Source organism: Heteronotia binoei, chromosome 5 (assembly GCF_032191835.1).
Source record: "Heteronotia binoei isolate CCM8104 ecotype False Entrance Well chromosome 5, APGP_CSIRO_Hbin_v1, whole genome shotgun sequence".
Lineage (NCBI taxonomy): Eukaryota > Metazoa > Chordata > Lepidosauria > Squamata > Gekkonidae > Heteronotia > Heteronotia binoei.
This window is the reverse complement of record NC_083227.1, coordinates 40,742,267-40,874,355: the sequence shown is the minus strand read 5'-3', so window position 1 is coordinate 40,874,355 and position 132,089 is coordinate 40,742,267. Positions and strand designations below refer to the sequence as shown.

At 43.8% G+C, this 132,089-nt stretch overlaps 5 protein-coding genes and 3 non-coding genes across 8 annotated transcripts; 3 read left to right on the top strand and 5 right to left on the bottom strand.

Moving 5' to 3' along the window:
* Positions 1–15,797: 15,797 nt before the first annotated feature.
* Positions 15,798–32,605, bottom strand: LOC132571983 (L-amino-acid oxidase-like). Its single transcript, XM_060238776.1, has 7 exons — positions 32,593–32,605; positions 31,101–31,327; positions 28,647–28,753; positions 26,965–27,159; positions 26,201–26,261; positions 19,295–19,431; positions 15,798–16,584 (listed from the first exon to the last, which is right to left on the bottom strand). Exons 1-7 carry the CDS (start codon positions 32,603–32,605, stop codon positions 15,798–15,800), a joined length of 1,527 nt encoding a protein of 508 aa, XP_060094759.1.
* Positions 32,606–61,272: 28,667 nt separating this feature from the next.
* On the top strand, positions 61,273–65,521 carry LOC132571982 (olfactory receptor 2Z1-like). The gene is made up of 2 exons (XM_060238775.1): positions 61,273–61,282; positions 64,563–65,521. Exons 1-2 carry the CDS (start codon positions 61,273–61,275, stop codon positions 65,519–65,521), a joined length of 969 nt encoding a protein of 322 aa, XP_060094758.1.
* Positions 65,522–72,491: 6,970 nt separating this feature from the next.
* On the top strand, positions 72,492–72,573 carry TRNAL-AAG (transfer RNA leucine (anticodon AAG)). Its single transcript has one exon. It is a non-coding gene; the product is annotated as a tRNA-Leu (tRNA).
* A 1,270-nt stretch (positions 72,574–73,843) lies between these two features.
* TRNAP-UGG (transfer RNA proline (anticodon UGG)) lies at positions 73,844–73,915 on the bottom strand. The gene has a single exon. It is a non-coding gene; the product is annotated as a tRNA-Pro (tRNA).
* Positions 73,916–74,563: 648 nt separating this feature from the next.
* TRNAT-UGU (transfer RNA threonine (anticodon UGU)) lies at positions 74,564–74,636 on the bottom strand. The gene has a single exon. It is a non-coding gene; the product is annotated as a tRNA-Thr (tRNA).
* Positions 74,637–81,454: 6,818 nt separating this feature from the next.
* On the bottom strand, positions 81,455–103,481 carry LOC132572346 (E3 ubiquitin-protein ligase TRIM7-like). Its single transcript, XM_060239266.1, has 7 exons — positions 102,540–103,481; positions 96,829–96,924; positions 92,629–92,859; positions 88,356–88,378; positions 87,133–87,248; positions 85,382–85,417; positions 81,455–81,975 (listed from the first exon to the last, which is right to left on the bottom strand). The coding sequence occupies exons 1-7, from the start codon at positions 103,086–103,088 to the stop codon at positions 81,461–81,463; spliced, it is 1,566 nt and encodes a 521-aa protein (XP_060095249.1). The 5' UTR covers positions 103,089–103,481; the 3' UTR covers positions 81,455–81,460.
* A 2,104-nt stretch (positions 103,482–105,585) lies between these two features.
* Positions 105,586–113,600, top strand: RNF113A (ring finger protein 113A). Its single transcript, XM_060239265.1, has 10 exons — positions 105,586–105,751; positions 106,617–106,693; positions 107,116–107,220; positions 107,361–107,468; positions 108,423–108,532; positions 109,591–109,697; positions 109,872–109,961; positions 110,850–110,943; positions 111,493–111,599; positions 113,453–113,600. The coding sequence occupies exons 1-10, from the start codon at positions 105,652–105,654 to the stop codon at positions 113,521–113,523; spliced, it is 969 nt and encodes a 322-aa protein (XP_060095248.1). The 5' UTR covers positions 105,586–105,651; the 3' UTR covers positions 113,524–113,600.
* Positions 113,601–123,942: 10,342 nt separating this feature from the next.
* Positions 123,943–130,002, bottom strand: LOC132571981 (E3 ubiquitin-protein ligase TRIM39-like). Its single transcript, XM_060238774.1, has 5 exons — positions 129,583–130,002; positions 127,232–127,327; positions 125,657–125,875; positions 125,369–125,391; positions 123,943–124,090 (listed from the first exon to the last, which is right to left on the bottom strand). Exons 1-5 carry the CDS (start codon positions 130,000–130,002, stop codon positions 123,943–123,945), a joined length of 906 nt encoding a protein of 301 aa, XP_060094757.1.
* Between the last annotated feature and the right edge of the window lie 2,087 nt (positions 130,003–132,089).

Sequence of the window (132,089 nt, the reverse complement as noted above, 5' to 3'; positions counted from 1 at the left end):
TAGTTTGACCCTGCTGCTGTGGTCATCCCAGCCAGGGAGACAGAAATGACTGCAACCCATCCCTTTTTTAGAACAATGTCCTGGATGCAGTGTTGGAAGAAAGAGAAGCTATGAACGAAAGCTGCATTTTAGATGCATGAAGATCAGGTCAGTAACAAAACAGGAGTTTCATACAGTTTTTTCTGGTGTCCTGAAGGAATCAAAGAAGGTTTCAATTGCTGCCCAAGGCTTGATTCTGATCTTCCTCCGAAGCATGATACATACTGTTATGATGAGGTTTCAGACCTGCTTAAAAAGAACTTCAGAAGGGCCAATGTATGGCCTTAGTTTTCACAATAGCACTCACCCACCCCCAATACACACATCTACACCTAAAGATTTGCAGAGACAATAAGATCACAGGTATGCTGCTATGCAAAGGTCTTATTTGATCATCATCACTCATGCAACTTGCCTGCATGTATTAACACTACTGGCAGGGTTCAGAATGGTATTTGTGAAACGTTGGTGCTATTGGAACGGCCCATTGCCACTTCCCAAATTGTGGCCATCTCACACCATAATTCTTTCTGATTACCTTTTCACACAGGAGACCCACCCCTTTTATTATTTTAATTCAAAACCAAGCACACATGCAGTGTGATAAAAGAGATTTTGAGTACCAACAATCTTTCCCACTACATATTGATTGTGCTAACCATGTGCAACCCTTTACTTCCTGAGCTGTACCCTACCAATGTTTCTACTTTTCAAATGTGCCTTCTCCCAGATTCCATGGAACTTTCCTGTCCTTGCCAAATGATGGAGCACAAACTGATACTCTAGGCAGCCATTCTTAAGTCATTTATTCCAGAAGAAGACCTTTGAATACTATTGCTACTGAAATTAATGGTTTAGGGAAATTTATCCTTGCCATAACTGGATGAAATACTGGTTATTGCACTAATATGAAGGTCAGAAAGGTTAGCACAACTTTCCAAACCAACACAATGGTGCAACTGCACCTATGAATCATTAAAGGCATCATCTGCAATGATGGAGCCACTTCAACATTTACCATAGCTTAGCGATCCAGCGCCTGCTTTAAATACCAAAGGCCATCGGCAAGATCCCAGCTGAGAGCAAAAAGCCAATTGGGCCCCAGAGGCCTTTGTGTGCCAGCCCCATATCTAGAATTGCCAGTCTCCAGGTGGAGGCTGGAGATCTTCCACAATTATAACTAATTTCCAGACTTACAGAGATCAATTCTGCTGGAGAAAGTGATGGTGTCAGAGGGTGGACTCTATGGCATCATATACCTGCTGCAGTCCTTCTCCTCCCCAAACCCTTTCCTGCCCCTCCCCAGTCTCCAACCCTACAATATTCACTATGGATTCATCAGAGAACCTTCATCAGTAATTCTATACATCTAAATAATGCTAGCAAAACAATTTAAGCCAATGTTTTGTCAAAAGAGATAACAATAGTCACTATTTTGTTACACATGTCTCACCACCAAATTCTGAGGTTCTTAAATTAATAGGTTGCCAACTCTGGATTGGGACGTGCCTGGAGGCTTGGGGGCGGGGTGTTTGTGAAGGGGAGAACTGAGGGAGGGATTTTCAACTAGAATGCCTGGTATACCACAGGGTTTGCCCTCTGAAGCTGCCATTCCCTCCAAGGAAGCTGATCTCTGTAGTTTGGAAATCAGTTGCAGTAGCAGGAGATCTCTTGGCCCCTCCAGGCAGTCAACTGTAAATAGGATCCAAGTGAGAGAAGGTTTTGCATAGTAATCAGCATCCTAGACTAGGGTTAAACATACATGAATTCAAATCCCTGTTTACTTGGTCTCTCTGTTTCTAAATCTACATGACCTCACAGGGGTCTCATGATAAGACAATATGGAGGAAAGTATTTTATAAGCTGTACTGAGCCCTTACGAGGAAGGGTGGGGTAATAGATAAGGGGTGATAGATTTTAAAAAATTGTTTGCTTGGAAAACTTGATGGATAAGTTTTGCATTCAGAACCCAACTGTTCACCATATTACAGAACAGGAAAGAATTATCACATTAGAATTAATTGTGAATGACACTGTTTTTGCTTGATCCAATTTTTTCATGTAGTGCCTGACTTAGACTCACTTGTTCCAGGAATCTGGATTTGGTCCATTACGTTGTGAAGAGACACTTTGTGGTGTGGTACACCTTAGAGCTTAGTTAGCTGCATTGTCTGCTGGTAGCACATTATACTATGGAGAACATAGACTATGAGACATTGTGTACCCCTGTGGCTGAAAAGCAGCAATAGTGGAAAGCTACTGCATCTATACCAAGCTTCTGTGGTATCTGATTGGCCACTCTGGGAAACAGGGTGCTGGACTCTTTTTATGTTCTTAGTATGCAATACTATTTTTAATAGATGAACAACTTTGCTTAGGGGCAAAGTATTGCATTTAAACCCCCCCCCCCCTTGCTGGTGATTCTCTCTACCCTGCAGCAAAAGATTTTTATGACCATTGGGAAATGTTTAACATCTTGATGGATATCTTGAGGTTTTATTCCTTCAGTGTTCACTGATGTTTATAGTCCTAGGAAAAAGCAATGACGGGCTTACCTTCATTCTTCACCTATACATCTGTAAAGGGATTTTACTGCATTCAATAACCTCTCTCCCCAAGAATGTTGCTCATATTTTATAGAGCTGAAACGTTGCTCACTTGGTTCTTCCCTCCTAAACAGCTGATGTCTCCTTCCACCGTCAGAGAGTAAGGTGTGCCAATTGCACATACTTCAAATAATAATAATTAAAATAGACTTATACCCCCAAAGTCATGCTGGTGAATGTATGCTATATTGAGCAAAGCTGTTTCTTTCCACAGTTTAGTGATGAAGGTGTGAGCTGATGATTCAAGGTGTGTGTGTGTGGGCGGGGGGGGGGGGGGGGAGAAAGTCAGGAATTATTTCCTTCAGCATGCAGACTGTTTTGCTACTAATTCAGTTAGGTTGAAGAACATAAGAAGGGACTTGGAAAATGGCTTAAGTACTTCAGAGGTGTCTCTCAGTCCCAGAAGCATTCAGTACATCGCTGAGGTAATTAACTGAAGACTAAATGACTTGTTATTTTTGAACACTAATATTGTTTATGGAGACAAAAAAAAGGAGATGGTGAGATAAAAGGAGGAATGACATGAGGGAAAAATAATAAAAATAGAAGACAAATGTATGAGTTTTCCACCTTCCTCACTTGGACGCAAGACAGATTACACAGAGTGAGTCAATAGAATCAACAGCTGGGACATGCAATAGGAATTAGTGTTCTAGAACCTACCAGAACTGAAGCAAAACCTTAAATATTAACATGACACATTGAACAATGCAAAAATTACATAGCAGGATCCTAGTTTCAGAAAGCCATTCCATAGTATAGACCACAGTCCCTAAATTTATCCAAGTAACTGTGCAATATTTAGTACAGTGCAACTCTTGCCTGAGCGGAAAAGCCCTCTTGAATCATTCAGTATTGCATAATTTGTGGAAAACCAGGAGTGGTGGAGTCTTCCTGACTTCCTCAGGCAGGCCATTTCATAAGCGGGGGAGGGTACAACTCACCTCCTGTCACCTGTCCTGTGAAAAAAAGATCCCTAATTTCAGAACATCTTAGTCACCCGTTTGGTTGCCAGGGTGCCTGGAGACTCAACTCACACATATCTGCCAGAAGAACGTGGGTTTTGTCTAACAGACTGTAAGGGACTTCTAACAGCCATAACGTTCCAGCAGCACTCCGTGTCTCTGGAGGAGTGCTAACCAGGAGAACAGATGGGTTTCCAGTTGCTCCGTGTGATCACCATCTTGGCCGTTGCAGCGGAAGAAGTTGCGCCGCCGGGAACTGTCCAGGCAAGCGGTTTCCAGCCCTGATCATAGAATTCATATTGGAAGGCTAACATCACCAGCAGCTATCTTCCTGCAGTGCCAGACTCCATTACAGTGAAGCAGGAGGCTCACATACTCAGCAGATGTCACCTGTTGTCAGATGTCAAGCTTATCTTAGGTGTGGATCCTGTCAGACTGCCTAAAACTTTGTTCAACGGAACCCAAGACAAAGGATGGTGCCAGTAGAGGAATGAAGAAGAGGAAGAACATCTTCACCCAGAGCCAAGTTTCTTTGTATAGATTGGGTGTTACCTTAGGTAGCAATTTGTCCATCTATTGTTACCTTTTAGATAAGTTTTGATAGTTTTAATCACCTTCACCCCAATAATTTCTCCCATTCTTTCCCTTAATGGTCATCCTGGAGCCTCCTGCTTTGGCCCATTGTTACCTGGAAGTCCAATCAGGTAACCAGGGCTGGGTCTGCTCATTGGCCAGGTATGGGCATCCAATCAGGTGCCCCCAATAAACTGGCTATTGGCTACCGCATAAGGCCAGCCCTTATGGTCATTGTGGAGCCTCCCCTTTTTCTGAAGTCATGTACCAGCTGACTACCTCTCATCCACCCCTGTACCTCCCATTCCCTAAGGGCTCAAGGTAGTCCTTATGACCTGTGACCCAGCTCCCCACAGGTGAGCATCTAGCAGTACCCCATTCCTGCTGCTTAGATACATCCCTGATTCTTGGCCAGTTGAGGGTCCCCTTCCCCATCGTCCTCGTTTGTAGTAGATAGGCTGATAGACAGTGCTGGGGAGGAGCCTGTGGTCGTGGTTCATGTTGGCACCAACGATGTGGGGAAATGCAGTCGTGAGGTCCTGGAGAAAAAAATTTAGGCTGCTAGGTGGGAGACTTAAGGCCAGGACTTCCAAGGTAGCCTTCTCAGAAGTGCTACCTGTTCCACGTGCAGGGCAGGAGAGACAGGCACAAATTAGAAGTCTCAATGTGTGGATGAGACGATGGTGTAAGGAGGAAGGGTTTAAGTTTGTTAGGCACTGGGATGGTTTCTGGAACAAGCAAGAGCTGTACAAAAGAGACAGTCTCCACTTGTCCCCGGATGGAACCAGGCTGCTGGCGCTTAAAATCAAAAAGGTGGCAGAGCAGTTTTTAAACTAAATCTTCGGAGAAAGCCGACAGGAGATGAAATGTCTCTGGTTCGGGAGGACTCGTCTCAAAGAGATGAAGTGTTGGCTGCTATTTTTCTACCGGGTAATGGACCAGAGTTGTCCACTGTGATGGTGACAAACAGTATGGACTGTCTGCCAGAGTCTCAAGGCGGCAGGAGGAAGGTGGCAGGCCTAGCTTGCCTGGGAAATTATAGATGTTTGTATGCAAATGCTAGAAGTGTTCGAAGTAAAATTGGTGAATTGGAATGTTTAGTGTTGCGAGAAAACATAGACATTGTGGGAATTTCAGAAACTTGGTGGAATGAGGAGAAGCAGTGGGACACGGTGATTCCTGGATATAAGTTATATCGGAAGGATAGGGAGGCAAGGGTTGGCGGTGGGGTGGCTCTGTATGTCAGAGAGGATATACGGTCCAGTAAGACTGAGGTCAGAGAATTAGATTCACTTTTAGAAATGCTTTGGGTTGAAATAGAGGGCCCAAAAGGAAATTTAACTATAGGAGTTTGTTATCGCCCACCAAATCAAAAGAGAGAGGACGATTATAATATGATGGAAGGCTTAAAGATAGCAGTGAAATGTAAAAACTGTGTCGTAATAGGTGATTTTAACTACCCACAGATTGATTGGGTCAATATGTGTTCTGGTCGAGAGAAAGAGATTGAGTTTCTTGATTCTCTCAATGACTGTGCTATGGAGCAGATGGTTTCAGAACCTACCAGGGGTGGGACGATTCTGGATTTGGTCCTAAGTAATGCCCAAGACTTGGTGAGAGATGTAAAAGTGATTGCACCGCTTGGGAGCAGTGACCATAATGTTATTGATTTCACCGTTTGTATAAATAGGGAGTTGTCCAAAAAGAACGCCACAACCACGTTTAACTTTAAAAGGGGTAAATACACTGAGATGAGGAGGCATGTGAGGAGGAAACTGAAAGGAAAGGTAAATCCCTTGGGGAAGCTTGGAGACTATTTAAAACTATAATCCTAGAAGCTCAGATAAAATACATACCACAAGTTAGGAAAGGCACAAACAGGCATAAGAAAAGGCCTGCGAGGTTAACAAACAAAGTAATGGAAGCTGTAAAAGGTAGGAAGGACTCCTTTAAGCGGTGGAAAACCAGTCCAAGTGAGATTAGTAAAAGGGAACACAGGCTGTGGCAAATCAAATGCAAGACTGTGATAAGGCAGGCAAAAAGGGACTATGAGGAGCATATTGCAAAAAACATAAAGACCAACAATAAACATTTCTTCAAATATATTAGAAGTAGGAAACCAGCCAGGGAGGCAGTGGGGCCCTTGGATGACCATGGGGTAAAAGGATTACTGAAGGAGGATAAGGAAATGGCTGAGAAGCTGAATGAATTTTTTGCCTCCGTCTTCACTGTGGAAGATGAGAACTTTTTGCCCACCCCAGAACCACTAATTTTGGAAGGGGTGATGAAAAACCTGAGTCAGATTAGGTGACAAAAGAGGTGGTCCTACAACTGATAGACAAATTAAAAACTAATAAGTCACCGGGTCCGGATGGCATACATCTGAGAGTTCTGAAAGAACTCAAAGTTGAACTTCTGGATCTTCTAACAAAAATCTGTAATCTTTCATTGAAATCTGCCTCCATTCCTGAGAAGTGGAAGGTAGCAAATGTCACCCCCATGTTTAAAAAGGGTTGCAGAAAAGATCAGGGAAATTACAGGCCAGTCAGTCTGACTTCAATACCGGGAAAGTTGGTAGAAAGCATTATCAAGGACAGAATGAGTAGGCACATTGATGAACACGGGTTATTGAGGAAGACTCAGCATGGGTTCTGTAAGGGAAGATCTTGCCTCACTAACCTGTTACATTTCTTTGAGGGGGTGAACAAACATGAGGACAAATGAGACCCGATAGATGTTACCTTGACTTCCAGAAAGTTTTTGATAAAGTTCCTCATCAAAGGCTCCTTAGAAAGCTTGAGAGTCATGGAGTAAAAGGACAGGTCCTCTTGTGGATCAAAAACTGGCTGAGTAATAGGAAGCAGAGAGAGTATAAATGGTCAGTCTTCGCAGTGGAGGACGGTAAGCAGTGGGGTGCCGCAGGGCTCGGTACTGGGTCCCATGCTCTTTAACTTGTTCATAAATGATTTGGAGTTGGGAGTGAGCAGTGAAGTGGCCAAGTTTGCGGATGATACTAAATTGTTCAGGGTGGTGAGAACCAGAGAGGATTGTGAGGAACTCCAAAGGGATCTGTTGAGGCTGGGTGAGTGGGCGTCAACATGGCAGATGCGGTTCAATGTGGCCAAGTGCAAAGTAATGCACATTGGGGCCAAGAATCCCAGCTACAAATACAAGTTGATGGGGTGTAAACTGACAGAGACTGACCAAGAGAGAGATCTTGGGGTAGTGGTAGATAACTCACTGAAAATGTCAAGACAGTGTGCGTTTGCAGTAAAAAAAGGCCAATGCCATGCTGGGAATTATTAGGAAGGGAATTGAAAACACATCAGCCAGTATCATAATGCCCCTGTATAAATCGATGGTGCGGTCTCATTTGGAGTACTGTGTGCAGTTCTGGTCGCCGCACCTCAAAAAAGGATATTATAGCATTGGAGAAAGTCCAGAAAAGGGTAACTAGAATGATTAAAGGGCTGGAACACTCTCCCTATGAAGAAAGGTTGAACGCTTGGGGCTCTTTAGCTTGGAGAAACGTCGACTGCGGGGTGACATGATAGAGGTTTACAAGATAATGCATGGGATGGAGAAAGTAGAGAAAGAAGTACTTTTCTCCCTTTCTCACAATACAAGAACTCGTGGGCATTCAATGAAATTGCTCAGCAGACAGGTTAAAACGGATAAAAGGAAGTACTTCTTCACCCAAAGGGTGATTCACTGCCACAGGAGGTGGTGGCGGCCACAAGCATAGCCACCTTCAAGAGGGGTTTAGATAAAAATATGGAGCAGAGGTCCATCAGTGGCTATTAGCCACAGTTTGTGTGTGTTTGTGTATGTGTGTATGTATGTGTGTATATATATATATATAAATTTTTGGCCACTGTGTAACACAGAGTGTTGGACTGGATGGGCCATTGGCCTGATCTAACATGGCTTCTCTTATGTTCTTATGCTTAGCTTCTGAGATCTGGTGAGATCAGGCTAGCCAGGGCTATCTGGGTTAGGCAAATGGGCAATATACCTGGGGAACAATATACCTGTCTGCATATCAGCTATCAGTACTGAATTACTAAATACCATTGCATCTCAGCTATCATGCCTGTCATTTATCAACTATCATATCAGATGATCCGAAACTATATGGCAAATATGTGAGCAACTAGATGAATATCAACTATTTGGAAATTATTTGCACATTCAGAATATCGAAAGAATTTCTGATGCTGAAGTCCACAAAAAGGAATGTTTGGAATAAAGTTGTTTCAGGTATATATACCAACCAACCAAAAAAACCCACCAAAAACAAAGCAGTATCATAGTTAACTAATAGATCCATCTCTCAGCCTTGAAAGGTTTTCAAAGTAGCTTACAATATTACCGGTACTTTAAAACAAACAGGTCGTGGATAAAACACCAGATTATACTTGAACACCGAGATGTCCTCACATTATGTCCTTAAACATGGTTTCCTGTGTAGGGAAAACAGGAAATGTACTTGCATATATAAAATATATGACCATATATCTAAATTAAATGAATTTAAATGTGGAGAGCCAGTTTGGTGTAGTGGTTAAGTGTGCGGACTCTTATCTGGGAGAACCGGGTTTGATTCCCCACTCCTCCACTTGCACCTGCTAGCATGGCCTTGGGTCAGCCATAGCTCTGGCAGAGGTTGTCCTTGAAAGGGCAGCTGCTGTGAGAGCCCTCTCCAGCCCCACCCACCTCACATGGTGTCTGTTGTGGGGGAGGAAGGTAAAGGAGATTGTGAGCTGCTCTGAGACTCTTCGGAGTGGAGGGCGGGATATAAATCCAATATCTTCTTCTTCTTATCTTCTTATAGTTAAAAGGCTTGGTTATACTTTATCATTTATTTGATGTAAAACCACCTTGAATATTTGCATCCATGAAAATGGAACCTTAACATTAACAAAAGGGATGGGTTTTGTTCTAGATATGATTTGGCAGAACTGGAAATTTTCTCTGGATTTCTGCCTCAAACTGCAAAAGCAGTTTTTGAATTCTGGGTGGGCTTGGATTCCATTCCAGATCTCAAAATGCCAGGCCTAACAAGACATGTGTGGAAGTTTCCAGATATATTGTCCACTGTCCCCCAGATATGTAGTAGCCTAGCCTCCACACACGTGTAATGAGACCATTCCATCATGACCAGGGGGGAGAAGGGAATCTCTTGAAGCTCTTAGTTGATCAAAAGCTGTGTAAATGACTATATTAACAATACCTCTATAGATAGATGGTTCTCACGAATAAAGGCTGTTCTGAAGGACTGCACTTTGCAGAACAGAAATCATGTCTATGATGACTTCCTATTTTTGAACGTGTATAGACCAAATGTTACCACTAGGTAAATAATGGCCTCCTATTTTGGGTCCCTTCATCAACAGTAGATCTGTTCACAAGTAACAGTGAATGTACTATCTGTATACACTGTACCTTTGATTTTTGTTTATAACACATGTTCAGTAATTCTCATGTTACATTAACATAAGAACATAAAAGTAGCCATGTTGGATCAGGCCAATGGCCCATCCAGTCCAACACTCTGTCACACAGTGGCCAAAAAAACCCAGGTGCCATCAGGAGGTCCATCAGTGGGGCCAGGAGACTAGAAGCCCTCCCACTGCCCCCCACAAGCACCAAGCATACAGAGCATCACTGCCCCAGACAGAGAGTTCGATCAATACGCTGTAGCTAACAGCCACTGATGGACCTCTGCTCCATTCAGTGCATGTACAGTTGAACATCTGATAGAAATCCCACATTTATACAGACACTGGTTCCTGGTTTCATTCATAAAGTATTGTACTGTAGCACCTTCAATTTATATTAGTTTTAAATTATTTATCTAATTGCATTTTAACTGTATTTTACTGTATTAATTGTATTTTATTATAATCATGGTATGAGCCATGTCCTGTGAGCCGCCCTGAGCCTGCCCTGGCGGGGAGGGCGGGATATAAATAAAAGTTTATTATTATTATTATTATTAAAGTGAATGTGTGAAAGTTCATTTGTACAAACAGATATATGTACCTACAGGCAGGATGTGCATGTGTTCATTGTAACCTCCTAAACACGTCTAGAATCTCTGTTTGCCTTCCTGTTTCTCAAGATGGCAGTTTCCATCAAGCTTAACCACTAAGAATCATGACTGGGAATTTCTATATGGACTGCTTCTGTATATTCCTTCAGCCACTGCTGAAACAGGAAGATAAAAGTATCCATGGCCACAGCTGTGCAGGGGGAGAAATTTCCATTATTGCCTGATGGCACTGATGTCTACAGGTTTGGAATCATCTTTTTACATTGATGACACTCAGCTCTTATTTTCAACCACAGATTCTACATCAGTATTGGATGGCATTTAAATGGCGGAATGATTGCCAGCTGGTCTCTTTGTTTCAGCAGGAAGAAAAAGGGGGATGGAGCAACATTGCAGGATGTCATCATGATGTCACTTCTGATTGCACCTGGAGCTGGCATAATAATGCTGCGCTCAGGGAGGTAATGGCAAGGAATGGCAGCTGGGTATGGGATGTAGTTTCAAACAGCAACCCTTGTTGAGCCACCACTGGAGCTTTTCTATTTAACAGCCTCCTTTATGGAACTTCCTTTCAAGAAAATCCTGCTGAACTTGGCCATGGTCATCTTTTAGGAAGAGAACAAAGGCCTTCTTATGCTTCCAGGATTTCAGTAAAGGCTAAGAATGAACTTTTGCATCCATACTCACCTGCTGTTTGATCAGATAATGGCCTTTTCAACAATGTATCCTTTATTACGGTTGTTCTTTGTTAACCACCTGCAGAGAAAGTGTATGCTCATGTGCTCCCTCTCCATGATCAGGGACTCTGCTTTCCAAATTTTCCTGATCACAAGGAAGGAGCATACATGGGTACACTTTCTTACCATATAGGCACCATGCTCACCAGCTGGTGATCTCTTGGAGGTGGGGGTGGGGGCCAGAACACTAAACTCATTCCTGTTCTAGGGCATGCACAAAAAAAATTGCCAATCTAGAAAATATCAGTATATTGGGATTTGGGAAATAATCGATATTGCCAAATTTATTTGGCAAAGTTCCCTTTACATGGCAAAAAGGCATTAAATCCCTCCGTTTCACTGCTCCCCACTCTGGAGAGGGGGGAGCAAAAGGGAACGCTGAAATGGTTTCCTCCCATTTAAACCGAAGAGCGCGGTGGTTCCACCCATCAACTGATTGGTTTAAATGCCTTCCCTTCACTTGCTGAGGTGTGCTGCCACTGCAGTATGACTTGGAAAAAGAAGGTATTTAAAGTTTAAATGTTTGACTCACAGAGTTGTGCCACTGCAGCGACACAACTCTGCAAGTACATGGGCAGTTTGGCTTTGCAAATGCAAATTAAAAGGAACTTAAATGGTTTTTCAAAGCCAAGATACACACCAAGGAACTTGGAAGCAGCACTAGTTCAAGCAATGCAAATTCAAACAAATAACACTTTATTGCAATAAGTTATGAGTACAGTACTGGCAGAAGCTGAATCAACTTTCCAAGTTATAGCTTTCAGTTTAAGCATTGTTTTTCAGTACTACCATGCATACATGCAAAGATGAACTATATAGATCCAAAGAGAGAAGAAGAAAAGTTGATAATTAAGATATTATTTAGTGAAAATTCCAGTTTAAACAATAATTAGAAAATAACTAAAGAAGGGGAAAAGTGAAGCTATTTATAATAAGGTGGTTTCCCACACAGAATGCAATAAGTTGGAATCTGTATATATTTTAGAAACATCTCATTATCTGATAAGCTACGGCTAGGATAATTATCCTGACGGGAATTAAAAACAATCTAATCAAAACCATTGCAAGCAAACTTACAACTGTGTTGAAAAACTATCATTAGATGTTTCAAATATTAACTTTTTCAGGAGTCCAAAATAACTTAGCTTCGTAGAAGTGTTCCTTCAACAGGTAACTAGCTCCCAGAAGTAAAAAAATCCTCATTAGCTGAAGTGTTCTCCCTTGAGATATTTTCAGGAAAAAAACACCTTAGGTTTGGCAAAACAACACTTACTAGTTAATAAGTACCAGTGGGCCTTAATGAAAGTTATAATTAAAGAACTTTAAATGAGATGCTGATTGAGAATTAGCAAATGAAAACATGCTCAGAACAGAAAATACATTGTTTCTGTGCACTTGGCTGTTTGATTAGCTTGAAGTAATTTTACATCAGTATGTAAAGCAATCAGATCTGCAATGTAGTAATGCAAACACATGGTGATTGAAACAGAATAAATCCTATAGACTTAACTGACGCTTCAACGTCTGAGATTTCCTTTGCCACAGCAGGTGTAAGACCATGCTTCACTGGAGAATCCATTTGCAATCCATTCACAAATAGATGCACAATATTGGCAACTCTTTCTTGCATTATAAATGATGGTATTTGAGTCAATGTCTGGTGATAAGAAAGCCCTGCTTGTGGTCCTTGATTTGAATAGGCCATTTTCAAACATGCAGACTGTTGCTTGCCATTGCAGTTTTCAAATGAAGTGTGTGCAGTTGTGAACACCTTTTTTAAGGCAACATAAAAGCAGGTAAGTTCTTATATATTGAACGATTTTCAGTGGCATTGTGTATTTATGTTTATATATGATGTACAATGCACATACAGATTGGATATAAATTGTATACATGTATCAGTGTTGTAAAAGAAATAGGCACATCATCAATGCCAACAACAAACATCAGCACACCAAAACCATTCATAATAACAACATATAGAAAGAAAAGGGAAAGCGTACATTTGTTCATTGCTAACACAGGCCACCCTTACAGGATTACTATAAGTTTTGACTCTTCAGAAAGTGAGATGTGGGACGGCTTAAGATAACTATATATAAGGTAAGTCCTCTGAGGAAAGGTTAAAGGAGCTGGGAATGTTTAGCCTGGAGAGGAGGCGGCTGACAGGTGATATGATCACCATCTTCAAGTACTTGAAGGACTGTCATATAGAGAATGGTGTGGAATTGTTTTCTGTGGCCCTGGAAGGTAGGATCAGAACCAGTGGGTTGAAATTTAAAAAGTTTCTGGCTCAACATTAGAAAGAACTTCCTGACGGTTAGAGCGATTCCACAGTGGAACAGGCTTCCTTGGGAGATTGTGGACTTCCTTGGAGGTTTTTAAACAGAGGCTAGATGGCCATCTGACAGCAATGAAGATCCTGTGAATTTAGGGGGAGGTGTTTGTGAGTTTCCTGCATTGTGCAGGGGGTTAGACTAGATGACCCTAGGGGCCCCTTCCAACTCTATGATTCTATGAAGAGGATGGCAATAGTAAATCACCTCTGCTTGCTCACTTGTGCATGAATTGGGCCAATTCGTGGTTCGTTTTGAACCAGTTAACAGCTTCCCAGAAGTGTTTCTTCAACATTTGTGCATGAATTGGGCCAATTTGTGGTTCATTTTGAACCAGTTTGCTTGCTTGCACCATTCCCAAACTAGAATTCTCCTTTATTCCTTGGTGAGTCGTTTGGTTCATTTTCCCAGACAGTCTGACACTGATCCAATCAATTCCTAGGCAATGCTGGGGGTGGACTTCTGGGAGCCCTAGAAACACCCATAGCAATTGTACATAGATTGATTGGCAGCTCTGGGAGCCAGTCATGGAGCTTTCATTCTGCTTTATGGGAGCAGACACCCAAACTCTTCTGCTTTCACTTTGTGGCATGAAGAGAGAATTAGTTGTCATGAGAGCTGAAAATGAGCTTTCTTGGGGGCACCTGCTTTGGGGGGCTATAACTCGGACATTCCAAATCCAGTCTTTGCCAAACTGGAGAAGAGCCTGCTGTAGACCTCCAGTGAATTTCACACCTCCTTAACCAAAAGAATCAACAAGCCATGAACCAGTTGAGGCAACCATATGAATCATTAAACAAAATGAAGCAGTAGTTTGGGCAATCAAATGAACCATGAACCAACACAAACCATCATTTTCCCATTCCATGCCCATCCTTAATTGCTATATCAATGTTACTGGGATACCCTGGCTTAGCGTCTGTGCTTAAGCTTCAATATATTTGACATGAGGGTATTCATGCTATTGTAAAAGCTAAAATGCCACTGCAATTCAAATTCTGGTGACATATCTCATCCAAACCACTTTTATATTATTGCCTATATGTGAAAAGACCTTAAAACATTCACTATAGAATCTATTATATTTACAAAAATCAGGCAGAGACTACTACCAGACCTGGTTTCATTTTTGTAAAAAAAAATTTTTTTTAAAATGTTCAGAATGTTACATGTTCAAGTATTGTTTGACTAGTTGAATTTGAACCATTGGGGGTTAGCCTCTCATGTCACTGAGGTCTTCCCTTGTAAGATGTTTTTAATCCTACTATCTCTAGAATGTAGGGATTCAAACCTCAAAGAAAAATGGGAATTAGGTTTGCAAATCTAGGAGCTTGCTTTGCTTGCCAGCCTCCTAGGCTGCAGTCACACTGGAGGCTTGGTGCAATCAGCTTGACGTCACAAGAGGGGAGTTCAGACATCTGGAAATGTGAGATGAATGCATGGACATCTTTAAGCACCAGACTTTTTCCAGTGGCTGTTTACTTCACAACCAACTCCTCATACAACATGGTGAGTGCGACTGGGGAATGGGTGCCAGATGCGGCTGTGTGAACAAGCCCATTTAATCCATAAGGGAACAGCAAGTATATCAGACCAAACTGCCCATCTGACTGCAGCCCTGGATGTAGTTTCTTACTTATGAACCCAGCCTTCTCTGTGTGAGTCATATTGTGTTAATTATAAGATCGACAGCAAATATTTTACACTACTCACAAGAATTACCAGCGTACTACTTCTTTAGGATATATATTTATTGCATGATTGTTTCAGTGATAATGTATCAGTGTTATTCATACATGTTAATGTTAATCATACATGAATAGGAAGACATACTAAATACATGTTGTTTTTTAAGTATGTGTACTGCTACCACAGATATGCTCTGACATTATAGAGTTCGACTTTGTATGTTCCCCTCCCTTTAACCTCTGCAATTACAAAAGAAAAAAAGAAACCAGCTACATGAAAAGTCTGCTTGGATCAAGAACAGTCAGCAAGAGATTAAATGTGATTGCTATCTGTCAATCTGAAAAAGAATAAAGAAGGAATTTGTATTGACCCATTCATACAGTGCTAAAAATTAGATGCCCTCTATTGTCATAAACATACAGCAAGTTGCTATCTGACCAATATAGTAATTGAATGCTCATTTGCAACAGTTACAGAAACTCAACAGAAAAAACAGACTTTTGTGCATCTCTTACAGGAGATGCCTTCAAAAAGCTAAAGTCCTCACTAGAAAAAATCCTAGAGCATGCCCTTTATAATAAGAGATTCAGAAGCCACGTAGCATTACAAACATATAGCAGGTTGAGATCTGTACCGATACAGTAATGAGACACTATTTTTCATTAAGGTTAGATATCCACCCCATAAAAAGTCTGCCATGAAAATGTTGTGAAAGCAATGTCACCCCAGAGTTGGAAATGACTCGTGCTTGCACAGGGGACTACTTTTACCTTTTTAGATATCACTTCGGGTTGCTGTTATAACTGTGGCAATACATAGTTGGTACCATGGTGAATACTAATGGCTGCCCTGATAGCAGATTTCATTGCTGAATCAATCCAAGCATGGGGATGAGCTGTATGTTCTCCTGCAAAGTAAATTCTTCCTTCATTCTTAGACAAACTCTTGAAAAAGTGGTTAATTTGGTATGGAGTAGGAGAAGCAAATGCTGCCATTGAAAACTTGTCTAGGGCCCATCTCTGTATCACATGCTTAGTGCAAACAGATCTGAGATAATCTTTGGTCACTTGGTGGACTTCTGCTAGGTCATCCATGACCACATCAATGCACTTTTCATCAGTTAGGGGAACAAAAAAGTTAGCATCATCATGCCAGGTGTAAGAAACCAGCAGCACCCCAAGCCCACTGGGGAAGTCATGATTAGGGTAGTAAATTATTCGAGATGGACGATCTGTGATAGATTTCCCACCATGAATCCCATCTTTCTCCCAAAATTTCTCAGTGCAAGCTAAGGCAATTTTAGTAGAGCTGGCATAATGAAAGGAACGCAGAGCATGAGCTTTTGTGGGGGAAAGAGGAGGAAGGAATTGGATGAGCCGTGTGGCTTTTGCTGTAGCTGTAATGAGGACATAGTCAGCAGTAAGAGATGACAAGACAGATTTGCCTGATTGGTGAAACCACACTGTTGCTTTCTTGCGTGTTTGAATAATCTTCTCTACTGTGGAATTAAAATGGACTATCCCAGGCATTTCGTTGAAGAAGCTCTTGGGGAGTTGGTCAAACCCGCCTGTGATTTCCTCAAAACTAAAGAGGTCAAGACAGGAGAATGAAAGAGAATACAAAAATAGTGAATTAATCAATTCATAGAACACTCCTCCCAATCAAAACAAAATGTTATAATCAATGTTTATATTTCATATACAGTGACATGAATAGAATGAAATAGCTGTATTACTGGAATATGATCTACATCAGCACATCATGTATGGATCTGTATTTCAGGGTACCTGTACTCTAATCAGGGTTGATGTCATAGGTAGTCTTAAGTAGGTGGGGTCTCATTGACCACAGAGAGCTGCCAGTGGATTCACTCAAATTGGTGAGTCCTGCAAGTCTACCAGCTCTGACTCTGCTGATGGATAGACCATCAGCAGAGACATGTGTCTCTGTGGAAGGCCATCTGAAGTCAGTGAGAAGACAAAGAGAGAGGAGAGGTCAGAGGGCAACTCCCAGATTAGGATAGGGTTGCCAGGTTCAACTTAGGAAATATCTGGTGACTTTGGGGGTAGTGCCAGGAGAATTTGGAGGTAAAGCCAAGATAGGATTGCCAATCCCCAGGTGGGAGCAGGGGATCCCCCAGTTTGGAGGCCCTTCCCCCACTTCAGGATCATCAGAAAGTGGGGGGGGGGAGGAAATGTCTGCTGGGCACTCCCTTATTCCCTATGGAGACCGATTCCCATAGGGCAGGGGTGGCCAATGGTAGCTCTTCAGATGTTTTTTGCCTACAACTCCCATCAGTCCCAGCCATTGGCCATGCTGGCTGGGGCTAATGGGAGTTGTAGGCAAAAAACATCTGGAGAGCTACCGTTGGCCACCCCTGCCATAGGGTATAATGGATAATTGATTTGAGAGTATCTGGGGCTCTGGAGGGGGCTTTTTTTTTAGGTAGAAGCACCAAATTTGCAGCATAGCATCTGATGTCTCTTCCCAAAACACTCTCCAAGTTTCAAAAGGATTGGACCAGGGGGTCCAATTCTGTGAGCCCCCCAAAAGGTGCCCCTATCTTTCATTATTTTCAATGGAGGGAAGGCATTTAAAAGGTGTGTGGTCCCTTTAAATGTGATGGTCAGAACTTCCTTTGGAGATCAATTATGCTTTTCACAACCTTGCTCCTGGCTATAACCCCAGTGTCTTCTGGCTTCACCCCCAAAGTTCTTGAACTGGACCTAGCAACCCTAAGCCAAGAGCAAGGTTGTGACAAGCATGATTGAACTCCAAAGGGAGTTCTGGCCATCACATTTAAAGGGACCACATTCCTTTTAAATGCTTTCTTTCCAAAGGAAATAATTGAGAATGGGGGCATCTTCTTTTGGGGCTCATGGAATTGGACCCCCTGGTCCAATTTTAAAACTTTGGGGGGGACGGGGTTGAGGAGGTGCACTGTTTAATTTTTTTTTTAATTAACTAACATGGCCCACAAGCTCTAATTTTTTCAATTTTGAGTGTGAACAAAACACCAACCAATCATATATCCCCTCCATGTAATACTGTCCAGTAATTAGCCACCTTTGCATTGGTTTACCTACAACATGTTCTATACTGGATTGAAAAGCGATTAGTGAGAACTGAGAACTGCTTGGTGACAGTGTTAGACTTTTGAGGCTAGGTTTTAAAAATTCTCAGCCTTGTAGGCTCACTGTGGAATCTTGACCAAATCACTATAGCTTTTCCCAACTTTCTTCTCAGGGTATGCTGTTGTTGTTTTTTAGATAACTGTTTATTTACTTCATAGGTAAGCTGTCTTTCCCCCCAACAGGGATTCCAAGTGGGAAAGGGGGGCTGGTTATACTTTCTTACCCAGGGCCTACAAAAACCTGGAAGCAGTCTTGACTCCAGTTAGTGAAAAACAGTTGTGGACGGCTTCAGGTAAACAATCTGAGTTATTATGTTGCTATTACACACTTTGTGGGATCAAATTAATATCACTACATATTTTAAGATTTATAAAGCAATGCTTTTTGCAACTAGGGAAGGTATGCCTGCAAGAAATTGCTGACCTAATTTCACCTTTAAGTATCAGAGAACAAAATGTACATTGTCTTGAACTAAAAGTGTAGGACTTGGAGAAAATAACAGTTTCCACTTCTGTCTCAAAGTATGCACCATTTCCACAACTTTGAACTATCAGTTCTATGCAAGATTTCTTAGTTAATTGATTGGGAAGAGAATCCACTATCATTTTAAGAACTGTAGTCCTTTCCATCACAAGGCTAGCAATGGCCAGGAAGAGGGATAACAGAAGACTTCTGTCCAGGTCAAACATGAAAGGTAAAAGCCCTTTTCAGTCATTACTTTTCTGGCAATCATGCCCCAGAGTACAATATGTGCAGTCTTTCTGATACAAATGATTGTCACCTTGTGTGAAAAGTACAACATGTGTATTTTGCAACTTTGGTGTACATGAATGCATACCATCAAAAATTTGCATACTGAGATCATACATATGTAGCATATTCTCCCTGTACATGAGACAGATGTGCCAAAAACGTAATACCTCAAAAAGGATTAATGCGATACAAAAGCAAGGGAGTAGAACCACCTCCAGACCTATTTTCACTATTCAGAAAAATTGAGCTGGAGTTTTTGATTAATTATTATACAAATCTACACACCTTTTGGCTTCCCAAAGAAACCCACAACTTTAGTACCTAAGAAAACAATACCCTTTCAGCAAGTATATCACATATTTTTACTCCATAATGATAATGGGAATACAAAAATCCCACTCCCTTACCTGTCATCCTCTGAAAAGACCACAAATTCTATGACAGAGTTAAGAAATGAAACATAGAATCCAGCATCTTCATTCAAGAGGTCACCAATCATATCGACAGCCCCCCTGCTCAGATTTCCTTCTTTAATTAGATACTCCTAATAAGAAAATGGGGTGTGTTTGGGGGAGGGAAGGAAAGAGTTATTTAAAAGTATAGACTTTTTCCGTCATAGCACCTCGGCTTTTTAATTACCCATGAACAAACTATAAAAGTTCATATGAAGCACTGAGTGTTAGAAAGGTCAAGTTGCAGTGTGATTGTGGCTGCTAAACACAAGCAGGAAATGCAGCTGGGTCATAAGATAATGTTTTTATAAGCATTGCCATGTTATATTTTTCTCTTTATGAAAGAGAGTTGGGCCCCAAACAACATACTGCTCAACCCTTGGGTGCTTTTGATTATAGAACGGGGGGGGGGGGGGAGGAGTATCACTCAAGGTTGTGAGATCACTACAGGTTTTATAGTAAAACCATAGTGGTTCAGGAGATTCCTAGAGCGTTGTGATATTAACTGATGTTGCTACCCCCCTCTTCCCTATTCCCCCCAGCTGCTCTATTAAGTGAGCACAAGGGACACAAGAGCATCTCAGCAGAAGTCCTGACACAGTTCATCAGACTCAGAGCCCACACACTTCAAATCTTCCTGGCTGTCAGTGGCTCAGACTGCCTCTCCCACTTCAACCACAGCAGTACTTGTAGAGCTGACAGACAGATTGAAGAGGAAAGACCCATATGCCATTTCCCACATGGATAGTCTCTAAGGCAAGGGTCCCCAAATCTGTCTGAGCTGCAGTGCCAGATTAAACCCTGTGGAGGCCCCTATGCAGTTGAAATCTTGGGGGGGCCCTCGCAAATTATCTCAAGAGTTGGAGCACCCACCCCACTGCCCGTGGCCCCCACTGCAGACTGCAGGCACCAGTGGCTAAAAAGGCAAATGCAATATTGGGCTGCATTAACAGAAGTCTAGTGTCCAGATCATGTGAAGTGATTTACTCTGCTCTGGTAAGACCTCACCTAGGCTTCAGCAGTATGTTGATCGGGAACTACCAGAAGTTCAAGCTGGGTTCAGAGAGGTAGAGGAACTAGAGATCAAATTGTCAACATTCGCTGGATTATGGAGAAAGCACAGGAGTATCAGAAAAAGTCTAATTCTGCTTCATTGACTATGCTAAAGCCCTTGATTGTGTGGATCACAACAAACGGTGGCAAGTCTTAAAGAGATGGGAGTACCAGACCACCTCACATGTCTCCTGAGAAACCTGTATAAGAGTCAAGAAGCAACTGTCAGAACGGGATATGGAACAACTGATTGGTTTAGAATAGGAAAAGGAGTTTGACAAGGATGTATATTGTCACCCTGCTTATTTAATTTATATGCAGAGTACATCATGCAGAATGCTGGCCTGGATGAAGCACAAACCGGAATTAAGATTGCCGGGAAAAACATCAAGAACCTCAGATATGGAGATGATACTACTCTAATGGGAGAAAGTGAGGAGGACCTAAAGAACCTCTTGTTGAGGGTGAAAGAAGAGAGCACAAAAGTAGGCTTGAAACTCTCAACATCAAAAAAAACTAAGATCATGGCATCTGGCCCTATCACACCTTGGCAAATAGAAGGGGAAGACATGGAAATAGTGTCAGACTTCACATTTCTGGGATCCAAGATCACTGCAGATGGTGACTGTAGCCATGAAATTAAATATGTTTGCTCCTTGGGAGGACAGCTATGGTGAACCTGAGCAGTATAATAAAAAGTAGAGACATCACCCTGCCAACAAAAGTCTGTATAGTCAAAGCTATGGTATTCCCAGTAGTAATGTAAGGCTGTGAGAGCTGGACCATAAGGAAGGCTGAGCGCAGAAGAATAGATGCTTTTGCGATGTGGTGCTGGAGAAGACTCTTGTGAGTGCCTTGGACTGCAAGAAGATCAAATCAGTCAGTCCTAAGGGAAATCAACCCAGACTGTTCACTGGAAGGTCAGATGCTGAAGCTGAAGCTCAAATACTTTGGCCACCAAATGAGAAGGGCGCACTCTCTGGAGAAGGTCCTGATGCTAGGAAAGACAGAAGGCAAAAGAAGACGGGGACGGCAAAAGATGAGATGGCTGGACAGTGTTACTGATGTAACAAACACAAATTTTAGCAGACTTTGGAGGATGGTGGAAGGCAGGAGGGTCTGGTGTGACTTTGTCCATGGGGTCGCAAGGAGTCAGACTCGACTGTGTGACTGAACAACAAAAGCACCTTTAACACCAACAAAGTGGTGTCTATAGCCCCTTCACAGTGCCTTCTTACCTTTTGATATTGTTTCAGACACTAGAGTTTCTGGAGTTACACATAGACACAAATATTTTTCTGACATGAGGCATGGATTTTTTTTTCCTAGGGGGTTTGATGGGGTATAAATTGAGATGAGGAGGAAGAGGAGGAAGAAGAGGAGGAAGAAGAAGACAGTAGATTTATAACCCGCCCTTCTCTCTGAATCAGAGTCTCAAAGCAGCTTACAATCTCCTTTATCTTCTTCCCCCACAACAGACAGCCTGTGAGGTGGGTGAGGCTGAGAGAGCTCTCCCTGAAGCTGCCCTTTCAAGGACAACTCCTGTACTTATGCACCTGGACTCTAAATTCTGTTTCACCTGTATCTGATGAAGTGTGCTTGTACACAAAAGCTTATACCTAGGCTAGATTGAAACTTTGTTGGTCTTAAAGGTGCCACTGGTCAAACTTTATTGCTTCAGAATGACACAGCTACCCTCCTGGATCTAAATAAAACAGTGTGCATGCACATGAAAGCTTATACCTAGAATTAAATTTGGTTGATCTTAATGGTGCCATGGACTCCAACTTTGTTCTGCTGCTTCTGACCGACATGGTGACCCCACCTGATGTGTTCTGGATATCAAAACCTTAGTAATTAATTTAGAGAGTGCAAAGGTATAGCAAAAAAATCCAGAATTACCTTTTAAGTATTCTCCTTCAATCCCCTAGGCTGGCTAGATCTGTTCCTCCTCCATGGAAGGGAAGGGAAGGTCCCCTTGTGCAAGTACCAGTAGTTTCTGACTCTGGGCTGATATAGCTTTTGCAACGTTTTCACGGCAGGCTTTTTATGGAGTGGTTTGCCATTGCCCTCCCCAGTCTTTTACACTCCCCCACAGCAAGCTGGGTACTCATTTGACCAACAGCAAAAGACCTTTCCTTTCCTCAGTCCCCACTATTTTTCTTGTCTCCAGTGGTGGGGGGGGGGGGGGGATGTTTATCTATTCTATTCCTGCTCTGCTAGCTCATTAGCATTTGTAAGGAGGTGTAGGAAATCACACCACACCACTGTCTTGTTTTCAGCCTGGAGGAAAAAAAATCAAAGGAATTTCTCACTATTTGGTTGCTTGGTTGCTGAGCCCTGAAGTCCTGTACTGATTGCCGGCAGGGGCTGAGCCCTGGGTGGGAAACTCTGGGGGGTGCCCAAGCCCTCCAGTCCCCATGTAGTTTACGCCTATGCCTGGAGAGGAGGCAGCTGAGAAGTGATATGATCACCATCTTCAAGGACTTGAAGGGCTGTCATAAAGAGGATGGTGCAGAATTGTTTTCTATGGCCCCAGAAGGTAGGACCAGATCCAATGGGTTGAAATTAAATCAAAAGAGTTTCTGGCTCAACATTAGGAAGAACTTCCTAACAAAGCAGTAGAATAGGCTTCCTCAGAGGGTGGTGGGCTCTCCTTCCTTGGAGGTTTTTAAACAGAAGCTGAATGGCCATTTGACAGTAATGCAGATCCTATGAATTTAGGGGGAGGTATTTGTGAATTTCCTGCATTGTGCAGGGGGTGGGACTAGATGACTTTGGAGGTTCCTTCCAACTCTATGACTCTATGGCTGTTGAGGACTGGGAAAGTTATTTTTAAATTTACCATATGCTACATATATGAGAATATGCTTACATTTCATGCTGAAGATGAATAGTTAGCACATAGTGACTAACACAGAACAGAATTCACAATATCTGGCATGCACTGGAAAGTAAGTGTGGACGAGGGAGCATCAACCATTTAGTGACTCTTTAACTACTCTGATTGTAACTGCAAGCAGAAATAACCTTCAACATATATGCACCTTATTTAAAGGTAAGCATGCATACATATTCTATAGAAAGGAGGTGCTCTAAAACTGCACTGAGCATTGGTTCTCATATTGGGTTCTCATGTGCCCCATTTCTTGTAAAAGGAGCCTCATATTCAGGTGAGTGTATTCTATGTACTACAGGTACTTTCTATTTGTATTTTAAAACATCTATATCCTACCTTTCCTCCTAAGGCAATCAGTAACATATTTCTAAAGACATCTTACATAAAACCTGTCAGGTGTCAAAACACACAAATAAAAACTTCATTTAAAATGTCCACAAAAACAAAATAATTTTGTCCTTCTGAAGACCAACAGCAATGTGATCTTTATTAGCTCCACAGAGAGCTTATTCCACAGAAGTGGAGCCAGTACAGAAAAAGTTCACAAGCATCTGGTTGTCAGCTGTCACTCTCAGGGAAGGCAACACTAACCAATATTGATCTTAGAAGCACACTGATGGCATGTTCACAGAGACTGATGTCTTTCAGACTTTTAACATGGTCTACCAACGACTATAAAGCAGGGGTGACCAAACTTGCTTAACATAAGAGCCACATAGAATAAATGTCAGATGTTTGAGAGGAAGAAGAAGAAGACTGCAGATTTATACCCCATCCTTCTCTCTGAATCAGAGGCACAGAGTGGCTTACAATCTCCTATATCTTCTCCCTGCACAACAGACACCCTGTGAGGTGGGTGGGGCTGAGAGGGATCTCACAGCAGCTGCCCTTTCATGATAGCTATGGTGACCCAAGGCCATTCGAGCAGCTGTAAGTGGAGGAGTGGGGAATCAAACTCAGTTCTCCCAGAAAAGAGAACTTAACCACTACACCAAACTGACATGAATGATATTTGAGAGCTGGAAGGAAGGAAGGAAGGAAGGAAGGAAGGAAGGAAGGAAGGAAGGAAGGAAGGAAGGAAGGAAGGAAGGAAGGAAGGAAGGAAGGAAGGAAGGAAGGAAGGAAGGAAGGAACCTTTGATATAGGTGACAGTCCTCATGTAGGATGGAAAAACAATAGCCACATTATACTTTTTATTAGGTTCAACCCAAATGACTCCCAGTATTGCTCAAGCTTTCTCCAGAATTCTTCATCAGTGAACCTCAAAAGCTCACACATTTTTTGTATCATCTATTTATTTAAGTTATATCCCATCTTTCTCCCTAGTAGAGACCTGAAGCAGTTTACATCATTCTTCTCTTCTTCTTTTTATTCTTACAACAATCCTATGAAGTAGGTTAGGCTGAGAATGTGTGTATAACTGGGCCAAGCCAAGGTCATTCAGCAAGCTTTCATGGCAGAGTGGAGATCTGAACTCAGGCCTCCCAGAATCTAGTCTGACACTCTTAACCACACTCCACACTTGCAGTAAATAAAAATAAATAAAGGAAGGGAGGGAGGAAGGAAGGAAGGAAGGAAGGAAGGAAGGAAGGAAGGAAGGAAGGAAGGAAGGAAGGAAGGAAGGAAGGAAGGAAGGAAGGAAGGAAGGAAGGAAGGAAGGAAGAATCCACAAAGGCAGTGCTTTCAGCTGCCATGGAGAATATGTGCATTGATGGTGTCAGACTTCCTGGGAGTAAGTCCCATTGAATAGACCAGAGTAGGATTCAGAGTAGACCTGCTTAAGATCCAGAGTCACTGTCAGCTTAACCTACCTTCACAAGTTGTGAAGATAAAAATGAAGGGGAGAACAACGTTGTGAGGCAGTTTGAATCCCCACTGGGGAGAAAGGGCTCCCCTAAGTTTCCCTTTCACACTGCGAGGGAGCCTGAAGATACCGAAGAAGAGGGAGGGGTCCAGGATGGAGAAAGCAGCCGGCTTTTCCTCCCCACAACACATGAAAGGAACTTGCTGCTGGTGAGCTCAAGCACCCCTCCACCCACGCCACACCAGGCGCTGGGTCCTAGTGCTCCTCCAACATCTTTCTGTCTCTCCACACCTTTCCAAACAAGCGTCTGCCTCCCTCCCCACTCTCTCACACACACATAGGAATGCACATGCAAGGAAGGAGGCCAGCTGGCGCTGTTGCAGGGACGGCAAGAAGCTCTGCTCAGCTGGAGGAAGAGGCACCAGAAACACCTTGGCTATGAAAACTGGGGGGAGGGGGGAGCTGGTCCAGGGCTCCTAAAGACCTGGGGCCCATAGGCAAGCGCCTAGTTTGCCTAATGGTTAATCCAGCTCTGCTGAGCCGACAAGCACCTTGGGAATTCTGACACTGGATGGTGCATGCAATCACAAAATGGCTTCCACAAGCGATGGAGCCAACTGCAAAATGGCTGCCACAGGAGGCAGGACCAACTGCAAAATGTCAGGGATGAAGTCATGCATAACTAATAGTAACTGTTAAATATTTCGGGAAGAAGCTCTGTTTAACAGGATGCCTTTTTAAATGAATATATAGTCTAGAAATATTTTCCTGCATACATACAGCTTATCTTCGGTTTCAGAGTGAAGATCCTTATGCTGGGGTAACTCTTTAAAAAATCTGCACAGCCAGTTAGATCCCCAATGGCTAATTATAAGACTTGCTGGGCAAAAGCCTGACCTGGCCCTGCTCATTTTCTAAAAACACTCGGCTAGCTCCAGGAAACACGGCACTATACTTCAGGAAGCACGGCACATTGGAGACCCTGCTGTAAGGTATGAAGGTATGGTGCACAGGGATGAGACAATGATTCTTACCAAAGCTGAAGAAGCTTTGTGAAATTAGAGTTTATTTTATTTGAAAGAAAAACTAGGACCAATTCTCTTACCTTGGCAGAATATGAGTCATATTTCTCCTTCAAAAGTGTACAGTTTTTCGTGAGTTGTTCAGGAACCATAAACAGAAAAATGGAGAGAAATATGTAAATGTTCCTTCATTTCTCAAAAGTAGGAGTAAAAATGAGTGGGTGACAGATCATTCCATCAATAGATTCGTACTGATGGCTGTTTATAAATAATAATGGTCCAGATCCAAAAGAACTGCACAACCGATTCTGCGTGCAGCAGCAACAACATTTGGGGAGTCATATTTCTCCAGCAGGGTTCTACCACCTCCAGTGCCACATAGGAGGCACTTCTGAAACTGATAGACTTGGGGACAGTACATTGCAGTTTCCCTACATGTAAAGAGTGTTGGTGAAGTATGGTTTCATTAATTGGTAAAGTGGAGGGCCAATGTTATATAAGTTCAAGGATGATGCAACCATAATAGTACTTTTCAGATGTTACAGCCATGCATACAAGATGTCTACCAACCACACATAAGAAGAGTATGGGCTACCCTTGATCTTGCGAAAATATATAGTTGCCATGTTGCAAAGCACTTTTGATCATGTGTATAGAGCCTCAGTATGCATGAATGCAAACCCTAAACAATCCTGTCATCAGTTTGCATGATCCAAAGAAGTTCAATACACACATTGTCCCCTGGTTGCAAAACTTCTCAGGTTATATTCACTCCCACACCCATGGTTGGAAGATTCCTGTAACATCTGAAAAGGGTTGTCATCTTCTTAACATGTGTACCTTATCCAGAGTCTCCACATAAAGCTGGTCAGCAGACTTTCCCCTCTCACTGGGGCTCAGCTGATACCCAAAGAGATCTGAGTTGGCACTGACAGCCGCCACCTTTTGCCTCCTGTTTCTAATCAAATACCAGGCATTCTGATCTGTCTGAATGAATGGGTTCAATTTGAGTTTGTATTTCTTAAGAAATTCACGAACAAGCCTGGAAAACAAAATATGAAGGGAAAAGAGAGAAATGCATTTTTAAAAGACATTTTTAAAAGACACAACATTCTTTCATATGATTTCATGTAAATGTTGGATATAACTTGCAAGACAGTGACTTAACTTGTACATATGAGAAGACCAGATAGTATGCGTAAATGTACACACATACACAGAAATCAGAGAGTGAGAAAGACACTACATATGTGGAGTAAGGAGAACTAATACAATATGTTTGATAGCATGATGCAGCACCCTCCAAAATGCAATTACCGCACAGATCTGTCAGAATACAGGGAGAAAGCAAGACTAAACTGAACGCAATTTACTACAGATACGATATCAATAATTTGTTTTTCAAGAAACCAAGAAAAGCTCCCTCAACCCCATGTATTAGTGGGAGACAATTACTGTTGCTGGATAGGACTATCAAAAAAGTGGAACCTAGTTTAATAAGATGAAGATTTGGGAGGTGAGGACTGGCCAGAGGAACTGGGTCTCTTTAAACCTGCTGTTTGCTGGTTGAGTGGGAGGGAGGAATATTCCTTATTCTTGTCATTTATTTGGCTCTTTAGATCCTGAGGAACAATGCAGATTCAAAGGGGCTATTGTAGGGTATATTGGTAAGAACCTTTTGGAATGGTGTAGAGTGGTTGTCCAAATGGTGGTTGTCCAAAGGGTGGTTGTCCAAATGAGCTAGTGTAGGAATGGAGAGGAATCTCTATTGAAACCTGATAGTATTATTGAACCCCAAAGCTAACTGGTCTAGCAATCTGCTTGGTATGTAGGCAAAAAACCTAAGTTCCACAACAACTGATGTTGTGCTGAAGTGTCAACCAAAGTGGAGTTATTTATTTTATTTATTTAGGATATCGGTTTTACCTAAATACAGGAAGTTGTGGAGGAAAGTTGCAATACAATTCCATACAAGGTTACAGCCAGATAAGTCCATTGACTTCAACACACTTAGAAGTGCATAACTGTGCTTAGGACTGCAATATTAGTCTACCGGTATCATAGAAGCTTAAGCCAGCTCTCACTGAGAAGCAGGAAAGAAAGGCATTAAGTGGGTGTTCTGCTGAAGATTGGGAAAGTATAACAGTTGTGCCCCAGTTTAGTCTAATTCCAGTGTCTTCATCTTGGGGTGTCATGACAACCAATACTATTACTGAACTAAGAAAGAGATCATGTGACTGTCTTTTGTTCTGTTATGTTTTCCGCTGGTCAATTGATGTTTGTGAAATGATAAGTCAGGATGCTAATTAACTAGGAGGACATACTCCATATTCCCAGGTGGAGATTTGGAAAGAAGTTTGGAGATGCAGTAGAAGACAGAATCTTGGTAGATGGTATTTAATGATATGATATGTAACAACAGCACATCCTGTAGGAAATTGTGAACATGAACATCTTCCCTGCCCTCACACTCTCAGCTTGCCACCTCATGCATGGAACTTTAACCAAATGCTTTTTTCTTTTCCTTACTTCTGGGCTTTGGGCAGACGCATAGGTCCGACATCCACATACCAATCTTCTTCTCGATAGGTCTTTATCCGGCCACCCACACGATCACTGGCTTCCAGAATCTGAACCTAAGAACAAGTACATTGTTGTTACTCTTCACTCTAGAACTTTCCTACAGATTGCTATACTGGAAATATACTTGCTCATACCACAACTTCTAGTGACACTTCCCAGTGCTGTGTCTCATACTATAGACATTTGCATAAGGCAAGATGCTAAGTAGGGATGGGCATGAGTCAATAAAATGCGGTTCATGATGATTTGTGGTTCAAGACATGCCTGGTTCATGAGCCATGAACTATCACAAACATTTAGGTGCCAAATGAATTGTTTTGGTTCATGAGGTTTGTGATGTGGTAGAATGCCCCCCTGGCATTTCAGAGACACCAAACTTGCAGGGAAACTCTGGCTGACTCTCCTCTTCATGCTCTCCAAGTTTAGTTAATATTTGATTTATGGGTCCAAGCTCCAGTTTAGTTTATGGGAGTCCAAGCTCCAGAAGGTGCCCCAGGAAAGTGCTTCCTGGGGAAATGACAGGTGTGTAGGTTCAAGAGGTTCAGGAGTTTATAGAATGGATCCTATGCAACTTAGAGACATCAAACTCACGGGGGACCTTCTTTCCAAGTTCTTCTTGGACCTTCTTTCCACATAACTTCTTTCCAAGTTATGTGCAGATTGTTATGACACCCCAATAAAGATGCCCCCAGGAAAATGCTTTTGGGGGGAATGTCAGGTGCAGGTTCAAAAGCACAAGCTATACACATCAAAGGCAAAGGGAACCTCTTGGTGTTTCCAGGGGGTGGAGGATCCCCCCCTTTGCTTTGAAGTTGCTTTGAAATTTGGTAAACATTTTGATTGAGTGGAGACTGTCTGGAAATGTATCCATTCACAAACCACCAGGAACTGCTTGAAAGTTTGTGGAAAGTTCTATGCTGGTTGACCTGCCAAGAACTTCAGTTCACAAACCATAAATGGGCCAAAATTTGTCATGAACTTTAGTTTGTGAGCTGGTTCATCCCCATACCTAATGCTAAGAATGATTTTTAGTCTACAATGTGTCGCTATGCCACTGTGTATAGTGGTTAGATTGTTGGGCTAGGCCCTGGGAGAAGCAAGACAACTATGTATACATAATCAATAAAAATCAATAGTATTACTAAGTCTCATTCAATTATACACAACCTCACATAGAAAACATAAGATCAAAAAATTCAATGACTACCTAATGGTACCAATGATCTACAGAAAATGAGTTGAAGACTGATTTCAACTGGAAGTGGACGTGTTGATTTGAGACTATATGAACATTAATTTTCTTGGCAAAAGACTTGAGTCTCATATTTGAAGTCCCATCTGGATCATTTTCAGCTCTGTGGACAATTGGTACCATTGGGTAGTCATGTAAGCCCCCTGAGCCCTATTCTTTTAGGGAAGTTCAGCCAATAAATTTAACGGGAGAGAGAGAGAGACAGGCAGGCAGACATTTGTGATTTTGGCTGGCTTCAGATGCAGAAGGTATTCAATATCAATTTATATGGTGTTCAATATCAATTTCCATTGTATGTCATCTAACAGATGCTGATTCCTCTATCTACTACCACACACTCAATACAGTTAGAAATTAGGGTTGTGGAACATGATCTGACAACAAATGAGACCAAGGGATGGGGATATGGGGGTGGCCTTTAGTAACAATGTGACATCACTTCTGGAAAAAAAAAACTGGAAGTGAAATAATACTTTTTGAGGAATCAAGTAAAACTTTCCAGGAATTCCTAGAGAGGACTGACATTACAGCTGGGTTTTCCCATATATATATTAAAAAATCTTGTAGTTGCTCTGCGCAGAAGCAGGAAACAGGAGCTGGGAGCAGGCAATCCCCTCCCCAACCGGGGGGGGGGGGCAGGGGGGAGCTGACAAGCTTGTTGCAAAACAATCCACAAATACAGCTGAACATGTGATAACTTGTGGTCTTCCAAAACATTTTCCAAGCAACTCTGAGCTCTTTGGAAACTTTACAGTGGGACAATTCATAATCATGGACAAACTTCATTGAAAGACAATTTTCCCAGCACTGTTCATTATCCTCTACTTTACTAAGTGGTTCCACGGTAATTATTCAGGCTGCCTTTGAAATTTGAAAGCCAGTAATATGCCGTCTTATATCTGAAGTCACTACTAAGTACCATTAACTGTCAGCTATCAAATGTGTCAAGAAAAATCAATGATTTATGCCCAGATACATAAATAATTACATGAAATCTTGAGAAAATGTAACATTAAAAATTTTAAATCCTATCAGGCCCACAGATTCCTGGAACTGAATTCCTTGTAGGAATCTCCAGGCACACATCTAAAACAGGTGGCCTGAGGGACTTTGTAACACATAAATTGTCCCTCAGTCAATACAGTTACCTGATGACCAGCATCTTTCAATAACTTAGCAGCAGTGAGTCCACTTATTCCTGCCCCAACAATGACAATCGTCTTTGGCTTAGAAGTCTTTCTCAGCCCATTTTTGGCAATTTGTATGAGTTCCTCATAGTCAGGATCATCAAAACACTTCTTCCATTCCTCTTGTTGAACAGCATCATTTATAGATAGCAAGGTTACCACAAGCAACAGTAGGAACTGAAAAAGTGCTAGAAGGAGAAAAGGGTCATAAAAAAATACATTGGGGTCAAGTAGTTTGAATTAAGCATACGGTACCTCTGGTTTTCCAACTATTAAAATCATCTGGAAATCTCTACACTTCATCAAAATAGTAACTTTCTGTTTAACTGATCAGCAGGTGGGATGAACTCTTGGTTACGTATTTTCTTTTCTAAGTGACTTTGAGAACTGTGTGACAACATCACTGTAATCTGGTCTCGTGAGGGAATCAAAGGTACTAAAATTACAACTAAACACAGGCAATACAAAAACAAATAACCCATTAAATAAACTTAATTGTCTTCCTGCTGATCCTAAATATTTATCTCTGCCTACATAACATAGCATTCAATGCAGGGTTCATTTCTTAGAAAAAGAAGTGCCACCCACATAACCAGAAGGTGTGCTAAATTATATCAGCTCCGCAACTACCTCAAAATGCTTCTTGAATTATAATTGTCATAATAAAACTTTACTGCCATCATACTTTTTAAATTACTTCCTTCTATATGGCCACAGGGGCAGGATGAAGATTTCCATCTGTCTGCTTTATATGTTTTGGTTATTTTCCTGTTTTTTTTGTGGGGGGAAATATTAGAAAGTTTGTCAAATCTTAGAGTTTAGAGAAATTCTCACAGCGGGTTTGAACAACAGAGCCCAGAAGTAAGTACTTGGGGTGAGGGGTAAGAAAGAAAGAGCACAATAAAATTTAGACGTTTCAGGGTATACATTTTCAAGTATCAATGCTCCTTTCATCATATTCAAGGAGTTGTATCTGATAAGATTATTCTATCTGACAAAACAGCTTTGACTCTTGAAAGCTTATACCTTGGAAATCTTGCTGGTCTTCAAATTGCTATCGGATGTAAATCTTGCTTTTTAACAATTAAGAATACCCAATGGATCATCCAGTCCAAGTCCTTATCCTTAGACTGATTGTCCAACAGCATAAGCATCCCCAACAAAGGTTGCCAAATATTTTCTGGCAACTCTTCATGAAAGGATTACCCACAATATTATTCCATTCCTGAAGTGGTCTTACATCTAGTAAGCTAATAACAATAACATAATGTATTGATGTACTACTACAACATTACTAGTACTGGTACTGCTGCTGCTACTGCTACTATTATTACCACTAATAATAATATGCAATAAGGATTTAACAAATGTCTAAGTCGCATCAAAGTAATTAAGTGTTCCAAAAGATACCAGCCTTCTGAAATGATTGAATTAAGGAAGGTCTATCACTTACAAGTCCAGCTCATGGTTGGATGTCAAGCTAAGGACACAGGTGAGCTCTCTTATTTTATAGGCAGGAAGTGGTTGGCTATGAGCCAGTACAGCATGATTCAAAATTTGAGCCATTTATCTTTCTTAATTGAAACTTCCAAATGACCAACACCTATCTGAAGGTCATATGAAGTATAGTTACTGGGGTATGGCACAATATAGTGAACTCCCAGTTAGGTGTCTTCTCATAAAAGAGATATTTTGAATACTGGAAAATCAAGGTGGGATGAGCCAAAGGTAGATACCAAAAGGATGCCATAAGTGCTCTTCATAAGGATATTGAAATGGAATTTTTAAAAGATTTTAAGAGTCAAATAAAAATGGAGGAGGCAGAGTAAATTAAACTTGAACAGAATCAAAGCCACCCTTTCTCAGGTAGAATAAGGAAATCAGTAATTTACTATAGTGCCAGTGTCAGCAGTGGGTAGGAAGGGGCACATGCCAAGGCCCACACCTGCTGTGAAACAATAGTAGTCTGCCCCCCAAAATACTGTAAACCTCACACCAAGTAAAATGGAGAATGGCAGCTTTATTATTTTACGGTTATGGATGGACACTAAGCTCTCATCAAGGTTGCCAAGGGACAATTTGCTCCCTCTATTCACACATATTCCCCCTCTGTTGACTGAAAGCAAATCACTGGACAGCAATGAGAATTATCTGAGATTTCTTCAAATTACAGGCACAACAGGAAAAAGTCTTGCAAACTTTGTGTTAGACAGGGGGCCACCAAATACGAAGGGAGCACTCACTGGAGAAGATCCTGATACTGGGGAAAGACAGAAGACAAAAGAAGAAGAGGACGGCAAAAGATGAGATGGCTGGACAGTGTTACTGATGTAACTAACATGAATTTGAGCAAACTTGGTGGATGGTGGAAGACTGGAGGGCCTGGCATGACTTGGTCCATGGGGTCGTAAAGAGTCAGACTCGACTGTACGACTGAACAACAACAACATTTGTGGTCAATGCTATGAGAATTGTGACAAACAAGTGCAAGCCATTGTTCAAGGGGGAGAAATCCTCAGGCTATCTTTATATCTTGTTCTCCCCATAAGTTCACTTGGAGAGTGGGCAGCATATAAATCTAAGAGAAATAAATAGAATCTTATGTCGGTGCATGCTACAGACAGTTCTGATAAGGCAAAGAAAGGGCTTTTTTTGTAACATTCAATTGCATTTATTCATAGTTCCCCCCCTGCCCCCACCCTTGGGCAACAAAATAGTGGGAAGTGGTCTTAGACATTTGTCAAAACTGACCCCAAAAGCTCTGTCTCAGACATCCTGGGATTTACATGTTGCAGTAGATGCTGCCATATATTGATTTTGCTGCTGTTACCACAACTAGTTGAAGCATTAGATGTGCTTTCTCATGGTACACAACTTGTGTATCACACAGGCAGACACAGGGCTGACCCTAGACTATCTGACACCCTAGGCAAGGTTAACTTCTGGTGCCCCTTCCCCCCACACTGACAACCAATTTTCAAAAACAGATGAATTGTGGGGAAAATGAAAAGCACAAAACTTGAAATCGGTCCTTGATATGTTCCCTGGATAGCCCAGGCAAACCTAAATCTGTCAGAAGCTGAGCAGGGCCACCTGGTACCCTCCCTCACCTTCCCTTGACAGCTCATTCAGTTTCTAGTCTCTGGCCAGTTTTTCACAGCAGCCAAAAGGTGTGTCTATTCAGCAGGTGATTCTGTCTGCCCTGTGCTTCCCATTTGGAACATCCTTCCCTTCCACATGTTTGGCAAAGCTGCTGGAGGCATGGAGAGAGGTGGTTGCTTTCCTTACTGTTATGTATGTGGACTCAAGGGAAGACTTTGGATGTTTCCGCCTGGTTCATTGGAGCCATATGGATTGAGCTTGGGGACTTGGGAACAAAGGGCTGCAGGATTCAAACCTCTTCAGTCCAGGACCAATCACAAGCCCACACCGGTTTGAATTACCCAATAATGTGCTTTTGTGGGAACCCAGAGATGTATATAAGTTTGGCCTGTGGACCCTAATGCCAGTCTTGTAATGTGATCTTATACTATGTCACTCCTATTAAAGAGCTTGTTGTCACATACTCTGAGACTCTGCCATGCATAGAACCTGCTATATTATAGTTGCAACAAAGGTGGGATCTGGATGAGCGAGGTTCAGGGCACCCCGTCACTGCCAAGCGCATCGAGCTCCAGCGCTGCCACGCAACAAGCACCGCCACCTAGCCCGATTATGGCCACCGCATCCGGATCAAAAAACTCCATTCCGGAGTTTGACATGGCACAGCCCGAGGCCTGGGAAGCCTGGGTCAAAAGACTCAAGTACCACCTCGTGGCACAGCAAATCAAGGATGATGAACCCGAAATCAAGAAGGCCATCCTGCTGAGCAACTGCAGCATCACCACGCTGCAGCTAGCAGAGGGCCTGGTCATCCCAGAGACTCTGGAGGCGTCTTCCTTCGACAAGATCATCGAGGCGCTGACCAGCCATTTCGTCCCGAAGCCTACTCTCCTCACCCGGAAGCTACAGTTCCTCGACAGCTTCCAGGAGCCGAACAAGACTGTAGCAACCTTCCTAGCCCACCTGCGAGACCTGGGCAGGAAGGCGGAGTATGGTACACAATTGGAAGAGACACTGCTCGTGAAGTTCACTCACGGCCTCAAGGACATGAAGGCACATTGGAAAATCATGACAGAATCAAAGCCGACCTTGGAGAAGGCCCTACAAACAGCCATTGATGCCGAGGACACGCACATGGAGAAGGCCCGCCACCCAGGATCCAGCACTCACCAGCTGTAACTGGCCACAGAATCGGACGACTCAGATGGGGACGATGCCCTCAAGCTGCACCAGTCAGCCCAACAAAAGCCAAGGCCACGAGCGATGGAATTGACCACCCCCAAGACCTGCGCTAACTGTGGGAAGCCACACAAGTGGTGCATGTGCAAGTTCAGGACCACGACTTGCCATATATGTGGGAAGGCCGGGCACATAGCTTGGGCATGCCGGTCAGCGGCGCTGCACCAAGGGAAACTTCCTCGCCAACAGAATGCACTAGTGGACGACATCCAGGCACTCACCACTTCAGGGACCCAGGTATGCCAGCTGCCCCTTCCCACCCCGGATAAATATTACATGACTGTGTTCATGGAAGGCAAGCCCTGCAAAATGGAGGTAGACTCCGAGGTGGGCCAGACGGTCATTTTGGCCCGCTCGTTCAGGGAGATGTGCCTCGGGGGGGAAGCCGAGTTACAACCAACCTCATTCATAGTCCAGGACTTTCAGAAGCGGGAGGTTGCAGTCCTGGGAGTGGGTCTGGTCCACATTAGGCACGGAAAGTTCAAGGGCAAGCTCCCCCTCATCGTGGTGGAGGGCGATCTGTGCAGCCTTCTAGGTCGATCCTGGTTCCAAGCCCTGGGCATCCAAGTGATGGGAATCCATTACACCCCCATTCAAAGAGATTTTCAAATGGTGTGCGAAGAGTTCCCTGCTGTTTTCGACGGGACTCTGGGGACGTACACCGGGGCCCCCATAGCATTACAACTGGACCACAACGTGCAGCCCATATGGCTGAAGGTAAGGCGCATGCCACTAGCTCTTAGGCCCAAGATTAAAGAGGAGCTCGACCGCCTTGTGGCCCGAGAGGTTCTGGAACCAGTTGCTAATGCGAAGTGGGAGACTCCCAATAGTAACTTCGATCAAACCCAATGACAGCATATGTATCTGCGCTGACTACAAATGTATGATTAATAAGGCGTTGCAAGGCCACGCATACCCCGTCCCAGTGGTGAGCCACGTGTTAGCATCCTTAGCGGGAGCAAAAATTTTTGGGATACTAGATTTGGCGCAGGTGTACCAACAGCTCCCTGTGGACACCGCCACAGCAGAAGCTCAAACCATCATGACGCACCGGGGGGCCTTCAGAGTTAGATTCTTGCACTTCGGGGTCAGTGTGGCTCCGGGACTGTTTCAGAACTTGATAGACTCCCTTCTTAAAGACATTCCTGGGGTCCAGCTGTTCTTCAACGATGTGCTGATTGCGGCAGCCACTGAGGACGAATTCGCTGACCGCCTCCGAATGGTGTTGCAGCATTTCGAGGGGGCAGGGTTAAAGGTAAAATGGGAGAAATGTGTATTGGGGGTGCTCACCATAGACTTTCTGGGGTATACGGTGGACACGAGTGGCATTCATCCGGCCCAGGACAAAATAAAGGCCATTTGTGATGCGCTGGCTTCCACCAACAAGGCGGAACTACAATCGTTCTTAGGAATTCTTAATTTCTACCATGATTTCCTTCCCCACAAGGTGGTGGTAGCAGAGCCCTTACACAGACTGCTGGACAAAAGGGCACCGTGGATTTGGGGTTGTCTGCAAGCTGCCGCTTTCAGGCAGTAAAAGACATTTTAACTTCAAACAGCTTGCTGGCGCACTTTGATGAGCAGCTACCCGTTGTGCTTGCGTGCGACGCCTCGCCTTATGGGGTAGGCGCTGTGTTGGCCCACAAACTGGAGAGCCAGTTTGGTGTAGTGGTTAAGTGTGCGGACTCTTATCTGGGAGAACCAGGTTTGATTCCCCACTCCTCCACTTGCACCTGCTGGAATGGCCTTGATTCAGCCGTAGCTCTGGCAGAGGTTGTCCTTGAAAGGGCAGCTGCTGTGAGAGCCCTCTCAGCCGCACCCACCTCACAGGGTGTCTGTTGTGGGGGAGGAAGGTAAAGGATATTGTGAGCCACTCTGAGACTCTTCGAAGTGGAGGGCGGGATATAAATCCAATATCATCTTCTTCATCTTCAGACTCCCAGATAGTTGTGAGGTTCCGGTAGCATATTATTCCAGGACCTTACAGAAACCAGAATGAAACAACACTCAGATAGACAAAGAGGGCCTTGCTATTGTGGCAGGGGTAAAAAAATTCCACAATTACCTGTACGGCCGGCCCTTTACTATCTTGATAGACCACAAGCCCCTGCTGGGCCTGTTCACCCCCGACCGAGAAACGCCCCAAATGCTTTCACTGCAGGTGTTGAGGTGGTCCATCTTCGTGGTGGGTTATCAGTATGATCTCAAGTACCACCCAGGGAAAGCGACGGGTTACGCTGATGCTCTGAGCTACCTGCTGCTGCCCTCCATGGACCCAGACCCGGCTTTCCAGATCATGTCACTGGAAGCCCTCCCAGTCTGCCCTGTGCATGCAAAGGACATTGGCCATTGCTTTTTCAAGGACAAAACCATCTCCCGAGTTCTGGACTGGGTGTGGAGGGGGTGGCCAGAAGGACGGGTGGGCTCGGAATTCTCGGCGTTTGCATCCCACCAGGATGAACTGTCTGTGCATAAAGGGTTCCTGTTATGGGGAAGTAGGGTGGTGGTGCCCCCGGTACTGCAGCAGTGAGTCCTAACAGCACTGCACAAAACCCATCCGGGGATTGTACGCATGAAGGCACTGGACCGCAGCTGTGTATAGTGGCCAGGAATTGACGATGCCATTGAATCCTGGGTGGCCTGATGTCAGCCATGCCAGGAGACCTGTCCAGCGCCGCCCCATGCCCTGGCTCAATAGTGGGAGTCCACTCGCAACCCCTGGTCCCGCCTGCACCTCGACTTCGCGGGGCCCTTCCAGGGACATCTATTCTTCCTCATTGTGAACTCCTACTCCAAATGGCTAGAGGTAGTGCCAGTAGCCTCCACCTCTTCTCGGGTGGCATTAGGGGCGCTCCGCAGGGTTTTCGCCACACATGGCCTCTCAGACATGCTGGTATCTGATAATAGGACAGCCTTCACCTCGGCCGAGTTTCAGGATTTTTGTGGCCGGAATTTAATAAAACACATAAGGTTGGCCCCCTTTCACCCAGCCACAAATGGCCAAGCGGAAAGAATGGTGCGGGCTACGAAGGAAACTCTCCGCCACATCATATATGAGGAGTGGGAAGCACGCCTCGCCAAGTGCCTCCTGGCGCAACATTCTACCCTCAGTACGGTCACTGGCCGCAGCCCAGCTGGACCAGGGGCTTGGCAGCCCTACTCACAACAGTCCTGTGAGACTGAAAAAGAGAATGTGTCTGGCCCACCTTAATGGTACCATAAGACCAGATGATCCTCCTGGTTCATGTCATCCTCAGCTCTCACTGCTATACCACCCTAGTTTTTCCCCTAATCTGTGAATTCTAATCAAGTCTTCAAATGTTTACCTAGCTGTCAGGGCCGGATTAACAATTAGGCCAAGTAGGCACTGGGCTATGGGCCCCCATGCCTTTAGGGGCCCCAGGCTGACTTCTCCCCTCGGTTTTTCCCCTGGTTGCAGTCATCCCAGCCTGCATGCACAGCCAGCAACTCTCTTTGCCTGACTTGCCTGATTCAGCTGATGCTGGTGTCATCGCCAAGTTTGCCTTTCTCTGCCTCTCCCCTGCAGCTTTGTCAAAGGGGCTTTTGAGAAGGTGCCTGAAGGCTGCAGCAGGGGCTGCAGGCAGTGGGGCAGCTGATCCAACTCTGAGATAATTTGTGAGGGGGGCCCTGAGATTTTGACTGCCTAGGGGCCTCCACAGGGTTTCAGCTGATCCTGTTAGCAGCAACTGAAATTAACTGTCTTCAAATGGACTTGCTCAATAATTCAGATTTTGCATGGCCTGCTTGAACATCTGTTGATGTGACATATCAAAGTTTGACAAGTTGCTCTTTCCTGGTCCATCACAATCAGGGATTTCCCCAAAATCAAAGAAGATACAAGAAAGCCCTAACCTCCCAATCTCCGCCTTGATACTATCATGCCTATGCTATCATGCTCGGCATATTCAACAGCCATTGGCATGATCAATGATCACTCACTCGCTGTCTGACAAACAATCAGGAGATACTTTATTGCTGGGAGGGGAGCGATAGAAACATTGGAATTATTAGCAAGTGATTGCTGAAATGGGCAGAAAGCTGAGTGGCAGATCCAAAAGTCCTTTAGCTCTTCTCCTTCAGCTCATTTGCACTATAGCTTTTGGCCCCACCCAGACTAAAAACAATGCAGGAAGAGAAGGAAAACGATCAGCCTCTATGGACCTCAACTGCTGCTTCCTTGCCACTAAAACAAAAACAACTGTGCCTAAACAATTACAAACGGTCTCTATTTCATTAGAAAAATATATAAACACAGATACCCTATGAACAATATATTCAACAAGGGGTAGGTTCTATGACAGTAAAGTCCATAAATTCATGTGGCAGCCAAATTGCTCATGAGTAATAAAGTCCATAAATTCATGTGGCAACAAAATTGCTCCTAAGTAATTGAAGAACCAGATCCCCTCAAAAGAAGGCTCCAAAGGTTGATATATCCTTAACGTGCCTGTCGACTTCTTGGTACATGTTTCACATCAAGATGCTTTCTCATGGAGCCAGTTCTGAATGAAATTTTTAAGAGAAATATTTCTCCACTGATGGTAAGCTATGACTTCACACAACTTACACCACTTACAAAAGGCACAGCTGCCCCACTGCCTGTAGCCCCTCATCAGCATGTGCCTTTTGTAAGTGGTGTAAGTTGTGTGAAGTCATAGTTTACCATCAGTGGAGAAATATTTCTCTTAAAAATTGCATTCAGAACTGGCTCCATGAGAAAGCATCTTGATGTGAAATATGTACCAAGAAGTCGACAGACATGTTAAGGATATATCAGCCTTTGGAGCCTTCTCTTGAGGAGATCTGGTTCTTCAATTACTTAGGAGCAATTTTGTTGCCACATGAATTTATGGACTTTACTGTCATAGAACCTGCCCCTTGTTGAATATATTGTTCATAGGGTATCTGTGTTTATATATTTTTCTAATTAAATAGAGACTGTTTGTAATTGTTTTGGCACAGTTGTTTTTGTTTTGGTCTATCACTGTGCAGCCACTATGTTATTTTGCTTCCTTGCCACTAGCAAGTCAGCAGGCTCCTCTATTTCCCTCCACTTTCTGCCCGCAATGCCTTTGGCCCCGCCCAACCCAAGTACTTCCTTAGCACCACTGTCAACTGGTTATTATCTCGTTACCAGAAGTAACTGCCTTTCCCTTTCTGGTACTCCATTCAGATTCATCGATAGAAGGAAGTGGTCGCACCCAGCCTGGATTGCGCATTCTACCTTTTCTTACTCATGACTTTTGCAACTGCTTTGCATTTACATGGCACCTGCATCCACTTTGCATTTACATTTTGCATTTACATTTCCTGCATCCACTTCTCTCTCCCCTTACCACCTGTATATCTCTGGCCAGTTTCTATACACCCTCCATGCATCTGATAAAGAGAGCTATGTTTCTCAAAAGCTTATGATACAATAAAATTTGTTAGTCTTAAAGGTGCTAGTGGACTCTTTACTATTTTGTTGCAAGATAAGTACTCTCCGTTTTGTTGAAATTTGAAACCATTCCCAGTTGTGGATATTGTGTATAATGACGCAGAAATATTGTGGATAAGTTATATTTATAGTTCAACACAGTGGATTTTTCTTTATGATGCATATCGCCCCATGTCCCACTGGTTGCTAGGCAACCGTACTGCGTGATCTTGAGCCAGTCATTCTGGGTGATCTTGGGCAGGTTTGGTGTAGTGGTTAAGTGAGATGGCTCTTATCTGAGAGAACCAGGTTTGATTCCCCACTCCTCCACATACACCTGTTGATGTGACCAGGGCTTTTTTATGGCACAAACTCCTTTGGACATCAGGCCACACACCCCTGATGTAGCCTATCCTCCTAGAGCTTGCAGTAGGCCCTGTACTAAGAACCCTGTAAACTCTTGGAGGATTGGCTACCTCAGGGATGTGTGGCCTAATATGTAAAGGAGTTCCTGTTACAAAAAAAGCCCTGGATGTGACCTTGGGTCAGCCACAAGTTTTCTCTCAAGGCTGTTCTGCTCAAGAACAGTTCTGGGAGAGTGCTCTCAGCCCTATCTAACTCACAGGGTGTCTGTTGTGGGGAGGGGAAGGGAAAGTAGATTTGGCACTACAAAATGGCTGCCATAGGAAGCGGAACCAACCACAGAGAGAGAGAAGGGAAGCCCAAATAAGGAGGACAAGAGGAGTAATTTTTAAAAAAATACACTGGTAATGAGTGAGAGTCCTTTGCATAGTGAAAGGCAGGGTATAAATCCAATCTCCTCCTCTTCTTTTTCTTTGAGGGCTGAAGAGGAAAGGCAAAGGAGGTATGCTGTCCTGTACTCCTTGGAAGACATGGGATAAAGATGGACAGTAGATCCTTCTAGTAGAAATACAGTTCTTTTGTTCACATTCAGGTTTCCTTGGAGACATAAGAACATAAGAGAAGCCATGTTGGATCAGGCCGACGGCCCATCAAGTCCAACACTCTGTGTCACACAGTGGCAAAAAATTTTATATACACACATACACTGTGGCTAATAGCCACTGATGGACCTGTGCTCCATATTTTTATTTAAACCCTTCTTGAAGGTGGCTATACTTGTGGCCGCCATCACCTCCTGTGGCAGTGAATTCCACATGTTAATCACCCTTTGGGTGAAGAAGCACTTCCTTTTATCCGTTTTAACCTGTCTGCTCAGCAATTTCATCGAATGCCCACGAGTTCTTGTATTGTGAGAAAGGGAGAAAAGTACTTTTTTCTCTACTTTCTCCATCCCATGCATTATCTTGTAAACCTCTATCATGTCACCCCGCAGTTGACGTTTCTCCAAGCTAAAGAGTCCCAAGCGTTTCAACCTTTCTTCATAGGGAAAGTGCTCCAGCCCTTTAATCATTCTAGCTGCCCTTCTCTGGATTTTCTCCAATGCTATAATATCCTTTTTGAGGTGCGGCGACCAGAACTGCACACAGTACTCCAAATGAGACCGCACCATCGATTTATACAGGGGCATTATGATACTGGCTGATTTGTTTTCAATTCCCTTCCTAATAATTCCCAGCATGGCGTTGGCCTTTTTTATTGCAAACGCACACTGTCTTGACATTTTCAGTGAGTTATCTACCACGACCCCAAGATCTCTCTCTTGGTCAGTCTCTGCCAGTTCACACCCCATCAACTTGTATTTGTAGCTGGGATTCTTGGCCCCAATGTGCATTACTTTGCACTTGGCCACATTGAACCGCATCTGCCACATTGACGCCCACTCACCCAGCCTCAACAGATCCCTTTGGAGTTCCTCACAATCCTCTCTGGTTCTCACCACCCTGAACAATTTAGTGTCATCCGCAAACTTGGCCACTTCACTGCTCACTCCCAACTCTAAATCATTTATGAACAAGTTAAAGAGCATGGGACCCAGTACCGAGCCCTGCGGCACCCCACTGCTTACTGTCCTCCACTGCGAAGACTGCCCATTTATACTCACTCTCTGCTTCCTATTACTCAGCCAGTTTTTGATCCACAAGAGGACCTGTCCTTTTACTCCATGACTCTCAAGCTTTCTAAGGAGCCTTTGATGAGGAACTTTATCAAATAGATCCCTCAGATTTCGCTACATCTTCAATACATTTTAGAAAATAAAAGCCATCAATTTCTTTAGCTACAAACTCTACTCCAGATTCAGCATGAATTATTTTCTCTAAGGCCCTGTTCAGATGCACAGTATAATCAGATGTCGCTGCTGTTTCCTTCCGGATTTAAAGTGGCTGATCAAACAGCAACATCTGGCTCCTGGTATTAACTCATGGTAGCCCCCACCCATGGTAGCCCCCCCCCCAATTCTTCTTGGAACTGAATTATTTTGTGACCTGCTTCTTTGTGATGTTTTTTGAGTTCTCCAGTTTCACCTCGTAGTTTTCTCAGTCTGAATAGTTCTGCTGTGATATTAACCAACTTCCGGATGTCTGAAGGCTGTCCCAGAGCAAAAGAAGTCTCAGACTTCCAGTTTACGGTCGTAATTTTTTTTTACTACTTAGTGATATGTGCATAACCGCATAACCACATAATGTTTTAACCTATGCGCATGTGCATAATAGTGGAGAAAAAAAAGAACTGCATGGTGCCATCGTGTGGATGGCAGAAGACAGTTTCACTGCGGAGTGATTTGAATTGCAGTATGGCAGTCTGATCGATAATATCCGGAACAAAGATATTCGGAACAGAACTGGGCCAGTTTAACATGGACTCAACACGCTGTGTGAGCAGGGCCTAAGTATAATTCGACCCATTCTTTACCATCCTTTTAGCAGACAATATATTGTGACTAGCCTCAGGAACAAAAGCACAACCTCTGAATACTAATTCCACTTCTTCTCCTTCTATATGTAATACTTTTAAAATTGCAGTACCACTCCCTTCAACATTCAAAGCTTATCCATTTGCCTATAACTGAATTGTTTTTTTTCTGCTTATCTAATTCTATGAAACATTCTTCATCTCAGGAAATATGTGAATAGCTTCCACTATCTAAAATCCATCCAGTTTCAGAACTTGAATTCTTATCATCAATAGTAAACAACACAAACCTTTTCTTGTTAGCATTAATCTTAATATTTCCTCTACCATGACCACTAGAATTAGTTGTTTCAGTAGAATGCGTATTATTTCTCTCTGTATTTTCAGTCTCTCTAAATTTACAATTTTTTGCAATGTGTCCATGCATTTTGCAAGAAAAACATATAATCTCTCTGTTTTCTCTGTTCCTTGCTTTACTCTTAAAACGGACAATTTATTGGATATTTTTCCTTATAAGTATAACACTTTAATTATATAATAGATTCTAAGCAACTTCAGAAGACAGTTGTGATTTTTACTATTTACAATCCTACTACAGTGGCAACCCTACTAACAGTATATGCTTTAAGGCATCCTTTAACTTGTTTGCTTTTCCACTAAATTTACTCTCCTCCCCTGCCCCAGCTCTGAGAGCCAATCTAGCTGAGACAGTGTCCCCAAGTTTTCCCCAGGGATGTGCCACCATTTTGTAGAATAAGTTTCAATTTGGAAACTCTGGTTCTGGTCGATCATCACAGTAGTATGGATGAAGAGCTCCTGCCTCCTGCTCTGTGTCTTTTTTCTACCTTGAAATAGCGTCTCCGAGAATTATTTTCCATTATACTCTCTAGCACCATTTTTGGTTGGAAAAATAGTGTGAGGGTGTGGAGAAACGCCATTTTAGTCTGTTGTTATCTGGGAGTTGGTAGGAAAAGACCATCAAACTGGTCAGGCTTCAGCCTAGGCTCTTCCTCCTCCCCCCTCCCCTCCTGTCTGGAAGCTGCAATTCTGAGGAGGCAGAATTCCTGTCTTCCTAGAGAGACAGGAAGTCTTTCAGGTTGGTCTCCCGGAAGGCTGCAGGAGGGAAAACCAGTTCCTGGGAGGGAACTGGGTATGATATATAAATTTGGGGCGGGAAAGTGGAGAGTTTGATTTGAGTCTCGGAGTCTGGTGAGTTCTGAAGGTATAGTCATCCAGTGAGGGCAAGTTGTACAATAGGGAAAGAAGGAGCATTTTTCCCTAGTTTGATTTATTTCTTCTGTTCACTATTTTAAAATGTCTATATATAGTTGTAAATTTTAAATAAATGTTTTGTCTTTTTAAAAGGTAGTCCCTCTGTACCACATAGTTTCTCCAACCGCCTTAGACCACACTACTGCAAAAGGGGAATCCAGGGAAGGGGGAAGGCATACAGTTGGCAAGGGTGCCAATCCTCAAGGGGTCTCCCAATAAAGGACTTTGGTCTCTGTGTTAACCAGGTGCTGAGTTGGCAGAGGACCTTGAGGCCAGGCCTCAGAACAGGCAAGGGGGACTGGGACTGTTCCTCTCAGTCAGGAATCCCTAAATTGAGCAGGTGGTGGCAATGTGCCCTAGTGGCGGGAAGAAGATTAGCTCCCTTCAGGAGTTGGTGCTCCTAGGGAGTGTAGCTTCAACGCAGCCACTTTCTTAAAAAGACGTCTCTCTAGATTTTGATGACGTTTCAATTCTTTCTTCAGTTTAATGGCTCAATTATTTGGGAACTACAATGATAATAATAATTACCAACCAAGGCTTAAACAAAAAATATCAATACACTTTAACATTCAGAATGCTTCCAAAGTTCAGGTGTTTTTTTAAAAAAATAACCAGTTTATAGCCACTCATTTCTGTAAGTTATGATCCAATAAGCTGTAAACTCAAATGTATAAAATATTTTGTTATAACAAATCTGTTAGCCTTGAAAGGCCCCTTTGGGGTTGACTGTAACAAACTAACAGGACTAGCCTTCTGGAATGACCTGTTTGTAACTGAGTACCCTAACTCTGGTCTTTCATACCTCCTATTTATTAAAATTGGCCATACACAAGAAAAATTGAACATCCTAGTCCTAAATCCTCGCAAGCAAACACATTTAACTTTGATTTCCACAGCAGTCAAGAAACATGAGAAAATGCATTGGAAAAGGAATGCAGAGAAATATGTTCAAACTGCGAGAAGCTGGAAAATAATTTTGATGACATCAAGCACACAACTCTTGGTGAGAGAGGAGCACTTCGAGAAGCAATGAGGCATAATCATCTGCAAATGACAGATCACAGGAATATCGGGGATAATAATCAATGCTCTAAAAAAGACCTTGGTGATGAGCAGTGTTTTAGAAAAGAAACACAGTCAGACAAACTACAAACTACCAGTTCATTGGCTGCCCCTAGCCTGATTGGTTGTTGGCTTCTGTGTGAGTGCCCGGCCCTGGGGTCCAGTTTGTCTAGGCTTCCCAACCCTCCCGCCCTGGCGGGGGACCCCAGGATTTCCACCCTCTTCCCCTGCTCCCCAAAAAAACGGAAGCGGGGGGAGGGGGAAGCGGTGCCGGGGAGCATGGCGAGCCGCCCGATCCTGGAGCGGGTGAGGCTGCCGCGCCGCTGCCGCTCCCCTCCCCGCCCCCTCCCCAGGCTGAGCCCATCTTGGAGGAGCAGCCAAGAGCAGCGCAGGCAAAACCAGAGAAGGGGAGGGCGAGGCAGGCCAGGAGCATGGCAAGCCGCGAATCCGGGCCCTTCTAGGACCCGGACTCGCGGCTCGCCACACCCCCGGCCCGCCTCCCCCCCTCTCCGATTCCACCCCAGAGGCGGAGCGCAGCGGGTGAGGCCGCCGCGCCACTGCCGCCTCTTCTCCGCTCATCGTGGCTGCTCCTCCGAGATGGGCTCAGGCTGAGCCCATCTCGGAGGAGCAGCCACAGCGAGTGGAGAAGAGGCGGCAGCTGCGCAGCGGCGGCGTCCGCTCCGAGACGGGGCGGCTCACCGTTTTCCCTCCCTCCCCCCAGCTCCACCCCAGTGTCTCCTGGCTCCACCCCCAAAATCTCCTAGCTCCACCCCAAAGTCCCCAGATATTTCTGGGGTTGGACTTGGCAACCCTAAGTTTGGCGGCTGTTTTGACTGCTGCCAACTGACAGTTCTGCCTCTGTGCTGCTGTCCGGTCGCCGGTTCTGCCTCTGTGCTGTTGCCCGACTGCGGATGTTCCATCTCGGTGCCTGGGGGGACTGCTGGAGCCACCATTGCTGTCACTGCTGTTGCTGTTGCTACCGGTGCTATTCCATCAGGCAGCTGGCTGGACTGCGTCTGACCTGCTTCCATTGGTCTTGGCGTTGCCTCAGCTGCTATTACAAAGAACTTTGGCCACCCACCTTGCACCCAGCTTGCTCCTGTCTGGCCCCAGTGCTGCTCAGCCTGTCACCTTAGAGAACTTTGGCTATCTGGGGTCTCAAGGAGGGCTTTTGCCCCCCAGGCCCGCTGAGCTTAGTGATTAGGCGGAGGCTCAAGGGAGAGAATCCAATCAGGCCCGGGGCCAGAGAAAGCTCCTGCATACACACCGCACTTTAATATTGCATTTGCACCTAACACCTTGGCACTTTATTTTCTGCCTTTAACATCTTAGCATTTTATTCAACTGTGCACTTTAGTAATACCCACTTAATGAAATCTATGTCCATTGCCAGCTATAGGACTTTTTTTTTTAATTATGTGATTTTTAGCTGCTAAATTAATTGATCCTATTATATTCATAGTTGATTAATAGGGTGGAGTAATTTGGGGTTAGACTTAATTGATATTGGAATTAATTGGTTATTGATTGGATGTATTATTGGCTAATTGATTATGGTGCATTAATGACAGGAAGGGTTTTTTAGAATTAATTGGCCACTGTTTAAATTGAATTTTTTTAGCTAATTAATTGGGTAGGAAATTAAGGTTTAGCATTAATTACCGTATTTTTCGGACCATAAGACGCATTTAGTTTTTAGAGGAGGAAAACAGGAAAAAAAATATTCTGAACTAAATAGTGTAATAAAATATTTAATAAATTATAACAATAACATTTGAACCATGTAAAGTGCAAAACAGCAGTCAACAGTGGCATTAAGAACCATTATCACTGTCATTAACAAATGGAGAGACTTAAAGGTTTGAGTACTCTAGTTTTCTGGAAACCCCAAGAACTCATCATCGCTAGAGTCAGAATTTAGGAAGCTCATTTGCTCACAATCACTTTCTTCACTGTCTTCATATAAGAGATCGTCTTCACTTCCATCTAAGGCTTTGCTAATGCCACATTTTTTGAATGACTTTACAACGATCTCCTCCTTCACTGAGTCCCATGATGTTTTCACCCATTCACAAACTTGAGTGATGGTGGGCTTTTTCATTCGTCCTGTAGGTGTCAGATCATGATTACCAGCAGCCATCCATTTGTTCCACTCTTCTCTCATTAAGACCTTAAATGGCTTGTTGATGGAAACATCAAGAGGTTGCAACTGGCTGGTAAGACCTTCGGGAATTACAGCTAGATGAGTCTTCACTTCTTTGAAGCACTTTTTTGTTGGTTCACTAATATGTGCTCTAAACTGGTCAAGCACTAATAAGGCAGGTTTTTTCAGAAGTCCTCCAGGACGTTTGGACCACACCTTTTCAACCCATACTCTCATTCCATTTTCATCCATCCATCCTTTCTCATGTACATGTACAACAACTCCTCGTGGAATCACTTCTTTTGGAAATGTTTTCCTTTTGAAAATCAACATGGGTGGCAATTTGGTGCCAGGACAACACAGCTGTGTAATGGGTCTTCTCATGCCCTGAAGTTTTCACAGTGATGGTTTTAGCACCTTTCAGATCTACAGTCCTATTAGATGGCACATTAAAGGTTAGCGGGACTTCATCCATATTCCCAATCTGGCCAATTTCAAACCCATTTTTCTCCCTAGCATCTATAACAAATTTATGAAAGGACAGAATTTTGGATTCATATTCTTTTGGCATTTTTTGCGCAATTCTAGTTTTGGTCCGCATAGCAAGACTGTGTCGCCTCATAAATCTGAAGCACCATGATGGTGATCCTGTAAAATCCTAAATGCCTTTCTCTATAGCAATGCGTTTCGCTTCAAACATGATCATTTTTGTAGAGACACAGAAGCCATTATTCTGGTGACGTATGATCCATTCTTTCAAGTCCACCTCCAACTGTGGCCACTTTGCAGCATGCCCACGGAAAGTGTTCTTACTTTTATCTGCTTTTTGCAGCTGATCCTCCTGTTTCCTCCACTCTCTAATCATTTTTTCAGTTGGAGGAGGCCCAAAATGTCTCTCTGCTGCTCTGTTTCCATGCTCCTTAGCATATTTTACTACCTCCAGTTTAAAAGGAATTTTATATGCTAGCCTTTTCTGCTTTATCATGCTTGCACTGGTAGAATGAGGTACTGTAGTATGGTATTTTTCTGCAAGAAATGAAGGGACTGTCAGTATCATTTCTTCAATGTTTACCATTGAGCACTAACCATACATGTACCATAAGCCTCCTCAAGTTCCTCCCAGGAAAGGTGAGAAAAAAATGTGATGAATGGATAGTAGGCACTGCTCTTGCATCAGGTGCAACAAGGGCATCCACACATACAGTTTCAGTACCCCTTAGAAAGCTCAACAGCGTTTGAACATGATCCATGGTGTAACACAGTAATGGACTGAAAGGAGACTCCATTTACCGTACTTAAGGGAGTGACTCCATTCTAGGGTTGTCAAGTCCAATTCAAGAAATACCGTACCGTATCTGGGAACTTTGGGGGTGGAGCCAGGAGACTTTGGGAGTGAAGGCAAGATCAAGGCTGTGACAAGCATCATTGAACTCCAAAGGGAGTTCTGGCCATCACATTGAAAGGGACAGCACATCTTTTCAATTCCTTCTTTCCATAGGAAATACGGTAATGAAGGATAGGGGCACCTTCTTTTGGGGCTCATAGAATTGGACCCCCTGGTCCAATCTTTTTGAAACTTGGGAGGTATTTTGGGGAGAGGCACTAGATGCTATACTGAAAATTTGGTGCCTCTATACCAAAAAACAGCCCCCCCAGAGCCCCAGATACCCGCAGATCAATTCTCCATGATTTTCTATGGGAATAAATCTCCATAGGGAATAACAGAGTTCCCAGCAGACATTTCCCTTCCTTCCCCTCGCTTTCTGACGACCCTGAAGTGGGGGGAGGGCCTCCAAACCCGGGGATCCCTTGCCCCCACCTGGGGATTGGCAACCCTACTCCACTATACCTCATTTTCCTCCCCAACAGAAACCCAAAGCAGCTTTACAACATTCTCCTCTTTGCCTTTTTTTGCTCACAACAATCACATGAGTTAGGCTCAGAGTGTGTGAATGGCCCAGGGTCACCCAGTAAGCTTCCATGGCTTTGAGCCCAGGTCTCCCAAGGCCTGATACTCTAACCACTACACCACACTTGCTCTCATGTGTTCATGGCATACCGTACCTCACAGGATTGTTGGTATCTGACAACAGTGAAAAGTGCTTATCTTCTGTAGGTACTACGTAGTAAATGAGAATCTGGCATCAAAAGACAAGGGGGGGTTCTGCAGCCACCGCCTCTACCGCCACACATACACACACACGCACTGTGAGGCGAGAGAACGTTGGGCTCATCGGAGGAGAGGAAAAAAAATGCAGAGACACCAATGGCGTTTCGCTCATGCTCTGCCGGGCTCCGATTGGCTGATGCCTCTGCCCACGCCCCCCTCCTCCTACCTCGTGGTTCACAGCTCAGCTAAAACTGCTCGCTCGCAGAGTTTTCTCTTTTTTTTTATGTACCATACCTCCTCCCCCCCCCTCCAACACGTTCCCCATTTTTCATCCCTGGCTGGTACTCCCTTTTGCCCCCCCCACTCTATTTGCAAAATGCATGTCTCCTCCCCCCCCCCCCCGCTTTTATGGACCCAACGCTGCCAAATGCCTGCAGGTCAACTCTGCAGAGGCGGGAAGATTCCCAGATGGTTTTCGTTTCCCTTTACCAAGAAACCCAAACAAAAGTTTTGCAAGCCGGCAAGAGGGGGGGGGGGGATAAGCAGCCTTCTGGCGGCAGCCATGCAGAAAGGGGCCCGATCCCCCCTCCTCCTCCTCGCATGGGCTCTATGGAGCTGCGGGTGCCACAGCAGCGCCTTGATGCGCGTCCTGGGCCCTGATCCCAGCTCTGCAGGCTCCTTCTGCTCAACTGCGGAGAGGAGAAAAGCAGCCTGTGCCCTCCAACGTAGGCGGCGATCATGCCCTTCGCTTCCCTTTACCAAGAAACCCAAACAAGCCGGCAAAAAGGCGGGGGGGGGGATAAGAAGCCTCCCGGCGGCCATGCAAAAAGGGGCCCGATCCCCCCTCCTCCTCCTCGCATGGGCTCTATGGAGCTGTGGGTTCCACAGCAGCGCCTTGGTGCATGTCCTGGGCCCTGATCCCAGCTCTGCAGTCTCCCTCTGCTCGACTGCACCTAGGGCCAGAGAGGAGAGAGACAGGACCGCAGTTTCTCCATCTTTAGGTGGCCAGGCGCTCCTGATCCCCACCAGCCTCCCGGCGAGGAGCCGCTCCACATCCATTTATAGCCCCCCCCCCCGCGGGCCCACGGGCCAGCTGCCTCCCTCCCAGGCAGCGCCAGGTCTCTGGATCGGGGCCCAGGAAGGCACCAAGGCGCTGCTGTGGAACCCGCAGCTCCATAGAGCCCATGCAAGGAGGAGGAGGGGGGATTGGGTTTCTTGGTAAAGGGAAGCGAAGAGCATGATCGCCGCCTACGCTGGAGGGCAGAGGCTGCTTCTCTCCTCTCTGCAGTTGAGCAGAAGGAGCCTGCAGAGCTGGGATCAGGGCCCAGGACGCGCACCAAGGCGCTGCTGTGGAACTCGCAGCTCCATAGAGCCCATGCGAGGAGGAGGGGGGGATCGGGCCCCTTTCTGCACAGCCCGCCGCCGGAAGGCTGCTTATCCCCCCGCCTTTTTTGCCGGCTTGCAAAACTTTTGTTTGGGTTTCTTGGTAAAGGGAAGCGAAGGGCATGATCGCCGCCTATGTTGGAGGGCACAGGCTGCTTCTCTCCTCTCCGCAGTTGAGCAGAAGGAGCCTGCAGAGCTTGGATCAGGGCCCAGGACACGCACCAAGGCGCTGCTGTGGAACCCGCAGCTCCATAGAGCCCATGCAAGGAGGAGGAGGGGGATCGGGCCCCTTTCTGCACAGCCCGCCGCCGGAAGGCTGCTTATCCCCCTGCCTTTTTTGCCGGCTTGCAAAACTTTTGTTTGGGTTTCTTGGTAAAGGGAAGCGAAGTCCATGATCACCGCCTACGCTGGAGGGCAGAGGCTGCTTTTCTGTCTCTCTTCTCTCCCACCCTTGGTGCAGTCGAGCAGAGGGAGCCCGCCCAGCTGGGATCGGGGCCCAGGACGCGCACCAAGGCGCTGCTTTCGAACACGCAGCTCCGCTTCCTCCTTCGCTCTCCCTCCCGTTGCAATTTGCATTATTTTTTGTGGGGCGAGGCTCGTGGCAGTGCTGGAGGAGGAGGAGGCGGGGGTGGGGGCGGCAGCACTCCTCTCCAGAATCGATCGGTTCCAGTATTTGAGTTTCAGCCATGCAGTATTCGCTCCATAAGACGCACACACTTTCCCCCCCACTTTTTTGGGGGGGGGGAAGTGCGTCTTATGGTCCGAAAAATACAGTAACTATTTAGGGAATACTAATTGGCAGGGGGAGAGTAAATTGGATTAGGGAGGGTGGCTTTAGTTGGCAAGAGTGGAGTGGGAGTGGGAAGTATATTGAACAACGCACAGTTGCAGCGAGGTATCCTTATATTAGGCTGTCGCAGAGACCAATAGGGGATGACCGGCCTAGAGATCCCAGTATTCCTGGGGAGGGGAAGGTATGACGGTGGGAGCAGACATAGATATAAGGGAAGGCGGCTGAGACATGAAGGTGCTTGACCCCTTTCCAGTCGGCATCCCATCCCAACGGTAGCAGGTTGTGGGGTCAGGTCAAATTACTCGCCTCCGTCATTGGTGTTATGCAACACCAGGTCCATTAATAATAAGACCTCAATCCTTTGGGACTTTCTGTGTGAACAGAAAATGGACCTGGCTTGCATGACTGAGACCTGTATGAAAGATGGGGAGACAGTAGCTCTCTCCCAGGTGGCTCCCCCAGGATACTCAGTCTTTCACCAATCATGAACTAGCAGGCGGGGGCTAGGAGTGGCCATATTCATATGGGAGGCTTACTCCTTCCGGGCCCTCCCATCTTCAATGATTGATGGTGTTGAATGTGCCAGTCTGGCATGGGATGTTGGGGAGGGATTGGCGGTCTGGCTGGTGTACTGAACGCCTAATGTCTTGGCCAGCGCCTTACTGTCCCTGATGGAGGCTGTAACAGGCTGGGCATCGGAACACCCAAGGGTTTTGGTCCTGGGTGATTTCAGTGTCCATGCCGATGACACGAACTCTAGTCAGGCGACGGACCTGGTGTCATCCATGGTGACACTAGGACTCTCCCAATTTGTTACAGCACCCATGCATCAGGCCGGACACATGCTGGATTTGATCTTTGCGACGGGAGTCTTAGTGGACTAGATCACTGCAGAAGCAGTGCCATTGTTGGACCACTATGCCCTGAAGGCTCATATGGATGTGCCACCCCAAACCTGTTTAGGCGGCAAGCATATTTTAGCTCGCCCATGAAACCTGATGGAGTCAGTGTGGTTCCAGGTGGCCCTGCAGGATCCCTGCCCCCCCGGCGAATCTCTAGATGACCTGGTTGAGATCTGGCAAGACCGACTCACTGTGACCACTGATGAGATCGCTCCATGGCGCCCTCTGTGCCCTTGTTCTAAGCTGGCCCCGTGGTATAACCCGGGGCTGCAGTTGATGAAACAAAGGCTCAGACGGCTAGAGAGGCGGTGGCGGCATACTCAAGACAAAGCAACCAGAACATCTTATAGAGAGTTTATGAGGTCCTATGAGATGGCAGTCAAAACCACAAAGAAAGTTTACTTTGCAGCTAAGATTGCATCTGCGAATTCGTGCCCAGCACAATTATTTAGTATTATTCGGAATCTCACAACTCTGCCACAAGGCAGACCAAACTGTAGGGAATTGGATATTAGCTGTGAGACTTTTGCGACTTTTTTTGCAGATAAGATCTCGTCGCTCCGCAACGACCTCCCTGCCACTGTTGAAACAGTAAGTGAACTTGAGGCTCCATACCTCTTTTCCAGATCAGCTTTGGATCGTTTTACAACACTCAGCCTGGAGGAAGTTGACAGAATTCTCTCTACTGTGCACCCATCAACATGTGATCTGGACCCTTGTCCATCCTGGCTGATTAAAGCTTGCCGGTTGGAGCTACGATATCCTATATGGGATATCGTAAATAGATCCCTCTCTGAGAGGCTCTTTCCAGGGCCCCTCAAAGAGGCAGTGGTCCACCCTCTCCTGAAAAAACCATCACTAGATCCGGCCGAATTGGCACATTATCGGCCGGTCTCGAATTTGCCCTTTCTGGGCAAAATTATTGAGAGGGCTGTAGTGCTACAGTTACAGAGTTTTCTGGAGGACGCTTCCGTCCTGGACCCCCATCAGTCCAGCTTTTGCCCAGGTCATGGGGTGGGTACTGGTTGCCCTGGCGGATGATCTCCAGTGGCAGCTGGACCGAGGCAGCTCAGAGATACTGATGTTGTTGGACCTATTGGCTGCGTTTGACATGGTCAACCATCAGTTGCTGATTCACCGCCTTGCCGATGCAGGGATTCAGGGGTTGGCTTTACAATGGCTCTCCTCTTTTCTCCACGGTTGGGGACAAAGGGTGGTGATCGGAGGACAGACATCCCAGAGACACTCACTTAACTGTGGTGTGCCTCACAGGGTGGTGCTCTCCCTGATGATGTTTAACATCTATATACGCCCCCTTGCCGAGATTGCCAGGAGGTATGGGTTGGGTTGCCATCAGTACACTGATGACACCCAGCTCTATCTACTGATGGACTTGGCACGGAAGGCCATGGCAAAGTGGCTTAAGCTGAGTCAACTGAAGCTGAAGCTGACAAAGACAGAGGTCCTTTGCCTGTGCTGCAGCGGCCTGGGAAGGGGAATCCCCCTACCAGGTTTTGATGGTGTGCCACTTGTAGTGGCGCCCAAGATCAGAAGCTTGGGGGTGCTAATGGAACCTTCATTGACAATGAAGGCCCAGATAGCAGCCACTGCCAAATCTGTCTTTTTCCACCTTAGGCGGGCAAGGCTGTTGGTCCCTTTCCTTGACCGTGGTGACCTGGCAACTGTGATCCATGCTATGGTCACATCGAGATTGGACTACTGTAACGCCCTCTACATGGGGCTGCCCTTGTCTCAAATCTGGAGGCTGCAGCTGGTGCAGAATGCAATGGCTAGACTGTTATTGGGGGAGCACGTACTGTTATTGGGGGAGCACGAGACTGTTATTGCGGGAGCACGTACAGCCTGGGCTGCGGGAACTGCACTGGCTGCCGATAGTGTACCAGATTCACTACAAGGTGCTGGTTATTACTTTTAAAGCCCTATATGGCCCTATATGGCCGAGGACCTGTCTACCTTAGGGACCGTCTCTTCCCATATGTTCCCCTGAGGGAACTCAGATCAGGGACACGGAACCTGTTATCGAACCCTGGGCTGAGGGAGGCAAAACTGAAGATCACTCGAGAGAGAGCCTTCTCTATAGTGGCCCCCTATTTGTGGATCCAACTGCCAGAAGAAACAAGAGCCTTGCGGAACCTTGTTCAGTTTTGCAAGGCTTGCAAGACAGCTTTATTTCAACTTGCTTTTAATGAATAGCCACATATGAGGGTACTCAAGAAGACTGAAATTACTGGAATGTATTATTATTATTAGCACCAAACTGTTTTTAAAATGTTTTAATTGTTTTATTGTAAGATTTTAATTAGTTAATGTTTAACCTGTAAATGCTTTTACTGTTGTGAGCCGCCCTGAGCCTGCTTCGGCAGGGAGGGAGGGATATAAATCCAATAAAATAAATAAATATCAGAACAATAATTATATACAAAGGCTTACCCCTGTTCTACATTCTCTAATCACAGCATTAAGCTTCTCATTTCAATGTGAACATCGGGCTGTTTCATTATGGAGCCCACCCCACTTTGGTTTTAAAGGGATATTTGCTGCTGCTTACCAGATATAGCCAATGAAATTTTGTTAAGATCATATGTTTCATGTTTTAAGTCTAAATATAAATTTCGCCTCCATTGGTAATAAAATCTTTTTCACATCCTCTTTTTTGTATTCTTTGTTTTTATACACATAAATTACACAAAATCTCATGTCCTCTGGGCCATGTCCCATACTGATACAATGATCTTTCATTGGGGCATTTTCCACACCCCTGGAAATTCTGGCCCAATGTTCCAACACCCGTGTATTTACTGCACGTGTGGACATGCCTGTATATTGCATCCCACATTCGCAAACAGCCTGATATATAATGTTCCATGTTTTAAATCCTGCAAAGAGATCACATTGAATATTAAGTTCCTTCATTTTATTAAAAAATACTGTCCCCTCAAGAAAGTATTTACAAGCCATGCAGTTTTTGCATTGAAAGAAACGTATTAGTCTTAGCTGGCTGTAGTGGTCTAACAATATCAACCCCAACCAGCTGATTTTTAAGGTTTCTCTCCCTTCTCCAACCAATCTCCAGTGGTTCATTGCTAGGGTGACCATAATATCTGAAGGCCAGCCAGGGACAACGGGGGGGGGGGGGGGGAGGCAGGGGTGCGCGTGTGCGGAGCGCGCGCGCCGCCGGAAACAGGAAGTGACGTCACTTCCGGTGACGTCATGCCACCACCGGAAACAGGAAGTGGCATCACTTCCTGTGACATCATTTTCCCCGCGTCACCTGCCGGAAACGGGAAGTGACATCACTTCCTGTGACATCATTTCCCCCAAATGACATCATTTTCCCCAAATGCCACTGCCGGAAACAGGAAGTGACTTCACAGCACTTCCTGTGACGTCCCCAAAAATCCCCCAAATATCACCGCCGGAAACAATTTTGTTCTCAAATCCTGTATATACTTCATCAGTATATGGGATAAGGCACTTTCTCAACTGTGCTGCATAATGCAGCCTATTTATTTTGTCCTGTTGGCTCTGTTGGCTCTATCTGCGCCACCTTCATCACTTTCGGGGTGTGGATCCCCCAGTGGGGTGGTCTCCCGACTCCCTCCGCTGACTGTTTCTGATAGCCCTGCGCCCCCTCTTTCATTTGATATGTGTCCCGTGCGGGTGCCACCCTCCCGCCGGGAGATGCCGCAAAATGAGCCCCCTTGAGGCTTATGGCGGCAGGGCTCGGGGGAAGCGAGCTAGACTGCTGTTCTTTTGAGGGGTTATAGAGTGTTTCGAGCCCGTCCCTGTGGCATCGGTCCCATCGTTGTGGGACCCAGGGGGCCGGCGCAGCGGCACGCCGAAGCAGCCTGTCACTAATAACACAGGTCGAGATGCAGGACAGGAACCTGGAAGTGACCGACAGGCTGCTTCAGCGTGCCGCTGCGCCGGCCCCCTGGGCCCCACAATGATGGGACCGATGCCACAGGGACGGGCTCGAAACACTCTATAACCCCTCAAAAGAACAGCAGTCTAGCTCGCTTCCCCCGAGCCCTGCCGCCATAAGCCTCAAGGGGGCTCATTTTGCGGCATCTCCCGGCGGGAGGGTGGCACCCGCACGGGACACATATCAAATGAAAGAGGGGGCGCAGGGCTATCAGAAACAGCCGGCGGAGGGAGTCACGAGACCACTCCACTGGGGGATCCACACCCCGAAAGTGATGAAGGTGGCGCAGATAGAGCCAACAGAGCCAACAGGACAAAATAAATAGGCTGATTTATGCAGCACAGTTGAGAAAGTGCCTTATCCCATATACTGATGAAGTAAATACAGGATCTGAGAACAAAATTGCACTAGAAGACACAAACACAAAGCTCCCTTACACTGAATCAGTGCTTGGGTCCACCAAAGTCAGTATTGTCACATAAGAGAAGCCCTGTTGGATCAGGCCAGTGGCCCATCCAGTCCAACACTCTGCGTCACATAAGAACATAAGAGAAGCCCTGTTGGATCAGGCCAGTGGCCCATCCAGTCCAACACTCTATGTCACATAAGAACATAAGAGAAGCCCTGTTGGATCAGGCCAGTGGCCCATCCAGTCCAACACTCTGCGTCACATAAGAACATAAGAGAAGCCCTGTTGGATCAGGCCAGTGGCCCATCCAGTCCAACACTCTGTGTCACATAAGAACATAAGGAAGGAAGGAAGGAAGGAAGGAAGGAAGGAAGGAAGGAAGGAAGGAAGGAAGGAAGGAAGGAAGGAAGGAAGGAAGGAAGGAAGGGAGGGAGGGAGGGAGGGAGGGAGGGAGGGAGAGAGGGAGGGAAGAAGGGAAGAAGGGAAGAAAGAAAGGAAGGAGGGAAGGAAGGAAGGAAGGAAGGAAGGAAGGAAGGAAGGAAGGAAGGAAGGAAGGAAGGAGGGAGGAAGGAAGGAAGGAGGGAAGGAAGGAAGGAAGGAGGGAAGGAAGGAAGGAAGAAAGAAAGGAAGGAAGGAAGGAGGGAGGGAAGAAAGGAAGGCCACCCCCAACCGCCAGCCCCCCCCCGCTTTCGGCCCCCTTACCTACGGCGGCGGCGAGTCCGGCGGCGGCGAGTCCAGCGGCGGCGAGTCCGGCGGCGGAGAGGCCTTTCCGATGCCCTCCCGGGCCTCCGCCAGCACGGGGGGGGGGTGGTGGTAGAGGCCGGGGAAGCGTCGGAAAGGCCCGCGGTGGTCGCTGGAGGGCCTCCAGCGACCCCCGCGGGCCTTTCCGACGCCCTCCCGGGCGGAGGAGGACGGGGGGTGGGGGTTTCGAGCCCCGGGAAGCGTCGGAAAGGCCCGCGGGGGTCGCTGGAGGACCCCCGCGGGCCTTTCCGACGCCCTCCCGGGCGGAGGAGGACGGGGGGTGGGGGTTGCGAGCCCCGGGAAGCGTCGGAAAGGCCCGCGGGGGTCGCTGGAGGCCCTCCAGCGACCCCCGCGGGCCTTTCCGACGCCCTCCCGGGCAGAGGAGGACGGGGGATGGGGGTTGCGAGCCCCGGGAAGCGTCGGAAAGGCCCGCGGGGGTCGCTGGAGGGCCTCCAGCGACCCCCGTGGGCCTTTCCGACACCCTCCCGGGCCTCCGCCGCCACCCGCCGGGCCCCGTGCGCGGGCGGGGAAGGCGGCGAGTGAGGGAGGGAGCGTCCCTGCGCGTGCGCAGGGCGATCTGCGCACGCGCAGGGTCGCTCCCTCCCTCACTCGCCGCCTTCCCCGCCCGGGCGCGCGGACCCCGGCTCTCTGGCTGGCTAAACCGGGACCTCAAAATGGTCCCAGTATACCCAGCCCGGGAGCCGGGAATTGGGGGCCAGATCCGGAAAAGTCCCGGGAGACCGGGACGGTCTGGCCACCCTATTCATTGCATCCTGGTAAATGTGACACAATTTGCCAATGGGCGTTTTCGCACTCACCTTAATCAGCAGCGACGCCCCTCTTCACCGCGCAGGATCTGCACGGATTTCGCACTAATTGCCGCGGAGCACCCGGAGAAGCCGGAAAGTCCCGGTGCTTTTGCGGTGCAAATGGAAACTGGTTTTTGGCGGTTTCCGTTTGCGCCGCAAAAGCGCCGGGACTTTCCGGCTCTTTCGGGTGCTCCACGGCAATTAGTGCAAAATCCGCACAGATCCTGCGCGGTGAAGAGGGGGTCGCTGCTGATTAAGGTGAGTGCGAAAATGCCCAATGTTTTCTAATTATTCCACTAATTTTGTTAGAAAAATGAGAGTATTGAAAAGCACAAGTTATTTTTTTCTTTTTCTCCTTCTGTTTATATTCCAAAAGTTGTTGTCTATTTAGAATGTCTGCCCTATTTTTCACCTTAATAATGCAATCAGAAGTGTACCCTTTTTCTTTGAGTTGGCAGGCTAAAGCTTGTGGCTCCCTTTTATAGTCTGATTCATAGGTTGCATTTCGCTTTAAGTGTAAAAACTACCCATAGGGAAGATTATATTCCAAATGCCATGGATAGAATGAGGTATATTCTAAAAATGAATTTTTATCTGTCTCTTTGTGAAAGGGTTTTACTGCTAAGTTCCCCCTTTCATCTATAAATACAGTTGTGTCTAAAAAATTAACCATTTTTTCATTGGCTGTCATTTCAAATTTGATAGTGCCGTGTCTACTGTTTAGCCAGTAAAAAACCCTTGTAATTTTTCCTTATTGTTATATAAAATAACGATGTCATCCAAAAATCCTTTAAGGATCCCGATGTTTTAGCAAAAGGATTTGTTGATACATTTAGGATAATCCTATTTTCAAATTTATTCCTAAACAAATTTGCAAAGTTCGGGGCTGCCGAATTCCCCATCGCAATGCCATGTCTTTGCATATAAAAAGTTTGCATATAAAAACCTGAAGTAATTACGTTCCAGGAGAATATCCAAGAGCTCAATTAAGAAATGTGTGGGTGGTTCTTCATTTGTTCTGCTTGCCAACACATCCTCAATTACTGATCTGTGCTCCCCCTGTGGTATATTAGTGTACAAAGCTTTGATGTCAAGCATTACTAATATGTCATTTTTATTCACCTTCATTCCTTCCACTTGCTTGATAAAAAAGTGGTATCCTTTATATAAGAAGACATAGTAGGTACCAAGGTTTGTAAAAAGAAATCTAAGTATTTGGCCAGGGGCTGTAGCACTGATCTTATGGCTGAAACTATGGGGTGCCCCGGAGATGGCATTCCTTTTAACAAGAAGATAGAATATACAGCATTTATCTAAATTTCATTGGCTACACCTGGTAAGCAGCAGCAATTATCCCTTTAAAACTGAAGTGGGGCAGGCTCCATAATGAAAGAGCCCAATGTGCACATTGAAATGAGAAGCTTAATGCTGTGATTAGAGAATGTAAAACGGGGATAAGCCTTTGCATATAATTATTGTTCTGATATGTTAAAGTGTAATTTATGTTTTTTTTGTTTAAGGCTTGGTTGGTAATTACTATTATCATTGTAGTTCCCAAATAATTGAGCCGTTAAACTGAAGAAAGAATTGAAACGTCATGAAAATCTAGAGAGCCGTCTTTTTAAGAAAGCGGCTGCGTTGAAGCTGCACTTCCCAGGAGCACCCACCTTGTTAATTTCAGTTGGACTAATTCTAAGTTTGGACTTATATCTATTCATTGGAGGACGGGTTTTTTTGGCCCCTTGGGGTTTCTGTTGCTTTAAAAGGCCCTAGCACCGCCAGTGTGTTACTTGGTGGCTTTGATCAGTCTACAAAAAAAGCCCTGACTTCAAGTATTCCCCCACTTTCAGCATGCCTTCCGTGCCCTGACATCATTCCAAGCTCCTCAGTAAACCAAGGGGCATTCTGGACTCCACAAGATGGAAATGTTGGCGTGAGAGACTCAACATGGCTGGAGGTGGGTGAGTGCTACATCACTCTACATGTGAATAGGTGTTATCTCCTTGAAGGGGATGGCTCTCTTTGTCTTAACCTGGGAGTTGATCCTTCCTCTCTTTCTCTCGCCCCCTCTGGCTGCCAAACTCCTAACAGGGGTTGGCAATCCCCTGATAAGGGGGGGCCCCAACCCACTGGCATGGAGTAGGCCACCAGGGGATCCACACACCCCAACAGCCCTGTTGCTGTGCAATGACGTCACCTGGAAGTGATGTCATTGTGCCACACAAAAGAGTCCCCTGCTGGAGCAGCAGAGGGACTTGGCAACCCTAATGGAGAGACATTTCTCTGCAAGTCTCTCTTGTAGAGACATTACCCTCATACTTTCACACACATGATGCTGGACAAGTTTGTGATGGGGAAATACTCTTTAGATTAGGCTTCTTTTTCTTCTTTTGGCTGCAACCTGTAAATTTACCTTTCAATTCTGACTCCTTGCGACCCCATGGACCAAGTCATGCCAGGCCCTCCTGTCTTCCACCATCCTCCAAAGTCTGCTAAAATTTGTGTTTATTACACCAGCCATCTCATCTTTTGCCGTCCCCTTCTTGCTTTCTGTCTTTCCCAGCATCAGGATCTTCTCCAGTGAGTGCTCCCTTCTCATTTAGTGGCCAAAGTATTTGAGCTTCAGCTTCAGCATCTGACCTTCCAAGGAACAGTCTGGGTTGATTTCCCTTAGGACTGACTGATTTGTTCTTCTTGCAGTCCAAGGGACTCTCAAGATTCTTCTCCAGCACCTCAACTCAAAAGCATCTATTCTTCTGCGCTTAGCCTTCCTTATGGTCCATCTCTCACAGCTATACATTACTACTGGGAATACCATCGCTTTGACTATATGGACTTTTTTTGGCAGGGTGATGTCTCTACTTTTTATTATACTACCTAGGTTCGCCATAGCTGTCCTCCCAAGGAGCAAACGTCTTTTAATTTCATGGCTAAGGTCACATCTGCAGTGATCTTGGATCCCAGAAATGTGAAGTCTGTCACTACCTTCCACATCTTCCCCTTCTATTTGTCAAGGAGTTATAGGGCCAGATGCCATGATCATAGTTTTTTTTTTATGTTGAATTTCAAGCCTACTTTTGCGCATTCCTCCTTCACCCTCAACAAGAGGTTCTTTAGGTCCTCTTCACTTTCTGCCATTAGAGTGGTGTCATCTGCATATCTGAGGTTGTTGATGTTTTTCCCGGCAATCTTAATTCCGGCTTCTGCTTCATCCAGGCTGGCATTCTGCATGATGTACTCTGCATGATCATGCTTCTATGACTGGGCAAATCTCTGCTATATTAACCAAATATCCTTATAGGAAGAAGGTGTTCAGAAGAAATTGTGTGCAAAGCCCAGGTCATCTCTGCATTTGACAGGTAGACAACAGCTATAACAGGAGCACCAGCATTCTACAATCAGTTATTTTATTAAACCAATTTAATTCTATTCCCTGAAGGACAAGAAACTTCTCGTTGGCTGATGCAAGCAGAGTTTGATATTTTTAAACTACCTTTAAACCCTGGGAGAACAAATTAAAGCATTTGATAAGCCTTACAAAATAATGCTGAACAGACAGATTGGAAAGCCAACACCCCCAAAGCTGGATACTAACTTGTGATGTTGGCTCTTTGCAGTCATTATACACTCAAGATCCATAATGATACAGGTACTTATTTGTTCTGGAAATTCTGCTGTAGAAACAGCCCCATTTGTGTCACATTTTCCTTCCTCTAGATTTTTATTTATTTACATTGTTTATAGTCTTCCTTTCTCACTTGGATGACATGAAATGAAATATAAAGATCTTCTATGTCTGTCTCAACATTTATTTGCCTTCCTTTAATCAAAATCAGATAAAACTGTTAGGATTTCTAGAAATATCCATGACAATGCATTATTTGATTCATTGACAAATCCTGGAACAACAGAATGTATTTCTGAATTCTCGTTACTTGAAGTAAATCATTCCAATGATGAAAGTAGATCGTTCCAATGACGTCAGATTATCTGACATGGTTGGAGGACCATTATGTGGCTAAAAGATGACAGTGTAGCTTTTATTTCTGTAAAATTCAAATCTGCTAGACAATTTAAAAAGTAATATCTGCTTCTTCCCTTTGCCCCATGTAGGATAATTAGCTATGTCATTTCCTAGACTGTTTACATATATTCTGAGTTTTTTTAAAAAAATAGTTAATATCTTTTTCATATTTCATGAGGAAGTTAATAGTCAGGAATTTGGTGGTGGGTGAGAACAATTAGATGTTTTTCATTCAAGAACACCATCTCTCAAGGTATCACTTCCTAATATCTACTTCATATCTTCACAGCCAAGATGGTTGCAGCCTACAAAGCTTAGGGAACCTTTTCAGACCAGAGTTTGTGGGTCACAGCTAAGAACGATTGGGGAGGGGGGGGGGCAGCCATGTTGGCCTGAAACAGCATAATAATGTATGTACCTTTAAGAACAGTGGCACCTTTAAGAACAATAAAATAAACCTGACAAAACAGCTCTTCCCATACTGACTACCTAAAGCATGGCATCCCCAGATTATTTTCAAGTATAAGGACAAAATGCTACCACTAATATCTAATCATTGCAGTACACTTTCTCAAAGTGATTTTGTGACAACTGCTGATAACGGGTGAATCAAGTGGTTTATGATATAATGGTGACTTTTTATCTCATGAAAGGTTCAGTTATTTTCAACAACCTGTTACCAAACCAGAAAGTGCAGAGATGCACATGGAGAGCTGTTCTCAAAGCAAAGAATACTGCCATTAATTTCAGGAAATTATTCTGCTGTTTTTTTTAAAAAAATCTCCTTAATTTGTCCCAAATTCTGATGTAGGTGGAATTTGGTGGCAATCTTAGATAAGATGTAGATGGCTGATCTTGATTGGAATTTGAGATAGCCCTAAAAAAATGAGGTTGATAGGAATATTAATTCAGCATCTAGAAACAAAAAACCAAAGGGCTAAGGTTTGGTAAGCACGGTTAAAGCTTTTGTAAAACATACACACACACATAACATTTGAATGATATTTTAAATACTATTGAAGCAAACAAATTAATAAAATAATAGAAGATCATTAAATGGGTATCTTATTAGATTCTCATGCAAACACTTGCTTCTCTCTAGTAATAGTGTAAAGATTTTAACAGCACTTTCTCCAAAAAGATACCTAGTCAAAATGGGATCATGATGTTTACATTAAATAAAGCATTTCCATTTTTGTCATTCTGTCATAAGATCCAAACAAACCAGCTGAAGTGGAATTAAAAAAGAACAATTCATCATCATGGACAGAATTTATTCTCTTGGGATTTTTGAGCCAGACAAAATATCCCACTGTTATTGTGACCCTGCTGGTCTTTGTCTTCCTAATGGTGCTCTCTGAAAACAGCCTTCTTCTTTATCTGATCCAAATGGACTCTGGCCTTCAATCTCCAATGTATTTTTTTCTTAGTCAGTTGTCTTTCATGGATATCTGCCAAACCCTCTCCATTGGTCCCAAAATGACTATAGATTTTTTAATGAAGAAGAGCGTTGTTTCTTTGAATGGATGTTCAGCCCAGATATTCTTCACGCTGGTGATGGGTGAGGCAGAATGCCTCCTCCTTGCTGCAATGTCGTATGATAGGTATGTGGCAATATGCAAGCCTTTGCAATACCCACTTCTCATGAGGAGGAATATTTGTATCATTCTGACTGTGGTTGTTTGGTTTGGTGCATTTCTGCATGCTTTAGTCCCCAGCGTTTATGTGCTGCCATTATACTACTGTAAGTCAAATGTGATTCACCATATCTACTGTGACCTCCCTTCAATGCTGAAGCTGTCTTGTTCTGATACGTCTCACTTTGAAAGGACTCTGATCTTTAGTGGCATTACCTTGCTTATCATCCCTTCCTCTTTCATCTTGTTCTCCTACATGTGCATTCTTGCAACAGTCCTGAGGGTACGTTCAGCGGAAAGGACTCACAAAGCACTTGGCACTTGCCTGTCTCACTTGAGTGTGGTGGGACTCTTCTATGGGGCAGCCATGTTCAAGTATTTGAGGCCCAGATCCTACCAAACTCCATACCAAGATGATATGGTTTCAGTGTTTTGTGCTATTATTACTCCCACACTGAACCCCCTTCTCTATAGTTTGAGGAATCGGGATGTGTTAACAGCACTGAATAAACTATTCAGAAAAAACACCTCATAAATAATATCTCAGAAAAACTAACTAATTCTAGTGTGAAAGTTTTCAGGCAAATATTTGTCAAGGGATGTATGAATATGTCTGTTTTTATGTGTCTTTTGGTTTTATATGGTTTTTTTCTGAGGGTTTTTTTTAAAAAAAAAAATCACTTTCCATTTCACTGCCCATTCTGTTGTTTATTTGATGGAAATTTTGTAGAATCTTTTTTTCCATGCACCATATTAATTACTCTTAAATTTGAATTTTAGGAAAACTTTTGTTATACTTACTTATTTGTTTACTTTGTTTATACCTTCCCTTTCTCCGCAAGGGAACCAAAACAGCTAATAGCATCACTCTCTTCTCTTCCATTTAAACCTTATAACAATTCAGTGAGGTAAGTTCAGCTGAGAGTGAGTAAATAGCCCATGATTACCCATTAATCTTCCTTACCAAAATGGGTATTCAACCCCAGGTTCCTCCTGTATCCTGACACTCATTGCCCCACACTGGCAGTCAGGGCTTTTTTTGTAGCAGGAACTCCTTTGTATATTAGGCCACATCCCCTGATGTAGCCAATCCTCCAAGGGCTTACAGTAGGCCCTGTAAGAAGAACCCTGTAAGCTCCTGCAGGATTGCCTACATCAGGGGTGTGTGGTTTAATATGCAAAAAGAGTTCCTGCTACAAAACAAGTGCTGCTGGCAATATACGAAATGTTATGTCATTGTAATGCAATTTATATGCAAAAGCAAATGTCAGTTTTAATGTCAAATTTACTATTGAGTTCCATTATTTTGATCAGAGAAAATATTATTACAGTTTTGTCTTGAGTGCTGAGAAACCATAAAAAAAACCTAGGGGTATAATAGTTCAGTGTTAGCTTTTAACTTCCTAGATAACTGATGGTTGTTAGTGTTGTCAATGTTTTATAATCACATACTTAAACTGGAATGTATAAATGATTTTAATTTTATGTATTTATTTAATCAGATTTGCATCCCACCCTCCCCTTACGGGCTCACAGTGGCTAACAACATTTTAAAACAACAATTCAGCTTAAAAACAAGACAATATAATAAAACAACAATATAACAATTTACAAATGGGATATAGAATTTTGTTAGTTCTTATATCTATAATTTATTTGAAATGACTAAGTGAATATTTCAAATTTATACAAAGCACTGAGAGAACTGTTTATATATCCTTCTTTATAACTCCCTTTTCTAGGAGAATAGTGTTATTGGTAATGTTATAATAGTATAATGATTTACTTAGATTTAATAATCCATTTTTATTGCCTTTAATATTTGTAAAAGTGCCTTATCTTTATTCTTTCTCTCCCTTATACCTTAGAAATGCTGCAGATAAAACTTTGTTAGGACTGTGGAAACAAAAATGCAATATTGAATTATGGAGCAAATTAAAACTTTACAATATGACAATGTCAGATTCTCTTGGAAAATCATAAAACACCTTGTGCAAGTTTTTAAAGAGAGAAATATCCTTGAATATTGCAATATCTATTGTCTGCCTTTATAGATGAAAAATGTATTTTATTAATATAGATAACTTGCTTTGTAAAGTTTTTCATGAAGTTCATCTTCTCTAATCCCTCTTTCCTTCTAGTTCCTATTTTTCTAAACAAACTACTAAAGATTTTATTTTGTCAGCCTTAAACTGTGACAATCTGAAGCATCCTAAATGTTTTGCCACTTAGTATATATTTATCAATACAATCTCAATTATTATAAATGTAAATGAAATGGCTGATAGAATAACTTTTTTAACAAACTTTATTAAGTTCATGTATCCTATTTTTAAAAATAATATATGTATACAGAAAATTTATATTGATTTTGGACCTGGCTTTCAGGTATGGCACTATTTTGGTTATCCCATTTTCCCTCAGAGTGTTATTACTGATTTGGGATACCCACCCACCCCACCCCATAATTGGGGGGAGGTCCCCAAAAATTCAGAACCATTATTTTTATTATCTTCTTATTTCCCTCCCCTAGAGACAACAGGGAGAGAAATTTCAAATTTCATTTCGCAAGGCTAGAGCAGAAAGGCAAAATACCAAAATCCACATATGGAAATATCTGCTTTCTCAAGCATTTCCTAGGAAGCAAATAATTATCATTTCTTGTTAATCTTTCCTTGACCAGATGGTTTAATATGTTCTTCATATATTAATACTAAATTTTCCATAGAATCAAAGTATCAGCTGCAAGTATTAAAGACATTTTGAGTGGCCTAATATGTTGTGATGTATGGTGTAATTTTAATCAGATAATATACAATATTTTAATTATATTGTTTATTATATTATACTGTTCTCTAAGCTTCTGTCTACAATGAACTCCATGGGCCTCCCACAGGCATCAGAATGCCTTTCTGGCAGTATAAACTCTGATAGGCCCCTGACTGATGGGTGACCCAGTCAGTGCTAAGACTGACACCTGTCTTACTCTGGGGTAGGATCAGGGCTTTTTTGGTAGAAAAAATCCAACAGGAACTCATTTGCCTATTAGGCCACACCCCCTGATGTCACCATTGTTTTCCACAGGGCTTTTAATAGAGAAAGCCCAGCATGAACTCATTTGCATATTAGGCCACACCCCTGACATCAAGCCAGCCAGAACTGCGTTCCTGCTCCAAAAAAGCCCTAGGTTGGATTATGATTCCCAACTTCCCATGGGGGCGGGGTTCCCCTACTTTTGGGGCTGCCAACCTGCTGGCACAGTGCTGGCTGCCAGGGGGATCCAGGTCCCTAAAGAGCTGCTTTGTCACCCAATATGCCTGGTGCAATGATGTCACTGGAAGTGACATCATTGAACCAGGCATGTCACATGGAGAATGCTCTAGCATTTGGGTAAAAACTTTGTGGCACTTAGGGTTGCCAATCCCCAGGTGGGGGCAGGGGATCCCCCGGTTTGGAGGCCCTCCCCCCCGTTTCAGGGTCATCAGAAAGCGGGGGGGGGGAGGGAAATGTCTGCTGGGAACTCTGTTATTCCCTATGGAGATTTATTCCCATAGAAAATCATGAAAAATTGATTCGCAGGTATCTGGGGCTCTGGGGGGCTGTTTTTTGGGGGTAGAGGCACCAAATTTTCAGTATAGCGTCTAGTGCCTCTCCCCAAAATACCCACCAAGTTTCAAAAAGATTGAACCAGGGGGTCCAATTCTATGAGCTCCAAAAGAAGGTACCCCTATCCTTCATTATTTCCTATGGAAGGAAGGAATGGAAAAGGTGTGCCGTCCCTTTAAATGTGATGGCCAGAACTCCCTTTGGAGTTCAATTATGCTTGTCACAGCCTTGATCTTGGCTCCACCCCTAATGTCTCCTGGCTCCACCCCCAAAGTCCCCAGATATTTCTTGAATTGGACTTGGCAACCCTAGTGGCACCATATAGGGTTTTTCTTTACCCAAATGCTAGAGCATCCCCCCACAACAATGCCACTTCCAGGTGACATCATTGCACCATGTGCACTTTGCACTCACAAGAAGCCTCCCCTGCCAACAGCCATGTAAGACCTGGAGACCCTAGGAAGTATGGGATTCGGCCTCCATCTTGGAAGCTGAATGCAATAGTTGCGCACCCATTTGACAACTGGATGGCATGACACATGGCACTCATGGGGGATGATTCAGTCAGCCCACTCAGACTGTGATTGGCTGTTGGCACCTCACCAGCCTACTCTGGAATATCCCTAGACAACAGCTTGCTCCCTGATAGGGGACAACACTATGCTGAGTATAGTGGGACTTTTCACAAGACAGCACCCCACAGGAGAAGGCCAGGTGCTTCTGGGCTTTTGACATGCTTTGATTGCCGACAGTTGGCCTTCACAAGCAGGTTGTTCTATTCAGGACTTGTTTTGTAGCAGGAACTGCTTTGCATATTAGGCCACACACCTCTGATGTAGCCAATCTTTCTGGAGCTTACAGGGCTCTTAGTACAAGGCCTACTGTAAGCCTCAGGAGGACTGGCTACATCAAGGGGGTGTGGCCTAATCTGCAAGGAAGTTCTTGCTACAAAAAAAGCCCTGGTTCTATTCAGCCAAAATAGACTGTCTTGGGCCCAGGAGGGACCCCTCTCACTGTGTCTATTGGGAATGTAATCAGGTCAGAGGCTAGAGGGTCAGGTACAAATTTGAACATAATTGTGGTCAATGTTTGGCTCTCATGCTCAGCCTTGCTGCCATGAGGCACTGGCAGCCGGCAGCCCTTTTGGAGCCAGCAATTCCCATCACCACCTTTACCTAAAAGGGGAAGGGTTCAGTGGTGTCTCTGCTGCTGGGAACTGACTGCCCCAATCCAGGATGAAATCTTACCTAGTTCCTGGTCTGGCCAGTGACCCTCCTCCCCTCTTTGTTTGTTACCTTCCTTGAGCAGGCCATGAAATACATTCTGGCAAGTTTCACACAAAGATTCCTTATGCCTTTTGCTTGGCCCCCCACCTTCTCAGGGACATTAGCAATCTCTAATCAGAAGACAGGATTGGGAGCCCCCATACAACTCATCACCTGACTATTTCCACTTTGTCATCCCAGCGGAGACCAATGTTTGGGCAAGGCACCAGGCAGTCTTCCAGTCTCTTGTGGCCAAGCTGTAAGTTCCCCTGGCCATTGAGAAAACCGAAGACCCTGCCTCTAATCAGGCTTTCCTGGAGATTCAGTTGAACTTTGCAACTGGTACCTCTCTCTCCCCCCAACTTTAGCCCCTTAAGGGCCAAATCATGATACACACAAAATGCATCTTGAAGGAGCCCCAGCCCATCATCGGATCTGTTTTGCTTTTTCTGGTGGGGTTCGTTCCTCTGGCAGACTTTCTGAGCATGTCTGGCTTGATCCACTGTGGGGGCCACTTCCTCGCCACTACTGCATCTAGGCTATTAGGCTTAGTGAGAGGACCCGGGGTCTCATCTTTCCTTTCCAGGGAAATTTAGCAATGTTACTTGGTGGCTAGAATTCTTAGCTTCAGATGCTGCTCTCCAGGTTCATCAAGCTGCAGGCTGCTTGAGCTTCAGGGTTTATTTCAACAGTCCCTGGTGTTCCCGGCTTTGACTTTCACATGGGGTGTGGTCCGATACTCCACACGATATCACCTTCCTGGAAATGTTCCCTATCTTGTGGCAGTCTTCTGAGATGGGGAACACTTCTGGGACAGGCAGGTACAGAATCTATCCATTAGCCAGGTTTGGGTCATCAACAGTCATCATGTTCATTATGGGTAATGTGCCAGGTGTGCAGATCCACTCTGGCATGTTTGTTGGCTAACATTGCATTCTCAGCCCAGCAGGTTCTAAGAATGGATAGCAGCATCATGGACACCATCTCACCTCCAGGAGAAATGATTTTGCAGCCTGGCATCCAAGTCAGATAATTACCTGGATTTGTTCCCTAAGGATCTCTGGAGCCTGGATGCACTCCATAATGCAGGGAATATTCAGCTCAGTTGTTACATCCATACTGGTGCCTATTGCAAAGCCAGAAAATCTTTCTTTGACTTCTCCGTGGACTGTTGGGGATGTTTTCTGAAAATGCATTTGCGCATTACCTGGCTTCCAAGGAGGACCAGGGTTTTACCCCCAGGGCTCTGGCAGCCATTTCTTTTTTGGCTGGTACACCAAGGCTTATAAGCACCAGGGCCATTGCACCTCTTTTGCACCCAGTGGGCCATCAAAGGTTGGCAAAGGCTCTACCCCAGAGCACCGGATGCCCACAAACCCACTATCATTACCACTTCCTCGCCACTACTGCATCTAGGCTATTAGGCTTAGTGAGAGGACCCGGGGTCTCATCTAATTCTGCCTAATTCTATACCCCCACAAGCCGTCTCAGTCAGCCTTTGAGGTGAATTGTTCAGGGCTGCCTTCAACCTTCCCTTCTTTTGGGGCTTTCTGGATCGGGGAACTGATGCCCCTCCTCATCTCCTTGTTGGGATTCTTGGTGTGTTAGCAGAGTGCTCATAAGAGCTTAAACTGCAGCAAAACTAAATTGGAGACTTCTTTTTCAAACTAATACAGGAGTTTATTAGTAGAACTCCATTTCTGGATAGGAAAGGGTAGAGACAGTATTTTTAATCTGTCCTAACTAGCTGAACGGCTAGAGAAGCCAGATGTGTACGCTGCTCTCAATGTTGCCAAGATGGAAGAGGCAATGTGATGAGAGAAAGAAGGCTGTAAAACAAGGCAGAAGAAAGGAAGGTTCCTAAAACTGATTCCACACTGCTGGTTCAGGGCGGCAGCATGCTGACCTGGAAGTGGAAACTGGAGTACTCCAGAGCAGACAGCCTGCAAAACAGGGACGAGCGGCGGGCGCCCCAGGGGAACATCCAGAGCACTCATGCCCAGATCCTTGTCAATTGAATATTATGTGCAGCTGCATAACAATCCTTGGATGAGCTCCACCACCTATTTTTCTACAAAATGACCCCTGCTTCCATGCCAGCAAAAATCCACTGTCACCTTCCACCCAGTAAGCCTCTGTTAACAGGACTGGGCATTCCCCCTCCCTCCCCGCCCCAAAGACTGTGGGCAACGCTGAGAGTGTCTTGGTTCGCATCATGATTACTTGGGAGTACACCAAATAATAATTTCTTTTAAAACGCTTCCACGTGATTCAAAGAATGCGAGGAATAAATAAATAAAGATGCTGCTTCCGCCTACTAGGTCTTTTCCCCACCAGCTCTTTCTGTTTAATCATTAGAAACGTACAGCTCCATACGGTGCTAGGTCAGTGCTTCAGAATAATGTCCGAATTCTACAGTTCATTGTATTTTTTTTATTAACTAAAATACACCCTCGCAGCATTCTGCATTGCTTTTTCATTAAACTGCCTATTCTTGGCTTTTTCTCTCCTGTAAGAAAAGGCATTCCTGCGTGAGCTTCACAACACTACCGTTAATACCTCTGCAGTATAACTTTTTGTTGTTGTTCTACGGCGGAGAATATGGAAAGCTACAGCAGACTATGATGTTTATATGGTAGCGTGGCCGAGCGGTCTAAGGCGCTGGATTAAGGCTCCAGTCTCTTCGGGGGCGTGGGTTCGAATCCCACCGCTGCCATAACAATTCATTTTGTACTTGGGACTGTTTATGTTTTGTCCGTTATGCTTTTGCTTTTTAAACTGTTTATTTGAAAGTTCCCGTTACGTTGCAACTCTTAAATTAATTATATGCGTGTCTTTTTCACAGTAATACCAACATTCAGAATAACCTCCAGAATTTTGAAAAAGTAAAAATAATTTGCATGCACTTCGATGTTTTTATTCCGGAAGACAAAATGCTACTTTATGCTCGTCTCCAAATGAATGAACATTATAATCTGGTCAGGAGTGAGAGTCTTTACTTTATAGTAGACGCAGTGGTAGCTTTTTGCTCTGCTCTTCCCCAGTCAATGGTAAAATCACCGATAATGTGTTTTTTATTAAAAAACAAAACAGAAAAGAAGATAAACGACAGTTGTTTCTGCCGGGTTCCAAACCGAGGACCTTTTCGCGTGTTAGGCAAACGTGATAACCACTGCACTACGGAAACCCCCATGGCTGGTTTTTCTTCAGTTCATCTTAGTTCCAAACATATTATTTTAGTTCAATAAATGAAAATGAATAATTTTGTAATAAAGGCTGTGATAACGATACGTAGTCGTTTACCATTCGCTTTTGTTCTTAAAATAGGTTCGTGGGTACAAAATGACATTATTTGAGGATGCGGGAATCCGTGCCCCCGGAGAACGGGTGAAGCGTTTTAATAACACTTGACGATTGATTCAGATGAGTGGCCGTGTTGGTCCGAAGCAGCAGAACAAAGCATGAGTCCAGTGGCACTTGAATAAAACTTTGCTGGTTTGGACTTAAAGGTGCCACTGGACGCAAACTTTGTTCAGAATATTTGGGAAAAAATTGTTTAGAAAGCAGAGGCTGAGCCAGACTACGAGGTCTACTTCCTGCCTCCAGAACGATGTTAGAGAAATCGGGATATCTATCAATGTGTTCAGGTATGCATCCCTAAAAACCCACACGTTTAGGCCACTTTTTTTGTCTTCATCTTCCTCTATTAGTTCAGGCCTTCAAATCTTTTCTCTAAGTGGAGGAAGTCGCTGTTTCCAGGTGACATTTGGTCCCAGCCAACAATTTCCCTTTATGCAGAAAAGAATGTCGTGCAACCTGCCCCACTTAGCAATATTTCAGCACAGATTCTCTGGGTACAGTGAAGAAGCGGTGAAGTGGTGGTGGGCTTCTGTTCGCTTCTTTGCGTGTCGTTTTAAAAAGCATTGCAGTCGGAGGCCACAAAGGAAAATGCGATCCACTTTTGAAAATACGAAAGAAAAGAAAAAGGGCTCGTCCGGGATTTGAACCCGGGACCTCTCGCACCCAAAGCGAGAATCATACCCCTAGACCAACGAGCCGGATATAAAAATATTTTCAGTACTTGAACTTTTAAAGCTGCAGTATTACTTGTATTCTCAGATCTTTTTTCTTTTGTATCTCTTCTTTTGAAAATAAACTGCATTTTATTTCGTGCGCCGTTTCTTGCACGATGCTATAGACTTGTATCCCCCACCCCACCCCCCTTCAGTTAATAAATAAAGAAACGACAATTTGGGAAAAGATAAGAGGAGACGAAGAGGGGGGCTCAACTCGCCTAAGTATTTAAAGTTGTGGAGTTGCGGGGTCCTCCTTCCCCGCGCAATACTATCACTCGTCAGCGTCCATCTTAGCTTTCTTGGTCTGGCGGAAGACGATCAGAGCTGGAGTACATTTAGACATAGCTATCTACCATGAGCTAAATGTTATTAAATGAGTACAGAATGCATTGGGTCACCCGTGTATGCATTTTGCCCTTCTTGGCTCAGTGAGCTGCCCATCTCTGATGAAGCTAAAGGAATAATGGGCTTCAAAAACAATCCCTAAAGCTAGAATTCCCCCCTTCCCCCAAGACACTGTCAGTTTAGAAAAAATAAATACATCGAGGCACAGGATTGTTAACAAAGACTTCTACGGAAACATCAGAACTCTTGATGAAGTGTATACGTAGAGAGGGGAAAATAAAGATAAGGCCCCAGCGAGATTTGAACTCGCGACCCCTGGTTTACAAGACCAGTGCTCTAACCCCTGAGCTATGGAGCCTACATGCTAAACAAACTGCTGTTTTCTCTAGACAAGATGCCTTCTGTTTGCGTTCCTTCTAATTTTTAATGCTACTTTAGTCATTTATCGGGGATTTCTACAGTGAAATTGGTCTTAAAATCCTGCGTTGTGTTCCACCCTATTTTTTCCCCCCAAAGCTGGCGTTTCAAGACTATATAAGAGGAAAACGTCTCATCCTCCGGCCTTTACCTACAGAAAAGCCAGCGTTATAGGAACGGCGCCACCTGCTGATTAAAATCGCACAGTGCAAGAAGATAGCCCTCAAATTTAGGAGAGCGAAAACCGCACTGGAGCGGGCCGCTGTATTACTAAGCAGGAGTCTTGTGATTACCTTAAAGACTAACAAATCATGTTACTGGAATAAAAAACGTGTTCGTCTTTAAGTTGCTACGAAACTCATTAAAGCCAAACCGCACAAACTTTTTTTCTGTATTTCCAAGGGAGAATAATAATACTTGCACTAATGCAAAACAATTACTTTAAGATAGATCCAGGCAGGTAGAATAAAACTTGGTTGGTCTTAAAGGTGCCACTGGCGTTTTATTTTACTGGATGAACACATCTTGGAAATGCTGGCACCCGTCTCTGCACTACAGTCCCTTTCTGGCCAAAACGGCTCAGGAAATGTTAACCATGTGTCACGGCCTTCATTTTTCCTTTCTTGATTTCTCTAAACCAGGACTGTTGAACTCATTTGTTTTGAGGGCCAGATCTGACATAAATGAGATCTTGTCTGACAGGGCCATGTGTATCATAAAATGTAACACCAGGCAGCAGAGATATAAGCTTTAGAAAGGACACACACAAACACAAAGATTTTTTTTAAAAAAAAAAACCCTTAAAATAAAATATGCTTAAAAGATTAGCACTCTTGCAATATTTTGTTTATTTGACAGTTTCTGATAACTGACACCTCTTGCTCTGAATTCTTGCATCAAACTTTATTGACAATGTCTGTGCCACAGCAGTCTTGAGGATACTGTTCAGGTTTGTGTCTGTAAATTGCAAACCTATTTTGGATTTATTGACATTCATTGCAGAAATCTCATGGTCAATGCTTTGAGCGTAAGACCCAGGGGGAAACATGAAATGGCTGGGCATTGAGGGCTTTTGTACATAAGCTACTTTATCTGCTGGTCAGCTAATGGAGAAAACAGAAGCTGTGCTCTGTAGACCCTGTGCAATTGAGCAAGCCTAGCAAAACAATCTGCGATGCAGAAGGAAGCAAGAGAGAGAAGGAAGCAAATGAAAGTGAGTTGCACGGGGGCCTGATAGGAGCCCTCACTCTGGGGCCCCGATCTGGCCCTCAGGCAGCATGTTTGACACCCCTGCTCTAAATGAGAGACAATGCTTCTGGCACAGCTGCCAGCCACCATAGATACCGGCTCTCTCAGTGTGACCTTTGGTTCTGCAGCCTCGACCCAGCAACAATTGTTTTGCGTTCTGAATGGAAAGGCCATTTTGCAAATCTGAATTATGCTCCAGAATATACAAATGTGTTGCATCACCAACTGCCACACTTTCTTCACAGAGTTCCACACAGCCCTGTCCAGTATAGGTGTATGATACACAGACTTGGGGTCAGTGGCCTTTATGTTCATGTCTCGCATTGTTAGTGCCAGGGTAAGGTCTGGGAGACCCAGCTTCAAATCCCCACTCTGTCATGGAAGCTTGCTGGGTGACCTTGGGCCAATCACACAGTCTATCTCTCCCCCACACCCCAAGCCTTCACCATAGGGTTGTTCTTGGGCAGGCAAAATGGAGGACACCAGGAGAGGAACTTGGTATGGCACTTGGGGTCCCCACTGGGTAATAAAATGGGATATATCTAAACAAATAAAAATGTGTGCCTTCAACAATATCATGTGTGAAAGCAACATCGAGGCCCACAGAAGCTGTTTTCCCACAGCTGGAGCTCTGCTCTCAAGAGGCCTGCTGGAGGCTGCAATGTTTTTGGCCCCACCCACTGTCACTCAGCAGCATGGGACATTTGGGAAACTTTACATATAAATAAATCTGCTGCAAAATGGAACCATTGCCAGTCAGTGTGATTTGAAGGAGGGCTGAGAAGAAGAAGAAGAAGATATTGGATTTATATCCCGCCCTCTACTCCGAAGAGTCTCAGAGCGGCTCACAATCTCCTTTACCTTCCTCCCCCACAACAGTCACCCTGTGAGGTGGGTGGGGCTGGAGAGGGCTCTCACAGCAGCTGCCCTTTCAAGGACAACCTCTGCCAGAGCTATGGCTGACCCAAGGCCATGCTGGCAGGTGCAAGTGGAGGAGTGGGGAAACAAACCCGGTTCTCCCAGATAAGAGTCCTCACACTTAACCACTACACCAAACCGGCTCTCCTTTCTGAGGCCTTTCTGAGACTGCACAAAGCTATATATACTGTAGGTTAGTGTAGAAAAGAGTAAGAGTCCAGTAGCAGCTTTAAAACTTACAAAATTTGTGGCAGGGCAGGAGCTTTTGTGAGTCATTACTCACTTCTTGAGCTGTGACCCATGAAAGCTTGTACTGCACCACAAATATTGTGAGTCTTTAAGGTGGATTTTTTTTCTGCTGCTACAGGCAGACTAGCACAGCTAATCATCTTGATCTATCATGGTGTCATACGTTTACTTTGCTGTTTTGTCAAAGTGCCACAAGACCCCTACTTATTTTTTCTCTATCATATGCAGGATCGGTTATTAAATGAATGCTTATGTCCCACCAACCTGACCCTGAATAGGCCAGGCTAGCTGGAACTTGTCAAGTCTCATAACCAAAGCAGGGTTGTGGCCCTGGTTAATATTTGGATGGGAGACTGCCAAGGGAAGTCCCGGGTTCCTACCCAGAGGCAGCGAATGGAAAACATCCTCTGAACATCCCTTGACAGCACTTTCCACCCCCTCACCTCCCCATGTCTGTTCCTTCTCTTAAAATGAAAAGCTCCAGACCATCCTTTAAATGGTCCTTTTTTTCCTTTGGAGGAGAGAAAGCACAGAAGTCTTACAGTGTGTCTGTAATAATCAGTTTATTTACAAATGTACAGTCTGCGCAAGAATTATAGGGATATAGATGCAAGCACACGGGAAGGAAGTTCTCGATTCACCAATGCCCTCCAAAATCCACACTCTCTCACTCAGCCTCTTAGCTGTTACGCTCAGACTAAGCAAAAGATGAGTTTTGGGTCAAGAACAATCTGATTGCACCAAAGTTAGAGAAAATGCTTGCATGCATGCACGCACACACACAAGATCAGGTAAAGTCTTTGGTTTTGTCTGACAAGGCTTTTCAGCAATCACCAAGACTCAAAAGGCCATAATGCAATCAATTTTGTACTGCAAAGCTTCAGAAAAGGAATAGCAAATACTGACAGGTGTATGAAATGTACAAACCATGCTAGTATCAACAGCCCAAAAGCAGGGGCTTGGATCCTGTTGTTCCATTCAGAGTCAGACTCCAACACTGCACTGGTAAAATTGCTCGAACGAGTAGTATTCCTTGCACAAGCAGAATTCCTTGTGCAAGTGCAAATAGTTCAACCCAATTAACAGCTGGTTCCTAAGTGGAGATTCCACTGGCACTATCAGTTACACAAATGCAATTTTGTTCAGGATACAAGTTCTCAAGTGATTATCTGTGCTATTTAAAAAAAATTTACTTGGGGAGAATGACACCATAGGATCGAAGACATCAATGATTTGACAAGAAACTCTTCTTTAGACAAGCAAAGCAATGATAAGCACACTAGATAGTGATATCTGCTTTAACTGTTTGCCATTGCCTCCAGCCCCACTAAAAAGGCTTTGGAATTTGAGTTTGATGAGAATGGTAAGAATCCCTGGGAGGAGGTCTATAAATCACTTCACAAGCCTACATATTCTAGGGAAAAGGAAATGCCTTAAACCCATCTGAAACTGCAGTGGAGATACCCTAAAGATTCAGAGAACATAAACTACTGGAAGTTAAACCAATGGAGAAGAAAATTTGCATTCAAACCTGACAAATTTCACCTAATGGTAAGGAGGCAAGCAAGCATTTGGTAAGCAAAAGGTCCCAGGTTCAATCCCTGGCATCTCCAACTAAAAGGGTCCAGGCAAATGAGTGTGAAAAACCTCAGCTTGAGACCCCAGAGAGCCACTGCCAGTCTGAGTAGACAATACTGACTTTGATGGATCCAGAGTCTGATTCAGTATAAGGCAGCTTCATATGTTCATCTGTTCTTGAAGTTACCAACAAGTGTTCATTTTGAATCCATTAATAAAAGGTTGCTTTTGTAACAACGGCCTTTGCAAGAACATCTCACTTTTTCTTTGATGCCCAATCCTAAATGTACTTGGCAAAGTATCTTCCTTCCTTACCTTGGCTGACATTACATTTTATTATATAGAGATACACGTCACTTTAATTCATCACCATAATCTTTTTGATGTCAGAGGGTGGAATGAAAAGAAGTTTCACCCTTTATTCCATAAAAACATAAGAAGAGCCCTGCTAGATTAGATCAGTAAACCACCTAATCCAGGATACAGTTTCATACCCTCTAAACTGTGGAGTCTTATGAGCAAAAATTCTACTTTATGAGCTACTGGCATTAAAGTTGTGAGCTAGTGCAAAAATTAGATTCCTCTGAGGTCATTTTTCCTGAGCAAAGACAAAAATGTGTGAGCTGGAAGCTAAAAAACTGAGCTAGCTCACACTAGCTCATCCAACCAACCATCTTGGTGTGTCAACAAACAAGGCACAGAGGCCAAGGCCTTCCATGGTGCTGCCTTCTAGCACTGGGTTTCATTCATCACCATGATGAATGAAAACAGAAATCCTCTCTTTTTAAAAATTTTCTTCACTAAAATGTATCATACTGTGGTAACTGGCCTCATTTTCCTGACATTGGGATTTTCACAAACTGAATAATATTGGATCGGGAATTTTTTTGATACTCTGTTTTGATGTTTTGCCTGATGGATCGTTAAACACCAAGCCACCTTTTTTGATCTTTTCAGTTTTCTGAAGGGCTGTTTGAATGCCAAATATGTCTATCTAAAAATATTAATCATGAAAATAGAAGACATAATACAGCATTTTTGCCAAAGGCTATTCTCATTTAAAACTGCTGAGGTTTTTAGTAATGGAATGAAATATCTACAACAGAAGCATCAAAGCATCTTTGTTGCTAGTAACAATAATTTCTGCTCACTTTTCTTTGGTATATAATTCCAAGCCCTGCTCATTCATCAACTCCATGTGTTTGCTTGTGAAAAGTCCATGATCCAGCCACAACTCATGTTTGGAAACCCCAGGTGCTTGCTTCTTGGCTATGCTGCACTGCAAAGGGGCAATCTGTAGGAGAAACAGAAGGAGGCAGGAAGGGTCCTTAACCCCACTTGTTCCTACTGCTTTTGCCCCAGCTAGGATTCCAAACCCACGCCTGCCATAGAAGCATGTATCAAGAAAAACAGTGGAGTGGGGAGTTGTAGTGGAAGAACAGTGGGCACAGAGGAAAGGTTAGGGCACATACTCCCCCTCCCTTAGCTACCTTCTGGCAGGCATGGGAATCCTGCATTTAGCACTGGATCTACACCTGCAGCAGAATGAAGTGCAAATGGATCCTACTGATTAGATTGCAAGTGTGATTCCCATCTTTGAACGCTCCCCCTGCATAAAACATTCTGCAAGCCACAAAAAGAAATTGCACAAGCTAAATTAGATCCTACCTGCCTAATGTTCTAATTTTTGGTGAGTCAGATTGACGTAACGGGGTAGATTGGGAGCCTTCCTCCAACGTCAGCAGCTTTTCCTCCAACGGAAGATGCTTAATTTGAAGGAAGGCTCCATACACTGGGAGAAGGTTTCAAGCTTGTGCAAAACCCAAAGGTGGGGTATAAGTATTTTAATAAACAAAACACATAAGTAAATTTTGTTCAGTGGGATGGTAGAATAGGGCTAGGGGTGCTGAACCAGGACATGTGAGACCTGAGTTCAAACCCTCATTCTGGCATGGAATACGGGGTGAACTTGGGCCAGTTACTCTCTCAGCCTATCCTAACTCAAAATGGGGCTGTTAAGGATAAAAACAGAAGATGGGAAAGAATAGGGTGGCCACTCTGGGTTGGGAAATACCTGGGGATCTGGGGATGGGGCCTGATGAGGGTGGGGTTTGGGAGGGGAGGTCCTTCAATGGGGGTATAATGGCATACAGCCCACCTTCCAAAGCAGCCATTTTCTCTGGGTGAACTGATCTCTGCTGCCTGGAGATCAGTCGTAATCCCAGAAGATTTCCAGCCACCACTTGGAGGCTTGCAAGTTGCAACCCTAGGAGAGAAGCATGCATGCTGCTCTGAGCCACTTGGAAGACGGGCAGGGGAAAATGTACTAAATAAGCAAATTATAAATTGGGGAACGTTGAAAAATGGCAACCCTCAACTGGAACACTATCATCTATTCTCATCCCTCAGAACTCTGCCATTTCATTCTGCTGTGTGAATACAGATCAGGACCTAATGTGTGTGAAGAGGTGGTGAAGGGGAGAATAGCACATCACCAATTTCTGACTAGAGAGAGCACGGCCTAGCCATGTAACTCTCTGGGTGCCCAGAGTAAATCACTTCTGTTACTCACCCCCTTATACAGGACTTAAGAAATGCCATTTTAGAAAGCACGGTAGCTGACACGCACTACTCATTTGCCATGTGCGTAAGCCGCCATGCAAACAGGCCCTCCTTTGTGGTCAGTAATGTCTGGGCCTGACAAGCAAAGCCTTAATTTGCAATGTATGAGAGAACATAGCCTCAGTACCTCAGCTAAACATCCCATCATATTCAAGAACAGATTTTAATGTAAGTCATAGTGGAGCAAACTGAGAAGAGTGGAAATACCCTCTCAGTGAAAGGAATATTAAATGTAAATATGTGTTGCATGTTCTCAGCATTGTAGAAAGACACCTCTTCCCCCTCATAGTCTAGGTAGACTCTGATTTTGTTGAGCCTCTCGGGCAAGAAAATTGGCGTCCTCTGAGGGGTGGTCACAGCCCAGTACCGGCCGCCATTTTGCTGCAAGGCCCAGATTCCCTCTTCAGGACAAAACTGGGTCAGTCCTTTCCTTCGCACTGATTCCTTGGCCACTCCAAAGGCCCAACCATCGGCAGACCCCATCTCCACCTCCCAGTAATGCCTCCCTGTCTTGAATCCTTCAGTCGCCAGAACGCGGGAGTTGGTGTCAAAGCGTTTAGAGCTGTCAGGCAAGTCTTGCTTCCGGCATCCCATCCTCACACTCTTGAGGTCTGCTGAGAGGATGAGGAGGTGGTTGGCTGTCTCAGGGTCCAGGAGCAGGTCCTCTAATAAGCAGGACAATAGTGTTTAGAACAAGGCAAACACTGTAACTAACAACAGAGGAAGGCAGCAGCAACGATGGATTATAACTCATACTGCTCATTTTGATAGATTCTGCGTCATATTGAATTCTTGGCCACATTTTCCAGCTGTCACTTTGTTTAATCTGGCTTGTCTTTGAGTAAATGAAGATCCATAGTAAATGAGACAGCATATTTCATTAGACCAGCATAGGTCAGTATAGAAGTACAGAAATGTTTAAAGTTGCTTCTGCTCAGGGACAATTCCCTATTTTCCTCTTATTGCTACAACAAAGCCATTCACACAGCAATGGAGCCTCCACATGGGATTTTATCCTCATTTATCTCCCATCCACCATTTTCCACTTCCAGCAGGCTTTTAAAAAAATTCTTTTTAAAATAATTGGTGTACGACATATTGCTAGAGCATAGGACATCATATCAACAGGGCCAGGAAGGGGTGGAAATCCATACTTTCCTATCTCTTCTACTCTCTTCAGACCCACTAAATATGATCTTTAAGGAGTAGGGTTGCCAATCCCCAGGTGGGGGCAGGGGATCCCCTGGTTTGGAGACTCTCCCCCCGCTTCAGGGTCGTCAGAAAGCAGGGGGAGGGGAGGGAACTCTATTATTCACTATGGGGATTTATTCCCATAGAAAATCATGGAGAATTGATCTGAAGATATTGGATTTATATCCCGCCCTCCACTCCGAAGAGTCTCAGAGTGGCTCACAATCTCCTTTACCTTCCTCCCCCACAACAGACACCTTGTGAGGTGGGTGGGGCTGGAAAGGGCTCTCACAACAGCTGCCCTTTCAAGGACAACCTCTGCCAGAGCTATGGCTGACCCAAGGCCATTCCAGCAGGTGCAAGTGGAGGAGTGGGGAATCAAACCCGGTTCTCCCAGATTAGAGTCTGCACACTTAACCACTATACCAAACCGGCTCTCCGGGTATCTGGGGCTCTGGGGGGGGCTGCTTTTTGGGGTAGAGGCACCAAATTTTCAGTATAGCATCTATTGCCTCTCCCCAAAATACCCACCAAGTTTCAAAAAGATTGGACCAGGGGGTCCAATTCTATGAGCCCCAAAAGAAGGTGCCCCTATCCTTCATTATTTCCTATGTAAGGAAGGAATTGAAAAGGTGTGCCGTCCCTTTAAATGTGATGGCCAGAACTCCCTTTGGAGTTCAATTATGCTTGTCACAGCCTTGATCTTGGCTCCACCCCTAATGTCTCCTGGCTCCACCCCCAAAGTCCCCAGATATTTCTTGAATTGGACTTGGCAACCCTATTAAGGAGGTTTAGAAGACTGTAAAGCAGAGCTGTGAAAACCAAGATTGTGGGTGACTGTATGATGATGTTGTGTGAAAGGTAGGTGAGATACAAATGTAAGAGACAGGCAGTTTCCAGATTGCCTTAATGTACCATTTTTATTCTCAGGTGCTGTTTAGTAGAAAAATAGGTGGTGGAGCTCATTAGCATAGCTCATTTGTATATGCCGCCCCCCACCAGCCAAAAGCAACCGATGCAAGAAAGGAGAGCCCTGGCCAAGCGAGGCCTGCTTGGACTGGCTAGAGATCCAGCCAGCCCAAGAAGGCCTCACTAACCTGGGGCGCTCCCCCCCCCCGCCACAGTCAAAAGGCCATCAAGCCATCTGCCACCCAAAATCACATAAGAAGCGGAGAAAGGGTGGTACAAGCTTCTCCAGGGGTTAATGAGGGCTGCTGGGGGGGTGGCAAAGCTCCTGGTGGCTGGCTGGCTGCCTGTTCCCCTAATCCAGGAATTGTTATGCAGCTGCACCTACTATTAAAGGACAAGATAGGTGGAGAGGAGGGGGGGCCATCAGAAAGGTTCTGGAGCTGCGCTCCTGTGAGCTCCTACTGAATTCAAGGCCTGTTTATTCCTCAATGTTACCATGTTTTTTCTTGTGTCCAGACAACTTCATTAACATCCATATACTGTCCCAGTCTTTCCTCGTCCCCCCCCCCCAGTTCTTTCCTAAACAAGTTTTTCCCATATTCACGAGATAGCTGCTTGCTGAGAATCTGAACATTTTTTTCTGTCTTGTGGATGACCACCAAAAATCACCCAGAATGGATGGGTTTGAGCAGCAAACTTTAAAAATATTACATCTGGATGCCAGCGATGAAACATTTCAGGACTGGAAGCCAGCTGTGCTGAGACAAACAGTCCCACTGGGGGAGCCCAACACCAGCAGCAAATCACTGTCCATTTATTTGCTCTGCAGCCCATTCTATTTTATGCATGCATTTGCAGCAGCAAATTTCAGGTGTTCAGTGTGGGACTATCTTGTGTCAAAAGCCCAGAGCCCTTAGCCCTCATGGAAGCATGAAATAATATTGTTTGGCCAAAGAACCATCCAGAGGGGTTGGTGTCTGTGTGCATAAGCACAGAGATTCTCTTGGGAGAGCAGCCACCACAGTGCATGAAGCTAGCTAGTGGCTCAGCGAAGTGAGAAGGAGGCTTTCATGGAGCCTCTCCCTCAAGAAAGGGCACAGACACTGGAGACTAGGGCAGACTCAGCCTTAAAGTGCTCCTCTCCACTATGCTTACTCGAGCATAAGCCCTACTGAGTTCATCAGGAGTAAGCCCACTTGAGCCCTGACCTGGACAATTTTGTCATACACAAGAGTGGGGTGTTAAAAATGATCCGCACCTAGGTTCAAATATGCTAGGTATGCTAGGTATGCTTTGTGAATGTGAACAGATGGAACCCTGATTTTGGAGGGGAGGGGAAGAGATGTAAGTGTGAACAGATCACACCAATAGCCAGGGGTGGAATTTTAGCAGGAGTTCCTTTGCATAACAGGCCATACACCCCAATGTAGTCAATTTCCAAAAACTAACAAAAAAGAGCCTTGTAAGCTCTTGGAGGCTTGGCTACATCAGGAGGGTGTGGCCTAATATGCAAAGGAGCTCCTGCTAGAATCCCACCTCTGCCAATAGCACATGCATTGGAACTTCTGCCTCCATGACACCCATGAAAACCTGAAAGGCAGCTGCAGTCTGGTAAACACCATAGAAACATAAATCTTTTCTGCCTGGGAAGTACTATGAAATTCAAAAGCTTGTATTCTCCTACACTAACCTAATTTGCCTAAATAAAAGCTACTTTTTCTCTTTCTTTTCCATTGGGACTAGCAAGGCGATCATTACTTGGGTCAGTGAACTTATTGAAAAACAAAGTGCTGAAATACAGTATGTAAGAAATATTAATTAATGTTAGCTTTGTAAAAGGCTTTTTTTTAAAAAAAAATAACCTTAAGAAAAACACCTTCTGGGAATGCTGAATCCTAACAAATTCAGGATTTGTGCTAAATGTCCATGATCACTCTTCTTGAGAAAGCATATTTAGTTTGAAGCAATTACCTTTCTCACCTTTCCCCAGTTCATCTCGCAGATTGTCTGAAATAAATTAAGCTCAGTCAATGGAAGTCTGGTTTAAAAGGCACTTGAGAATGATTTAGCTCAAATTTTGTACATTATAGACAACATTTCATTCTCACAGGTCAGACTATAGAATTATTTCCAGAAATTATGTTTTGCCTTATCTTTCCAAGACTCCTGAAACCCATGTCAGGAGAGTAATAAAAGGGAGACTAAAATGGTGGGAGATACTGCCATTCAGGGCAGGGTTTTTGGGTAGAAAAAGCCCAGCAGGAACCTATTTGTATATAAGGCCACGCACACCCCCTAATGTCTCCATTGTTTCACACAGGGCTTTTTTGTAGAAAAAGGTCAGCATGGACTTATTTGCATATTGGGCCACACACCCTGACACTAAGCCAGTCGGAATTGCATTCCTGTGGGTTCCTGCTCAAAAAAAAGCCCCACTGCCTTCCCATTAGATAGTTATTTTGATTATTTTAAGCTGAGGAAGACTCATGGCTCAGTGGCAGAGCACCTCCTTTGCAAGCAGAAGGCCTTAGGTTCAATCCCCAAATCTCCAGTTAAAAGGATCGGACGATAGGTACAGTGATGACCTCTTCCCCACATCCTGGACAGCCACAGCCAGTCAGAGTAGACAAAACTGACCTTGATAGATCAAGGATCTGACTTAGTACAAGGCAGTTTTATGCTTTCATATTTTACCAATATATTTTATTAACTCCTGTAAACCTAGGGCTGCCAAGCCCCCGGGCCAGACAGGGGTTCTCACACCCTGGAGGTTCCCAACCCACCAGCCCACATTGGGCCAGTGAGGGGACCCTCCCCCAATGTCACTGGTGTGATGATGTCACCTGCAAGTGACATCATTGTGCCAGTGATGTCACGCGCTGGCTGCTCTAGGCTCTAGCAATTTGGGAGGGAAAACTCTATGGTACAATAGTCCCCCACAGGAGGCCATGGGGGACTTGGCAACCCTATGTAAACCATCTTGAACATTGGGGGAGGCAACACATATACATTTTATTTTTATTTTATTTAGACTGAGAATGTATTTATTTTAATTTCTTTCCTGCTTTATCCAAAAACATTGCCAATAAGGATCACAATATATCTTTAGTGGTTTTAATATTCCTAAAAGGAATAATATACAATAGAGTAAGGTATGATTATTCCCAGCATCAAATGCCAATCCAGTATTTGAACCTGAGTCTCCTATTCCAATACATCATTCTGTCCACTCCAACAGAAACAGCCCTTCTCTTTTTATCTTTTCATCTTAAGAATCTATTGGTTTTAGCAGGATCGCAGGCTATTTCACATCAAACACAGTGCACAAGTGACTGATCAAGGAGCTATATTATGAAGAAAGAACATTTAAATCTTCCAAAGCCAAAATCTTCAGATGACCAAACTCAAATGAGATTCTTGCCACAGAAACATAGGCTAGAATGAGGACTTAATAAAAAAAATCAGTATTATTTTTGAGATGAAAGGCAATCCATTGCACAGTCTTCAGAAGCAACCATTGTGGAGGGTGAGTGCACATGGCCCAGTGGGACCCCCCCGCCCTCTCTCTGCCAGCATCAGAGTTTCCGTGCCACAAATCAACATGGGGGTAGGGCAGGATATAAACCTAATAAAATAAAAATATAATAAATAAATACAAATGGTTTACTCTAAAGCCTGAAAATGCCATTAAATGTAAAGAGAGAGGTGCTGCTTTCCTTTACCTTTGAATTTCTTCAGCACTCCTTTGAGGACCACAGTCTTCAGAGAGAAATTGGAGATGTGGCCTTTCATGTCAGAAGAAACAGGGATGGGCAGCTGACACTTCAGATCATCACTTCTAACAAGGTTTTTTAAAGAAAAAAAACAGAAAGATTACCAAATTGCAATATTAGGGATACAGCAAACTCTTATACTTCACCTCAGAGAGTTTTCAAGCAGGAAGCTTAAATGATACATGTGAGCATTTCTCTGAGCAACTGTTAATATGGAAGAAAAGTAGCAGAGGGGAGATGTTTGTAATGCTGATGACTATTAAATTTTTATTGTGATGCAAAACAAAAAGTGCTTTCAGCCTCCTGTTTGAAAGTATTCCAGTCAAAACAAAGAGTGTTTGAATATCCTAGCAGATGTTTTGTAGATGGAAATATAGATTTATACATACCAATAGGATACTAAAGGGGGAAATGTAAGGCATGACTGAAATACAAAAAGGTACTATCTGCACTATTTGTATGCAAAGCTCAAATGTGTGTGTGGTACAGTGAAAACTGGGTACAAATTCCACTTGACCTAAAACTTACTGGGCAAGCTTGGAGCAGTCACATTCTCTCAGTGTAATCTACCTCAACAGGTTGCTGTGAAGATATTATTGGAGGAGGAGAGAACTATGTGCACCACCTTGGAGGATGGGTGGAATGGAAAAGTGCTAAGTAAATAAATAAATAGCACAATTAACCTCTTTTGTAAGTGGCAGACCCTGGCTTATTTGAAACTGCTGAGGAAAATAGGCTTGGTGTCATCTGAAGAAGTGAGCTCCGACTCCTGGAAGCTCATGCTGGAATAAATGTAGTTAGTTTTAAAGTGCCAGTGGACTTCTGTTCTCTTTTGCCTCAGTAGACTACCACAGCTACCTTTTTGGAAGTGTCACCCAGAAGCCTAAGCAAAGATCTTCAGCCAAGCTGAATTTGATACCACAGAAACAAAGTAAAATTCTCCCTCCCCAGCTCACCCTCACCACCAGGAGCAGGTAATCAAACTGCCAGGGAGGAAAGGGATAGTATTCACACTTGCTGAAGAAGGAGCATGGGATTTGCGCTGACCTAAGGGAGATGAACTACTGTCTGTAACATTCCTCAGTGACTGTATTTCTCTGAATGGCTGCCACTGACCTTTTCAGCTTGTTCATGAGCAAAGAACTAGAGAAGGTGAAAGCTCAGCTCCGTACCTGACAAGGGCACTTGTCACATCCTAAAGAGAAAGAGAGAGAAAAAGAAAGAGAAAGAAAGAGAGAAAGAGAGAAAGAGAAAGAGAAAGAGAGAGAGAAAGAAAGAGAGAGAAAGAGAGAGAGAAAGAGAGAGAGAGAGAAAGAAAGAGAAAGAAAGAGAGAGAGAGAGAGAGAGAGAGAGAGAGAGAGAGAAAGAAAGAAAGAAAGAAAGAAAGAAAGAAAGAAAGAAAGAAAGAAAGAAAGAAAGAAAGAAAGAAAGAAAGAAAGAAAGAAAGAAAGAAAGAAAGAAACGTCTTAATTATATGTTCCACATTGGAAATGCCAAGTGTAATAAGGGTTTCCAACCTCAAAGTGGGACCTGGAGATCTCCCAGAATCACAACTGATTTCCAAGTGGCAGAGACTGATTTCCCTGGAGAAAATGGGTGCTTAGAGGGTGGACTCAATGGCATTGCATGGCACATGGCTGCTGCAAGTGACACCTTTGGTTGCCTGTGAGAATCCAACAACAGCCAATGCTTGATCAGCCTGAAAGAGACCAAACTCATTTTTTCTAGCATACTGCTGCAAACCAGAAACCAATTTGTGCTGATTTCTTAAGGGGCCCTATAATACTGAAAATTGGCCATAAAAAGATAGCCACAGTGTAACTTGGCTATAAAAGATAGCCACAGGGGGGACAAATCCAGGGTGGAGCTGTTGTACTTGGAAGGGACCTCCCAACACATAGAGCCATTTTGGCACTTGAAAAGATGCAGGGAGGTGGAACAAGAGCACTTTAGCCTACTGCGCTGCAGGCCTGCAGTCACTAACCTCCAGGAGGGACCTGGATTACTCCTGGAATTACAACAGATTTCCAGACTACAGAGATCAGTTACCCTGGATAAGATGGTAGCTTCAAAGGACAAACCCTATTTATTTAGGGGAGAAAATGCTGCCTCTCCAGGAATCTGTCCTCTGATGTACCACAGATAATAGGTAAAACCCTTTCCCAAATTCTACCCTCTGCAGGCATCACCCCCAAATCTCCAGGAATTTTTCAGGCTGGAGTTGGCAAACCTATGCAGGCCTTTATGGCATTTTAAAATCCCTTTAAAATGACAGTGTGTCTACAGGTTGGACAGATCCATGGATGCTGTCACGTCTGGCCCACAGCCTAGAGTTCTCAAGTGCAGACATCTCTAGAAAGGAATGTTGCATCCTTTAAATAGGGCTAAGAAACCAGAGACTCCATGCTATGGAAACATCAGGTGCAACTTGAGAGCAGTAATGGGTAAAAAAAAATCACATTCAAAAACTGACACCAAAGAACACAGCCTTTTCTGCAGAGAAACCTGCAGGTAACTGGGGGAAGTAGTATTTTATTGGAGCACACCACATTAATAAATAGCACTTTTTTCTGTAGACAACTCATTGGAAATTGTTTTCTATAGACAACTCCCTGGAAACTGCCTCAGTCATATTTGAGGTGGCTGTTTAATTAACTCCATTGCCAGTTCTAGTAGTCAGTGGTGGAGACTGCCAACTTTTTAATCAGCCAGTGCTCCTGTGCCTTTAATAGTGGATTGATCTGCAGACATTAGCAGGTAATACCTTGGAAAATTCTACAGCTCAAGATTCTGTTGGTGGCAGAGAAGCATGATAGGTTGTCTTCTGGTCAGTTGGCTAGTTTAGATGAGCAAATCGATATATGCTTACATTCAAATTAATCAGACAATGCAAATCCCTTTCCAAGACACCCTGCAAACTTTAGTGAATAATATGTCATACTAAGCTAAATGCTGTTTCTCAACTACTGCAATACATTCTTGGCATTTCTTCCTAACAAATTTGAGCCCTCTGAGCTACTGCAATTTGTGAAGGAGCCAGCACATTCTTCTACAAATAAATGTTCATAGGGTTGCCAACAGGCCCGGGGAAAATGTCAGGTTCTTTTAAAAGAATGGTTTAATGGGATGTTATTTACCCATTGATGTAATTTACTATGGAAACCTGCCTGTTTCCACACATTAAGCCTCTATTACAGTGGCAGGACATTTGTTTTCTGGGCATTTGGCAGCCCTGATCACCTTGAGACATCCAAGTGAAAGAAGACAGAATAAGGAAATACTTCTCTCTCAAGTTGGAAAGCCACTGCCCACTGGGAGAAGGCAACCCCATATATTCATACAGAAATAATATAATTTGCAAACATCTTAAAAGTTAAGCATTGTATAAAATACACAAACACATGCAAAGGTTCTGCCCAATCAGTATACTGTCCAACTTAAAGCTAAGAACACATTACTATTTTTTTAAAAGCTTGAACTAAATCAAGGGTTGAGTCTAGAGGCACCTTTAAGACCAACAAATTGCCCTGACCTGGACAGCCCAGAAAAGCAGGGCTGACTCTGGCAACAAGTACTCAGATGGGAGACCTCCAAGGAATACCAGGGCTGGGATGCAGAGGCAGGCAAGCAAGCCACCTCTCTGAAATGTCCAAGCCCCAGTAGGGGCACCAGAAGTCAACCATGACTTCCAGGCATACACGCACACAAATACCAACAAGACCAACAAATTAAACTTTTGGGGGCTTAAAAGTGCCATTGGACTCAGACTTGGTTCTATTGCTTCACACCAACATGGCTACCCAGCTGATTGGAACTAAATCAATTTACTGAATCCTATGTGATGCCTAGCCCTTTTCTTAAGTAACAGTGAATGCAGATATGTCTATTTGTAAGAGAAGCCCAGAGATATAAAGTTCCCAGAATTGAAACCACTGCCCGGGGAGGGACTTTCATCCTTCTTTTCCCTAAGGAAAAAAAACCAGGACGTTTGGGGGAAATTGAAATATATGCAATGCTTACTGTCCTATCAAACCTATTGCTTTAACAACATAAAATGTATTATTTATAAGAATTTACTTAGCATATAAAATTGCAAATTTGGCATATTCATGGAATTTAAAAGTTATAAATGCCTTAGTTTTGTACAAGCAAAACTGCAAATATACTCAACACTCAGGTTTTTTTCTGGGGGGAACATGCTGGAACAGACTTCTGGAACCTCTTTGTGAAAACAAAATTCTCAAAAAAAAGTCTAAACGTTCATGAGGAGCACTGGGGGGCATGACAGACTTTGATCCAACAAAGTATGTTAGAACACAGTTGCTTCAAGGCCATCATTCAGCATTAGGCACCAAAAACAAGACCCAAAAAAGAACTGAGAAAGTTGGTGACATGTCCAAAGTTTGAAAATTGGTTTAAAGTAGAAGTCCATAACTCATGAAAATAAGATTATTTCAAAGAATCCCATGTGCTTCTCTTTCATTTCCTCTTGTGAAGATCAATTCAGGTGGGTAGCCGTGTTGTTTTGAAACTTTGTTCTCATGAAGATCAGGTATCCTTCTAGATGCAGAAATGCAACTTGGATTTAAGAGCTGTATATGGCTACAGCATGCCCATTTTGTCTTTAAATGCATTTAAGTCATTCTAAAAGAGAACATATTTCACAGGAGTTTTTCTCAATACTTCCCTGAATTTCCAATTTTTCCATCAGACAAACTGAGGCAAAAGCCTTGGGGAAAACAATAGGGTTTCTCCCCCCGCCCCTTTGAATTTTCCAATTTTTTCTGAGGCCACATTTCTACACATCTCTGCTCTACAAATGAAACTGGGGACTAGTACCTGGATAAATTTAGTTAGATCACACATTCAGCTCTACAAATGCTGAATGTAACATGAGGATTACTCAACACACATATAATGAAAAATCAAGTGTATCTGTACATTGATTTTATGAGCATTCATTGTAACTTGTGAAAGGGCTCACTGATCAAAAGCTACCTTGCAAAATACACTGCATCTCTTCCTTTCCAGTCCTTCAGAACTTAAAGTAAGGTTGCTAGTTATCTAGAGAAAAAATATATCCCTTTCATAGAAGCTTAATTGGGATGTGATTTACCCCCATGCCATGAAAAGCTTCAGCTGCCTTTTTCCAGACACTAAGCCTCTGTTAAAGGGACAACACATTTTTCTTCAGGCCTGTTGGCAACACTGACTTAAAAACAAAACAAAATGAATTTTGTTTTCCTTTGGGCCTAGCACAGATCTAGCAGGGGCTTCTAAATAAAAGAGGAGCATTTGTTCAAGAAAATGTGACCAGTGATGCTCAGAAATCATGCACACAACTATGTACATCATGCAGTTAATCTGGGAATGTGACCACAGTGGATGACACAACAGTTCCCATGGCATCACAGTTCTGGGATTTATGCACAATGAAGGTCCTACCTTAAGAAATTCAAGCACTGGCTCTTGGATCTTCTCCTCCAAGTCAGAAATGAGTTTGTTGAGGAGCGAGATCTCCTTGGAGAGCTCTGTGATGTTCTCGTTCTGCTTCTTGGTGATGCCCTTCTCCATCTTGTCCAGCTGTCCCAGGAGAAGCTGTTCCTGCTCATACAGGAACTGACGCAGCCCCTCAAATTCAGAGATCACTTTCTGCCTCTCCATCTCTATTGTTTTCTTCAAAAGAAACCGACAGTTAGTCCTTTGAGTGTTGTAGCTGATCACTGTATGCAATTTTATTTTATATATTTACACACACACAAAATTAAAGACTGCAACCAAGAGGGATGGCTATCATCCCAAAACTGATGTAGAAACAGAAGTTTGTCCTCTTGATGTCAGGCTACAGTGTGAGAAAAAGACCCCTAATTTCAGAACATCGTAGTCACCCGTTTGGTTGCCAGGGTGCCTGGAGACTCAACTCACACATATCTGCCAGGAGAACGTGGGTTTTGTCTACCAGACCGTAAGGGACTTATGTGAGCACTAACAGCCACAACGTTGCAGCAACACTCCATGTCTCTGGAAGAGTGCTAACCAGGAGAACAGATGGGTTTCCAGTTGCTCCGTGGGATCACAATCTCGGCCGTTGCGCCACCAGGAACTATCCAGGCAAGGGGTTTCCAGCCCTGACCATAGAATCCATATGGGAAGGCGAACATCACCAGCAGTTATCTTCCTGCAGTGCCAGACTCCATTACAGCGAAGTGGGAGGCTCATGTACTCAACAGATGTCACCTATGCATAAGGCAATCAAGCTTATCTTAGGCGTGGATCCTGTCAGACTCTGTAAGCCTTTGTCCAATGGAACCCAAGACAAAGGATGGTGCCAGTAGAGGTATGAAAAAGAGGAAGAACATCTTCACCCAGAGCCAAGTTTCTTTGTATAGATCGAGTATTACCTTAGGTAGCAATTTGGCCATCTATTGTCACCTTTTAGATAAGTTTTGATAGCTTTAATCACCTCCATCCCAATAATTTCACCCATTCTTTCCCTTAATGGTCATCCTAGAGCCTCACCCTTTGGCCCATTGTTACCTGGAAGTCCAATCAGGTAACCAGGGCCAAGTCTGCTCATTGGCCAGGTTTGGGCATCCAACCAAGTGCCCCCAATTAACTGGCTATTGGCTACCGCACAAGTCCAGCCCTTATGGTCATTGTGGAGCCTTCCCTTTTTCTGAGGTCATGTACCAGCTGACCACCTGTCATCTGCCCCTGTACCTCCCATCTCCTAAGGGCTCAAGGTAGTCCTTATAACCTATGACCCAGCTCCCCACAGGTGTGCATCTAGCAGTACCCCATTCCTGCTGTTTAGAGACATCCCCGATTCCTGATCAGTTGAGGGTCCCTTCCCCCTTGTCCGTCGCCATTGGAGCCTTCCTTGAAGACTACGATCGGTAATTATCACCCTATTTGTCCATCCTTATGTTACCTCTATGCATTTCTTTCTAATTTTTATTAGGACTGTATGTGTGTTGTATGTATTCATTACCTTGTATGTGTGTTCTTTATTTTTCTGTAATAAATTCATGATTTTTACTTAATTAGTGTCCTTGGTAAATTTAGCAATAATTTCTGAAAGTGGAATCCTATATACATAGATTCTAGATCCTTTTTAAGCCAAAGGTGCCCACCTGTCAATTCCCCAACCTCTTTTGAGGGCATTTTGGCTTACAACAGGAAAAGCATCAGAGGAACCCAGTTGGATGCACTGCATCTTTACATTCAGACATTGGGTGCAAAAGGCAGATGCCATTTTCTTCACAGTGCCACTAGGTGTGAAATGCACAGGATTGCCAGCTGCCTACAGGAAACCAATGTCCTGTTCCTTTAATAGAGACTTAATTCACCAAGGGGTGATATTTTCCTCTATAAAACTTAAGCTGCCCACTTCTACATATATTTTTTTCTCCAGGTCTTTTGGCAGCCCTAATTCTGATCCATCATGTCAAAGCAGCTATCAAACCATACATCATATTTTTTAGTATAATTTTCATCCCACTCTTCCACGAAAGACCTCAGAGTACCAAAGGCTACCAATGGGTTGCATTTGAGTTGATGAACCACAAGTGACCTTGGTGAGAGTTGGCTTGCTCCTCAGCACCATAATTGCATATGTATACACATTACAGAGATCACTGTTTTTTTTAAAGGCCTCCTGTATCTTGCCACCTTTTTTCACTTGTAGGACTCCTGTACTTTCATCTACCACATGATACCTGGAAGATTTAACACAGGATGCTTTTCTGGAGACATGGTGCTGGAGAAAAGCATTACCCACTGGATATAATTTAACAAGTAGCATCAGACAGCAACCCTGAGCAGGTCTACTCTGAATCCTACCACTGTTTATCCAATGGGGCTTACTCACAGGAAAGCATCCTTAGGATTGCACTGTAAAAAACTGAAGCTGAAAATCAAGACAAAACACAGCTATTGAGGACAGGAGGAGAACATGGAGCCAATGAACAAGAAAGCAGCAAATTCAGTGGGGGGCGTTATTCTTTGCTTTTAATATTCCACATTTTCCAACTTACTAGTTTTTGTCATTCTCACTTTTGGAGTTTGTCCTCTACTTCTTTTAGAATGATGTTCACAAAAACAATTTTTTTCTGTTATGATATGAGTCAACATCAGTAAGAATAACATTTGGTTAATCTTTAAAGTAGCACAGGACTCCTGCTTTAAAAAACCTAGGCGACAGATGGCAGCAGAGTATAAGAAATCTAGGGAGCTACAAGAAAATCAATTTCCCTCGATTCCCCTTCCTGCTGCAGCCCCTCACCCCATGCATGCCATTCCTCAGGGCCCCCTAACCCCCAGAAATAGCATTTTATAGAAATCAAGTGGGCTGCAGTGGGAGGGGAGTGGCATTCTCCCATTAAGATTTAGTTTGGTTTAGATCTGACTCAAGTGCGTTACAAACAGCTAAAGGGCTGAGAAGGGTTAACTCTTCACAGAAACAGAAAGCCTTGAACGACAGGCTGCTCAAAGCAATCTAATTGGTTAGCATCAGTGCTCCCTCTAAGCTGAGTTAGTGTGAGCTAGCTCACAGGTTTTTAGCCTTCAGCTCACACATTTTTGTCTTAGCTCAGGAAGGATGACCTCAGAGCACAATAATTTATGCAGTAGCTCACTAATACCAGCAACTCACAAAGTAGAATTTCTGCTCACAAGACTCTGCAGCTTAGAGGGAACATTGGTTAGCATCCATTGAGCAGAGAAAGACTTGAGAGCTGCATGCTGATGAGAGAATCAGTCAGATTTCTACATTGACTGAGTTGAGTCTGATTTCAGCTTTAGCTGAGAGCAGTTTTATGCAGACAGGAGTATTAAGGGAAAGTCAGCAAGAAAGTTTGGGAAGTTAGGTGAAGACCCCCATTAGTGCTAAAGAAAGGGAATACATCTTCTAGTAAGAGAAGAATTTCCCTACCCAATCAAACAGGGAGTTAGCTCTGAACAATAGAGAGATCCCTGGTTTGGTGTGGTTAGAAACTGCCTGTAGAAACCTTAAGAGTCTGTAAAAACTCAATATGAGTACTGTTTCAAGAGAAGAGGTTTGGGTACTGGACAGAGTGTACCAGCCTTCTGGAAACAAAAAAACAGAGTATTCAAAGAAAGTATACTGAAGTTTTTGGAAAACTCTGGAATGAAAGGACTTTAGGAAAGTCCTTCAGCTTAAGCTTTTAAAAAGTGCAGTCCATCACAGTGCTATGAAAGGAAGAAGACCAGATCCAGGTCAGTATTTTTCCTGGTCATTTGCAACTCTGCCCAACACTCTGTAGAAGAGGCCAGCCATTATCCACATCTGGCAACAACCCTGGGGCTGCATTCAGGCAGCTCAGTTTATACCAGTTTGATTGATCTCCAGTTTCTTGTGACTCTGGATACAGCCTGTCTATACTTGCATACAGGGTTCTCTTTTTTTTAACAGGAACGTACAGGAATGCAGTTCCAACTGGTTTGGCATCAGTGGGCATGGCCAAATATACATATGAGTTCCTGCTGGGCTTTTTCTTTTAAAAGCCCTGTGTGAAACAATGGTGACATCAGGGAGTGTGGCCTAATATGCAAATGACTTCCTGCTGGGCTTTTTCTACAAAAAAAGCTCTGCTCTCATATAATTTGTGTATAACAGGCACCCACCAAAAGATCTTGGCTTTTTTGGTCATCTTGTGTTTTGAATTCCAGAAGCTCTTGTCTCTCCTTTTTCAAAAAATCCAAGCGGGTCTGTATTTGTTCCTAAGATCAAAAATAAAATTATAAATATACTTATTTATGTTTATAGTCTGCCTTTCTAGAAAATGATAAACACACATACTAATACAAGGGATTTCCCCCCCTTCCACTGCTGACTCTGCCTTCACTTACCATCTTTCTTCATCCCCTAACCTTCCTATCGCCACCACCACCACTACCATCTCTACATCTACTGCCTCTCCCCCCTCACACACTCTTTTGCTAGTTTTTTTTTTCTTTCCCACACTGCAGGCATCATTCACTGGCACTGATAGACAACCTCAAAAGTGGCAGCTGAGGTAACAAAGCATTGCTAGATCTCCCATTTTCCCTTTAAACTGATTTAGTTTGAACATTTTAAAACCTCCCTTGCCAGTCTTTAACTTTTCAGATTTTTCTGCAAACCTGCCATAGAGAAGTCCCCCTAATGTGAATATGGCCCCATTCTGCAGATTTTTGTTTTGATCTGCACTCTGGATCATGCTCACCCTTTAGAATTAGATAGCTATATACTGTAGTTAATCTTGCCTGGTTTCCAGGCACTTGATGCCTGTGTAGGAAAAATCTTGGGTTGTCCCTCGCCCAGGGATCATAGATGGGGGGGACCAAGTTCAGAAGGCTTGGTGGGACAGTAATGGAAAAGTTTTATCAACAGGAGCTCTGCCAGAACATGAAACAAGAGCCAGCCTGTACAGGACACTTAGAATTGCACTCTGAGGAAAGGGTAACTTGGGTGTTTAAGGATTACTGTATATATACCTGTGTACACTGAATATTATTATTGATTGCATATCTAGCACACCTATCTTGATTGGCTGCATTTCTAACACACCTGTCTTCCATCACAGAACACAGAGAGGCATAGACGGGGTTCCCAGGAGATTAGCCAGGCTCTCTAACTGTAACCCGGGATGGATGGACATTGTCACTAAAGTTTCTACCGTGTCTATAAGTGCTACAAATGTGATGTTTGAGTTTTGTTTCTCTGCAGATCCATGCAGAGAAACACGGATTTGCTATAAAGTTTGTGGTCAGGACAAATAAAACTACTTTCTTATACCTGCACCTTAAAAATATCTAAAGAAGAGAAAGTGAGAAAAAGGATGCAGCTGCTGGTCGTGCCTCTTGCTCTGTTGCTCTACCTGACTCTGCTGGCTTGCATGAGGATGGCTTGTTATCTACAGTGTTTAAATTCTAATATTAGAGGTTGTCAAGGCACCAATCTGCTGGGGATGATCTTCTCTGCCTTGGAAGACCTTTCACATAATCTCACATAAGTGGCTATGTCAACAACATGGAGGAAAAAATGTCTTGGCCATTAATGATAGATCAAGATGGGTAGCTGTGTTAGTCTGTCTGTAGCACAAGAATCCAGTTGCTCTGTAAAGACTTAACAAAAATTTGTGGTAGGGTAGGAGCTTTTGTGAGTCACCACTCACTTCTTCAGATAGAGCTGTACCTGAAGAAGTGAGCAGTGACTCACAAAGGTTCCTACTTGAAAAATAATGATTCAGACACTACAATCACTCCTGCATAGCTCTTTTATTAGCAAAAACTCAACTGAAAACACACAGAGATAGCCACAACTATATACACAGAAACTCCACCCAAAACACACCTCCAGCAATAAACAACCCAACAGAAAAACAGGCACTCAAAACCCTCATTTGCATGGGCATCATTCAAATGAATACTACCTGGGCTTTTTTTGTAGCCGAAACTCCTTTGCATATTACACCACATGCCCCTGATGTAGCCAATCCTCCCGAAGGCTCTGTATGCTCTTGGAGGATTGGCTACATCAGGAGGGTATGGCATAATATGCAAAGGAATTCCTGCTATTAAAAAGCCCTGGATATTACCTAATTGGCTGGCTCCCCAAGGCTGGCCACTTTGAGTATAGCTGCAAGGAGCCTCTCAAATAATGGGTGTCATTCAAATAGATATTACCTGATTGGCTGGCTCAACAAGGGTGGGCAATCTAAATGCAGCTGCAAGGAGCTGCTCCAACAAAGGGTCTTTATTTGAAGCTCCCAGTACCTACATACCCTATCACAAATTTTGTTACTGAATTCTTACGCTTTTCTATTGCCCCTTAAATATAGGTTTCATGTACGGAAATAGGCTGTTGAAACTATTCTTGGAAACAGGTTAATAACATCACCCAGTAAACAACATTAGGCCTCTGCTAAAAGGGCAGGATATACATACATACATTTAATTAGTTAGTTAGCTATTTTGCAGATCTGTGGCAAGCCTAATTGATAAGTGAGAAGAATACCTCAGACATTAATTCTTCAACATTTTTTACATGCCAAGACTGAACGCAACTATTTCTGAGGTAAAACCTTTGGTAGGGTTGCTAGCTCCAGGCTGGGAAACACCTGGAGATTTTGGAGGTGGAGGGTGAGGTGTGGGGAAGGAAGGAATTTCAATGGGTTATGGTGCCATAGAGTTCACCTTCCAAAACATCCATTTTCTTCAGGGGAACTGATCTGTGTCTCCTGGAGATCAACTGTAATCCCAGGAGGTCTCTAGCCACTGCCTTGGCTCAGACAGAGTCTTGCTTGCTTTTTACAGTAATAACTTGTACCATTTAAAATATTACTTTTTATCACCCTTCCACTGGCATGTTGTGTGAGGAACAGACGGTGCAGTGTGCATTTGTGATTCTGAGGCTGGGATCACACACACACGATAATGCACTTTCAATCCACTTTCAGTGCACTTTCCAACTGGGTTTTGCCAGTTCACACAGTATAAGCGCATTGTAAGTGGACTGAAAGTGCATTATTGTGCGTGTGTGATCACAACCTGAATTTGAGTTCACATAGCTAGTAATAGTTGGCACATAGCTTGTCGTGCTATTCTTATTCATTCCCAGACTACCTCCAATTATGCAGCTGGGCAAAAGAACAGCAAGGCTGTCCTTGATTGTTTTTTTATTGACATCAAGGATGCCAGATGAGGTCAGTTTCAGACATTCTCATTATTCAGTAATTGCTGCAATTGACCTGTATCTTGTACTGTGTGAGAACTCCCATAAAGAACAGAGCCAAGGAAGAGGGATTATCCAGGATGAGTTAGCTTGAGGACCAAACTCCATGGGAAATCTGAGTCTGGATTGCCAAACATTTTGGTATTTACTGTAGCATAGTTCTACATTTGATAAAAGAAGCAGTGCTAGGGGAAGGGTATTTCCCTCCACAAGGCAAGCAGCTACTTGGGAAAGGGTTACTGTATACTGTGGGGCAACAGAACAGGGGAAAAGATTAAGTGACTATTCCACCCAGCATTGCCAGCTCCAGGTGAGAAATTTCTGGAGATTTGGGGGTGGAGCCTGGGAAGGGTGGTGGTTGAGGAGGGGAGGATCTTCAGTGAGGTATAATGCCAGTCCACCCACAAAAGCAACCATTTTCTCCAGGGGAACAGGAGGCATCAGTAGTCTGGACATCAGTTGTGGTTCCACGAGACCTCCGTGAGACACCTGGAAGTTGACAACCCAACTGCCCTGATCAAAGATGGAAGCCCTCCTTCACTAAGCAAAGCAAAAAGAACAAACTGCAGATCTTCCACATAATTTATGGTTTAGTAGGTGCTTGCCCAGGAGACTATCTTTACCTTTTTACCAGGTCACCATCAGCAGTGGACTAGCACCCTGGCTGCTGTGTGGACCAACTGCACCCTTTCCCCAAACTCCTATAGACACTGGCCCTCTGCTTTTGAGCTCTGTTACCTTCATCAGCTGTAGATTCTATTTTAAGTAACTAACAAGACTGATGATATGAACAGAAAGCTTGGTGGGCTGCTCTCCAAATACACAGGGGTCAGCCTGGGATCTTATTCCACTTTGGGGGGGCCTCCCTCCCAGAAATAGATCAGGAATCTGGTTACTAAGTTAACCTTTTGTGTGTTTCTGGGGAGGATACTGTGTTCAGTCAGCTCCAAATAAAATCCAAGCTCAAACAGAGATCAAGGCTTCTCTCATACGTATCCGTGAAAGCCAAAAACTGTACAGATACAGTTTGCCAAAGGACTCAGTTTCTGTCACTCATACCTTCAGTGCCCTTAACAGTGGCTTGATGGGCAGGCCTTTTTCTTAGAATTTGCAGTAAAAACACAGGTGGCTAGGAGACGGGTGACTAGAAAAAGTGCTGTCCTCTGTTCACTCAAATACTCATCCCTGCATACTAAAAGCCTTGCTGAGTACCCACCTCCACTTAGAGACTGGACAGGCCTGTATTTGAAGTCAACAGCATTACTAAATGCTAAAAAGTATTCATTTTTGCCATGCTGAAAGAAACAAGGGAAAACTCATCGTGTCCAGTTTTGCCTCAGAGTAGAACTATTTAGCATCCAACAGATCATCCAACCTAATCCCAGCCATGTCAATATGTTGCAGTAAAAATAAAAACAGCCCAGTGGTTTAGGTTGATGCAGGAACTCGAGTGTCAGTCTCTGAAGTGTCTTTGAACTGCACAAAATCCTATTTCGTGTGGCCCGGATGCACCATTTCAGCATTGATCCTGCAGTTCCAACTGGCTCAGGGGCTTCTAAACAATAAATTGCACGCTTGCACAGTAAATGTGCATGCACTCTTACAATGTGCCTTCTTTAAATTTGTTTCCTAGCTACTAACTTCAATCGCTTTCAAGTTTCATATCTACAGGACCCATTCTGTATCCATTTGCCAGCTAAGGAATCCCCTAGACACTGCATCAAACCTAATTGATGATTATTATGGGGAGTCTTGTAGGATTCATGCTTGGTGCATGTGAAATCCCAGCTGTTAATCTGGCGAGGTTTTGGGGGCATCCCTGTGGACTCACGTTAATGTTGCCCTCACCCAGTGTTCCCCTTGGTTGCATACTGAAGGGGACTGTAGAAACTGAATTAATGCCAGCCTCCAGGTGGGACTTGAGGATGCTCTGGAATTACAGCTCCTCTCCAGAGTACAGAGGTCAATTCCCCTGGATAAAATGGCTGCTTTGGAGGCTGGACTTTATGGCCTTGTATCCCACTGAGCTCTCTGTTCTCCCCAGGCTCCACCCCCAAATCTCCAAGAGTTTTCCAACCTGGATCTGACAACCCAACGGTCCTATCCCCCACTGGTGGCCAGGAGCGACCTGGCAACCCTAAGAAATAGATAGCCTATTTTTTTAGTGAAGTTTGTCCACAGTTACTGATTTTCTCATTAAGGAGCTCCTAACAAGTGAGGCCTGGAGATCTGCTTTTACAGCTGATCTCCAGTTGGCGGAGATCAACTCCCCTGGAGAAAATGACTGCTTTGAAGGGTGGGCTCTATGGCATTGTCCCATGCTGAGGCCCATCCCCTCCCCTCCCCAGCTCCACCCCCAAAGTCTCCAGGTATTTTCCAACACAGACCTGGCAACCCTAACAAAACCCTAGGGTTCCTCTCAGAATACAGTCTGAAAACTAACTTAGATGAATGGTGCAGGCTCTGTACCTGTTATTTAGAATGTGCCTGGGGGTGGTCTAGGTACCTTTCAAGACGGTACGTACACACACACACATATATTCACAGTATTCAAGACCACAGACGTCTCCCCAGGCCACCTGCTGAGAAAATCAGTACTACAGACAGAAAAGACAGATACCTTGTACTCCTGGGAAGCTTCTTCTACAGGCACCACAGCATGAGGCCTGTGGTCCCGAGACCGGTCACACACCACACAGATTGTCTTCTGGTCATCCTTGCAGTAGAGTTTCAGAGCCTCCTTGTGCTTCTCACACATCCCATCCTCTTCAAGGCCCTTCACACCACGCAAGATGAACTGGCTGATGATCTCAGCCATGTTGGCCAGCTGTCGGTTGGGTCTGAAGTTCCTGTATTGGGTAATCTCCCTGCACTGGGGACAAGGGAAATCTCTGTCCTGGCTCTTCCAGCTCTTAGTGATGCAGGCCCGGCAGAAGTTGTGCCCACACTCGATGGAGACGGGGTCTTTGAAATACTCCAGGCAGACGGAGCAAGTGGCTTCATCTTGAAGGTTCCCTGGGAGGAACACAGCCGCCATGACTCCTTCCTGGCAAGCAGAGCCGTCTTCTTCTCCTTCTCCTCCTTTGACTGCATATAGGGAACGAATGCTTGGCACGAAACACAAGGCAGGTGCTTCCATGCCAGAAACCAGCTGGTGCTGCGAGGTCATCTCAGGAGTTTCTGGTTTCCTGAACTGGCAACAAGTCAATCACTGAATTGGATGGGAACTGTTTAGAGCACTTTAGCTAAAGGAGAAAGTCTAAACAGCAGGCCTTGTTCAGGCTGGAGAGGTATGAACAGAAGTTTCCAGAGCTTGCTGTGTAAGTCAAGGTATTTCATCATTCTCAGCAGGGCTGGTGGCAGGGATTCAGTTCTAACATTAGTGCTGGGAAAGCTCAGGCGTCCCAGAAAAGATGTTCCTTGTGACCTGGCAGCCATCCCCACAAGTCCCTGGTGGGTAGTCTGATAGTCATGAGGGAAATGTACTCTGCACATGCTCTAAAACATAGGCTAGAGAAAGTATTTAAAGAAACAAGAATGTTCTCAAAGAAATCATACAGGAACTAACTTACAAACTATACCTCTTTGAACGACGAAAGAACATTCTGAGATTACCTACAGACTGGCCATTTTGTCTGGAATTGCTAATATTTGGAGAACCAAGTTGAGACTGCTGCCAAATCATTGCAACCCTGTATTCTCATTGCTATCTTCCCATGTTACCCTCCTCCTCTGAGCTGATTTGTAGCGAAAGTTTTGGCTTTGAACACAATCATAATACTAGTTTAGCCACTAGGGGGAATAAAAACATGTTTCATGTACTTCAGAGGAAGAGTTGGTGGCATGATTTCTCCTTTCCCAGCTGTGGTGACATAATAGAATTATAGAGTTGGAAGGGAACTCCAGGGTCATCTAGTCCAACCCCCTGCACAATACAGGAAATTAAATACCTCCCCCCACCCCCACATGACCCCTGCATGCCCAGAGGATGGCTAAAAACCTCCGGGATCCCTGGCAAAACTGGCCTGGAGAAAAATTGCTTCCTGATTCCAAAGTGGTGATCAGCATTTCCCTGGGCGTTTAAGGGCCACAAGAACTACACATTGAAGCAACCTTTCCAACCCTCCCTCTCATGATCTGCCTAATTCACAGAATCAGCATTGCTGTCAGATGGCTATCTAGCCTGTTTCAAAACCTCCAAAGAGCCCACCACATCCTGAAGAAACCTGTGTCTTCCGCTGAGGAACTGTCAAGAAGTTCTTCTGAAGCTGAAGACTTTTGATTTAATTTCAACCCATTGGTTCTGGTCCGACCTTCTGGAGCAACAGAAAACAACTCTGCACACCATCTGCTATACATGACAGCCCTTCAAATAATTGAAGATGGTGATCATATCACCTCTCAGTCATCTCCTCTTCAGGCTAAACATACCCAGCTCCTTCAGGCATTTCTCATAGGACTTGGTCTCCAGACCCCTCAGCATCTTCATTGCCCTCCTCTAGACATGTTCCACCTTGTCTAGATCCTTCTTCCATTGTGGTGCCCCAAGCTGAACACAATAGTCTAGGTGAAGTCTAACCAGACCAGAGGACAGCAATACTATCACATCACATGATCTGGACACTATACTTGTTGATACTGCTCAAAAGCGCTTCCCCCAGGGTTGCCAGCTCCAGACTGGAAAATACCTGGATATTTTGGGAGTGAAGCCTGAGATAGAAGTCTGAAGAGTGGAGGAACTTCAATGGTATGTAATGCCAAAATCTACCTTCCAAAATAGCCATCTTATCCAGGTGAACTTATCTCTGTCACTGGGATATCTCCAGGCACTACCTGGAGGTTGACAATCCTATAAGATCCTCCTTTGTATATTAGGACTGATTAAAGGCAAGGTAGATAGACATCAAAGACAGGGCCTTCTTTGCAGCAGTGCCTCTCAACTGTGGAATTCTCCCAAGACTTGCCACTCTGACATTTTTAGGCATCGATATAAAGCATTTTTACTCTTAGGTTTTGGATGAGGCATGACACATCTAGTAGGATTATTTTGTGTTGCAAGGGTAAATATTTGTTTCCACCTGCCTCCTGCTCACGAATTAATATAGCTTATTTGTATAGTGATGGTTATAGTAGTTGACATTCTATTCTATTCTATTCAAAAACCTTTAATGGCATAAAAGAATGGAATAAAAATACAGACAGAATCAGAATGGGTAAAAATCCCATTATAGTTATACTGTCCAAAGGGTTGTTAAATAACAATATTACATGACATTTTATTTCATTTTAAATATTTAATTATGCAATATTGTTATTTGTAATAACCAAAAGCCTTTGACTGAGATGCGAGATTTTAAGAGGAAATGCTAAAACAATCCTAAAACCAATCATCTGAAACCGCCACACACCCAGCCTCGTTGAAATATGAAACACAAACCAGCATCGGGGGGGACAGCAAACAGAACTGTAGGCACGTCCGGTTTTGATTTTTTCCAAAATAAAAATTTAATGAACAAAATTTAAAGGCACTACATGTATATAAGTATATAGAGCTAGATATCTGCAAGGAAGGGAAGGGTGCGCAGCTACTCCTTTACATGCACACGCGTACACCTCTGTAAAATGGCCGTCCCATAAGTGCCGCTCTACCGTTTCTTCGTCGATGGTAAAGCACTTCCTTTGCAGCTCCCGGAAAGAATCGAAGCTTTCCCCTTTTCTCAAATCCGACCAACATGGCGGAGGCTCAGCCGGTTTGCAGTTTCCTGTTCAAGAAGCGTCGCCCCGCGACCGGGAGGGGTCAGCGCAAGAGGCCAGGGAGCGATCGGGAGTCCGGTGAGTGAGGGGCTCCTCCAGCGGCTAGTCTGCCGCTGCCACCACCTGGGGCTTCGGGGTGAGCGACCAGAGGTGGGTGGGATAGAGAGGCTGAGTTGGGCAGAGGAACTCAAGCGAGTGGCTGTAGATGCCTCGCTGTCACCGTACTAATGGACTGGTTCACGATCAAAAGATGGGGAGAGTTAAGAGAATAATTGTGGTAGTTGGCTAAACTGTTGTTACAGCCGAACTAGGGATGTTTCGCTGGTTTTTTGGTTGTTGTTTTTTAAAACACTACAATGGTAAATGGTGGGCTTCTGGATGGTTTTGAACACACACACACGCTGCAGGGTTAGTGACAGCTGTTCCTGGGGTATCTGTCACAGAACTTTAAGGTAGTGTGATGAACGTATGAAACTGCCTTATACTGAATCATACCTTAGTTGCATTAAGGTAAGTATTACCTACTCAGACTGACAGTGGCTCTCCAGGGTCTCAAGCAGGGATTTTGCACATCACCTGCTGACTGATCCTATGTGCCTTGACTCCAGAGCTGTTGGTTTATATGAAGTCTTCCAGAATAGGGTCTGTCTCTCAGGATCACTTTGCAAAGAGGATACAGTAAACCAGAAAGTAGAGCAAAGAAGCACCAGGACATTATAATGTGTCTTCACTAAACACAACTCTTCTTGAGGGGAACGTTCTTCTCTTCTGTGAAAATAGTGCCGAAGTATGATTTCCTGGATAAAGTGACTTGTCTTTTCTATGTGAGAATTAGCTGCACAGGTGTGCTTGTTAGCCAGATGGAGAGTAACAACATGCTAGCGTGCCAACCCTTTTTGCGTGTGCCAGCTTTGACAATGGTTGTCTCCTCCTTACTTAACAGGCAGCAGCAGCGATGAAGGCAGCACTGTGGTCAGGAAGGAGAGGCGTAAGGAAATTTCCAATCCAATGATTCAGAAGGTGATGCATGCAACACAGGCTGGATAGGTGGGATGTCCTGGAGACAGGAGATTTTTCAGTGTTGCAGATCCCTTAATGTTATTGGAGTCTTAAAAGTGTGGGTAGAAACCCTGCATGGGGATGGCAGAATTGCAGGGAATCTTACTTAGCATATGGTTTTTAGGTGCTTGGGATTTCTCCAACCTTGCTCTAAGGGAGTTAATTTTAATCACTATTTGTGTAAGGGCTGTAAGTTGAAAAAGTACAAAGCTATATTGTCCTTTTCCATAGCACCCTTGTTGTTCATGTCATGAGTATTTCTGTTTTTGCAGTTACAAAACTGAAGTTGAAACTGAGTTTTTCATTGAACATTGTATGGCCCTGGGCATGAGCATGCAAAAAGCAGTCTGACAGCCCTTCCCTTGCTTTTCCCTGTCTTTCAGACCAAAAGAATTGTAAAAGACAAGACCTCCTATGGGTCGAGCAGCAGTGAGGATGAGACCAAATCTGAAGGAGTGGGAGTCACATACAAATCTACAAGATCTGCGGTATGGGTGCTTTAGAGGGAAGCACAGTCGTTTTGATCAATTGATATGCTTTGGGCTGGTGATTCCAGTGTCAGCATTCTGCCTGCTTAATGATAATTGCTGTCCTTTTCTGACCTATTAGTGCACTTTATGTATTTCAGAAACCAGTGGGTCCAGAGGACATGGGGGCAACAGCCGTTTATGAACTGGACACAGAGAAGGAGAAAGATGCTCAAGCCATCTTTGAACGTAGTCAGCAAATCCAAGAGGTAAGTGTATATCTTGAAAAGTGGCATATAAATTTTCTCAATAAATAATGTAGCTGTTCTCATTTCTTCGCTTATTGCAAACTCTTCACTGCTTCCCTTTCTCATGTCTCTCCTGAATTCTTCAATTGGGATTCTCTCTTGTTCCACACCCAGCTCTCCTTGTTCCTTTTGCTAACTTCTTTTCCTCTTTGGCCTAGCCAGCGCAACCTTGCATTTCATGCTATTCATGGCTGTACTCCTTGCTGCCTCTCTGATCTCAGTTCTGTGTTTCCTACTGTATCCCATTCCATAACTCTTTATGTCATAATTTAACAACCTGCTTATCCTTTGAAAGCAAATGATAAATTCTTCATTGCCCTGAAATCTTTGAAGACATCATTTCTGCCTTCTGCTGTTATCAGTGGTCAGCTAATTGAGTAATGCTTTTAGTGTCCCTGTATGGTGTCTTTTGCTAGCAGGCATGGACTTTTGTTTCCTCTGGCATACCCCAATAAACAGTTTTTGTTCCTGCTTCTAGATTTTATGTTTTTAATTGAATTTTATAATTTTAACTATTTTTGTTTATATTTTTAATGTTTTCTGCCTTGTGGACTCTGAGTGGAAAGAAAGTATAAAAAACACTTAAATAAGTATTGGCTATTTTACTTACTGTTATCGTAAGCTATCCTATTTCTTTTTTAATGGAAAGTTGATGGGGAACAGATTCAGAATGGCAAAATGGAGGTATGTCTTTGATATATGTTTATATTCTTAAAGGCAGAATATAAATTTCCTATATTAGAAAAACCTTGTTTTTCATTCTTGGTCACTCTTTGGACCTGCTTCACAGGTTTCTATATCCAGAATTCTAATAAGACCTGCTTCGAAATGGTCATGTGTGAGCCGCAGGTGGACCTAGTATCAATCAAGCTGTATTGCTGACAATTTGTTCTTTCCTCTCTTGCTGTGTTTTAGGAGCTCCGCGGAAAGGAAGATGATAAGATTTACCGTGGAATTAATAATTACCAAAAGTATGTGAAGCCGAAAGATACGTCCATGGGGAATGCCTCCTCAGGCATGGTAAGGTAAGGCAGGAAAACTGGAGGTTCTCCTGGGCAGAGAGCAGAAGGGAGCAGACGTAGCTGTTGCTGTCACCAACAGGATGTCACCATCTCTGCAGATGTGTTCATGCCTTGGGATGGTCAGTCTGCAGAATGCTTTCAGGTGTCTTAACAGCTATATCCAATTGGCCTGTAGGGCTGCTGAAAAGTCCTTTTATTCCATGTCTTGTCAAGTGCTGACACATTGGCTGTGATCACACACGCTAAATTATACACTTTCAATCCATTTGATTGTGGATTTTATTATGTGAACTGACAAAATCAAGTTGGAAAGTGATTTGAAAGTAGATTATTTAGTATGTATGATTGCAGCCATTCCAGGTTATCTAGGAATGAGCTCTTGGAAAGTAGTGACTGAGTGATCCACTTTTTGATAGATTGTTATTTTTGAAGACTATAACTTAGCACATTTTCATGTCACCCTTCTTCCAAGGAGATCATGGCATTATTTTCCTCCTCCTTTTTATCCTCATATCTAGTCTATGAGGTAGGTTAGACTGAGTGGATATTTGAATTGATGTATCAGTACTCTAGATTGATATAGTCGTTGTTTTAATTATGTAAATTATTATTGTATTTTAATTCTTGAATTTTATTGTTAGAATTTTTATGTTGTGAGCCGCCCTGAGCCCGCTTTGGTGGGGTAGGGCGGGATATAAATGAAATGAAATGAAAATGAAATGAATGAATTAAATTGTGGATTATGGGTGTCTTGTGTATTTTGGGACACTGCCAATAGATACCATGATGAAAAAAAACAGCTTTTGTGTTAGTTCTACATTAAAGAAAATGAGGTATCTTTCAATTGCTTGTAGTGACTGTCTCTACCAGTTTCTTTTTAAAATTTATTTTACTGTATTAGTAAGTTTTGCAGAGAAAGGCACTCTGAAACTACTGTAACCTTCCTTGTGCCTTACTACTACCTGACCTTATTCTGCCTCTGTACTCGCTGCTCCTTCATCAGATTTTATCCTGTCCCTTTGCCCAGCATATTAGCAACTGTTTTCTATTCCTTGTTTCAGAAAAGGACCCATAAGAGCTCCAGAGCATCTCAGGGCCACTGTGCGGTGGGACTACCAGCCTGACATCTGTAAAGACTACAAGGAAACTGGGTTTTGTGGCTTTGGAGGTGAACATCTTTTCATCTGCTTTCCTGACCACAGATCTGCATTATGCTGCACTCTAACATGAGAATGCCTGTGTAGAGAGGTGTAGCTCTGCAAATTTGTTAGCAGCAGGAAGGAAATGGTCCAGGGGATGAGTGCAAACACTCACACTTTTATCCCTTTTGTTTTTCTCATAGACAGCTGTAAATTTCTCCACGACAGGTCAGATTATAAGCATGGCTGGCAAATTGAACGGGAGCTGGATGAAGGATGCTACGGTGCTAATGGTATGAGCAGTCCCTTCTCTCTTGCTTGCGGTAGTTCTGATGCTAGACCAGCATCTTGCTCAAACTGAATGAAAGAGTAGGAATGTGATACTCTGATATATTATTGTCAAAAGTTACAGTGAGTAGGTAGAGGGGGCAAAAATATATAATGCCAAATATGTAGTAAGGATGAAACCAAAATGTAGATGCGAAACAGATTAGTTATGGAATTTGAAATCCAAAATGTTGAATATAAATGCACCCCAACAGAAGTAAGTATCTTTATATTTTTTAGATAGTGTTTTGAAAATTATAATAAAGGGGGTGTTGGGGAGGAATGCTTTTTGTTTCACATACCCTATTTTTAATATACATAATTGTGATATGCAGCCCCTTTGTTTCTGTATCTCCTTTATATCTTTACTTTGTTTTCTAAACAATATATCTAAAAAAAGAAAGAGTAAGGATGTGCTTATCAGATCTGTACATGGCCTAAAACTTAGAGGAAATGTAAATACTGTAGAGGATAGGATTAACTTTAATGGTGATGGATTTGGTTGCACTTGCAACACTGAGCTGCATTGGTAAAGCACTGGGTACAGGACAAGACAACATCATCTAAAAGGGCTGTTTCTGAAACTTCAGTATTCAGCATTTTAAAAGTTCAGTGAAATTCAGTTGGTGAAGTAATGAATGTAGAAAGCCAGCAACTTGCTTTTTTATTTTTTAATTATTATTTTTTTAAAAAAATTCTTTAATACTGTTGTGCTGTTGATTTCAAAGATGTCTTAATAGCGATGGTCATCTGTTGTTGGCATAGAACAGTGTCCTCTCCTGTGAGTGGGACAAAATTAGGTTACATCCCATTATGGGTAGCAGCAGTACTTAGAGAATTTTTCTCTTGTTTAGATGATGAAAACTATGAAGTGAGTGATGATGATGAGGAACTGCCATTCAAGTGTTTCATCTGTAGAGGCTCCTTCAAGAATCCAGTGGTGACCAAGTAAGATAGCTGGGGTACTTCTTTCTTTCAGATGTTGGGGCTTCAAAAACTGAACTGTGTGGACTTTGTGCATGGAAATGGTGGTGAAATGTGTCACTGTGGTATACATTTGAGGCTTAGTCTAGTTGGATGTACTCCATGATGCTTAGGGAGGGTTCCCATCTTAGTTGTGGAGCACTCACATTGCATGCGAAAGATTCAGTGTTAAGTCCTTATATTTCTAACTCAGGTAGCATGCTGGGAAAGGCCTTTCTGTGGCTGAACCCATAAAGAATCACTGCCAGTGTGGACAGCACTTACCTCTGGTCCAGTTCAATATAAGGCCCTACATATGTTCTCATATAGCTGCAGTATTTTATATGTAGAGAAATTCATAGAATTTGGTACTGAGAAATGAGTTCAGCTTCCTGAAAATTAACACACACACACACACACCATTCCTCCAAACTGGTCATTAGTGTGATAGTTTGAATTTGTGACAGTTTAAAGCTGCTCTTCGCTCCTCTGCTAAAGATCTAATGAAGCTGCTTGTGTTTCTGTTCTTTTCAGGTGCAAACACTACTTTTGTGAGAGTTGTGCCTTACAACATTATCGCAAGTCCCAGCGATGTTATGTGTGTGACAAGCAAACCAATGGTGTCTTCAATCCAGCCAAAGGTACTTGGGCCTGTAGTGCATTCACTGGGCAAGCAGGTGCATCCTGTATTTAACTGAGATACAGCACCATGGAAGAGGCCAGGCAGCGCGCAGCCTCTGCCTGGCTCCCAGAGGGTCTCTCCTCCCAGGCATTATGAATCGCCTGGGAGGCAGGAACGAGGGGAAGGGCCCAATTTGGGAACCAGCCCATACGCTAGGCAGCCGCCTAGGTCTGCCTAGTGGATGGGTCGCTTCTGGGCAGAGTGGGGATTCGGACCTGGATCTCCTTGATCTAGTCTAACATCCAGTCCATTAAATTACACAGGCTATGATAGGTAAGGAAAGCAATTAAATTCCTGTTCCTTTTTTAGAGGGGATAATTTCCACCCACCCTGTCTGTGCTTCTGGCACTTTCTTGGCTTTTAAGCAAACCTTTGCTTCCATTGCAAATATCAAAGGGATGTTTGTAGAGCTAATCTGTGGCAGGATGTTCCAATTCCCTTCATTTTTGGCACTGCAGATCCCTCTGCAAATGCCAGTTTTGAGATTCCAAGCTTTGTCTGATTAGTTACGCCTGCAACACTCAGCTGTTACTTACAGTACAAATAACAGGGGTTGGGGGTCTGGCAGTGACTTGGACCAGAATGTTTGGATTTCTTTTGTTCTAGACACAGCAGCTCACATCATCCCACTTCAAGGCTCCTAGCTTTAGTTTTGGATGAATTATGCCTGCCAGTCAATCATAGCTTCCAATACAAAAAGTGTGCGAAGGGAGGTGGTTTTGGGGATTGTGTAGGTCAGGATATTCTGATTCCTTTTATGTTTGACCCTGCAATGCCCTTGATTGTTCTGAAGCTTGCAGTGGTCAATTGAGGCACCTAGCATTATTTTTGGAGTCATACCTACCATAGGACAGATGGATCTTTTTTATTGTTGTATATTGTGTTCCTCAACTCAACAGACCCACAGCTTGTGTAAAAACGATAGGTATATTCATGGGTTTAGGCAAGTTGTGTTGAAGTCTTGCGAGATGGTTAATTATTTTTACAAAAACCTAAGTGATGGGTAGATTTTTTTTAACGCTTCATAACTTAATGAGGATAGCAGTACATTATCAATCTTGGTGAACAGCTGCAAAAAATTTCCCTCTGTTCTGGATGGGAAACTGGGTGGCAAGGTAGGACTTTTGGGTGGTGCCAGATTTCTTGTTCTTTTGCTGTTTTTTAAAAAAGAAAGTTCTCACTCTTGAAATGGGATCTGCTGTGTTGTAAATTAGCCTGTTTTTCTAAACAATGACAAGCTCCTGGTTAGGATGGAGCAGTGCACATACTGGGATGGCCCTTTTTGTGCTACTGCCCAATCCTTATTGTTCCTTTCAGAGGGGACTTTTTACCTCAGACCAGATTTTATAATTCCCCCCTCCCTTTTTAGAAGGACCTTGTGTCTCGGACATATTGCAGATTTCTGTTCCTCTTAACAGGATCCATCTCCACAAGAAATTTCCAGACTTCTTTTTTTCAATAGGATGCTTCTCCCATAGAAAGAGTGACAGGAAACTGGAGAATCCTGCCATGACATGCACCCATACCACTTTAAATACATTTCTGCTCTTGAAACAGAAAAAAATATTATTAATAAAGAGAAGCCCAATTAAGGCTTGCAGAGCTGCAACAGAACCTGCCTGTCACATTTGAGGCACACTTCTTGAGTGTTGTGCTCTCTGACATGCAGGGTCTCTGATTATTCTGTTTCATTCTCTGAATGGGAACTCTGCCAATAAGTACTGTCTACAAATAAAAGAAGTTCTTATGTGCTTTTCTTATGCGGATGTTTTGAAGCCCATAGTTTCACCTCGGTTTTGTCTTTCTTTCTAGAGCTAATAGCAAAGCTGGAGAAGCACAAGGTTGAAGAGGGAGCTGCAGAGGCTGAAGAAGAACCAGAATAGCATTGCTAAACTTCCACTCTGATTCCTTCTTGATAAGCTTGTTTTGTAATTTAAATAAATGTTTATAGGAAAATGAACTGGCTTCTACTGGTTTTTGCTTCCACGTGAAGGGGGCTCTGCAGGTAAATACTTCCTTCTCTCCCATACAATGCTTATCTGATTTATAAATTTTAAATCTTTTTGTTCTGCCCTCCAAGGTGGCTGACAAATTCAAAACATGTATAATAGATTTATATCTTAAACTACTAAAACCAGAGAATGCATGCAGGCATACAAAAATATAACAAAAATTAGAACACTGGGCAGGAAGGAGGGTTCACTGAAGGAACACCAAACAAAACTAGGGATCGTTTTGTAGAAAAATAGGTGGCAGAGCTCATTAACATATGCCCCCCCTCTGCCAAAAGCGACCCAATGCAAGAAAGGAGAGCCCTGAGTGAGCAAGGCCTGCTTGGGCTGGCTATAGATTCATGTGTGGGTCAAAAGGCCAGCAAGCCACTTGCTGCCCAAAATCACATAAGTGAAGAAAGTGTGGCACGAGCTTCTCTAGGGGTTAATGAGTGCTGGTGGGGGTGGGGCAAAGCCCCTGGTGGCTGGCTAGCTGCCCGCTCTTCTAATGCAGGGATTGTTATGCCGCTGCACCTACTATTCAATGGACAAGATAGATGGGGAGGAAGAGAGGAAACCATCAGAAAGGTTCAGGAGCTGCACTCCTTTGAGCTCCTGATGAATCTGATGCCTGACCAAAACTAATATTTCCATCCATTGCTGCAAGACAGCAGCAAAAGAGTGAGTTTCCCTGGAGCAAGAGTTCCCATGTTTTGGTGCTATGACCAAGAAGGCTACCCTCCTAATCTCAGAAATTGGGGGCACCCAAAACAGGGCCTCAGAAGATTTTTGTAGTGGAGTCACTGGATGCAGCATACTGCACCATTCAGAAGTTTTGAAGACTTTCAAGGACATCTGCATGTAGACCACACTGCTGTAACCTAGTCTAGATGTTACCAGGGTGTGCACCACAGTAGCCAAATCTTTTTCGCCTAGAAAAGGCCTCAGCTAGCTAACCAGCCAACCAAACTCCTGAATAAGCCACCTGCTTATTCAGTAGTAGGCCTGGGTCCAAGAACACCTCCATGGTAGAACACTACCATGAGTTAGATCAGGCTGAGAGAGAAAAAATAGGTGACAGATTCTGGCTCAGAAGCAGCAAGCTAGAGGACTTTGGGAAGGAGAGGGCTGCTTGAAGGCTCACTGACACTCTTTTACTCAGTACTTTGTAGGTAAAATCTTTGTTTCTGTTCCAACCTGGAATCTGCATTAGTAGTGACAGAACATGGTGCTGTGAGACTTCGACTCAGTCCTTTGTCCTTGAGTCCCATCTTGTCTCTGTGCTCTTTAACATCTACATCAAAGTCTCCAGTATGCAGATGACACATTATAGCTAATCCCAGAAAGGCTAGAAATTCTAAATTGGTGCCTGAAGGTAACTTTGGGAAATGTAAACCATCTTGAATTTCATGAAGGGAAAAGATTTAAACATAAGCAAATATTTCTTGTTTCTACCATAAAAGGGGAAGTTCTAGGAAGCCATTTACGTTTATACAAATAAGAACTATAAAACTGAATGCTGATGTACACAGATGTTAAAACTTTGTGCTCAGATACAGATAAACAGAAGTAGCTCCATTTAACTTTGTTTTGAATGCAGTTTATAAACACGAGAGCATATAGCTTAGCTAATATACGTAGATTTTTATTGAAAATGTTTTCATATACATAAGAAACACAGAATTAGCATAAGGAATACATTTTGATCATTCAAACAGAGTTACAAGTATCAATACCACACATGTTGTTTTGGATTAAATCATAGAATTCAGTTGGGCCTTCCATGTCATAGGACTGTAGGCTTTACCTGTGGCAATACAACACTAGATTCTTTATGAATAAAATGGAAGATATTTACAATAGAAGCTATGCAGACATGTCAGCCTTCTTGAAAGTTGTATGTGAAACATTGATTTCTCCATTGCATATTATAAAGGCACAAGAACAAGACTGTAGGGAAAGTGGGAGACCTACGCACATAGCATTTGAAAGGGAGAAAAGAAAGGAGTCTTGTATATATTCAGAGATCTGGTGGGAACAATCTGGGATGTAAATTAATACCATGCCCTATAATTTCTTGCACTGCACATTTGTAAAAGTGAGTCAAGCAGCCACAACTCTACTTTCTGCCCTCTGATTCTATTTTGAATCAGTAATGACGAAAGAAATCTTGCAGAAATGCCCAAATGAAAGTAGAGAAAGTTATTTTCTGTGCAATGTAGAGAGGAAGAAAGACAGCTTGGAGAGGCTAGAACACTGACATGGTATGGAACCAGTATAAAGGGAACAGTGTTAAGATGAAAATATGAGAAGTGGAGTAAAAACATGTTCTAAAGTGAAAAATGAGAAAGATGCTAAGTCCAGGAGAGACCAACAATAAGAATGAATTAGAGTAGATAAGTTACCAGGATACAGGCAAGTGTCTGAGCAATAGAAATAGGTATATTTCTAAAAGGAAAATTTGGTACATACATCAGAAATGAAAAGGTCAGCTTTTACAAATGTATAGGAATTCCAGCATAGCACTCTGAACAGCAAATTTGCGATTCTGTGCAAAATCTAACTTTTTTATCCCTCCCCTCTGAAAATCTCAGGTTGGCATATATTGCTCTACCTTCCCTATTTTGTCCTTACAACAACCCTGTAGTTCAGGCTGAGAAAAAGAGAGAGAGTAAATAACAAGCCCAGGGTCACCCAGTGAGCTTTCTGACAGTAGAGCATGGGTGTCAAACTCATTCATTATGAGGGCCAGATCTGACATATAAGAAATTGTCGGGCCAAGCTATGTGTGTCAGAAAATGTAATGCCAAGTAGCAAAAACATAAACTTTATAAAAGACACAAAGATTTTTTAAAATTTAAAATAAAACATGCTTTAAACGTTAGCACTCGTTAGTCTTAAAGGTGCTTTCTTTGTATCTCTCCTATGTGATCTAGGGAGCTGGGCAAAGAAAGCTCTGGCTCTTTCTTTCCTTACCCAGGGGACCAGGAGGGGGAGAAGCCTCAGCCAATAGAAGGAAGAGAGACTTGGCTCAGTAGCTCTGCTGTGCAATTGAGAGAGCCTGGGAAAGCAAGTTATCCCTCTCCCACTTCCTCCCCAAGAGAGAAGCTTCAGCCAATGGAGAAAATAGAGGCTTTGCTCTGTAGACTCTGGGCAATTGAGCAAGCCTGGCAAAGCAAGCTGTGATGCAGAAGGAAGCAAGAAAGAGGGAGAAGGAAGCAGATGACAGCCATTTGCTCGGGGGCCTGATAGGAGCCCTCTGGGGGCCTGATTTGGTTCCTGGGTCAGATGTTTGACACCACTTGAGTAGAGATCTCAGTCTTCCTAAAATCCTAGCACATGCTAACACTCAGTTCTGTGTCACTGTCTGTAGATTCCTTAGTAGAGGAACCTCTCAGGGGGCAAGAAAACATTACATCAGCAGACACTGGTCCCCAATACCTTTTCTGTTTTATAATTCAGGATTAGCATATTCAAAGGAGAACTGGCCAGTGTGAGGGGCTTCTTAACCCTTCTCTCCCTCACCACACTGCTCCTCCCCTGCATATTTCTTTCCCTGCCCCTTCCTTTCCCACCTTTATAGAACCTGCCCGCCCCCACCCCCCCCCCCGACCATCAAGATATGAAGAAATATTGAGGAAGGGTCATCAAGGGGGGCATTTGCAGGGGACAATCTCAGGCAGGAAAAGGATTATGTATCTCTTTCCCTGCATTCATATTAGCATTGAAAATGCAGGTTTAGGAACACAAGTGTGCTGTGAGAACATGCACCCATACCTCAAGTAGCTGATTTGCGTAATTGTTCTCTTACTTCCAAAGCAGAAATACATTATTGCTTCTCAAGTCTTTTTAAAGAAATCATCAGAATTACATTTGGGTCTGGTGATTTCTAGGGTTGCTAGCCTCCAGATGGGGCCTGGAGATGTCCCACTTTTACAACTGATCTCCAACTGGCAGAGATCAGCTCCCCTGGAGAAAATGTATATCAAAGCCACCAAGTAGTACACAGTCTTTCAGCTTGCAAAAATATATTACAAGGACTATGTACAACACATAGTAAACAATGCAATAATAATAGAGGCTGGTGGTGCTAGGGCCTTTTAAAGTAACAAAAACTCCAAGGCGGCCAAAAAACCCTGTCCCCAAATGAATAGATATAAGTCCAAACTTGGAAATAGTCCAACTGAAATTCACAAGGTGGGTGCTCCTGAGGAATGTAGCTTCAACACAGCCACTTTCTTAAAAGACATCTCTCTAGATTTTTATGACATTTCAATTCCTTCTTCAGTTTAACGGCTCAATTATTTAGGAACCCTGTTCTACATTCTCTAATCACAGCATTAAGCTTCTCATTTCTATGTGAACATCGGGCTGCTTTGAAGGGTAGGCATTGCACCATGCTGAGGCCCCTCCCCTCCCTAAACCCTAGATCCACCCCCAAAATCTCCAGGTATTTTCCAACACAGACCTGGCAATCTCATTTCAGGCACATAACTGAATATAACATTTCTCCTTATCCTCCTTCCCTAGCTCACTCAACCAGAAGAAAGGACGGATTTTTTCCTTTTGAAAAGAGACTGAATGGAAAGTGTACACAGCTATTCCTTGATCAGCATCAAAGAACACCACCTTGTTTAATACGTAGTCCAAAAAAATGCCAACTGTTTTTGGAATCTCAGATTCAGTTCTCCAATAAGATCTAAAATCTCTAATTTCTCTAATTTTCAATCTTTTTATAACCCATATACCTTCTTCTGGTTTTAGGCTGAGGTCTCCCTGCCTCTCCACAGATTCTCTAGCTACCCCCACAGCCAACTCTGCCCCTTCTCCTACCTTCACCTCCCAGTAATGTCTCCCTGAGGTGAATCCCTCACAGCCCAGAACACACTTACTTTTCATAAAACGCTGACAATAATCATTCCTTTTACCAGGATTTTGTCTCAGAATTTTCTGATCAGCAGATACTTCTAGACTGGAGTGAGCTGTGTCTGGATCAAAGGTGACTTTTACTATGAAAGGGAAACATGAAGAACATTTCAACATTTCAAACTGAACCTAGGCCCATTACAGCAGATCAGCTAATGAGACTGAAGCAGAGCTCAGTAGAACAGCTTCACAGGACCAGGCCAAAGGTCTTTTTTCCCAGCATATTTTTTCCAATACCAGCCACTCAGATACCCACCAGGAAGCCAATATGCAGGATGTAAAGGCAACAATCCTTCTTCATTATATGATTCTCTGTAACTGGTAGCTACAAGCAATACTCCTTGTGGAGTATTTGTGAGCAAAAAAAAGCAATACTCCTTGTGGAGACTTTGAGCAAAAATTCTACTTTGTGAGCTACAGGCAATAAATTTGTGAGCTACTGCATAAATTAGTGTGCTCTGGGACCATTTTTCCTGAGCTAAGACAAAAATGTGTGAATCGGAGCCTAAAAAACTGTGAGCTATAGCTCACACTAACTCAGCATTTGGGAACATTGGCTATAAGTACAGGGCCTCTTGACCTGAAGGTTCCATTTAACTATAGCAGTTTATAGCTGTTATCAGGCTTCCAAGAATGTGTCTAATTCAATTTCATGTCCATCACCTCTTTTACTATTATGGGTTTTCTTTGATTTAAACTACATGCATTAATTACGTACTGTGAAAAGCACTTTCTTTTGAGTTTTCTGAATTTACAGTCCAGCAATTCCATTGGATAAACATCTATTATATTATGAGGGGGCCCTAAGGGGGCAAAATAGGCTTCCCAACCACCCCGCTTTGGCGGGAGACTTCTGGTTTTGCAGCTTCATCCCCCGGTCTCCAGAAATCGGGAAGCGGGGGGGGGGAGAACATACCTGTAGGGTATTGAGCTCCTGAGCAGTTTGTAAAACGGCTGCCCCTTTAAGGCTGGGCAGGAAGGAGGAAACAGGAAGGGCTTCGGAGAACGGCCTCTCCCTTTCTTTGCTTTCGTTTTCAAAGCAAGAGTTCTCCGGAAGAAGATCTGGTAAGTATTTGTGTGTGTGAGAGAGGGAGGGGGCAGGGAGGGGGGGATTTCCTGGTATGGAGGCCCTCCCCCCCCTTTAGAAAGCGTGTGTGGGGGGGGGAGGGAAATGTCTACTAGGCACTCTATTATTCCCTATGGAGAACAATTCCCATAGGGAATAATAAGGAATTGATCCGTGGGTATTGGGGGCTCTGGGGGGGCTATTTTTTGAGGTAGAGGCACCAAAATTTTAGTATAGCATCTAGTGCCTCTCCCCAAAATACCCCCCAAGTTTCAAAACGATTGGACCAGAGGGTCCAATTCTATGAGCCCCAAAAGATGGTGCCCCTATCCTTAATTATTTCCTATGGAAGAAAGGCATTTAAAAAGGTGAGCTGTCCCTTTAAATGTGATGGCCAGAACTCCCTTGGAGTTCAATTATGCTTGTCACATCCTTGTTCCTGGTTCCACCCCCAATGTCTCCTGGCTCCACCCCCAAAGTCCCCTGGCTCCGCCCCCAAAGTCCCCAGATTTTTCTTTAATTGGACTTGGCAACCCTAGGGCAAAAAAGGAGTGAAATACGTTTCCCCATAAGGATACAGTGTGGCAAACAGGTTGCTGCCTCTTCTCTCACTCACAAAGACAGTTACTGCAAGTGGTCATTTGCATAACTCACCTGATTGGATGTCACCCCCAACATTCTAAAGCTCACTGGGCTTCCCAATCCTTTGGAGCCTGGCTAGTCTTAGTTACAGTTACAGGAAACTGCTGACAGCATCCCATACCTCATCCCCCCATCCACCCCCAAAACAGTTGGAACACAGGTCATTGGCATATGTGGCCTGATGGGTCCTCACCCACAACATTCTAAACAGTATGCATTTCCTACTGCGAGTAATTGAATGTGCTCTGAGATAAAATGCACCAGCCAGTCTTCCTCTAAAAATTCATTAGGGATTGTACATAAAAGTCAGTATGGAAACTGAGCTTTCAAATGATCAGGGGGAAATGGTGCATGACCTTTCAAGGGCCTGTTTTGAAGTGAACCTCTCACATGAATATGCCAAAGTGTTCACCACACTAAACTTAAGATCTTCTACATCATGTGCTTTCTCAATAAAGTGGTTCTCTAATGGAGCTTCCCTCACCAAATGACGTATATGCGACTTATGTTCGAGGATCCTACCTTTGATGGGTCTGATGGAATATCCAAAATATAATAATTGGCATGGACGTGTGATTACATAACATATATGTCAACTTTCACAATTTGCAAAGAAGTTTAAAGCTAATGTGCCTCCTGTTGGATGATAAAAATCTTTGACCTCATTAGCATTCACACATGATGCGAATGGTTATTGGTTGGTAATTCCATCAGACCCATCAAAGTTAGGATCCTTGAACATAAGTCGCGTATACGTCATGTGGCCCGGGAAGCTCCATTAGTGAACCACTTTATTGAGAAAGCACATGATGTAGATTAGAAGATATTAAGTTTAGTGTGGTGTACAAATATAATCCCTGCCCCTTTTGCAAACAGGATATACAGAGAATTTTGTTACAGCAGGAGGCCAGACATATATAGGTACCAATCATTGGAACCAAAAGGACTGAATCAGGAATTTGATCTTTCATGTTTTTTTATAAATTTTAGTAGAGACCAAACGTAAGCGCAAAACATTTAATTTAACTGTTGGTAATTATTTAGTAGGGATTACATATGTGTGGATAAATTGCATGTGCAAAACATGTTTGTAAAATTATTTCATGCAGCAGCTGGTAAGAATTGTAAGAATTAGATGTGTAAAATTGATGTGTAAAATGATATCAGTTCACAAATTATCATTTGCAAAATAGGGGTTTTCAGTCAGCTCAGTGGTTTGCATACACAAAAATCATTTAGTTCTGATTCTCTAATTGGAAGCAGGTGTGAAACTTCTTGTTACATTTCCAATATTTTTTGTTATTTGAAATCCATGTGAAGTTGGGGGGGGGGGGGGTTATCCCAATGTGCATCCCTTTATGCTACACAACTTAATTTCCACTTTGTTGGCCATTCATCTAATTTGGAAAGATACTTCTGACTACAGATGATATTTGACTGTTAAATAGTACCAATCCCTTTGGGCACAGCACTGAGTATTTCGCTCTGTTGTGAGAAATATACAATTATTCCTACCTTTGGATCCCTGTTCTTATGCTCCCCAGTACATTCAGAGAAGCCATTTTTCATTGGAACAGATGCTCAGGGGATATAACAGATAGTCTGTTATGGCCTGTTTTGGTGGTGAAATCTAGTTGGACTCAAGTGTTTCCAGAAAAGACTGGAACGAAGCCAAATGGGTTCCAGAAACAACAGACAAAACCACAGGAAGGGGCATGTCCATGGAAAGTGAGGTATGAATAATCCAAAATTCCTCTCCCATTGAGAACAAATTGTCTGCGTGAAAGCAGTCTGATAGTTCAGGTCTAGTACATAAAGTTGCCTTCAAGTGTTTCAGCATGGAGCAATCCACCAAATAGTACAGAGGCAGGAATACTGGGACTGCAGAAGATCTCTTGCTTCTCCAGCCTGAGATTTGTGAAAAGGGATCTTCCGATAGCAGCCTGGAAATTTCATCTATGCTGGCAAACTACTTTTACCAGGATATAGCCACAGATACAAAAACTTCCCCCACCCCCTTCCTCAGACTTACCCCACTTCACTTCCACATCTTGTGGAAAAGCTTCTACAGACAACAAAAGGAGAAAACAGAGAAAATGATATTACAGAGTTATTTTATGTGCCCTAAACCAAGGGGCCCAACTTTGGGTCTATCCACATTGCTTTTATTGCTGATGTAAACATTCTTAACCAACCACCCTCTTGTATACAAATCTGAACACAAATGGGGACAAAGCTGCTATTGGAATGCACTATGTTTAGTATACAAAGAAGAGGAGAAGACGCAGCAGAGGGTGGCAAGAAGACAGAGAGGATAGTGAGGTCAGCACCTTCTCTCTTGCTGTCATTCCGTGCCTGTCACCAGACTGCTACTTTTTGAGCAATATCATACTTCTTCTCACAAGTCTCTCTCTCAGCTAGTGATATAGTTAGGGGACCCTATATTTGTCTCTCCTTTTCACTATTGAGAACGTTAGTTCCTGAATACAAGCTTTATATATACTTTAATAAGGTTGTGCACCTCTGCTTTGTTAATTACACTGCCATCAGCAGCAACTCTTGGGACTATGCCAGATGGAAGATCTGATCTGATCAAAGGAAGGGCTGCTGGCTGTATCTGTGATCACCAAGTTCATACACTGTGGAATTCTCCACAGGAAAGCAGTTTGTGCCATGAATTACTGTGTAAAAGCATGGATGGAAATGGAACTGAAGTTAAATTTACAAATGGGACTTAATACGACACTACACTCCCATTAAAATCCCACAATACTCCATCCACACAAGAAAGAAATGAATAGCATGCTTACTCAGGAGAAAGTCCCAATTGCTGTAAGAGGACTGAAGTGTCCTCCCAACCACCAGCGGGTTTGCAAATGATTGCTTAATTGCTCTCTTCTTGCAACAGTTTAATGTACCAGAACAACAACAAAAAAACAGGTCAGTCCTTAATAATCTGGCGTGTAGAGCATTAAAGGAACAGGTGACATGAAACATTCCTCTATGATCTGAGAATTCAAAGGAGGGGGAGGGGATTGATTTTCCTGACTCATTGGAAGAGGGTTGGAAATTCCAACTTAATCTGCTTCAAAACCAGATGGTCAACTATTTTTATTTATTTATTTACCTTTGATTTATATCCCGCCCAACTATATCCTTTAACTACAACTAGAGGAGATACCCTGTCTATTTGTAATCAATAGCAGCTATACAGAGGCAATTAGGATCACAGCCCTGCATTGTTGGAGGGGTTTTTAAAGCTTCCCACCTTATTGTTTTTGCCCTAGTGGTTGCAATCTGATCCCCCTCCCCAGATGCAAAAGCACCTACTGTTGAATGTCATTAAAGAGATAGGAGAGTGACATCTCCTCTAATTGACTTAGAATTCTCTGTTTCCTTCCAAGACAGAATTTATTTCTCTGGCTTTAGAATTCAATAGATTCTGAAGGGTTGTTTCCAGCTTCTTCCCCCTTTTCTCTTTAATGCTCCTCAAAAAGATAATTTTGTTCTGTCATTTATAGTTTACCTTTCTCACTGAAACTCAAAGTGAAGTACAGAGTGCAAGTCAATGCAATCAAGAGGGCAAAATATCTAAAAAGCAATGTAACATTACTAGGATTATAGAAACTGGAATTATAACATGAAAATTCCATCTGCAAATTTAAATAGAGTCTCACTTATATAAATGGGGGGCGGGGTTTACCAGTACCTTTGAATTCTTTCACAGTCATCTGCATAATAAGGTAGTTTTTGGAGATAGCACAAAGCTTCTCTTCTAGCTCAGAAGAAACATCCAGTGGCTGCTGAAATTCCCATATCTTGCATCTAAAGAAAATAGGACTTATTAAATTGTGGCTGACAGAAAAAGGCTTGTATCTAATAACTTTTAGGATAGCATTATGTAGGTTTGAATGCTGTATACCCAAGCAAGGAACTTGCCCATATCTTGCACTTCTTGTGCTAACCCCCCAATCTGTGTAGTTCAACAAGTGAGGGTCATGGAGGAAGTGGACCCAGGATAACTGATCTGAAAACAAGTAAGCAATGCTAATATTGCCAGTGAAACAATCCATAGCTAATATCAACTGTGGCAGTGCAGAAGCTTTAGCTGGTGCAAAATACTGTGTGTTTTCCCCTCATTCTGACTCCAAATGGAGACAGAATGGTAGACCTTTGATCTATTCTAGCAAGGCATTTATGATATTTCTAACATAATTAGGGTTTGTAGAATCTTTCGGGCTCAAGTGCCGTGTTCTACTGGAGAAAGTTTTTCTTCCAGACGTTTCGTTCTCAGCTGCGGAGAACATCCTCAGTGGCGTTGCGGCCGGAGCAGGCACTCTGACCTTCTTGGCTGCTGTGCATTGAGTGAGGCCAGGGCTGCTGGAGAGCTGCTATTTCTAGGCTAGAGGGGGTGTTTCACCCCTCTAGCCTAGAAATAGCAGCTCTCCAGCAGCCCTGGCCTCACTCAATGCACAGCAGCCAAGAAGGTCAGAGTGCCTGCTCCGGCCGCAACGCCACTGAGGATGTTCTCCGCAGCTGAGAACGAAACGTCTGGAAGAAAAACTTTCTCCAGTAGAACACGGCACTTGAGCCCGAAAGATTCTACAAACCCTAATGATGTTACCAGCCGTGAAAACCTGAAATCTTTGATTTCTAACATATTTCTAAACATGAAGTTGAAAAATTGTACAGTGGGTAGTGTTGGCAATTTCTGCTACACTTTACATATCTGCCCTCTCTAGACTACCTGAGGCTTTTGCAAAAGGACAACAAAGCAGCAAATCATTAATCATTTTCCCAGCAACTTAAGTGTCACCAGTATGCAACTGCTGCACAGATATTGCACTGTGATGTTAATTTTTTAAAAAACGTAAATGTTTTTATTATGTTGTATATCGCCCAGAGCCCTGTAAGAGCGGGGATTGGGCAATTCATAAACCTAATATAATCTAATAAAATAGATAATAAAAAAATGTTTGGGGAGAAACAACGGAGGGACTGGAAAGATCAAATTAACACAGAACTAATATGAGTAGAAGCAGTTACATATGTTTAGATTCTGTTTCAGTGGCAAATGAAGAAGGTAAAACAGAAGTGACCAACCTGCTCAAAGTTTCACCAACATCCTAAAAGTAAGAGCAAAAATTAAAGTTAAGTTTATAGATGAAATACTACAGCTGGCACAAAGTCCCCCCCCCCCCATTCCGGGCTGTGTTTTTCTGCCTAAATAAACTTGGTTTGAGGAGCGCTAATTTGTATTCCCTTCTCTAATCCCATCTAGTCATGATAATTTCTTTTATCCTCCCCCCTCTCTCTTGTGAGCCTGACAGGGCAGCTGGTGTGTGTGTGTGTGTGGATATTCAAAGCTTATACAAAGTTCCAAGATCTCACCTGGAGGAACATACTTGCTGGCTGCTTGCATTTCTCTTCCACATCATGGATGAGTGTGTCAAAAACACAGATCTCACTGGAGAGCCTGGTAGCAATTTTTTCTTGCTTCTTCACAAGCTTGTCCAACTGGTCCAATATAGCTTCCTTTTGTTCTTTCAGAAATCTTTGCAACTCCTCAAATTTGGACAAAATCTTTTGCTTTTCCCCTTCTACTTTTTTCTGTAAATAAAAAGTGGTGGCAGCAATTTGCTGGGAGAATAAGAATGAAAAAGTCGTCCACTGAGTATAACCAAAGATTCGGAAGGTATACTGTGTAAATTATACAGCTGACTGCATTATTTGGGGGTTGGATCCAAGAGACCATTTCCACCTGCAAAGTGTGACTTTCTCACCTGTCTCTTGTTGTAGCCCAGAATGAATTGCCGTTTATTTCCTAATATGGATTTGGATCCCAAGGAGCACTCATGTCCAGAGAAAACACATCTGCATGAGATTACAGAAGGACAGTATCTCTCTCGCTCTTGCGTTCCACCCTAAGCTATGTCAATGGGATGAAATAGCTGCTGGTTTTGCTTCTATCTAGACATTCTATTTTTAATCTCACCCTTCTTCTAAAGAGCTCAAAGCAATGGACATTCCTTCTCCATTTTATCATGCAACCACCCTATGAGATAGGTTAACTAGAGGGAGAGTAGGGTTGCTATGTCTAACTAAGAAAATACCTGGGGACTTCAGGGTCAGAAGACTTTGGGGGTGGAGCCAGGAAACTTTCTCATTCCCTAAAATAAATATATAAAAACATAGCAGTCCAGTTCCCCTGAATACAGTCTTCATTTCCTCATTCCCCAGAAGCTGGCTCCACTTCCACTCCCCCCCCCCTCACACACACACACACAGCAGCCAAAATAGAATTTGGAAGTACACACTTTGTGGTCTCACTGGGGCAATTTACTCACCATGGGAGCTGTTGAATGCTGTTGTATACTCAACCAAGTTCTTCACTAACACAGGAAAACCAGAGGTTCTACTTTACTATTTACTCTATATTTTTCTGTGCAAATGACTTCTGGAGGGACTGTAAAACAAATGGAGGAACAGGGCTGCTTCCCTTTCCTTTCTCACAACAGCCAGGTTGTTCTCCAAGCTTGCCCCGCCCCTATTCAGCCTGGCTCTGGAGATTTAAATCCACACACACCTTTCTAAAATCAAACTGTTCCCAAGCGTCTTCTTAAGCCTTCTGAGGTGGAAAGGCATATGGTGGCTGTTGGGGGCAGGGCTTCCTCCTACCGGCCTGCTGGCTAGGGGCGGGAAAGAGCCTGCAAAACTGGGAGATCCCCTGCTGGGACCTGGGGATTGGCAAGCCTAAGGGAGAGTGACTGGCCCAGAGTAATCTACTGAGCTTCATGGAGAGGAAGCTGGACCTCCCAGGTCCTACTTTGATACTTCCTGGTCAGAGTACAGAAAAACATTCCTTTAAGACACACAATGGTCCCATAGACTCAGTGCCCTCAAATCAACCTATGTTCAACAGAAGAGTCGCATATTGCACATCTGAAATACTTGATTAAAACCCACCAGAAACTCCTTGTTTCTGTTCTCCTCCTTTGTTTGAAAATCCAAGGCCTTTTTTCTCTCTTCCATCAGCACTTGCAAGTGGATCTGCAGTTTTTGCTGAGAGGAAAAATTCTGGTAAGACTAATATCTTGGCAGAAGATACTGGTATTTAAAGAGAGAGACTGGCTTCAGCACCACTGGAACAGAAACTCTACAAAGCATTACAACAAAATTTGAGTCCAGTGGCACCTTTAAGAACAACAAAGTTCAATTCAGGGTATAAGTTTTTGTGTCAATGCACATTTCATCAGATACACATGAAAGCTTATACCCTGAATAAAACCTGTTTTGTTTCATTGCTTCAGACCAACACAGCTACTCTCACCTGAATCTATCTACGAAGCACAGTGGGTGATCTAGAGAGACTGTCGATCTTCTTTGGTAATTTTGTGGGAATTGTGACCAACCTGGAACATTCATGTAGATAGCACTAAAATTTAATATGTGGGGAGAGGATAGTAGGGCTTGTTGGAAAGCATTTCATATAATGTTAGGTAGCAGAAAGGTGAGGAGAAGAAAGAAAAGTAGAAGGTAGATGATGGATGGGATGATAGAAGATAGATAGAAGATGGGAGGGTGGGTGGGTGGATGATGGATGGATGGAAAATGGATGGATGGAGGATGGAGGGAGGGAGGATGGAGGGATGGAGGATTAATGGAGGATGATGGATGGAGGATGGATGGAGGATAGATGGAGGATAGATGGATGATAGATGGATGATAGATAGAAAAGGAGCTGGGGGGAGTATGCCAACCAGGTGCATAGCACCCCAGTCTTCCTTAATGGTCTGTAGAGTTGCCAGCTCCAGGTTGGGAAATACCTGGAGATTTGGGGGTGGAACCTGAGGAAGGTGGGGTTTCAGGAGGGGAGAGAGTTCAGTGGGGTATAATGCTATAGAGTCCACCTTTTAAAGCAGTCATTTTCTCCCCTGACCTGCATACACCAAGCAAGCCTGATCTCATCAGATCTCGGAAGCTAACCAGGGTTGAGTGTAGTTAGCACTTAGATATGGGAGACTGTCCTTGAAATACCCAGTTGAGAGGACAGAGGCAGGTTTTCAGCCACCTCTCTGAATATCCTCCAGGCCCCCAGTAGGGGTCAGTCACCAGAGGTAGCCATGACTTCCATGCAGGGCCAGACCACCCACTAGGTGAATTAGGCAATCACCTAGGGCATCACTGGTGAAGGGTGAAGATTTGGACCATGGTGTAGCACTTAGTGGAGCTTTTTTCCTGCTTTTGCACCCTAGGGTACAAAAACAGGAAAAATATCTCCCCCCCCCCCCTTGTGCCTCTTGGAGTCTCCAAGAGGTGCAGGCAGTGGTGCCTTCTTCCTGCTTATGCACACTTGTGCCTCTTGGAGCCTCTGAGAGATGTGGGCAGTGGTGCTTTCTTCCTGCTTTTGCATCCTGGGTTCTAGGTGCAGACCAGGCCCCCCCACCCCGCAAAAAAAAAAAAATAGAGAGAAAGCAGCCATTTTCTCCAGGTGAACTGATCTTTGTTGCCTGGAGATCAATTCTATTCCCAGGAGATCTCCAGCCACCACCTGGTGTTTAGCAGCTCTAGTGGTCTGCCATCCACATACCAATCCTGTTTAGCTTCTAAATTCTTACAATATTGAAATTCCCTTGACTATTAGGGCTGCTACAATAAGATGTCTGACCTGTTGTATATCACCATACTCAGTCAATACATAAAACCAGTGAGTTGACCCAAAAGAGAGGTGCTGCTGTGAGATAATCACGTCAGTCTGAAATTCAGGGTGGAGGCACTGGAATGCGGTACCCACCCCCGCCTAAATTATGCCACTGGGGAGCACACTGTATGTGGACAAGCACATCTTTGAATTTTTCCTCATTTTCCTAAATTTACTAACCTGCCACCCACTGGCCTGTTCCGTGCCATTTTAATCATATCCCTTTTTCCTTCAGTTGGGAGAGGAAGCCATGCCAAGTAAGGAAAAGGGGTTTGAGATATTTCCAGGAGTGAATTAGGCATGAGGAATGTCCACCAGTCCAAGTCAGTGAAGCAGCCAGTGGGAGGGGTAGATTTGTGGCAATTTCATCCACCCTCCCTCCCTGCTGCTGGCTGCAATCAGGAAGACCTTAACATGCCTCATTTCCTATCCATCCTCCCCCCTCCCCAACCCGCTTTAAAACTTGCATGGCATGCTGAGGACTTTGAGGCTCTCAAATTCTTGCAAAGGGTCCTTGCTTGGCACCAAACGCATCATCCTTGCCCCTGCCAAGCCTGCTAAGTCCCAGTCAAGTATGAAGAAATGCAGGGCAATTAAGTCATTAGAAATGCCTTACTTTGTAATATTCAGCAGCATCCTCTGCAGATACTAAAGTATGAGTAGCACATTCCTTGGATCCAGTGCAGCCAGGACACAACAGCTTTCTTTCATCTTTGCAGAAGAGCGTCAGCAATTTCTGGTGCACCTCACACATTTTCTCCCTGCCAATACTTTCTACTGCTTCGAATTTCATCTGTTTGGCTATTGCTATGATGACTTCTAGTACCTTATTTGGTCTTAACTCTCTGGTCACTGATTTCTCTCCGCATTGAGGACAGGAGAAATCTGTCGTCTCCTGCTCCTTCCAGAAATGAATGATACAAAACTGGCAAAAACTGTGCCCACAGTGTATGGACACGGGGTCCATAAAATATTGGTAGCAGAGGGAGCAAGAAAGCTCATTTTGAAATTGTTTTGCCGTATTAGTTGTAGCCATGGCTGTCCACGCAGTATCAAGTGGATAAGTTTCGTTTCCCTAAGTTGCAAAAAATTTCCGACAAACGGGAAGTTTTTCTAAGATTGTCAGACACGCCTTTGGAGAAATGCCAGTTCTTTCAAAATATGCAACGACCCAGTCTTTTCTACAGTTGAACATAGATTGAAAACAGACACAAGCCTTTTTAGTTGTACTTAGAGCACAATCTTCAGCCATGTTCCAAACCCAATTTTAAAGCCAAATTGTCAGGTTTAGAGCATATAAGGTTGCCAACTTCCAGGTTGGGCCTGGAGATCTCTGTATTACAACTGACCTCCAGGCCACAGACGTCAGAATCTGGCAGGTTGGGGAGGTGGCCTCCATTGGGGTCCCCTGCCCCCCCCCCACTTTCCATCCTGAAATCTCCCAACTGGGAGTTCGAAACCCTGGGGGAGCATTTTTTCAGTGCTCCCTACATGAATATTCTTGCAAGTAGAAGAATCTAGCTTAGCCATTTCCCTGCTACAGAACTCGTTTGCTCTACTCCCCTAGGTTCCTGCTTTCAACTATTCCTTACTTTTTTTTGTACAAAGGGGAGGCATTTAAATGTGATCACAAGCCTGCAATCATCCAGGCCCTCTGCTGTCCAAAGGCCCAGGACTATTCCAGCTTTTCAGGCCCTTAGCCACAATACAAATTTAATGTATTAATGATGCCGTAGGATGCAAATAGAAACAACCTGCAAAACTCATCAAACATCAAAACAAAATTAATTTTGGCTCTTTTTTTGTATGTGCTTGCGTGCCTGGAAGTCATGGTGACTGGCACTTCCTACTGGGGTCTGGATGTTTTTCAGAGGTGGGTTGCTATTGCCTGCATCTGCAACCTGGCCCTGGTATTCCAAAGTCTCCCCCTCTAAGTACTTTCCAGGGTTGGCCCTGCTTAGCTTTCAAGATTGGGCTTGCCTGGGCTATTCAGGTCAGGGCCAAAATTGTCTAAACTTGAGGTCCAACACTTCTCCCCACCTTACTGGCCTTGCAATCACATTACACCTATGACTGCCCACTGGTCTCTGCCTGGTTCAGCCAGTTTTGTATTCCACAAACTCCCAGATAATAAGCCTTTGCTGGGAAGCTGTCCGTGTTTGGAAAAACCACCTAAGCCCCAAAAAGAGTGATAGAAGCTTCATCAGTTAGGCTACTTCTAAAACACCTTCCATTTTTCTTTGGAATATTTTCTCTTCAGGGATTTTTTTCTCCACATTCTGGACAGAAGTCTGTCTCCAGTTCCTCCCTCAGCTGAGCAACATTAGCCAGGCAGACCTTGATCTCCCAGAGTATGGACAGTGTCTCCTTGAAATGTCCACAGCAGAAGGAATAAGAAAGCCCTTACTGAAAGACCCTTTGTTGGGCTGGCTGCAGCTTTATCTGAAAGGCAAATAAGTAGTTCTCTTACTGGGAGGGGTTGTGAATTGTGACGGAGCATCTGCTTGGCATGCAGGTCCCAAGTTCAATCTCCTGTTAAAAGAATCTGACGTAGGTGGTATAAAAGACCTCTCTCTGAAACTTGCTGAGAACCACTGCCAGTCTGAATAGACAGTACTGACTGTGATGGACCAATGGTCTGATTCAGTATCAGACAGCTTCTTGTGTCCTAAACTTTCAATAATTTATTCAGATGTTGTAAGTACTGCCTCTTAAGAGACCTCAAGGCAGTTTACAACTGTGGTACTGGGAAATGGGCATTCAATAACGGGACTTTTTTTTTTTTTGCTAGTGTCCTGTCATCTATGCCTGTGAAAGAGACACTGTAAATTACTGAGGTGCTGAATCAGTTACTTGTCTGCATTGGAAGAGCCAACATGGTGTAGTGCTTAAGAGTGTAATCCAGAGAACTGTGTTTGATTTCCCTGCTCCTCTGCATGAAGCCAGCTGGGTAACCATGGACAAGTCACAGCTCTCTCAGAACTCTCTCAGCCCCACTTACCTCACACAAGGTACCGTCTTGTGAGGAGAGTAAGGGGAGGTGATTGTAAACTACTTTGAGACTCCCTGAGGTAGAGAAAAGTGGGTATACAAACTTACACTTCCTCTTTGGTCATAGTAACA

What these genes read in the sequence shown, in the direction of transcription:
- LOC132571983 (XM_060238776.1), bottom strand. An exon ending in TGAAAGATGCTGGTCATCAG is followed by an intron (nt 28,754 to 31,100) that starts GTAACTGTATTG and finishes ACTTGTTCTTAG; the next exon opens with GTTCAGATTCTGGAAGCCAG. An exon ending in GTCTTTTCAGAGGATGACAG is followed by an intron (nt 16,585 to 19,294) that starts GTAAGGGAGTGG and finishes TGACCTCTTTAG; the next exon opens with TTTTGAGGAAATCACAGGCG.
- LOC132572346 (XM_060239266.1), bottom strand. Translation starts at nt 103,088, where the DNA reads ATGACCTCGCAGCACCAGCTGGTTTCTGGCATGGAAGCACCTGCCTTG. An exon ending in AAGCTTCCCAGGAGTACAAG is followed by an intron (nt 96,925 to 102,539) that starts GTATCTGTCTTT and finishes TTTTGATCTTAG; the next exon opens with GAACAAATACAGACCCGCTT. An exon ending in CAGTGCTTGAATTTCTTAAG is followed by an intron (nt 88,379 to 92,628) that starts GTAGGACCTTCA and finishes CTTTCTCTTTAG; the next exon opens with GATGTGACAAGTGCCCTTGT.
- RNF113A (XM_060239265.1), top strand. Translation starts at nt 105,652, where the DNA reads ATGGCGGAGGCTCAGCCGGTTTGCAGTTTCCTGTTCAAGAAGCGTCGC. An exon ending in AGGGAGCGATCGGGAGTCCG is followed by an intron (nt 105,752 to 106,616) that starts GTGAGTGAGGGG and finishes CTTACTTAACAG; the next exon opens with GCAGCAGCAGCGATGAAGGC. An exon ending in AGGATGCTACGGTGCTAATG is followed by an intron (nt 109,962 to 110,849) that starts GTATGAGCAGTC and finishes TCTCTTGTTTAG; the next exon opens with ATGATGAAAACTATGAAGTG.
- LOC132571981 (XM_060238774.1), bottom strand. Translation starts at nt 130,002, where the DNA reads ATGGCTACAACTAATACGGCAAAACAATTTCAAAATGAGCTTTCTTGC. An exon ending in ATGCTGCTGAATATTACAAA is followed by an intron (nt 127,328 to 129,582) that starts GTAAGGCATTTC and finishes TTTTCCTCTCAG; the next exon opens with CAAAAACTGCAGATCCACTT. An exon ending in ACAGAAACAAGGAGTTTCTG is followed by an intron (nt 125,876 to 127,231) that starts GTGGGTTTTAAT and finishes TTTTATTTACAG; the next exon opens with AAAAAAGTAGAAGGGGAAAA.